Source organism: Dendropsophus ebraccatus, chromosome 9 (assembly GCF_027789765.1).
Source record: "Dendropsophus ebraccatus isolate aDenEbr1 chromosome 9, aDenEbr1.pat, whole genome shotgun sequence".
NCBI classification, from domain to species: Eukaryota; Metazoa; Chordata; class Amphibia; order Anura; family Hylidae; genus Dendropsophus; species Dendropsophus ebraccatus.
Window position 1 is genome coordinate 112,339,860 of NC_091462.1, and position 126,194 is coordinate 112,466,053.

At 46.7% G+C, this 126,194-nt stretch overlaps 8 protein-coding genes and 1 pseudogene across 17 annotated transcripts in view; 5 read left to right on the plus strand and 4 right to left on the minus strand.

Annotated features, from left to right (window-relative positions):
* Positions 1–25, minus strand: part of LOC138802262 (U2 spliceosomal RNA) — a 175-nt pseudogene extending 150 nt beyond the window's left edge.
* LOC138801538 (sulfotransferase 1C1-like) overlaps positions 1–2,060 on the minus strand; it is a 24,240-nt gene extending 22,180 nt beyond the window's left edge. The window contains exons 1-2 of one of the 3 annotated variants that reach the window (XM_069984461.1): positions 1,963–2,035; positions 387–483 (exon numbers count right to left, since the gene is read on the minus strand). Coding sequence is in view for 1 of the 3 variants with exons in the window: in XM_069984459.1 (XP_069840560.1) it covers positions 1,963–1,977 (15 nt within the window). In the remaining 2 variants the exon portion in view is untranslated. Of the gene's footprint in view, positions 1–386; positions 487–1,962 lie in introns of all 3 variants that reach the window. The other 2 variants (XM_069984460.1, XM_069984459.1) reach the window with 2 other exon arrangements.
* Positions 2,061–4,910: 2,850 nt separating this feature from the next.
* LOC138801539 (sulfotransferase 1C4-like) lies at positions 4,911–21,931 on the plus strand. Of its 3 annotated transcripts, none has more exons than XM_069984462.1 (8): positions 4,911–5,019; positions 9,209–9,400; positions 11,811–11,936; positions 12,031–12,128; positions 12,667–12,793; positions 15,758–15,852; positions 15,932–16,112; positions 21,562–21,931. In XM_069984462.1, exons 2-8 carry the CDS (start codon positions 9,229–9,231, stop codon positions 21,672–21,674), a joined length of 912 nt encoding a protein of 303 aa, XP_069840563.1. In that variant the 5' UTR covers positions 4,911–5,019; positions 9,209–9,228; the 3' UTR covers positions 21,675–21,931. The 3 variants fall into 3 exon arrangements, with proteins under 3 accessions (XP_069840563.1, XP_069840565.1, XP_069840564.1); XM_069984464.1 differs by lacking the exon at positions 4,911–5,019 and adding an exon at positions 5,183–5,384; XM_069984463.1 differs by lacking the exon at positions 4,911–5,019 and adding an exon at positions 5,921–6,032.
* Positions 21,932–26,529: 4,598 nt separating this feature from the next.
* On the minus strand, positions 26,530–31,237 carry LOC138800509 (sulfotransferase 1C1-like). Its single transcript, XM_069982239.1, has 7 exons — positions 31,057–31,237; positions 30,486–30,614; positions 29,329–29,426; positions 27,768–27,894; positions 27,358–27,452; positions 27,094–27,274; positions 26,530–26,716 (listed from the first exon to the last, which is right to left on the minus strand). The coding sequence occupies exons 1-7, from the start codon at positions 31,235–31,237 to the stop codon at positions 26,601–26,603; spliced, it is 927 nt and encodes a 308-aa protein (XP_069838340.1). The 3' UTR covers positions 26,530–26,600.
* Positions 31,238–40,523: 9,286 nt separating this feature from the next.
* Positions 40,524–49,144, plus strand: LOC138800510 (sulfotransferase 1C4-like). Of its 2 annotated transcripts, none has more exons than XM_069982240.1 (7): positions 40,524–40,848; positions 45,757–45,882; positions 45,964–46,061; positions 46,267–46,393; positions 48,103–48,197; positions 48,277–48,457; positions 48,731–49,144. In XM_069982240.1, the coding sequence occupies exons 1-7, from the start codon at positions 40,677–40,679 to the stop codon at positions 48,841–48,843; spliced, it is 912 nt and encodes a 303-aa protein (XP_069838341.1). In that variant the 5' UTR covers positions 40,524–40,676; the 3' UTR covers positions 48,844–49,144. The 2 variants fall into 2 exon arrangements, with proteins under 2 accessions (XP_069838341.1, XP_069838343.1); XM_069982242.1 differs by having other exon boundaries at positions 48,277–48,316.
* Positions 49,145–54,541: 5,397 nt separating this feature from the next.
* Positions 54,542–111,915, minus strand: LOC138801545 (sulfotransferase 1C1-like). Of its 2 annotated transcripts, XM_069984476.1 has the most exons (8): positions 111,895–111,915; positions 61,025–61,205; positions 58,439–58,567; positions 58,060–58,157; positions 56,794–56,920; positions 55,659–55,753; positions 55,395–55,575; positions 54,542–55,062 (listed from the first exon to the last, which is right to left on the minus strand). In XM_069984476.1, the coding sequence occupies exons 2-8, from the start codon at positions 61,110–61,112 to the stop codon at positions 54,950–54,952; spliced, it is 831 nt and encodes a 276-aa protein (XP_069840577.1). In that variant the 5' UTR covers positions 61,113–61,205; positions 111,895–111,915; the 3' UTR covers positions 54,542–54,949. The 2 variants fall into 2 exon arrangements, with proteins under 2 accessions (XP_069840577.1, XP_069840576.1); XM_069984475.1 differs by lacking the exon at positions 111,895–111,915 and having other exon boundaries at positions 61,025–61,385.
* Positions 65,152–72,441, plus strand: LOC138801551 (sulfotransferase 1C4-like). 3 transcript variants are annotated; one of them, XM_069984492.1, is made up of 7 exons: positions 65,152–65,323; positions 69,566–69,691; positions 69,773–69,870; positions 70,306–70,432; positions 71,798–71,892; positions 71,972–72,152; positions 72,329–72,441. In XM_069984492.1, the coding sequence occupies exons 1-7, from the start codon at positions 65,152–65,154 to the stop codon at positions 72,439–72,441; spliced, it is 912 nt and encodes a 303-aa protein (XP_069840593.1). The 3 variants fall into 3 exon arrangements, with proteins under 3 accessions (XP_069840593.1, XP_069840594.1, XP_069840595.1); XM_069984493.1 differs by having other exon boundaries at positions 69,776–69,870; XM_069984494.1 differs by lacking the exons at positions 69,773–69,870; positions 70,306–70,432 and having other exon boundaries at positions 65,153–65,323.
* On the plus strand, positions 77,471–85,204 carry LOC138801555 (sulfotransferase 1C4-like). The gene is made up of 8 exons (XM_069984499.1): positions 77,471–77,552; positions 77,941–78,113; positions 78,582–78,707; positions 78,789–78,886; positions 80,263–80,389; positions 81,980–82,074; positions 82,154–82,334; positions 82,556–85,204. Exons 2-8 carry the CDS (start codon positions 77,942–77,944, stop codon positions 82,666–82,668), a joined length of 912 nt encoding a protein of 303 aa, XP_069840600.1. The 5' UTR covers positions 77,471–77,552; position 77,941; the 3' UTR covers positions 82,669–85,204.
* Positions 94,408–102,144, plus strand: LOC138801553 (sulfotransferase 1C1-like). 2 transcript variants are annotated; one of them, XM_069984496.1, is made up of 8 exons: positions 94,408–94,499; positions 97,049–97,221; positions 98,486–98,611; positions 98,698–98,795; positions 99,191–99,317; positions 101,035–101,129; positions 101,209–101,389; positions 101,535–102,144. In XM_069984496.1, the coding sequence occupies exons 1-8, from the start codon at positions 94,438–94,440 to the stop codon at positions 101,645–101,647; spliced, it is 975 nt and encodes a 324-aa protein (XP_069840597.1). In that variant the 5' UTR covers positions 94,408–94,437; the 3' UTR covers positions 101,648–102,144. The 2 variants fall into 2 exon arrangements, with proteins under 2 accessions (XP_069840597.1, XP_069840596.1); XM_069984495.1 differs by lacking the exons at positions 98,698–98,795; positions 99,191–99,317.
* Positions 111,916–126,194: the final 14,279 nt, after the last annotated feature.

Sequence of the window (126,194 nt, forward strand, 5' to 3'; positions counted from 1 at the left end):
AGTACTTCTGCTTTTTTACAGAGTTTCTCAGAGTTGTCAACATTATAAGAGCAGTCATATTGGTTGTCACCCAGCTTTTCCAGAAGCAGATGTGACTAGGATACAACTAGGTAGGAATTAGTCGCTCTCTCCTGACACCTGGTGGCCAGACACTATGCTGACTGCAGGGAGATGAGAGAGGAGCCCCCCTTCTCTTATGTATCTAGGTTCAGATGAGTCAGTACATATGTTCTGCTGCTGAGACCACAAAAATTAGCACTATCCTCCGTGCTTTACACTGCAGACTCCATTCACTTACACCCCACCCATCCCCACCATATGATAATGGGAAACAGTGCACACTACTTCTGAAGAAAATCTTAAAGGGGTATTCCACTCAAACATACCTTTTGATATGTTGCTGCCCATGGTGAGACCAACAATTCCTTCCATACTTGTTGTTATCTATTCAGTCTTCTTCCCCCAGTTCTCAGCTGCTGCTTTCTGCTGAAGACACAAAAAGTTGTGTGTGAGCTTTTCTCTCTGTCCCCCTCTCCCTTCTAATGTAAACAAGTCCCTGGCTGTATCTGTAACATTGTAGCTTCTTTGTAATGCTGGGAGAATTATCAAGTTGCTTATGAACTCACTGTGATTATCCCTCCTGGCATTGTAAAGAAGCTACAATGTTGCAGATACAGCCTGCCAGAGACTTGTTTACATCAACTGCCTCAGAAGGGAAGGGGGGGCAGAGAGAAAAGCTTGCACACAGATTTTTGTGTCTTCAGCAGAAAGCAGCAGCTGAGAACTGGGGGAAGGAGACTGAATAGATAATAACAAGTATGGAAGGAATTGTTAGTCTCACCATGGGCAGCAACATGTCACAGATGGATATAAGCTATTGTTCTCTGTTATCAGCCACTTCTATAGAGAGAAGCTGACTGTAGGACAGGTGGATAGAAGCTATTGCTCCCTGTTTTCAGCCATTTTCAGATATGGAGATGCTGATTGTAGGACAGGTAAATGAAAGCTTTTGCTCCCTGTTATCAGCCACGGCCGCCATTATCCTCACTTTATGCCCCATGTCTCTGGTTCCTGCGTCGCCCCTTTGTCACATGTTTGGCGCGTCTCTTCGGTTACGGGATCACGTCCGTGTTTGCCCTCCATCATGGCGACCCTGGCACTAATCTGGGCATGCAGCTTCTCCGCTCAGGCGTGTGACTAGAGATTAATACGTGTCTGGATTTCTCTGGCTGATCCGGTCACCCAGTCCAGCGCACAAACATCAAGTATCAGGGCACCTGACCTGTAACCATAGAGGCTGACACCCAGCTTTCCCTGCATCCTGACAGGCACCACATCTGCCCCTGCTCCCATCCACTATGTGAGGTGACTATTACAGGGCTCAGGTGGTTGTCACCCAGCCTTCTATACATTGGGTGGCCCAGGGTTATGTAGGGACACAGTCCTCCCTGTTCCTCCTCCTCCTGTCCTGTGTCAGTCCTCACTGTCGCGCTGTTCTATTCGTGGCGCAGGATGAGCAGAGCTGTAGGGGTGCGTGTTACACGGCACACTACACGGTATACACAGCTCCTCCAGCCTCTTCTTCTCTTACATCTACTCCTTGGAATGTCCTTATCCTTCCAGGCGTCTTCATTACATTGTAGATGTGGATTTCATCCTGCCCCGTGGGCGCTCCTTCCCTTCTAACACTGGCAGCGCACCATGCACCACTTATGGGAGAAGACACCTACAGCCGGGGGTCTCGGCTTTATGAAGAGAATTCTAGAGCCGCAGTGAGGACTGACACAGGTAGAGCTACTGCAACAATGAGGATGTCTGTGCCATTCAGGGTCTGCGGAAAGCTGAGTGATCCCCCCATAAGCATATGTGGGTGAGAACAGGGCTGCCATATCATCACCTATCACATAGTCTGTGCCCTGGAGATGCCCCCTGTGCCCGCAGACCCCCCTCCCCCATACTCACACCTGAGGTCTCCATCCTGAGCCGTGCAGCCACCGCTCTCCACCTTCTGCCCCGACTCCCTTCTCCGAGCACCACGTTCCTATGACTTATAAATACAGTCCATAACCCGCTACGTCACAGAGGGTGTGCCCCCTGCCAGAGAGGCCGAGCCTGACACACACTCCGCAGCCCATACACATGTAGCAGAGCTGAGGGTGTCATGGAAGACACATGTATAAGCTGCAGTCCTATGTAACACCATAGATAACACAGTGTACAGATAATGTGGTAGATGTCACCTGCAGTCCTATGTAACACCACAGATAACACAATGTACAGATAATGTAGTAGATGTCACCTGCAGTCCTATGTAACACCACAGATAACACAGTGCAGTCCTATGTAACAGCACAGATAACACAGTGATATCTCTGAGTACAGATAATATAGTAGCTGTCACCTGCAGTCCTATGTAACATCACAGATAACACAGTGATATCTCTATAAGTACAGGTAATGTAGTAGATGTGACTTGCAGTCCTATGTAACACCACAGATAATGTAGTAGGTGTGACTTGCAGTCCTATGTAACACCACAGATTACATGGCATCCCAGATGACACACTCAGCTCTGCTACATCTGTGTATATCTGACTTTCTGCTCTCCTGGAATAGTGACAAGGAAAACATCACCCGCCAAGTCCATCTTCCTCCCCCGGCTCTGCGGCTCTTCCTGTTGTTTTAGGCCTCACAGAGGGAATCTTGGCCTTTGGGGGTCACACGGCGGTCTCTACTGCACAGCAGACATCATTACACACTACTACTCCCAGCATGCACCACAGCGCAGCATCTTTATATTCCCACTCTGCTATATACAGATAGGTGACTGGATAGGAGGGACAGTGTGGTGTCCTGTATGACCAGAGCTGAGGCGTCTGTACAGAGGAGAAGGGTCGTTCCTTTGTGTCAGCTCTGATCTGTATGGCGGTACAGTAACTATATGGCACGTCACAGCACTGGAAACACCTTACACCTACATGACCCCTAACCCTGTGCACCCCATCACAGGACCAGTTATCAGAGGTACACTGTGCCTCACGCCTCAGCAGCCCCTGTCAGGGAGGCCCCATCGCCTCACAATATTAACCCTTCCCTTTCCAACAATACAACCTTTTCTCCAGTTTTTCTTTAGTGATATCTTTAGCTTTTCCCCCTCTTGGTTAATATTTAATAGACATGTAACGACGTACGGCATCCAGAGCTGCATTCACAATTCTGCCAACCCCTAATCCGTCCAGTACTATGTGACAAACCTGACCGGTCATATAAGAAGCCAATTACCCATTTAAGTAGACACTGTCACTTTAAGAATCTTTAGACATGTCCAATGTTTTGATCAGTCGGAGTGTAAGCGCGTTCTCTCTCTCGGTTCTGTGCCGCGTTACTGAGGTGGAATGCCAATGGCAGTCACAGATGGGGAGAGAAGCGCTTCGCTGGCTGCTTCTCTCCACACTTGTTATAGTGATCGGTCAGGATGTGAACACTCAGACCCCCACAGATCTAAGTGTGGGGTACACTATAAAGAATTATCTGAAGCCTAAAAACTATCCCCTACCCATAGGATAGGTGACAACTATATGATAGGTGGGGAACTGACTGCTGGAACCCTCAGTGATCATGAGAACAGAGGTCAGATGTGACTGATCAGGGTGTGCGCTCGGCCCATGTACTCTCTATGGGACTTACACACATAACAGAGCGCTCCACCTGGAGATGTTCAGCCGTCCCATAGATAATGAATGAATTCGTTGCCGAGCTCTCACACTACTGGTTTTGGCATCGTGGATCATTCAGACCCTTAGGGAACTATTAAACGAATCGATTATTCCAACGATTAACGATAAACAACCTCAAACAACTACTATGGCGAACGACCTGAAAACGCTTGCCCAATTACACGGAACGATGATCGCTACTTATGATCATTCTTGTGGTCATCTTGTCCATGTCTTAGGGCCCTATTCCACGGGCCGAGCAATGATGTAAACGAGCGTCGATCTGCTAGATTACTGGGCCTATTCCACGGCCCCGATGATTGTTAAGCGAGGGCTGCAGGTGTCCTTGCAGCAATACATTACCTGTCCAGGCTTCTCCTCCGCTCCGTCTTCCTCCCTGGGTCCCACGGCGTAGCATAAGCTTCTGTGCGGCCTGACTGAGCTGTCAGACCGCTCAGCCAATCACTGGCCGCGGTGGTCCTGGCCTGTGATTGGCTGAGCAGTCTGACTGCTCAGTCAGGCCGCTCCGGAGCTGCTGATGCTGCGAGACCGGGAGGAAGATGGAGCGGAGGAGAAGCCCGGACAGGTAATGTATGGTGCTTCTCAAATCGTTGGTCGCACGCCGCGCACCGCTATTCCCGGGGACTGATGATTTTAGGTCTGGCCCTAAATAAACGATCAGCCGATGACACGATCATCTTCTGATCGTTTTCTCTATTCCACTGAGCAATAATCGGCCAAATGGGGCCGATTCGGCCGATTATCGCTCCAGTGGAATAGGCGTCTTATTCCATGCAAACGATTTGCAAACGATCAAGGATAAAAATAGGTCCAAATTCTATCGAGCAACCAAGGATTTCTCGTTAGTCATTAGTTAGTCGTTTAATCGTTGTCTGCTATTACACTAAAAGATTATCGTTCAAATCCGAACGATCTAATGATTTTTCGAACGATAATCGTCCCGTGTAATCGTCCCCTTAGCGTTACCTCCCACTCCTCAACCATCTGACTGCTCATACAGTAATCACATAGGAGCAAAGCTAAACCACGCCAGTCATTCTCTTGTATTTTCAAGGTTGATGATGAAACTTTAGCTGGGCACCGTATGGTTAATAAAAGGGAGATGAGGAAACTCTAAAAAACACAGCAGGGCGTAACAGCACTGAAGAGGGGCAGGACTGGGGGAGAGCCGGGATGGGAGGTATTTGGGGGATAAGAAACAAGAATAAGATACGAAGAGAAGGTGGAAGAGAAACAGAATAGGAAGAAGGACAAAGAGTGGAAGAAAGTCATAAAGCGGCAGGTAACATATATCATGGATATCTACCAAGGGTGGTGAGTGGGGGAGGGCTGGCACAATGACTACTGGCACAGACACTGCCAGCATTACTGATCTCACCCAAGTGCCCCAAGAGAAGTGAAAGCACAGACAGGCAGGAATTACTTCACGTTCAGCAGCCACAGGAAGAGTCTGGTTTAGCCCCATGGAGATAAACACGGCGTCCTTCTCTATAGTGTTCACCCCATGCTGCACCTAAGGGGATTTGTGGTCTTTTTTTTCTGTCTTTACTGTCCTGGATCTTCACGTTCCCACAAATCCATTGATCTGTGTGCTCCGGTATATAGACGACGTCCTGGGGGAGGACAATCAGAAACTTCTTATATCAGGTTAGGAGAATTTGCCAGTAGTGGATTATAATAGGTCCTCTTTGGGCAGTAGCCCGGGGCCCTGAGCTCCAGGGGGGGCTATGGCCACCCAAAAAGACTTATACTTTTAGTGGTGTAATGTCTCCGGGCTACAGTTCAGCCATGATTTGCAAAAAATCGCTGCTTTTTTTACCACAATTTTGCACAAATCAGGACATTAGAACATTATCTATCCCGTACTATGAACACCGCGCTATTGTTACCATAGTTACAGTGGGGTGGGGGGCCCAGGCTTGGTCAACAGCCCGGAGCCTATGGTAAAGTTAATACGCCCCTGGAACTTTTGATAGCACAGATGTCACTGTTAGGGTAGAGAGTTGGGTTTACACAAAGCGCTACGCATCGTCGAAGTATGAAAGGATCTGGGTATGGAGATGTGTCAGGCGCTAAGCCCACCCCATATGGGATGGGCGCCTGCTGTGTCTTACAGCCAAAACCTGCCTGTTATCATTATTTATTTACAGAGTGCCCTTCATTCCAGAGCGCTATACAGGCGACAGGGGTAACAAACAGGAACAATACAAGATTAAAAACACATTACGTTAGGGCAAATGGCAGACTGGTACATGGGGAAGAGGACCTTGCCCGCGAGGGCTTACAGTCTATAAGGTACGGGGAGAGAAACAGGAGGTAAAGTGCAGCCAGTCACAGTGTGATGCAGAGTTATTGTAGGTTGTAGCCTTGCTTGAAGAGATGGGTTTTCAGGTTACTTTTGAAGGACTTGATGGTGGATGAGAGACGGATGTGTCGGGGTAGCAAGTTCCAGAGTATGGGGGAGGCTCGGGCAAAGTCTTGGAGGCGGCTGTGTGAGGTTCGAACAAGGGGGGACCACAGACGGAGGTCACTGGAGGATCGAAGGTTGCGTGAGGGGTGGTAGCGGGATGTCAGGTCAGAGATGTACGGAGGGGACAGGTTGTGGATGGCCTTGTATGTCATGGTCAACAATTTAAAGCAAATATGTTGGGCAATGGGAGCCAGTGGAGGGCAGAGGAGAGAGGCAGAGGTAAAGCGATGGGAAAAGTGGATTAGTCGGGCGGCAGAGTTTAGGATAGACTGGAGGGGGGCAAGGGAGTTAAAAGGAAGGCCAGAGAGGAGGATGTTACAGTAGTCCAAGCGGGAGATAATGAGAGCATGGACCAGCAGTTTGGTGGAGTCAGAGGTGAGAAAAGTTAGGATTCTGGAAATGTTTTTGAGGTGAAGGCGGCAGGAGGTGGTCAGGGCCTGCATATGTCGTTTAAAGGACAGGGCAGAGTCAAAGGTGACCCCGAGGCAGCGGACTTGGGGGACAGAGTGCAGCCATTGATAGTGATTGACAGGTTAGATGGTGGGTTAGAGCGAGATGGGGGGAAAGATGATTAGTTCTATTTTGTCCATGTTGAGTTTTAGAAAGCGGGAGGAGAAGAAGGAAGATATGGCCGATAGACACTCTGGAATCCTGGATAGCAAAGAGGTGACATCCGGACCAGAGAGGTAGATCTGAGTGTCATCGGCGTAGAGGTGGTACCTGAAGCCGTGGGATTCTATGATATGTCCCAGGCCAGAGGTGTAGATGGAGAAGAGAAGAGGCCGAGTACAGAGCCTTGGGGAACACCAACAGTAAGGGGACGAGGAGAGGAGGTGGTGTGGGAGTGGGAGACACTACAAGTGCGGTTGGAGAGGTAAGAGGAGATCCAGGAGAGGGCTAAGCTAGTGACACCAAGGGATGAGAGGATTTGTAAGAGGAGAGAATGGTCGACTGTGTCAAAGGCAGAAGATAGGTCAAGGAGAAGGAGCACAGAGTAGTGGCGCGAGGTTTTGGCAGTCAGCAGGTCATTGGCCACTGTGATGAGGGCAGTTTCTGTGGAGTGGTGGGGGCAGAAGCCGGATTGCAGGGAGTCAAAAAGCGAGTTGGATGAAAAGTGGGAGGACAGTTCATGGTAGACATGTTGTTCTAAGAGTTTTGAGGCAAAGGGGAGAAGCGAGATGGGGCAGTAGCTGAATAAGGAGGAAGGGTCAAGGGATGGCTGTGGAAGGATGGGTGTGATGGTTGCATGTTTGTATGGAGATGAGAAGATGCCAGAAGTTAGTGATAGATTGAAGAGATGGGTAAGTGCTGGGACAAGTGGTGAGGAGAGGTTGGGTATAAGGTGGGATGGGATTGGGCCAAGTGCGCAGGTGGTGAGATGTGATGTGGAGAGTAGTGTGGAGAAACGTTCTTCCGTGATGGTGGAGAGGTGAGTTAGTGGGGAAGAGCACTGGGCAGGCATGAGGGAAGGCCGAGGGGACTGTAAGGTGAAGCTTCCTCTGATGTCATCGATTTTCTGCTTGAAAAATGTGGCAAAGTCCTCAGCAGAGATAAGAGATGGGGGGCGGTAGCAGTGGGGGGGCGGAGAAGGGAGTTGCCTAGGGTTGTGAGATAAGGAAGATATGAGGGAAGTAAAGTAATCCTGTTTAGCAGAGGTGAGGGCAGATTTGAAGTCAAGGGGGGAGATTTATCAAAGGGTGTAAAATTTAGACTGGTGTAAACTACCCACAGCAACCAATCACAGCTCAGCTTCCAGCTCTGGTGAAAGGAAAGAGGAGCTGTGATTGGTTGCTGTGGGCAGTTTGTACCAGTCTAAATTTTACACCCTTTGATAACTCTCCCCCAAGGAGTGGTCTCCTGTATGTCTGGAAGTCTTCATTGGAGTGGGTCTTCTTCCAGTGTCCAGTGTGTGACCCTTTTTGTGAGTGGCCATAGAGGACCACTGTGTTAGGCCGAAGGAGGAGGCTAGGGATAGGAGTTTAGAGGCGGCTGATTTGGATGTGTTGATGGAAATATTGAAGTCGCCCACTAATGATAGGAATATCTGTTGAGAGGAAGTGTAATAGCCACGTGTTGAATTGGTCAAGGAAGATGGTTGCAGTGCCTGGTGGTCGGTAGATGATGGCCGCTTGGAGGTTAGTGGGGGTGTAGATTCGGATAGAGTGTACTTCAAAGGAGGTGAGGGTGAGGGCAGGGAGAGGAGGGGTTGGGGTAAAGGAGCAGTTGTCCATTAGCAGCAGGCTAACCCCGCCACCCGGCTTATTGCCAGGGCGAGGGGTGTGAGTAAACTGGAGACCCTTGTAGGAAAGTGCAGCGGGGGAAGCAGTGCCTGTAATCCCGGCAACCTAACCCTCTGCATGCTGCAATTGGAGTGAGCTGACAGATGCTACAGCTGTCAAGGGCCCAATCGGCACCTCCGCATCACAATCTCAGGGTGCTCTTTGTACGCCAGTCATCGTAAATCTGCTAGGCAAGTCTTCCTCAGGTAGGCTGTACCAACAGATCAATGGTTATACTCATCGATGCTGCAGCATTGCAATGATCTGTGATCTAATGATCCCATATACAGTATATGTCCCCTGGGGACTAAACAAAAAAGATATAGAAAAAGTTTCTCTTTATGAAGTGAGCGAGGTCGTGCGTGTGTGTGTGTGGGGGGGTGGTTATAGGTTTATGTTTCTTATATTTTGTTAACATAGTGGAGGAAAAAATGGAGCCATGGAGGGAGATTTATCAAACATGGTGTAAAGTGAAACTGGCTCAGTCGCCCCTAGCAACCAATCAGATTCCACCTTTCATTTTCCAAAGAGTCTGTGTGAATTAAAGGTGGAATCTGATTGGTTGCTAGGGGCAACTGAGCCAGTTTCACTTTACACCATGTTTGATAAATCTCCCCCATGATCTCTTGTTACCACTGGCCTATTGTGTCTTCTAAAAATTTCAGTAAATACTATGTGATATAACAAAAAAAAAGTGAAGTCACCAAATAACTTTTTTACAGCTGTAATTTGATGAACCAGAATGGATCCAGAGATAATGGAGAAATTAGCGGAGGAGATAAAGAACATGGACTTTAAAATGGGGGAGATCCAGGGCGTCCTGTTCCCTGAAAGCACCTGCGACATCTGGGACAAGATCTACAACTTTCAGGCCCGAGAAGACGATATCTTAGTCGCAACGTTTCCTAAAGCCGGTGAGTGATGCTCATTACTCCGCCCCCCACACTGACAGCTCCACCTACTACACCAATACTAGAGGCAATGTCTACCATTTCAATGAATAGGCCAAACTATAGCACTATACAGATACAACTGCACAGTCCTCTCTATCCCCTCCCTGCACCCATCTCTATCTACCGATCATAGAGAGAACTGTGTGGTCATACACAGGGCTGTATTAGGAGCTACTGCTGCCCTAGGCGCTAAACCTGAAGTCGCCCCATCTTCACTCACCAATTAGCATCATGATTGGTAGATTGGTAGGTAATGGCTCCAGGTATCACATTTAACACTGCAACACCAGACCTGACCAATACCGCCATACTGTGACTAGATAACACCGCCATACCAGACCTGACCAATACAACCATACTGTGACTGGAAAACACTGCCACACCAGACCTGACCAATACCACCATACTGTGACTGGATAACACTGTCATACCACACCTGACCAATACCGCCATACTGTGACTAGATAACACCGCCATACCAGACCTGACCAATACAACCATACTGTGACTGGAAAACACTGCCACACCAGACCTGACCAATACCACCATACTGTGACTGGATAATATCACCACACCAGACCTGACCAATACCACCATACTGTGACTGGATAATATCACCACACCAGACCTGACCAATACCACCATACTGTGACTGGATAACACCGCCACACCAGACCTGACCAATGCCACCATACTGTGACTGGATAATATCACCACACCAGACCTGACCAATGCCACCATACTGTGACTGGATAATATCACCACACCAGACCTGACCAATACCACCATACTGTGACTGGATAATACCACCATACTGTGACTGGATAACACCGCCATACCAGACCTGACCAATACCACCATACTGTGACTGGATAACACCACCACACCATACCCCCTCACCCCCACCCCCTTGAAAAGACCCCAGATTTACTGGCAAGTCTGAACAGGAGCTGGGAGACCGGACCACGATCATACAGTTACAGCTGCACAGTCCTCTCTATCCCCTCCCTGCAGTCATGCAGGGTGTAAGGTGTAAAGGTCATTGCTTCTATGCACCATCCCGGGCTGGAGGCTTATTAGGAGTCTGATTGAAGACTGTTGTCTCCTGGAATATAATAGATGGACAGATGCTCTTTAGTGTGGACTGGAAGCAGTTCTTGGGTAATGGACCTTCTTAACTACACATGGTGCTGTCTTTCACTATAACCAATCCAAAGCTGACCCGAGTTGGATAGTAACAGGATTGGCTATCAGGGCCCAAGTTAAACTAAGCTTACTGCAAATCACTCGCCTAGGCCTCACTCTTCTTTATTAGTCTAACCAGGACTAACTAAAGGCTTGGAAGCTGCTGTACACAATCTCACACCTCTCTGACTGGGCCTCTGTTTCTTTTAGCCCTTTGGGGAGTGATGGTTTAAACTGGGGACTTTCTATTGGTTTCTAGGCAGAAGTCTGGGAAAGGAAGGTCATGTGACCCGCACTTTTACAGAGAATCCACCAGTGGCAGCACAGACAAAGTTATCCCTTGCACAATTTTATGCCTCTGTCAGGATGGGGAGATAGGGACAAGACGGGACAGTGGGCCCTAGGCCTGAACCCACCCACTGTCCCTACCTACTTGCCTTTATCGGCCCTAGGCAGCCGCGGACAACCACAAAGACGTTCCCTATACCCTATACTGTATAAGTGTAACACAGAACAAGACAGACAGACAAGCACAACAAAGGAGAGTCAACAAGCCAAGTCAGAACCAAACAGGCAACGCAATACAAAATCAGGGATCAAATGAATAGTCAGAGGTCAGACGGGAGGTCGGGTAACAAGTCGAGCAAGCAGAGGAATTAGGAACGGGGATCGCAGGAGTAAAGGGGGGAGCTGGGATCAGGGTATAAACCTTCATAGCCAGCAATGAGAGCCTGGCCACTGCTTTCATTTATGAGCCCGCTTCGGATCCCCATGGACCGCCGCTCTGATCCTCAAGGTTCCGGACAGGCAGAGGCATGTGTCAATCAAACTACACTGCTCAGCTGCAGTGATCAAGGCTAGCAGTGAGCAGTGTAACTCCTGCATTGCCAGGAGGCTGAAAGGCAAGCGGGTGTGTCAGACAAAAAGTAATAACAGACCCAGTTCACACCAGTTCACAGACCCAGTTCACTGACAACCTCAGTGTATGCACATATTATGCAGGGTTAAAAAAAACCCTGAATATATTAGATATGTTTAACTCCGACAGGGTTAACAGGAGATAATTTACAGATGCACTTCAACCTATACACTTCAGCACTGTGTAGATGGGTACCGGTGAGGTCTGATAACGTAGATGTTTATGGTCTGATAATTTAGTGCCCATAAACTTGAAGTGTTGTTGCAGGAACCACGTGGATGCAGGAGATCGTGGACCTGATCATGCTGAACGGGGACGTGGAGAGGAGCATGCGGGCCCCGTGCTTTGTCAAGGTGCCCTTCATAGACATACATCCAAAGCCCATGCCAACAGGTAACAGAGCCCTCAGGTCTATGACCTAAGATGAAGGTATAAGGTTCTCCTGCAGCAAAACGTGACTGTTTTTTTTAATCTTCCTACATATTAGGAGTGGACACCGCTAGCGCTATGGAGTCTCCGCGCCTCCTAAAAACTCATCTTCCAATACAGCTTGTGCCGCCATCTTTTTTGGAGAAGAACGTCAAGGTGAGCATGAACAATAGAGGAAGATTGACAATTTGAAAATCAATGCCTCATATTCCGACTCTTCTGTTTGAAAATGTAAAAGGAAAAGTTCTTAAAGGGGAATTCCTCCAAAGTGTCACATACAATCACAAAAGAAAGTGACTGGATTCCCGCACTTCCCATAAAATTCACAAATTATTGTAGATCCCTTAAAAGCAGCGGATACATTAAAACACGCCAACGCGTTTCGGACACCTACTTTCCTTGGTCACAGAATATATGTAATACAATCATCTGGGTTTGGGTCTTTGCTGATGTCCTACATTGCACAAAGTCCAATTTGGTTGCACCCATGCAACATATTTGGGGCCGTAAAGGGTTTGTTGTGTATAAGTTGTCCTATTGTGGTGGTCTTATTTAGCTTTGTTTATCATCTATCATCATGTATGGTACGTGACTATTCCGGGGCCCATGGTTCACATTCTGCGTCTACAAGCTCTTAGGAATGACATATTCCCACAATGTATTGACTTGGTCTCTAACATAATTATTCTTTCAGGTAATTTACGTTGCTCGGAACGCCAAAGACTGCATGGTCTCCTACTTCTACTTCCAGCAGGTGAACAAGACTCTGCCGCACCCTGGGACCTGGGATGAATACTTCTCTACCTTCTTAGCTGGAAAAGGTAAAAAAAGCAGACATGGTCCTAGACCTAGATCTTTCTCACCTTGCTCTTCACGGCATCCACATCACCATTCTACACCAGGCTACATTTGCACGGTTCATAGATGAATAGTAATCTGTGCCACAGTTGCGGGTCTGTACTAGGACCAGTCATTTTTTTTGCAGCACATATCATGGCCCCGTATGTGTGAATAGGGCCATCCAAACGAATGGGTGCATAGTGGACAGATTCTACGTATGTGTGAATGAGGTCTAAGGTTTCATCTAAGGCTGTTCTCACCATATAACTCATCATCATCTTCTCCCCATGCTGACCAGTCTTTCCTCATCATGTACTTACTATCCCCCCACCATGCTGATCAATCTTTCCTCACAGTGGTATTCTGCCACTTCCCACCATTTCTCACCATGTGTTTTTTAAATTTTCTCACTATATCAATGTTTTCTCATCATGAACGTTAACATTTCCTCTTCATGTCCCTCAGTATTCACTGTGTCCCTCAGCATCTCCCCACCATGTTCCTCAGCATCTCCTCACTATGTTCCTCAGCATCTCCTTACTATGTTCCTCAGCATCTCCTCACCATCGTCGTCAGCAGTTACCCATCATGTCCCTCGGCATCTCCTCACCATGTCCCTCAGTATATCCTTACTATGTACCTCAGCATCTCCTCACCATGTCCCTCAGTATATCCTCACAATGGCCGCCAGCAATTCCCAATCATGTCTCTCAGTATTTCCTCACCATGTCCCTTAGTATCTCCTCACCACTTTCCTCAGCATCTCCTCACCATGTCCCTCAGTATCTCCCAACTATGTACCTCAGTATGTCTTCACCATGTTCCTAAACATATCCTCACCATGGCCGCCAGCAATTCCCAATCATGTCTCTCAGGATCTCCTCACCATGTCCCTTAGTATCTCCTCACCACTTTCCTCAGCATGTCCTCACCATGTTCCTCGGCATCTCCTCACCATGTTCCTCAGCATCTCACCAGGTTTCTTGGTATACACTGTGTTCCTCAGCATTTTTTAAACAAATTTTCAGTGTTTCCTTACCATTGCCCACATTTATTCACCACAATGTTTCTCCCCGTTTCCTCGCCATGTTTTGTACTGCTTCTGTTACCATTTTCTCCCCATATTCCTATTTCTTACCCACAATCCTTACTGGATCCTCATCAGATTCCTCAATGTATCCTTTACATGTTTCTTACCGTATCCACATCATGACCCTCAGGATTTCTTCACCATGTTCCTCCCTATTTCCTCACCATGTACATCACTTTCTTCTCAATATATTCCTCATAGTTTCCTTACCATCATCATCAGTCTCCTCACCATGTTCTTCAGCATTTTCCCATTGTGTTCCTCACTATTTTCTCACCATCTTCCATATAACATTTTATACCATGGTCCTAAGCATTTCCTTCCTCACAATTTCCTTACGATTTTCCTATTTCCTCACCTGGTTTCGGCCTGTTTCCTCATCATGTTCATAGGCATAATCCCAGCATGTTTCATCACCATGTTGCTCACTCTTTCCATACCATATCTCTGATTTTTTCCTATGATTCTCATTGTTTCCTCGTCTGATTTTTCAATATTTCTCCAACACATTCCTCACAGTACCCACATTATGATCCTCATGGTTTCTTCATCATTTTCTTCACTGTTTGGTCACCTTCTCCCTGCCTGATCACCATGATCATCATGATTGTCAATATTTCCACTCCACATTTTTTAGTATCATGTTCTTCATCTAGCTGCTTCCTCAACATATTCCTCAATGTTTTCTCAACATGTTCCTCTGCCTTTTCCACCATGTTCCTCAGCATTTTCCAGGAATTTCTGACCGTTTCTCACTGTTTTCACAACATGTTTCTCAGTTTTTATCTACTGTATTTTCCGCATTTTCTCACCGTGTTGCTCAGTGTTACTCATTTACTTACCATGTTCCTCAGCTTTTTCATCACCATGGTCCTAATTTTTTCCTCTCCATGCTCCATCTAATTTATCATGCGGTGTTCCTCAGCCTTTCCTCACCCACTCCCGTTTCCTGAGGATGTTCTTTACTGTTTATTCACCATATGCATCAGAATTTCTTCACTATGTTACTTAATGTTCCCTCATTTTGTTTATATATTTTGTATATCTTCATCGGGTGCCTCAATATTTCCTGGCCATTTTGCTCACTGATTGTTCATTACGTTCCTCCTCAGTCTTTCTTCAATAAGCTCCTCAGCATTTCCTTACAAAATTTTGAGTCTTTCTCACCATGTTCCTCACAATTTCCTAACCATATTCCTCAGTCTTCATTCACTATCTTCCTCCTCATTTCCTTACCATGTCTCTCACTGTTTCTTCACCATGTTCCTCAGCACTTACTACCATCTTCCTTGGTATTTATAGTTGTTGTCTTGTGTTTCTCAGCGTCTTCTCGCCACCTTCCTCAGCAGTTTCTCACCACTTCACCATGGTGTTTATAGTTTTCTTCTTGTGTTCCTCAGCATTTCTTCACCATATTCCTGTGTCCTTTCTGATATTTTCCTTTAGTTTTTCATTATGTTTTTTACCACCATGTCCTCCACATACCCTCACTGTATTCCTTAGCATTTCCTCACCATATCATATTCCACACCATCTCCCTCTATGTTTTTATGCTCCTCAATGTCTCTTCATCATGTTCCTCACCATCTTCCTTGGATTTTTATTTCCATGTTCCTAATGGTTTCAAGTTCAGATTCATTCTTATTTTGTGACCATATATCTTACCATTTTTCTACCATGTCCTGAGGATTTCTCACCATTTTCCTCAACTTTTCCTTACCTTGTTTTTCAGCATTTCCTCACCATACACTTACATTTTTACATTTTGTGTTCATCAGTCTTTATTTAAGATGTTCCTCATAATTTCTTCACAATACCGCTGCTTCCATTTTCCAATAATATATCTTTCTTTCAGTTCCTTGGGGGAGCTGGTTTGACCATGTCATTGGATGGTGGAAAGCAAAAGACAAATACCAGATTCTCTATGTCTTCTATGAGGACATGATTGAGGTGAGGACAGTGACCTCCATATAATGTAGATGGACACTCAGCTCAGGAACTCACATTTTCCTCTGGATTCTCTCATCAGGACCCAAAGAGAGAAATAAGAAAAGTATCAACATTTCTGGGCAAAGAGCTGACAGAGGACGTTCTGGATACCATCTGCCACCATACATCATTCAACGCCATGAAGGAGAACCCAATGACCAACTACAGTGTCCTGCCATCATTTGTATTTGACCAGTCCATCTCCCCCTTCATGAGGAAAGGTGAGACTCCATTATGACCTCATGTATCCACCTTTCTATGTAGCTCTGTTCATTCTGGTTCATGTGTAGTCTGGTGAGCCACCGGATGATGTTGTGCTGGTGGTTATGATATAGCTTAGCCAATGATGGTACTGTCATGACGCCAGTGCTAGTTCAGCACACAGGTTTGGTGTTACACCTGCTTTTAGTGGTGACTGGCCGTACTGGTGACTTGCCGGGTTGTGATGGTCCCTTGTGCTCATGTCACAGTGGTCCAGAGTGAGAAGATGACCCACCTGGACTGTTGGTACCGCCACCCACAGAAAGGGGAAATTAACCCAAGGAGTATGTAGCCAGAATGTGTAGGTGCTGGTGCAATGATCACTGAATCCCAGTAAAATAAATACAATAGTTTTACTGGTAGTTTCTTGTGATACAGGATACGCTGGTACTGGATAACTTTTTAGGTAAAGACTTGTGTTCACTGGATCTGTGCTGGGAGATACTTTAAGTGCTGAGGTAGAGAAGCGGTGCTTGTGGAGCTTAGTGTTGAGTAGTGAAGAGAAGAGTAGATGAGTTTATCATGAGAGCCCTAACCCAGGGTAGTAGTGTGCTCTGCCGGAACTTGAGAGAAGAATACTTTAGAGAAGAGAAGAATTCTTGTGAGACGAATACTTGTGCCTGTGTTTTATCTGAACCACCTTCGGCCCTGCAGTGTCGGGGGACCCGTCCTACCAGGGTGACACAAGCCCCAGACTAGGTTACCTGGGCGAAACTAAATGTCTGGGGGTGTCCCGATTTCACCTGCACTGTGAAATAGAGTACGTAGTCCTTCGTATGGTAGCTTTGCTCTATCCGGGTCAGAGAGGTTCATGGCGTGGGCTGGGGCGATCTCTGACTTGTCCTCCTTTTGGGATCTAACACTGCATAGTTAGAATAGGTAGACTATAGGAACTGAAAGTCTCTGGTTGTTCCATACATGTGTGTTTCTGACTAACAATACAGCCAGTCTGTCCCGGACAGGAAACCTGGCAGAGCAGGGATGCCTGTTCTGTGTGTGTCCTTTCCCTTAAGAGAATCAGAGGGAAACTGACGCTGCACTTCCTCTCCCCAAGTGACTACTTCCTACAGGGCATGTAAGAGTCCCTGTGAGTGGTGGAGAAGGAAGTGTGCAAAGGAGGAAGTATAGGAATAGGTAGAGAGGAAAGAAGTATCTCCACTGGTCCACAGAATCACAAAATACAAAGAAACAGTAACCCTATAGTGACTACAGCTGTGCAATACATGTATACAAGGTTATACATAAAATACTGACATCTGGTGGCGAAACTCAAACATCTTCATCACCACCTTACTTTAGAGTATAAGGCTTTTGCGACAGGTGTCAGACAAGGAACACCCGTGTGGGGACACCACAGTAGTTCATTTGCAGTATCTCTGTACACTTGGCATTTTTTGTGATTGGTTGAGTGGAGGCCATACTGTCTGTAACGTCTGGAGACGTGGATCCTTTGGCCCGCCACTACAATGCCATAAGCCATTCAAGAGAGTGGAGTCTAAGGGGCTGCTGGTCTTTGCCAGGCAGGATGGACTTGCTGTGGCAGGTGACCCTCAGGTCGCTAGACTTGGTTTGGCTTGCTAATGGTGGCGGGCAAGGTGCAGTTGGAGATAACATAGTCAGGTCAGCAGGCAGGAACACAGCAGGACAGAAGTCATGGCCAGAAACCATGGGACAGTAGTCACTGGCAGGATTTATGGACAGGAATAACAAGCAACAGAGATGGGACCATATCGCTAGGGATAGCAAAGCAGAGGATCACCATCATACTTAGACCGCAGCACCAGGCATCCATTTGGACCTAGAGGTAACGCTGCGGGCAAAGGAGGGTAAGGAGGCGCAGGTGGAACCTATTGAGCTATAAGGAGTTGCTGCAACATAATGAGACAGCGCACTGATTGGCTGAGCGCCGTCAGTGACCCAGCAGCCGGAGAAGCAAGCCGGAGCATGGGCAGGTAATGTATGAACAGGTCCAGCAGCTTATTAGGTAATCAGGCAGAGGGGCTACATTTTTTGCAGAGGCCATAGGGCATAACTGTACCACATATCGCTGCAGATTTTTCTGCATTACTTGCTGTGTGAAATCCGCTGCAAATGCAGTACATGTGAACGCAGCCTTAAAGGCTGGGTTCACACTATGTATATTTGAGGCTGTATTTGTGAGGCTGTATAGCAACCAAAACCAGGAGTGGATTGAAAACACAGAAAGGCTCTGGTCACATAATGTTGTAATTGAGTGGATGGCCGTCATTTAATGGCAAATATTTGCTGTTATTTTAAAACAACGGCTGTGGTATTGAAATAATGGCCGTTATTTACTGTTATATGGCGGCCATCCACTCAATTTCAACATTGTGTGAACAGATCCTTTCTGTGTTTTCAATCCACTCCTGGTTTTGGTTGCTATGAGGACCTGACATGAGGACCAAATACAGCCTCAAATATACATAGTGTGAACCCAGCCCCCAGCTTCCAGTTAGCTGAGAGGAGTAGAGCAGGCATTGATAGGTGAGGAGAAGGCTAGTTCATAGAGAACAAACACAAGTAGCTTACAAGGAGTTATTCGCCATGGTCTACCCATAGGACCAGGTCCATTACCTGCAAGTACCTTCTACAAAAGCCCTGTGTACCAGCTTTCCCATGGCCTGAGAAGATTGGCATCACACTTCTACTGGTCTGAAAGAGTAACAGTTCTCAGGATATGTTATCAGTCTGTTACCTTAGTTGATCTCCAGTCTGGTTTAGGCCGCATTTTCTGCCAAGAGACGTCAAAATTATTTCCTGGGTTACCAGGTAATTTTCCAGCACCTGCACCGTCAGGTAATTCTCCACCACCTGCACGTCAGGTAATTCTCCACCACCTGCACATCAGGTAATTTTCCACCACCTGCACGTCAGGTAATTCTCCACCACCTGCACCGTCAGGTAATTCTCCTTTACCTGCACCGTCAGGTAATTCACCGCCACCTGCACCGTCAGGCAATTCTCCACCCCCTGCACCGTCAGGTAATTCTCCACCAGCTACACATCAGGTAATTCTCCACCACCTGCACCGTCAAGTAATTCTCCACCACCTGCACATCAGGTAATTTTCCACCACCTGCACCGTCAGGTAATTCTCCACCAGCTACATATCAGGTAATTCTCCACCACCTGCACCATCAGGTAATTCACCACTAGCTACACCATCAGGTAATTCTCCACCAGCTACATATCAGGTAATTCTCCACCACCTGCACTGTCAGGTAACTCTCCATCACCTGCACATCAGGTAATTCTCCATCACCTGCACCGTCAGGTAATTCTCCACTAGCTACACCGTCAGGTAATTCTCCACCACCTGCACCGTCAGGTAATTCTCCACCAGCTACATATCAGGTAATTCTCCACCACCTGCACCGTCAGGTAATTCTCCACCAGCTACATATCAGGTAATTCTCCACTCCCTGCACCTTCAGGTAATTCTCCATCACCTGCACCGTCAGGTAATTCTCCACCCCCTGCACCGTCAGGTAATTCTACATCACCTGCACCGTCAGGTAATTCTCCACCACCTGCACCATCAGGTAATTCTCCATCACCTGCACCGTCAGGTAATTCACCGCCACCTGCACCGTCAGGTAATTCTCCACCAGCTACACATCAGATAATTGTCCATTACCTGCACATCAGGTAATTCTCCACCACCTGCACCATCAGGTAATTCTCCACCACCTGCACCATCAGGTAATTCTCCATCACCTGCACCGTCAGGTAATTCTCCAGCCCCTGCACCGTCAGGTAATTCTCCACCAGCTACACATCAGATAATTGTCCATCACCTGCACATCAGGTAATTCTCCACCACCTGCACCGTCAGGTAATTCTCCATCACCTGCACATCAGATAATTCTCCACCACCTGCACATTAGGTAATTCTCCACCACCTGCACCGTCAGGTAATTCTCCATCACCTGCACCGTCAGGTAATTCTCCATCACCTGCACCGTCAGGTAACTCTCCACCACCTGCGCCGTCAGGTAATTCTCCATCACCTGCACCGTCAGGTAATTCTCCACCAGCTACATATCAGGTAATTCTCCATCACCTGCACCGTCAGGTAATTCTCCACCACCTGCACCGTCAGGTAATTCTCCACCAGCTACACCGTCAGGTAATTCTCCACCAGCTACACCGTCAGGTAATTCTCCACCAGCTACACATCAGGTAATTCTCCATCACCTGCACCGTCAGGTAATTCTCCACTCCCTGCACCGTCAGGTAATTCTCCATCACCTGCACCGTCAGGTAATTCTACATCACCTGCACGTCAGGTAATTCTCCACCAGCTACATATCAGGTAATTCTCCATCACCTGCACCGTCAGGTAATTCTCCACCACCTGCACCGTCAGGTAATTCTCCACCAGCTACACCGTCAGGTAATTCTCCACCAGCTACACCGTCAGGTAATTCTCCACCAGCTACACATCAGGTAATTCTCCATCACCTGCACCGTCAGGTAATTCTCCACTCCCTGCACCGTCAGGTAATTCTCCACCACCTGCACCGTCAGGTAATTCTCGATCACCTGCACCGTCAGGTAATTCTCCATCACCTGCACATCAGGTAATTCTCCACTCCCTGCACCGTCAGGTAATTCTCCACCAGCTGCACCGTCAGGTAATTCTCCATCACCTGCACCGTCAGGTAATTCTCCATCACCTGCACCGTCAGGTAATTCTCCATCACCTGCACCGTCAGGTAATTCTCCACCACCTGCACCGTCAGGTAATTCTCCATCACCTGCACCGTCAGGTAATTCTCCATCACCTGCACATCAGGTAATTCTCCACCAGCTGCACCGTCAGGTAATTCTCCATCACCTGCACCACTCTCACCACGGCTGTATCTCAGGATCGGATTGGGTTCTCGACAGTGAGACCAGCTGTGATCAATACTTTTGACTTGTCTGATGACATCTCATACTCCAAATAACAGTAAGTATTCCCACGTTACGTGAAACAAGTGTGTCTTGGAATGTGGGAATAAGCCCTAACCCTGTAATGCATACGGATGATCTGCTACTGAAAGTTCCCTATTGCAGATCAGTCCTCTCTCTTCTCCATCTGCCACTCCCGACGTCCCAGCTACACCTGCACCTACATAACCTCAAGGACACACTGCGATCAGCCGGGCACTGTATACAGGTGTACCTCAGGGGAAGGGGCTACCATCACCCACAAATCCTTACAACCCCCATTACCACCGTGTCCACTGCCGAGGTGCCCCAGGGTCAGAGGCTTCACTTTAGCTACCATCACCTACTTGTGTGCACAACTACAGGTCCCAGCTTGTCTTTGGCAACTTACAAAAGGATGCTTATAAAACCTTATCTGCTTGGGATTAACCCCTCGTTGTATCTTTCTTTCAGGGAAAGTCGGGGACTGGAAGAATCATTTCTTGGTGGCCCAAAATCTTATATTTGATGAGGTTTACAAGAAGAAGATGGAGGGGAGCGGGCTGCACTTCCGCACCGAGCTATGAGACAACCACAATAGATGACATATGATGTATATTTTATATGGAGCAGATGGAATAAGGACCATTGACCCCCACTAACCCCAAACTCCATCACCACCCACTCCAGGCCAAGGGAGAAGGAATCACCCTGGATAATGGATCTAGTTGACCTCTGGGGGGGGGGTTGACCATAAAGCTATTTTTGTAGCTCCTCCCACTTCTTCAAGGGATATTCTGCTATCCGATATTTTTTAAATAAAATTTTTGCCTGAAGACATAAATCACTTTCATTGCTTGTCTGGTTCTTGTATCTGATGTCACCATCTGTGACCAACTCCTCCAGTCTATATCTCCACCTCCCCGTCATATACACATATACATACATATCTTTATTGGTATGTTTAGGAAATAATGAGATGTGTTTAGGGAATGCTGCCATGTGCTGAACAATGCCACCGGCAGAGGAGCAGACAGGGCATACAGAAGCTTTTGCAGCCTTGTGTGGAGAAATTGTCTGCTGTGCAATGTTCTGCAGCAGCTCTGGCTAAGAAAGTGGCAAGAGTGCTGTGGGATGGGGAGTAGGCAGGGTGGGAGGGCTGTGATGGAGAACTAAGAAAGGCTACGCATTCTGGCAATTGTAGTTCTGAGCAGCTGTTTAACCAGGAGGCACAGTGATTATATAAGATAGAAGGGGACTAACAAATACACAAGACAAATAAGATCTATGGTGATTTCAGAAATGGGGCAGACAGGTAAGCAAAGCTTCAGCGCATATCAGTCATTCTCTGCTCCCTGCAGGACTGCGATGGGTCCCTTGGGCTCTTGTCACTGTAGTCCTAAGCGGCAACTTACCCACCCGGATTATCGGTATCACCACCCACAGAAAGGGGAAAAATAACCCAAGGTGTGCGGCTAGTGTGTATGGGTGCTGATGCGGAAGAAAGAATGACTGAGTCCCAGTGATATAAAAATATAACAGCTTTACTGTACAGTCTCTTAGTAGTACAATACACTTTGGTAGAATAGATAAATCTTTACACAGACTTTAGTGCTTGAACTTGTTTGTGCTTGAGGAGGTTATGTGAGAAGTAGAGCAGAAAAGAGTTGAAGAGTTTGTTGAGGGAGCCCTAACCCAATGTAGCACTGTACTCTGCCAGAACTTTGGAGAATACTTGTAGTGTGAGAAATTTACTTGTACCCGTGTTTAGACTGTGTCTGACCACCTTGTGCCCTACAGTGTCGAGTGACCCGTCCTAATAGGGTGATACAAGCCACAGTCGTAGTTATCTGGGCGAAGCTTAGCTCCCGGGGGGTCCCAGTTACCTGCACTGCGAGACAAGATACATAGACCTAGCAAAAAATAACACGCACTATGATGCTCATGAGCACCCTCCACACTTCCGAACTCCACCAGTCCGGACAAGACATCCAATATATACAATAAATGTGAAGGAAAAAGTGATTGGCTCACCATGCAGCCGCAAACTTCGGGTAATGAAACCCACTGTGCTCCAATTATATGGAGCAATATACTCACAGAGTCGATATGACTTCAATCTTTTTTTATTTTCTTCTCATGAAATAGATGCAGCAAAAAAGTTACATGCTCACAGCTGATGTGACTCTCAAACTCGGACGCCCAAATACGTCCTCCTCGCGGACGTTTCGGAGGATAAAGACCCCTCCTTCCTCATGCGCCTATGAGGAAGGAGGGGTCTTTATCCTCCGAAACGTCCGCGAGGAGGACGTATTTGGGCGTCCGAGTTTGAGAGTCACATCAGCTGTGAGCATGTAACTTTTTTGCTGCATCTATTTCATGAGAAGAAAATAAAAAAGATTGAAGTCATATCGACTCTGTGAGTATATTGCTCCATATAATTGGAGCACAGTGGGTTTCATTACCCGAAGTTTGCGGCTGCATGGTGAGCCAATCACTTTTTCCTTCACATTTATTGTATATATAAGATACATAGACCTTCCTTGGTAGCTTCGTCCTATCCAGGCTAGTTCCTCTTGTGTCTCAGGACACTGCCCTGCACTTTTTAGCCTGGTTCACAGCGTGGGCTAGGATGTTCCTAGACTCTTCTCCCTCAGTAGTGTTTAGCACTGCATAGTAGATATAATAGGAATACTGAAAGAACTGGTTGTCTCTAGCTGCATCAGTACACACACGTGTCTAATGCTGGGTTTACACGGAGCGATAATTCGCCCAATCGATCGTTTAACGATTTTGAAGCAACGATTTGGCTGTTATAACGATCAGCATTTAGACGAATAAATCGTTAGAAAAATTGTTCGAATATTCGTGAGAAGAATCGTTATTACGATCCTTTTTAAGATCGATTAAGCCCATCTTTTACATAGGGTAAATCTTTGAAAGACTGTTTACACGAAGCGATTTGCGAATTTTTAGCGAACGACAAACGATGATTTAGGAACATGTTGAAAGATCAAAATGAACGATTTTTCGCTCGTCGCTTGATCGTTTGCTGTGTTTACACGGAACGATTATCGCTCAATGCGATCGTTATCGCGAAAATTCGCCCGATAATCGTTCCGTGTAAACCCAGCATAAGGGTCCATTTACACAGAAAGATTATCTGACAGATTATCTGCCAAAGCCAGGAATGGATTGGATAAGAGGAGAAATCTCAGGCTTTCCTTTATGACCCTGTTTATAGTCTGTTCCTGGCTTTGGCTTCAAATCTTTGGCAGATAATCTGTCAGGTAATCTTTCTGTGTAAATGGACCCTTAGACTCAACCAACCGAACTTAACTGACTTCGGTCCCGGACAAGGGACCTGGCAGAAGCGAGGCCCTGGCTTGGCTACAGCAGGGATGTTTGCTCAGTGTGTCCTTCTCCCACATGAATCTGGGTAAGACTGAAGCTACACCTCCCTCACCAAGTAACTACTTCCTACAGGGGCTAAGTAATCTACCCTGTAAGTAGTGGAAAGAAGTGTGTGCAAGAGAAAGAAGATAGATAATAGGCTAACGAAAGAGTACCTCCTATAGGCCAGCGCTGAACACATGGTACACATAAAACATTAACCCATTAACCTCCTCAGCTGTGCAATACAGGAAAACATAAAAGATACTGACATCAAGTGGTGAAACCTTAGAGCGCACTTCACCACTTAACCTGGAGTAAGAAGTGCAAAGGAGAGATCATGTTATCTGTAATACCTTCTACTGAGCTGGTGTACCTAATCCTACTATGTGCGATACTGTCTGCTGTTATGTGCATCTAAGCATTTTCATATTTCCCAACCATTCCAAAATTGGAGGACAGTCCCACAAACTGGACTGCAAAGTAGTAATTTGGGGGCTGAACCCAGATGTGAAATGGAATGGGGGGGGGGGGGGGGGGGTCCACCGATGGCATCAGTGGCTCCAGGTATCCAATTCACAAGCAACTGTCTAACACCAGTATTATGGTAGAACACAGGTTTGATGTTGGTGCCCCTTTTGGTTGGTTTATGTCCTCAAATGGCCGTTGCGGGTCCCTTGGGCACTTGTCACGGCAACCTGGAGTGGTAGTAGACCCACCCAGGATGTTGGTACCGCCACCCACAGAGAGGGAAGAAATAACCCAAGGTAACACGAGTCCTGCGCATTTAGTGTAAAAATAGAACACTTTTACTGAAAAAAGTTGCAGCTGAACAGTACACTTAATACAGGTAGTTGCTGACAGTAGAGTAAACCAGTGCATTGTAGAGGTAGGTGCTTGTGGTAGCAAGTGCTTTGTGAAGAGAAGGAAGAGGAGAGGAGTTGCTACAGGAGCCCTGCCCATTGGTTGCGTAGAACCCATCCTAGGTGGGTAGCACAAGCCCCAGGCGTCAGTTATCTGTGTGTAGCAGACTTCCGAGATTACACAGTCGTCTTGCACTGCGCAGTAGGATACATAGGGCTAATCTGGTAGCTTTGTCCTACTGGGGTTGGTTCCTCTTGTTTCAGGAGACTGCCCTGCACGTTTTCGAGAGGTTCCTGGCATGGGCCAGGGTGGTCCTAGCTGGCTTCCCTCTCCTAAGTGAAGCTTAGCACTGCATAACTGTGGTAGTTGCTTGCATAAGACAAGTCTCTCTGTTCCCTGTCTCTGGTCCCTGGAACTGTGTCTCTGTGTGTCCTCTCTCTCTGAAAACTGTCTAGAGACTTAACTCCTCCTACAGGGGTAAGGGGCCTATTACACCAACAGACCACTGACAGATTTTTTAAGCCAAAGCCAGGAATGGATTTGAAAACAGGAGAAATCTCAGTATTTCTTTTATGACCTGTTCTCTGTTTATAGTCCATTCCTGGCTTTGGCTCAAAAAAATCTGTCAGATAATCGGTTGGTGTATTAGGGCCCTAAATCTAAACCCTCCTGTGAGTGGTGAGGCTGAGTGTGGGTGAGAGAAAGGAAGAACAGGATAGGATAAGGAAAAAATAGCACCTGTGACTGGTCAGCATAATAACACATGGTACAAAACAGTTAACCCTAGACCCTACAGCTGTGCATAAAAGACATAAAAACAGTAGTGACACCTAGTGGGGAAAATAAGGAACTTCATCTCCCACTGGTTAACCTGAGAGAAAACTTTAAGACAGGTGCCAAGGAAAAACATCAGTGGTGGGACACCACAACCTACAAGAGGACATCAGCTGGAAGTCTTATAGGACCGAGTCACTCAGCATAAGATCAGGGAGAGGTGAGTTTCTTTGCATGATTAGGACTGTACCTAATTACTACATGGGGTACAAACAGACCACAACTGTGTGGGGTACGGGGGAGGCATTATTACTATATGGGGCACATGAATCGCTGACTATATTAGATGGGTGGTGGGACGACTCGCGGCACCTCTGCCCATCAGCTGTGTGAAGGCTTCAGCTGGGAGCTCCATCCCATAGAATGCTGCATAGTAAAACCCATGGGCATGGTTGACGTTTTTGGTTGTTGCAGTGTATTTGTCACCAGACTTTACAGCGGAACATCAGCGTGGACCCCTCCATCTTCTTCCGATATTCCTCATCAAATATCTGATTCTGAGACTCTGTAAAGTGATTCATCCAATCACCAACCTCCCCTGAAAAAGTAAAAAAAAAAATCAGTGTAATTTTATACAATATATAAGTAGACTCAATGGTAGAGCCCTCCTCCTTTTAGTCTTCTAGTTGTAATCATCATGGCTGCTTTCAAGATGGCCGAGGGGTTGAGTGCAGTATATAAAGGTGATTCACTATTGTGTCTTTTTAATCCCAACCACTGGTTGCACACTGTATGTTTATGCTCTAGAGAGAATGATCAGAATTAAGGACTTTACAGTATGCCATAAAGTGAGATCAGCGACTTTACATCATGCCATAAATTGAGATGGCTTTGAATTGCAGTCTGTGCTGACATCTAGAGGCCACTATGAATACTGCAGTGATAGCATTATCATGTACACTGTAGTCAGCCCACCTTTCCTCATGAAGGGAGACAGGGACTGGTCCAGTACACTGGAGGGGATGCTGGAGTAGTTGGTCAATGGATTCTCCTTCATGGCGGTAAATGACGTGTGTTGGTGGATCTTCTCCACAACATCTTCAGACAGGTCCTTCCCTAAGAATTTCATGACTTTCCTGATCTCCCGTTTGGGGTCCTGCAGAATAAAGTGGCGCTCAATATACAATCCTTATACAAGTTGTGGCTGCTACTTCTCTCTGGAGTCAGCCACTTCCTCACCTCCTTCATATCCTCATAGAACAGATATAGAATGTCGTGCTTGTCTCTGGCGTTCCACCACCCAAGAACATGGCTGAACCAGTTTCCCCAGGCCACTGTGAGAAGACAGGCTGGATGTTAGGAGTTATGCTGGTTTCCTGTTAGCTCTCAGGTTGTAGGGATGTGAAGCTTTCTGCTGCTCCCTGCCTGTCTACTGCATTATGGGAGATGTGGTGTATATATCAGGCAGTGTGGTGTATATATCAGGCAGTGTAGAATAGTGTATTGTGGCAGACATTGTGCTTCTCTATATGAAACAGCAGTATGTCAGTATCAACCAAGTGACGGGGCTTTTAGCAGAATTATGAATGCTGCTCTGGAGCCACATAAAGCTGCACAGCGGTGTATGGAGATGTAATGTGTTCACCTACCATCACCACTCAGAAACTTCACCGCATATTCATCCCAGGTCCCGGGCTCAGGCAGCAACTTGTTCATCTGAGCAAAGTGATAATATGACACTGCGCTGTCCTTTGCGTTACGAGCGACGTAAATCACCTGCGGCAGGAGAGGAGATATGGATATGGATTATATCGTGTAATGCTGTATTTCTATGGCTGTAATGGTGGCACCTTGGCTTGGATTGTTATAAGACACTTTAGCTGGCATTTTTATGGGGGCATCTTGGGTTCTCCTATTATGGGCCACTTAGGCTGGCACTGTTATGGGGGCATCTCGGTTTGGATTGTTATGGGGCACTTTGGTTGTCACTGTTATGGCAGCATTTTGGCTGGCATTGTTATGGGGGGCACATTGGCTTGGACTGTTGTGGGGCACTTTAGCTAGTACTGTTATGGGGGCATCTTGGGTACTACTATTATGGGGCACTTTGGCTGCAACTGTTATGAGGGCATTTTGGATGGCATTGTTATGGAGGAACCTTAGCTCTGACTGTTTTTGGGACATTTTGGCTGGCAATGTTAAAGGGACTGTCCACTTTTATAAGTTAAAGGGGTATTCCACTTAAACATAACTATCCCTAAAAGGTAAATCAAGGCCTGTCTCTCATCTCAGCAGTAGTGGCACTTCAGTGCACAGTGTAACCCCTTCTTTGCTGCAGCTGTTTACTTTGTTTCTGCACTAAATTCATCTGTCGCCACTCTGAAAAGTTAAAGGAGAAGTCTGCCGATTTTTTTTTTTTAAGTTTTGTATTGCCCCCCAAAAGTTATAGAAATCCCCAATATACACGTATTACGGGAAATGCTTATGAAGTGCTTTTTTCCCTGCACTACTGTATCAAGGCTTCACTTCCTGGATAACATGGTGATGTCACTTCCTGGATAACATGGTGATGTCACTTCCTGGATAACATGGCGATCTCACTTCCTGGATAACATGGTGATGTCACTTCCTGGATAACATGGTGATGTCACTTCCTGGATAACATGGCGATGTCACGACTCCCAGAGCTGTGCGGGCTGTGGCTGCTGGAGAGGATGGTGGCAGGGGGATGCTCAGTGTCCCTCCAGTGCCCTGTGTCCCTCAGTGTCCCTTTTCTATCATCCTCTCCAGCAGCCACAGCCCGCACAGCTCTGGGAGTCGGGTCATGACATCCCGGAAGTGACATCACCATTTTATCCAGGAAGGGACATCACCATGTTATCCAGAAAGTGACATCACCATGTTATCCAGGAAGTAACATCACCATGTTATCCAGGAAGTGACATCACCATGTTATCCAGGAAGTAACATCACCATGTTATCCAGGAAGTGACATCACCATGTTATCCAGGAAGTGAAGCCTTGATGCAGTAGTAAGTGCAGGGAAAAAAGCAGTTTATGGGCATTTCCCGTAGTAAGTTTATATTGGTGATTTGTGTAAATTTTGGGGGGCAATATAATACTTATAAACTATAATAAAAATTTTCGCCGGACTTCTCCTTTAAAGTAACTAAACTGTGTAGGTTAAAAAAAAATCTTTTAAAACAATACCTTACATTTCTGGTGCCAGAAGGACTCCGGCACCAGTGCAAACGGCAGATGCGTCTTCACCATTCTCGGGGACGGAGTGACTTTCAACACATCAACTCCTGTATTCAATTAGAAATCCCATCAGTCTCTGTGAGTAATGTTTTACATGCTATCCTGTATACTATCCTCACATCCAGAGGGGCACTCATAATTCTGTGTAACAGACAGCGAGTGTGGACCTGCTGTGCAACTCTACCGGTCACTTGGCCGGAGGAAGCACGGCTGTGTGAAACTCCCCTGTCATTCAGGTCTCCTGCCCTTTCACTGGCGGTGAAATCATATTCATCATTGGTGGGGCCATTCTTCTTTTCTCTACGAATACACTATAGTGAGTATTTCTATGTGAGCACCACTGTATTGGTCTACAAACTAGAGGTCCACAAGGAATTAACTGTTGGTGTGCCATGGTGTTAATAGACAAAAAAAGTATTTCTTACTTTTATGGAATCACAGAAATACTTAAAATGCAACAATGCTCAGGCCCTCCTGTGTAGTTATGGGCCGATTCCTGACCTTTCTCAGAATCCTCCTTTCCCCACAAGGTGAGACCTTGCATGGAGCCCCAGACCAAGAAAGATTGACAGTCATCTGACAGTCATGCAGGTAATCCAGGTAATGAGGGCGGAGTAGGAGGAGCTTCTTATAGAGAAACTAACAGCTCTGTGAGAGGCAGAATTCTTGCTGGTTGGTCGGTGATCAGATACTTATTAGTGAGATTATCTGGAATGTTCTATAGATTCTGTCTCTCACAGGAGAAGTTACTGACCAGAAATATTATATATCTCTCCATTCTATGTAGGTGGGAAAATGCAGAAAATCGGCAGCATTTTAAATACTTATTTTCCCCACTGTAAGTTACTGAAATTGGCATGGTCATTAAAAAAAAAAACTTTTGACGTGTCATAGAAATATATCATATAGTCTTGAACAGTTGGGGTCTGAACGTTCAGACCACGACCGATCAGGAAAACGAGTCGGCAGACGACTTTGCTGCGGCACACTCCCTTCCTTGCACTCTCCTCCTCGCTCTCTGTCACATGACCTTGATGGACTTCCAATGCAGTCCACTGCTGTGACCCTTGTGATGTGCGAGGCCCCTGCAGTCTCTGGGTACCTACCGCACTTTATAGGAGGAGGGGGGTTGCCCTCCAGGAAGGGGGAGCGTACGTGTATGGGGGCCCGGCTGGTCTTCTCCACTTCTCCCTGGTTCATTATGCAGTCGACAATCTCCTGCATCCACGTGGTCCCTGGAAGATTCCGGGGGGAAAAAAAAGCAGACTATGAAGTAACCAGAGTACCAGGCCGGAGCTGTGCCAGGCGGTGCCCCACGTCAGTACCATAAAGGGGCACTCCAGCCTAACGTATACTAAGCTTTACTGTTGTCTATAATAGGTCTGCAACTATTTCATCTTCCTTACACAAGTCCTTGCTAGTTTCAAGATGTCCGCTTGCTGTTGCGGTATCCCAGTACAGTGTAGTGTTATACTGCCACCTGGTGGAGAATCTTTGTAAGCTTCCTTGAGTGAAGTCCCCATTCACTAACATTGTAGTCCAGAAAACACTAGAACAGCTAGATACTCCAGACTGATATGTTACTGGCACCGATACATTGTAACAAACTATCAGAACAAGGATATAGCTGCAGAGGAAAGTCTAATAGACTGTAAGAAACCGTCGGGCAGCATTTACCTGCTTTGGGGTAGGTGGCGATCAGTAGGTCATCCGACCGGGCCTGGAATTTCTCTATTCTTTCCCAGGACGTTGCTATTGGCTTAATGAGGGGAACACCATGCACCGGGATGAGAGGGACCCTATAGAACGTCTCCTCCGGAACCTGCAACAGAATGTTTGAGTAAACCAGGGAAGACATCATATAATGGTCAGCTCCTTCTGTAGGGGAGGTCACTCGGCCTTCCCAGGCTCCTGAATAGCCCTAGATATATCCAGTGAGCCGGGGTTGTTGAAGAGAGGATGATGGTGGTGGTAGTAGTCGTAAGTCTAGTCTATAGGTGTTAAGACCTCCCCTGTGTATAGCTTTGGAATGAGGGGATACACTGAGAGCTGCAGTGTGAGTGTGGGTGCCGTTGCTGCAGGATGGCTGGGCCTTATGGTGCACCGCAGCCGTACTCACAGACTTGTCACACTCTCAGGTGGGCACACTTCTCCTCCTTTGATTCAGATTCTCCTCCTTCTCCTTTATCTCTTTCCCCTTTGTCAGCACCAGATAGGCTTTTCTCGCTGACCAGGCCTTGACTGGCCGCCTCACTTCCTGTTACAGCTAGGGTTTTGTGTGGAGCCTATTAGTATGCTCCACCTACCTTCTAGCAGGTTCTGGAAAGAGCTGGAAAGTCTAAGGCTATGCAGTACCCACTAAGGACTGTAGGTGTCACTGTTGCCTCTCAGTTTGTGTAGTGTGTGTTGAGGTAATGTAACCCATTCTCTGCCCGCCAGTTACACTGGTACCGAGAATACATAGCATCGTTTTTCACAATAACATGTTACCTTATAATACATCCAATAAACCACTTGTGGACAGATGCCATCCTAAGCCCAGCCGCAGGAATTGTGCTCTGGTATTGTACATATAAAATACGAAAGAATGCCCCAGCAAGCCCAGCCATACCTAACAGACGGGTCAGTGCCGGTCAGTATTCTGATACTTCTCTTTCAAAGCAACATGTTTAAAGGGGGCACCAAAGTTAAAATGACCCTCCATGCTTTACACTGCAGGCTTCATTCAGTTTAAGCCCCACCCATCTTTCATAATGATAAAGAGTGCACACTCTGTATAGGAGACAGGCAGAATGAGTGCGGCGGAGTCTGACGGTGAATGAAGAAGGGAGAGGAGACAAGTACAGGAGGGGAAGTAGTACAAGGACCTCACAGCCCTGGACTAGACTGCAGCCTCCCGCCTGACACACCAGGATCTGCACCTCGCTGGTGGGAACTGCAGAACAAAGGTTTGTGTTCATTGCTGAAAGGACAAATTCAGGAAGAGGAGAAGCCTTATGTGATGCCCTGGCCCCTGGGGGCCATTTCCGCAGTACTGGTGTTATGAGCGGGCAATGAGCGGGTTATACTTGTCACGGTATAGGCCTGAGGGCAGCACAGCTGTAGGGCCGGTCTGTGGAATCTGCGGGTGATGATGGGCATGCGATTCCTCGCTGCACCTAGTCAGGGCACCAGTTAGTGGACACCAATGCCAGGGTTCAGTAACAGCGGTTTTATTATAGATGAGGTAACTAGTAGCAACAGTTCTGTCCGGATGCAACCGGGTATATAGCAGGCTTTGACAAATAAGGCAGGAGTGGTGCTGCATAGGCTGTGAGAATACGTGCCGGATGATGGGAGTAGGAGTATGAGAGAAATAGCGTTGCTGGGTGGATTAGCTTGAGAGTAATACTTGCTGTGAATCCTTGCAGCGATGAGGAGAGATAACGGAATGACACCCAGATGAGAGAGAAGACTCCGGACACTTCAGCAGGCAGATACAGCCGAAGACTTGAATACAGCAGAGCACCTGATCCACACTTCTAGTGGTGAAGTGGGAGCTGCAGAAAAGAAGCCCAACTCCTCTGAGGTAGGAGAGGGACGACACACACCCTCCTTGCTTGGAAGCAGGGGGAAGACTAACTTGTTAGGAGGAAGTGGGAGGTCACATGGTTGCTCCTGGCCAGAGCTAGTCGGCCATTGGAGGAACCATGGTTACAGGGCACTGGCACGGTCACGTGATCAACAGCCTTGCATACCACTGTACAGTGTAATAGTACACAGGAATACATGAGAATACACATGAGAATGCACATTACCAGAGAATACTAGGGGAAAACCAGCAGCAGTTGCAGTGCAAACACTCACCAGAACAGGCATGGACACAGCAAGAGACATGGCCATAATAGGAGTAGTAGTCTGTATGGTCTGGGACACTGCACTTATATTCTTGTATCTGAGGACAGGTGACTACTAAGAGGGTGGAGAGAGAGGAGGAGCAGCACAAATAACCAGAGACCCTGCGCCGGCCTCAGCAAACCTGTCTGTAATCCTGGTAAGGACTGAAAGTGGTTATATATTATATATGTAGGGAGAGCTGTGAGTTAATGTTCTGTCTCTAGTTGGACATTTGCTACTTACCACCAACAATAGAAAAGAGACATACACAGACAGAGCCTGGGGGACTACTACCACCAACAATAGAAAAGAGACATACACAGACAGAGCCTGGGGGACTACTACCACCAACATCAGCAGCCACGAGACATACACAGACAGAGCCCTGGGGGACTACTACCACCAACATCAGCCACAAGACATACACAGACAGAGCCTGGGGGACTACTACCACCAACATCAGCCACGAGACATACACAGACAGAGACTGGGGTACTACTACCACTAACACCAGCCACGAGACATCCACAGACAGAGCCTGGGGGACTACTACCACCAACATCAGCCACGAGACATACACAGACCGAGCCTGGGGGACTACTACCACTAACAATAGAAAAGAGACATACACAGAGAGAGCCCTGGGGGACTACTACCACCAACATCAGCCACAAGACACAGACTCCCTTCTCTACTACACGCTCCCCCTCGGATGCCGCATTACTACATATTACCGACCTTACTGCAGCACATGCAGCGCCTATAGCTGGGGCTTTCTGGTTCCTGAATACAATGCCAGATCTGCAGTGAGGACTGACACAGGCAGAGCTGCTGGAACTATAGATTGGTATGACATTCAGGGTCTGCAGAAAGATGAGTGATCTCCCTATAAGCACAGATAGCAGAATGTGTGCCCTGGAGATGCCCCCTGTGCCCGCCCTGCAGTCCCCCCTGTACTCACACCTGGGGTCCCCATCCTGAGCTGCAGCAGCCGCTCCCCACCTTCTGCCTCCGAGCACCAGGTCTCTATGACTTATATAGTCCATAACCTGCTATACCACAGAGGGCCCCACCCCCACCATCCCCCCCACCAGACAGGCCGAGCCTGACACATTCCACAGCACATACACATGTAGCAGAGCTGAGTTTGTCATTGAAAACACATGTATTACCTGCAGTCCTATGTAACAGCACAGATAACACAGTGATATCTCTGAGGACAGATAATGTAGTAGATGTCACCTGCAGTCCTATGTAACAGCACAGATAACACTGTGATATCTCTGAGTACAGATAATGTAATGGATGTCACCTGCAGTCCTATGTAACACCACAGATAACACAGTGATATCTCTGAGGACAGATAATGTAGTAGTCACCTGCAGTCCTATGTAACACCACAGATAACACAGTGATATCTCTGAGGACAGATAATGTAGTAGATGTCACCTGCAGTCCTATGTAACAGCACAGATAACACTGTGATATCTCTGAGTACAGATAATGTAATGGATGTCACCTGCAGTCCTATGTAACACCACAGATAACACAGTGATATCTCTGAGGACAGATAATGTAGTAGTCACCTGCAGTCCTATGTAACACCACAGATAACACAGTGATATCTCTGAGGACAGATAATGTAGTAGATGTCACCTGCAGTCCTATGTAACAGCACAGATAACACTGTGATATCTCTGAGTACAGATAATGCAGTAGATGTCACCTGCAGTCCTATGTAACACCACAGATAACAGTGATATCTCTGAGTACAGATAATGTAGTAGTCACCTGCAGTCCTATGTAACACCACAGATAACACTGTGATATCTCTGAGTACAGATAATGCAGTAGATGTCACCTGCAGTCCTATGTAACACCACAGATAACCCAGTGTACAGATAATGTAGTAGATGTCACCTGCAGTCCTATGTAACAGCACAGATAACACAGTGATATCTCTGAGTACAGATAATGTAGTAGTCACCTGCAGTCCTATGTAACACCACAGATAACACAGTGATATCTCTGAGTACAGATAATGTAGTAGTCACCTGCAGTCCTATGTAACAGCACAGATAACACAGTGATATCTCTGAGTACAGATAATGTAGTAGATGCCACCTGCAGTCCTATGTAACACCACAGATAACACAGTGATATCTCTGAGTACAGATAATGTAGTAGTCACCTGCAGTCCTATGTAACACCACAGATAACACAGTGATATCTCTGAGTACAGATAATGTAGTAGTCACCTGCAGTCCTATGTAACAGCACAGATAACACAGTGATATCTCTGAGTACAGATAATGTAGTAGTCACCTGCAGTCCTATGTAACAGCACAGATAACACAGGGATATCTCTGAGTACAGATAATGTAGTAGATGTCACCTGCAGTCCTATGTAACACCACAGATAACACAGTGATATCTCTGAGTACAGTTAATGTAGTAGTCACCTGCAGTCCTATGTAACACCACAGATAACACAGTGCTATCTCTGAGTACAGATAATGTAGTAGATGTCACCTGCAGTCCTATGTAACCCCACAGATAACACAGTGATATCTCTGAGGACAGATAATGTAGTAGTCACCTGCAGTCCTATGCAACACCACAGATAACACAGTGATATCTCTGAGTACAGATAATGTAGTAGCTGTCACCTGCAGTCCTATGTAACACCACAGATAACACAGTGATATCTCTGAGTACAGATAATGTAGTAGATGTCACCTGCAGTCCTATGTAACCCCACAGATAACACAGTGATATCTCTGAGTACAGATAATGTAGTAGTCACCTGCAGTCCTATGTAACACCACAGATAACACAGTGCTATCTCTGAGTACAGATAATGTAGTAGATGTCACCTGCAGTCCTATGTAACTCCACAGATAACACAGTGATATCTCTGAGGACAGATAATGTAATAGACCACCAGCTGCTCCTCTCCATGCTCCGCTCTCTTGGCCTCAAGGACTCTGTTTTCTCCCGGTTTTCCTCCTACCTCTCTGACGGCTCCTTCATTATATCCTTCTCTGGCTCTACTTCTTCTCATTTACCTCTTAGGGCCAGTTCACACAGAGTAAAACTGGTGGACATGTAAATTCTTCCGAGCAGAGAGGATCGAAGAGAGGAGGCACACAAGCCCTCCTATACGACTATGTAAATCTGCGTGAACTGGCCCTTAGGGTATGTTCATGTGGTGTCCCACCACGGGTGTTACTAGTAGTTACACCCTTTGTAAAAGCTTGTACTTTTTGGTGATGTAGTAGTGTTAAAGTTTCGCCACAAGAAGTCGCTATTGTAATTATGTGTACTTAGTGGTTGCTGCACGGCTGTAGTATGGAAAGAGTTAATGTTTATTTGTATGTCACATGGATCTGTAGACCTATGAGCGTGTTCTCTTCTTTTATCCTATCATTTCCTTCTTTACTTCTCACATATGCACTCTTCACCCATTCACAGCACACCTTACAGGGGCTGTAGATAGGAAGTCACATGGGTAGAGGAAGTGTAGAGGGCTTTTGTTAGACTTTGTAGAGGAAGAACACAAGCTAGAACGCTCTCCACAGCAGTCCAGTTGGGCTCTGGCCCTTTGCCAGGTCCCCAGTCTCAGAGTGCAGTCTAGAACCAGACCCAGGCACTTGAAGCTAACCTTTTTTTCTCAAGTAACTCCACTCAGCACTATACAGTGTTAAACCCTTCACTACAGAGGACAAGTCAGAGATCATCTCAACCCACGCCGTGGACAAGGAGAGACACAGTGCAGGACAGTATCCACAAAGCAAGGCTAGGAACTGATCCGGATAGAGCTAAGTTGCGATAAGCCTATGAACTCTATCTCACAGCGCAGGTGTCAGCAGGGAACCCTCAGCATTCCGCCCATCCCAGGTAACAAGGTCTGGGGCTTGTGTCACCCACTAGGACGGGTCCCCCAACACTGGTAGGGCAACAGGTGGTGCAAAGACCCAAGAGTCAAAACACGGGCACAAGTATTCTCTCTCTCTTCTCAAGAATTCTTCTATTTCTACCTCCGACATCCCGGCAGAGCACAGTACTACTTGGGTTGGGACTCTCACAACATCCTCCTCTCTACTCTTCTGAAACTCTGTGGTAGCTGTAGTAGCAGCATAACGGCTGTTTGCAATACACCTATACTAGTGACATTTACAGTTTACAGGTGCACAGGTATTGCGTATAGACAAAATTGCGAATTTAATTTTTCTTCTGAAACTCTTCTATAAGCCTCGCAATTCAGTCAGCACAACTGTACTACTCCCTATTCACTCACTACAGATCTGGATCCTTACAGTGCCGCCCGACCCCATGTATCCCCTGCCCCAGGGGATGGGTCAGGTGGGGTATTGTGTGTATGTGGGTAAGGTGGGGGTCAGGTAAGGTAGTGTGGGGGGATGGGGTTCAGGAAAGGAAATGTGGGGAGATGGGGGTTGGGTGGGGTAGGGTATGGGGATGGATGAGGGTCAGGTGGGGTAGTGTATGGGGAGGGATGGGGGTCAGGTGGGGTAGTGTATGGGGAGGGATGGGGGTCAGGTAGCGTAGTGTATGGGGAGGAATGGGGGTCAGGTGGGGTAGTGTATGGGGAGAGATGGGGGTCAGGTGGGGTAGTGTATGGGGAGAGATGGGGTCAGGTGGGGTAGTGTATGGGGAAAGATGGGGGTCAGGTGGTGTAGTGTATGGGGAGGGATGGGGGTCAGGTGGGGTAGTGTATGGGGAGGGATGGGGGTTGGGTGGGGTAGGGTATGGGGATGGATGAGGGTCAGGTGGGGTAGTGTATGGGGAGGGATGAGGGTCAGGTGGGGTAGTGTATGGGGAGGGATGGGGGTCAGGTAGCGTAGTGTATGGGGAGGAATGGGGGTCAGGTGGGGTAGTGTATGGGGAGAGATGGGGGTCAGGTGGGGTAGTGTATGGGGAGAGATGGGGTCAGGTGGGGTAGTGTATGGGGAAAGATGGGGGTCAGGTGGTGTAGTGTATGGGGAGGGATGGGGGTCAGGTGGGGTAGTGTATGGGGAGGGATGGGGGTCAGGTGGGGTAGTGTATGGGGAGGGATGGGGGTCAGGTGGGGTAGTGTATGGGGAGGGATGAGGGTCAGGTGGGGTAGTGTATGGGGAGGGATGGGGGTTAGGTAGGGTAGTGTATGGGGAGGGATGGGGGTCAGGTGGGGTAGTGTATGGGGAGGGATGGGGGTTAGGTGGGGTAGTGTATGGGGAAGGATGGGGGTCAGGTGGGGTAGTGTATGGGGAGGGATAAGGTGTTTTTTCTCAAAGTGACACACCAACCGAGTTATACTGATTTTTTCGCCAAATGCTGACACACCAAGCTTAAAAGGTCGCCCATCACTGATATATACTGTCTATAGGTGTTATGTATATGGTCACTATGGTGTTGTGTAGACTATATAATGTCTATAGGTGTCATCTATAGGGTCACCATTGTGTTGTGCAGACTATGGAGACTATATACTGTGTATAGGTGTTATCTATAGGGTCACTATGGTGTTGTGTAGACTATATAATGTGTATAGGTGTTATGTATATGGTCACTATGGTGTTGTGTAGACTATATACTGTCTATAGACTATGGTGTTGTGTAGACTATATACTGTCTATAGACTATGGTGTTGTGTAGACTATATAATGTCTATGGCTGGGTTCACACTATGTATATTTCAGGCAGTATTTGGTCCTCAAGTCAGGTCCTCATAGCAACCAAAACCAGGAGTGGATTGAAAACACAGAAAGGCTCTGTTCACACAATGTTGAAATTGAGTGGATGGCCGCCATATAACAGTAAATAACTTTCATTATTTCAATATAACAGCCGTTGTTTCAAAATAACAGCAAAAATTTGCCATTAAATGACGGCCATCCACTCAATTACAACATTATGTGAACAGATCCTTTCTGTGTTTTCAATCCACTCCTGGTTTTGGTTGCTATACAGCCTCACAAATACAGCCTCAAATATACATAGTGTGAACCCAGCCTATAGGTGTAATCTATAGGGTCACTATGGTGTTGTGTAGACTATATACTGTGTATAGGTGTTATCTATAGGGTGACTATGGTGTTATGTGGACTATGAAAACTATATAATGTGTATAGGTGTCATCTATAGGGTGACTATGGTGTTGTGTAGACTATATACTGTCTATAGACTATGGTGTTGTGTAGACTATATAATGTCTATAGGTGTTATGTATAGGGTCACTATGGTGTTGTGTAGACTATGGAGACTATATACTGTCTATAGACTATGGTGTTGTGTAGACTATATACTGTCTATAGGTGTTATCTATAGGGTCACTATGGTGTTGTGTAGACTATATAATGTCTATAGGTGTTATGTATAGGGTGACTATGGTGTTTTCCAGTGCTGAGCTCTATAGGAGTTCTCACTGACACCACATATCCCTATAATAGTCAGTATTGGCTGATGGAGTGTCGGTGACTACCTATAGCTTTATACTCTCGCTGCTTCATGGCATTATTATTATTATTATAACTACGGCTGAGCGACCGGTCTGGACACTTTGTAAGTATCTTTAGAGATGAATCCAGCTTCTGTTTGGGATCTGATGATGGTCGTCTTGTAGTATGGATCCTGCCTGTGCTCCTGCTGACACCGTACACCCATATCACTAACCCTATATACCAGGTCACATGACCAGCTATCACTGAGCTACACTGTGCCTCGTGCCTCGCTGACATCAGCAGCTCCTTATATATCTATGGCCCATGTGATGCACAAGGCGACCAATGTCCCATGCTGCCCCTCTCAGGGAGGCCTCGCCGCCTCAGTATTAACCCTTCCCTACCCGGCAGTATAACAGCAACTATCAGGAGCACAGCTGTGCAATAAATAGCCGTCCTGCAGTCACTGTCTTCTGTTATCTGTAGCTGGTAAAGCTGGGTAACATGGCTGCCGTTATGACTCACATCCAGAGCTGCATTCACAATTCTGCCAGCTGAAAAGACGTAAAGTTGGGCACTCTGCCACACTACATTGTAGATGAAGATTTTTTTAACAGTGCTCCAGTAGGGGGCAGCAGTGAGCTATGAAGACGTGCAGCATGGGAGGACAAGGGTCATGGATTCTTGTCCAAGGCCAAGGTTCCCAACCCCTGATATAGAACATGGATGAGTCCTTGAAAAAAAAGAAGGGGGGGGGGGGGGCTGAGGGTTGGGAGGCGGGCTGGCTGCAGTAGCAAAGACCGAAATCCAGGAGGCCCGGGCGTATGACAGAAGGAAATTAACAGAACAAAGGTGAAAGAGAGACTGAAGAAGAAGGGAAAAGGGCAGCAGAGAGGCAGGAGGCGACCGGCAGGTAGAACACCGTGCAACCACCACATACACTGAGAGAAAATCTGCGTAATCACATGACCTCTTTCCAGAATGGATCCAGAGTTAATGGAGAAATTTGAAGAGATGATAAAGAATGAGACCATCAAAATGGGGGAGATCCAGGGCGTCCCCCTCCCCGCAAACACCTGCCATGTCTGGGACCTCATCAAAAACTTTCAGGCACGAGAAGACGATATCTTGATCGCAACGTTTCCAAAAGCCGGTGAGTGACGCCCCTGACTCCGCCCCCTACACAGAGAGCTCCGCCCACCATTATTATATATCGGCAGTACAGTATGGAGCATGATGGATAAAGGGACAATTTTGTCTACTATTGTGTGAGGACACCACCTGCCATTGTGAATCCCTCTGGACAAGACTGATGGCAAAGTAGCCCAGTAATCTGCCTAAAAGTCCATGGTGTCAGGGCTGTGGGTATCTGCTGAAGAAAGCTCAGATATGACTGGACCTGGTTGTCCGGGCAGTGCGTACCTGTTGATGTGCGTCAGATTTCCATAGTAGATTTTATAACTATAGCATTATATTCGTTATACTGGACTGGCTGCTGCTGGTTCTACTGCTTTGGCTTCTTGTTAAAGTACCAAAAACATTGGAACGGTGGCCAAGCGTGGTGAGAAGAGAATCTGTGATGTCTGTATCAGTAGATATTAGCTCACAATCAGAGATATAAACTTTAATAAAACTTTAATTTCACTTGGACACAGACTGAAGTATAAAGATGATGTATAAATGTCTGCTTGATGCAGAACAGCACAAGGTTTAGTGATACTAACCATTAGATGTAAATTAGTGTGTGAACAGTGCTATCATCATGAAGTGTGGCTTCTCTCACCTAAGTCCATCAGGTATACGGTTATGCTGCTGTTCACACATATAAAAATGAGGTGGATGAGCTCATGTTATCAGATCTAGACCTACATAACCATGATGGTATCTCTACTAGCACCTGGCCTCTCTGTTATGGTGGTACACCGCTGTAGTGCATACTGTTCCTGACACTATAGCTGTTCCACGCATCAATGGTCGCATAAATGGAGTGACTTAAATATAACAAAGCTGTTTAAATGCTTGGTGCAGAACAAAAATACATTTTTGGTGGCACTAACAAGTAGACGTAAGAAACAACAATGGCTACATGATGCTATAAGGAACAGGATTTAAATTATCGCTTGGACACAGGCTGAAGTATAAGAGATCTGCTTGGACATGATACAGTAACACATTATCAAATATCAATAGGTTATTGAAGAAGATTGGTGACTCACATATTGTATGCTGGAGGTGCAAATAGATGGTTGCGTGTCAGCTCTGCTACACCTTGCGAGCATCAGCTCTGCTACATCATCAGCTAGTATGGAATACATGCTGGGGTGATGTGATGCAAAAGCAGTGGAAAAACAGTCCTGTGTTTACTGTGCACTAGTAATGACAGCAGTGGGCAGGAAAGAAAGCTAAGGGGGCAAATAGACCAATCTTGGAGATGCATTATGGGAAATGTAGTTTCCTGGCCGGCACCATCTTGGATATAGATCGGCTTTTGGAAAAATCAGGAATGGCAGCAGCTTGAAAAACAGCAGACAACTCACAATACTCAGGGGAACTTGGTGAGTAAGACCAGCTAGGTTTGGGAGCATGGCATGGTTTAGCTCTTAGGTGGAATACCCATACCTCCCAACTGTCCCGGATTCCGCGGGACAGTCCCGTTTTCGGGGTTCTGTCCCGCGGTCCCGGAACGGCCCCCCGTGTCCCGCATTATGTGTGTCCCCAGCTAAAAAAAACAATAAACCAGTAACTCACCTGTCCGCCGGTCCCAGCAGCTCCTCTCCCGGCAGAGCGCGCACTCCCGTCATCCTCCGGGGCGGGCAGCGGGGTATACAGACACTGACTGTACCGGAAGTGACCTGCAGCCTCGGTCATGAATCACTTCCGGCACAGTCAGTGTCTGTATACCCCGCTGCCCGCCCCGGAGGATGACGGGAGTGCGCGCTCTGAGGGGAGAGGAGCTGCTGGGACCGGCGGACAGGTGAGTTACTGGTTTATTGTTTTTTTAGCTGGGGCCACACTAATGGGGGGATTGGCTACTCTGTGGGGCGCTATATGGGGATTGGCTACTATGGAGGGCACTATATGGGGGCATTGGCTACTATGTGGGGCACTACATGGGGATTGGCTACTATGTGGGGCACTATATGGGGGGATTGGATACTATGGAGGGCACTATATGGGGATTGGATAATATGTGGGGCACTGTATGGGGGATTGGCTACTATGTGGGGTACTATATGGGGGATTGGCTACTATGTGGGGCGCTATATGGGGATTGGCTACTATGTGGGGCACTATATGGGGGCATTGGCTACTATGTGGGGCACTATATGGAGGGATTGGCTACTATGTGGGGCACTATATGGGGGGACTGGCTACTATGTGGGGCACTATATGGGGGATTGGCTACTATGTGGGGCACTATATGGGGGGATTGGCTACTATGAGGGGCATTGACTACTATGTGGGGCATATTTGGGGGCATTGGCTACTATGTGGGGCACTATATGGGGGGATTGGCTACTATGTGGGGCACTATATGGGGGATTGGCTACTATGTGGGGCACTATATGGGGGGATTGGCTACTATGAGGGGCATTGACTACTATGTGGGGCATATTTGGGGGCATTGGCTACTATGTGGGGCACTATATGGGGGGACTGGCTACTATGTGGGGCACTATATGGGGGATTGGCTACTATGTGGGGCACTATATGGGGGGATTGGCTACTATGAGGGGCATTGACTACTATGTGGGGCATATTTGGGGGCATTGGCTACTATGTGGGGCACTATATGGGGGCATTGGCTACTATGTGGGGCACTCTATGGCGGATTGGCTACTATGTGGGGCACTATATTGGGGGATTGGCTACTATGTGGGGCACTATATGGGGGATTGGCTACTATGTGGGGCGCTATATGGGGATTGGCTACTATGGAGGGCACTATATGGGGGCATTGGCTACTATGGAGGGCACTATATGGGGATTGGATAATATGTGGGGCACTGTATGGGGGCATTGGCTACTATGTGGGGCACTATATGGGGGATTGGCTACTATGTGGGGCGCTATATGGGGATTGGCTACTATGTGGGGCACTATATGGAGGTATTGGCTACTATGTGGAGCACTATATGGAGGGATTGGCTACTATGTGGGGCACTATATGGGGGGACTGGCTACTATGTGGGGCACTATATGGGGATTTGCTACTATGTGGGGCACTATATGGGGATTGGCTACTATGTGGGGCACTATATGGGGGGATTGGCTACTATGAGGGGCATTGACTACTATGTGGGGCATATTTGGGGGCATTGGCTACTATGTGGGGCACTATATGGGGGGCATTGGCTACTATGTAGGCACTATATGGGGGCATTGGCTACTATGTGGGGCACTCTATGGCGGATTGGCTACTATGTGGGGCACTATATGGAGGGATTGGCTACTATGTGGGGCACTATATGGAGGGATTGGCGACTATGTGGGGCACTATATGGAGGGATTGGCTACTATGTGGGGCACTATATGGGGGGACTGGCTACTATGTGGGGCACTATATGGGGATTTGCTACTATGTGGGGCACTATATGGGGATTGGCTACTATGTGGGGCACTATATGGGGGGATTGGCTACTATGTGGGGCGCTATATGAGGCATTGGCTACTATGTGGGGCACTTTATGGGGGCATTGGCTACTATGTGGGCATATATGGGGGCATTGGCTACTATGTGGGGCACTATATGGGGGGATTGGCTTCTATGTGGGGCACTTTAAGGGGGCATAGGCTACTATGTGGGGCATATATGGGGGGATTGGCTACTATGTGGGGAACTATATGGGGGCATTGGCTACTATGTGGGGCACTATATGGGGATTGGCTACTATGTGGGGCACTATATGGGGGCATAGGCTACTATGTGGGGCACTATATGGGGGCATTGGCTACTATGTGGGGCACAATAAGGGGCATTGGATACTATATGGGGCACTATGTGGGGGATTGGCTACTATGTGGGGGATTGGCTACTATGTGGGGCACTATATGGGGGCATTGGCTACTATGTGGGGCACTATAATGCGGGATTGGCTACTATGTGGGGTACTATATGGGGATTGGCTACTATGTGGGGCACTATATGGGGCATTGGCTACTATGTGGGGCACTATATGGGGCATTCAATACTATATGGGGCACTATGTGGGGGATTGGCTACTATGTGGGGCACTGGCTACTATGTGGGGCACTATATGGGGCATTGGATATTATATGGGGCACTATGTGGGGGATTGGCTACTATGTGGGGCACTATGTGGGGGATTGGCTACTATGTGGGGCACTATATGGGGGCATTGGCTACTATGTGGGGCACTATAATGGGGGATTGGATACTATGTGGGGCACTATAATGGGGGATTGGATACTATGTGGGGCACTATATGGGGCATTGGATACTATATAGGGCATTTTTTTGGGGATTGGATACTGTATAGGGCACTATTCAGTCAGCAGCATGTGGTGACTGTAGGGGCGTGGCTATGGAGGGTTACTATGGGGGCGTGGCTATGGAGGGTTGCTATGGGGGCGTGGCTATGGGGACCGCGGCGCACATGTCCCTCTTTGCTCTTTGCAAAAGTTGGGAGGTATGGGAATACCCCTTTAAGCTCCATTCACTTTAATAGAACTGTGTTGCAAAACCTACATGGAAACTGGAAACAAGAGTGGATTTTCGATCGGACCGCAACCTGAGCTCCTCCATGCTCTTTAATACAACCTCATACCAGTCGGGTAGCCACTGCCAGAGGAAACAAATCAGTGCTGCACCCACTTCTACAATAGTGTCTTTGGGGGGGGGGGGGTCACAATAAAATCGTGACCATTATTGGTTGTCACTAATAGCCAAATAGAATATGTGAAGATTTCAAAGAAGTATAAAGAAGTGTAAAGAAAAGTATAGCTGCAGGTCCCTTTAAGATTTAAAGGGGAAACACCCTTTAATAGAAAAGTTAGGTTGGGATGAATCTGATCAGCTGATGTGTTTTTGTTATTGCAGGAACCACATGGATGCAGGAGATTGTGGACCTGATAATGCTAAATGGGGACGTAGAGAGGAGCATGCGGGCCCCGTGCTTCATCAAGGTGCCCTTCATAGATGTCAATGCGAAGCCCTTGATGTCAGGTAACAGAATAACAGAGACGAGTGAACATGAAGTGATAATGTTCTACTGCAACAAAACGTGACTAATTTCTGATATTTTAGGAGTGGAGGCCGCCAACACAATGGAGTCACCACGCCTCATAAAAACTCATCTTCCAATACAGCTTGTGCCGCCATCCTTTTGGGAGAAGAACGTCAAGGTGACCATGAAGAACTGACAAAGACAATAAGTATTGTCTCCTCAGACTATGACTAAAAGTTAGAGAGAGCTCTTAAAAGGGTATTCTACATGATTCTACATCTTCTCGCTCTAGTGTGAAGCTCCCAGGAAGGACATGGAGGTGTCTTCTTTGGAGAATGCATTGTACGATTTTCTAATTTCCATTTCTTCTTGACTTATATCAGGTAATTTATCTTGCTCGGAACGCCAAAGACTGCATGGTCTCCTACTACCACTTCCAGAGGATGAATAAGGGTCTGCCGGACCCTGGGACCTGGGATGAATACTTCTCTTCCTTCTTAGCTGGAAATAGTGAGAAAAAGAACTTGTTCTAGAGTCTTTCCTCACCATGATCCTTATAGATTCCACAATATTTCCTCACCATGTTTCTCACTGTCTCCTCTTCTAATTCTTCACTGTCTCCTTACAATGCTCCTCACTCTTTACTCATCATGTTCCTTAGTTTCCTTTACACTGTTCATCAGCATTTCCTTACCTTGGCCCATAAAGGGGGAAGGGTATCACCATTCCTTGCTCCCGAACATACCACTTCCCTCCCAGTGCCAACATCACACAATAGTTTCAGGGAGTAGACCTTAGGACCTTATCCAGGACCAGTTACTAAATACTCACAGCCAACATCGTTGTTTTCACCTGCCAAAATGTAGTTCCTGCTCCAGCAACACAACCCACCCACTTTAAACCAGCGGAAATGATTGGATTGTGTCAGGGATAGGAAATGGAGCATTGAGGAGCGTTTAGCTTTTCAGCTTCCTGGCCGACCCCCTTCATCCACGACGATGGCCAAATGTACAATCAGCCAACATATATCTTATGTGTATAACTAGCTTCATGGTCATTCCCATCTTTCTCAGTGTTTCATCTCCATAAGTATCAGCATTTCCTTAGTGTGTTTCTCACAGTATATCTGCCATATTCCTATGCATTTCCTCACATGCTCCACAGCATTGTGTCACTGTGTTTTTGAGTGGTTTTCTCATCTTACCTCACCATGCTCCTCAGCCTTTGCTCAACATGTTCCTCAGCTTACCTTACCATGTTCCTTAGCCTTTCCTCACCATGTTCCTCTGCTTACCTCATTATATTCTTCAGCCTTTCCTCAACATGTTTCTCAGCTTACCTTAGCATGTTACTTAGCTTTTCCTTACCATGTTCCTCAGCCTTTCCTCAACATGTTCCTCAGCCTACCTCACCTTGTTCCTCAACCTACCTCAACATGTTTCTCAGCCTTTTATTGCCATGTTCCTCGGCCTTTCCTCAACATGTTCCTCAGCCTACCTCACCATGCTAATTAGCTTACTTCACCATGTTCCTTAGCTTACCTCGTGCTCTTTAATTTACCTTGCTGTGTTCTACAGCTTGCATCACTTTGTTCCTCAGCCTACCTCATTATGTTCCTCAGCTTACCTTGTCATGTTCTTAAGCTTACCTCACCATGTTCCTTAGCCTTCCCTCAACATGTTCCTCAGTTTACCTTATCCTTTTTTCTCAGCCTTTCCTCACCATGTTCCTTATCCTTTCCTCGCCGTGTTCCTCTGCCTTTCCTTGCCATGTATTTCAGCTTACCTTGTCATGTTCTTAAGCTTACCTCACCATGTTCCTCTGCCTTCCCTCAACATGTTCCTCAGTTTACATCATCCTTTTTTCTCAGCCTTTCCTCACCATGTTCCTTACCCTTTCCTCGCCGTGTTCCTCTGCCTTCCCTCACAATGTTTCTCAGCCTTTCCTTGCCATGTATTTCAGCTTACCTCACCATGTTTCTCAGGTTACCTCACCATGCTCCTCAGCCTTTTTTCACTATGTTTCTCAGTCTTTTCTCACCATGTTCCTCAGCCTTTCCATACTATGTTCCTCATAGTTTTCTACCTATGATTCCTCACATTGTCCTCATAGTCTCCCAGTTCCTTCAATGTGTTTGTTCCTCACAGTTTCCTAATATTTATCACAATTTCGTGACTTTGTTTCCGGTTTCCTTTTCTAATATTACGTCCTTCTTTCAGTTGCTTGGGGGAGCTGGTTTGACCATGTCATTGGATGGTGGAAAGCAAAAGACGAACGCCAGATTCTCTATGTCTTCTACGAGGACATGATTGAGGTGAGGACAGTGACCTCCATATAACGTACACGGACACTCAGCTCAGAATCTCACATTTTCCCCTTAATTCTGTCATCAGGACCCAGAGAGAGAAATAAGAAAAGTGTCAAACTTTCTGGGTAAGGACCTGACAGAGAATGTTCTAGATACCATCTGCCAGCACACATCATTCAACACCATGAAGAAGAACCCAATGGCCAACTTCACTGCCCTGCCATCATTTATATTTGACCAATCCATCTCCCCCTTCATGAGGAAAGGTGAGACCCTGACCTCCTCATGTATCCACCTTTCTGTGTCCTCCCCTAATTCATGGGTTTATCCTGAGCACCCTGATTCATCAATATAAGGACAGAATTTGACTGATTGGCACTCCACGGTAGGAAACCGAGCACAGGTGATGAAACCCTATAACAATGGAGAATAATAATAATAATAGTATTGAGGGACTTCCCACAAGAAAACAGGAATGATACTTCTGAAATTTCTTTTTTATTTTTGATGTTCATTTTTGGTGTCCATTTTCCTTTTAGGTGAAGTCGGTGACTGGAAGAATAATTTTTTAGTGGCCCAAAATATTATATTTGATGTGGAATACAAGAAGAAGATGGAGGGGAGCGGGCTGCATTTCCGCACTGAGCTATGAGACTTATATAGATGCACCGGTACAATCTATCGGGTGTAAAAACTCAAACTCTGGTAATAAGAGATGTGGATAGTTGCCAATAAGGTGTTTCTAAGCCTATTGTGTGTTATACTGCCTACAAAGCTACTGTATGTAGTACCACTATGTGTGCTACTATCTGCAAAACAAGGGTACCCAAGTCTATTATACAGTATATAATTGTAGTGTCCCGGAAACAATGTGCTAGTATTAGGCTCTTGTTTCTTCTAGTTGGCAATTAAATTATTTCTGTATTGTATGCTTAGACCTGTAGTATTCACTTTTGGCCTTATTTTGAGTATTGCCTTATTTATTCTAGAACATTGAAGCCAATAAGGGTGAATGGTTCTATTATGTGATGTTTTAATACGTGCCAATCACAGGCTTATTCTAGATCTAGAAAGTTCCCACCAATGAGACATTGAGTCACCCCACAGTTCCTCCACCAATGGGGAATTAGCCCAGTTCTAGCCCTCATAATGTGGGTATTTCTTAGTTTGGGGGGATTAGTCTTAAAAAGTGTATCTAACAAGTCTGCTGCACAAGTGAACCTGGTCCCTGTGGGCCATCAACTGTGCAGGACAATCCCCAGTGGTTGGAATAGAGCAAGTAAAGCCGATGTACCCCAATGAACCTTCGCTCGATCTCCTCAGGTTATCTTGAGGGATTAGCTGCGCCCAACGTCCTGGATCTGGCACTCTGTGAGCTCCTCCAGCATGAAGAGGTATTCTTTTTACCTTGAGTACGAGTTTCTTCTATCAAGAGTCAAGTATAAAGGTCATCCTGAAAGAGTTCTGCACTTCTTAGACAGGTTTCCCCTGTTAGCCCCTTATCTACTCTACAAAGTTTTCTACCTAAAACCTAAAAGTGACTGTCCTTAATCAAGCCTAAATTATCCAAAATTTTCAGACAGTTTTTCAAGGGATGGGCATTCATACTCAAGCACTCTAAATTTCACCCCCAAAGTGGTAGTTTTAGGGTTATTTAGATGCATAACGATTGTGGGTCACTGCAATGGGGTCTAAATGTCCAATCACTTACACCTATTGATTCACTGCAGTTGTGAGTCACTGAGGACGTCATTATCCCAGCACAAGCAGCGTACCTCATACAGGCATCATGATTCCATATGGAGGGAAAAGAACCAAGCCAAGTGTTTCATTTAATTATTTTTGGGGGTGTGGGGGTGCATATGTAATGTTTCAATTATTTGAAGTGTACCTAATCACTATATGGGGGCACAGAAGTAGACTAACACTGTGTGGAGGCATGAAGTAGGAACATTATTACTGTAGAGGGGTACGAAGTGGGGTATAACCAATGTGAGGGGGCATAAGTACTGTATAGGGGCATAAAGGGGGAATAATTATTTTGTGGGAACACAAAAAGGGGCAAAACTAAAAAAGTAAAGTTACCTATAAATCACAGTGCATACCAAATTGGTGGTAGGCTGACTCTTGGCATCTCGGCAGATCAATTCTTTCAATGGTTGCACCCGCTCTGGGCATGTACAGTAGGTGGACACGATTACACTGACTATAGACACTTATTTCAACAGGCGCACACGATCCCTCCCTCCTCGGGGGCTCATGTCCACTTTGTACTATACATGTGATATCTTGTTTCCTGGCACAAGTAATAGGGTACTGTTACAACAGAGATCTGATTTACACTTTGGCGCTCGTTCCCACATTGTTGGATTGTTACTGACATGTATGTGAGGCCACAGGGTGTAACGCCTGGAGTAGTGGATCCACTGGACCGGCACCAGCGATGGCACAAACCTCACCAGGGAGCGGAGTCTAAGGGGCCGCTGGTTTTCACCAGAGCCCGCCGCAAGGCGGGATGGACTTGCTGCGGCAGGCGACCCCCAGGTCGCTACCCCTGGCTTGGTTGCTGGTGTCGGCAGGCGAGGCGTGGCAGAAGATGGCACAGGCAATGGTCTGCAGGTGAGAGCGCACGTGACAGGCTGGACACGGGAACAGGTGGAGTGACAGGGAAACAGGAACCAGGAACAGGGACTTGGGACCAGGTAACGGACAGGACTCAGGAACAGGGACTTGGGACCAGGTAACGGACAGGACACAGGAACAACAGGGAGCTGGGCCAAACGCTATGGGAAGCATGTAGAGGCTCCAACACAGGGGACAGGGCATGCTGGGATTTATAGGGGAGTGATTAGGTGCAACTACCAATTAGGAGCGCACTGCCCCTTTAAATCTGAGACAGCCGGCGCGCGCGCGCCCTAGGAGGCGGGGACGCGCGCGCCGGCCGGCACAGCGGGAGACAGGAGCGTGGAGAGGTGAGGCGCCCCCCGGGGCCGAGGTGATAGCAGCGCCGGGTCCCCGACTATGGACACCGGCTGCTGCATGGGGCAGGAAGCGGTCGCGGCGGCGGCCCCGAACGCGGGACGCCGCCGCGGCCGTGACAGTACCCCCCCCTTTGGCCTCCCCCTCTTTCTTGCCTGCAGATGGCACAGGAAGCCACAAAGTCTTTGACATCTTGAAACAGACTAGGCCACCAGTAGTGGCGAGAGATCCGTTGGCCGGTCTTACGGACTCCAGGGTGCCCGGCCTCCAACGAGGAATGACCCCACTTCAAAATACCTCTTCGAAGCGCAGGGTGAACATGAGTCTTTCCGGGGGGTACTCTCTGAAGCGAGGAGGTGACGACTGGTGCTAGGCGATCAGGCGGTAAAACATGGCAAGGGACTGTGGGTCTGTGGACGAGGACCTTCTGTAAGTTCTCCCGGTGGTGAGAGGACACGACCTTAGTCTTGGGTACGGAGAGAGGGTACACCTCGGCAGAGAAGGCATCCGCCGAGTCTTGGTCTTCTGCCGGTAGGTCGGGTAGAGGCTTGGCTGGGACAGGAAACGACATAGTACACTTGGTCTGAGGTGACCTGAGACACCGGTTGGAACAGTCCTGACCCCAACTGAGAATCTCCCCGGTTCTCCAGTCCAGTTGAGGGGCATGTTCTTGCAGCCACGGGAGTCCCAGGAGGACCGCGGGGGAAGAATGGGGCAGGACGTAGAAGGATATCTCTTCTTGATGTAAAGGACCCACCTGGAGGACTAAAGGTGCGGTCTGGTAGTACACACGGTCGGTAAGAATTTCGCCTGTGACCGAGGAGATAGACAGGGGCCTGGCTAGTCGGGTCACGGGTAGCCGCCATCTTTGGACCAATGTTGCCGCAATAAAACTGCCTGCTGACCCAGAATCGAGGAAGGCAGTAGTCTGATGATTTCGTCCTGAGAGAGTCCGGATGGAAACTGGCATAGACAGACTTGGAATGGTGGCATTCACACCTAGGGACACCTGTCCCACCGGACCTAGGTGCGAGCATTTTCCGGATGTTTGGGGACGTAGGGGACATCCCAGCCGGAAGTGATCGGAACCACCGCAATAGAGACAGAGATTCTGCTCCAGGCGCCGGATTCTTTCATCAGGCGTCAGGTGAGCCCGTTCCACCTGCATAGGAATCTCAGGAGAGGGTTGGGACATCGAAAGGTCAGGATTCTGGAAAACCGGCGCCAGCTGGGGATGGCGACGGGAACGGGTTAGTAAATGTTCATGCCGAACCTCCTCCTCCCTCTCCGAAAAACGAGTATCAACTCGGGTGGCCAGTAGAATGAGTTCGTTCAGGGAGGTAGGCAGGTCTCGGGCAGCGAGCACGTCTCTCACACGACTAGACAGGCCCTTCTTGAAGGTGGCCAATAGGGCGGCCTCGTTCCAGTCCAATTCGGCTGCCAGGGTGCGGAACTGGATGGCGTAGTCACCAACAGAGGAGCTGCCTTGAGAGAGGTTGAGGAGAGCAGACTCGGCTGAAGAAGCACGGGCAGGTTCCTCAAAGACGGAGCGAAACTCGAATAGGAAGGCCCGGAGATTGGCAGCAACTGGATCATCACGGTCCCACAGTGGCGTGGCCCAGGCCAGGGCTCTACCTTCTAATAGGCTGATGATGAAAGCCACTTTAGAGCGCTCGGTGGAAAACTGACTACTCAAAAGTTCAATGTGCATGGTGCACTGAGTCAAGAATCCTCTGCACAACTTAGAGTCCCCAGAGTACTTGCTTGGGAGGGCCAGTCGGAGTGAAGAAGAAGCGTCAGGAGGTGGTGTGCGCTGGGCAGTAGTCTGCTGCTGTAAGGCGGCAGTGAGTTGCTGGATCTGCTGTGACTGCTTCTGGATTTGTTGCGCCTGCTGAGTGACCACTCTGGCGACATCACGGAGATCAGGCACCTCGCCGGGATCCATGGTTGGAGCCTACTGTAACGCCTGGAGTAGTGGATCCACTGGACCGGCACCAGCGATGGCACAAACCTCACCAGGGAGCGGAGTCTAAGGGGCCGCTGGTTTTCACCAGAGCCCGCCGCAAGGCGGGATGGACTTGCTGCGGCAGGCGACCCCCAGGTCGCTACCCCTGGCTTGGTTGCTGGTGTCGGCAGGCGAGGCGTGGCAGAAGATGGCACAGGCAATGGTCTGCAGGTGAGAGCGCACGTGACAGGCTGGACACGGGAACAGGTGGAGTGACAGGGAAACAGGAACCAGGAACAGGGACTTGGGACCAGGTAACGGACAGGACTCAGGAACAGGGACTTGGGACCAGGTAACGGACAGGACACAGGAACAACAGGGAGCTGGGCCAAACGCTATGGGAAGCATGTAGAGGCTCCAACACAGGGGACAGGGCATGCTGGGATTTATAGGGGAGTGATTAGGTGCAACTCCCAATTAGGAGCGCACTGCCCCTTTAAATCTGAGACAGCCGGCGCGCGCGCGCCCTAGGAGGCGGGGACGCGCGCGCCGGCCGGCACAGCGGGAGACAGGAGCGTGGAGAGGTGAGGCGCCCCCCGGGGCCGAGGTGATAGCAGCGCCGGGTCCCCGACTATGGACACCGGCTGCTGCATGGGGCAGGAAGCGGTCGCGGCGGCGGCCCGGAACGCGGGACGCCGCCGCGGCCGTGACACAGGGACCGTCATGCAGGTATACAACATCAAGGTATAGGATATAAAGTAATCTTATGGGGGAGGGGGGCTGTTGTCTAGGGGTGTGGCTTAAAGGGGCACTGTGACATCAGCAGAAAAAAAAATAATAACGATTCCACAGAAACATATAGCACCACTTACCTGTCTGCCCCAGTTATAAAATCATCAGCAATCCATTTGTATTGTGTCTGTAATCGTCTCCCCTACCGTCTCCTCTCACTACTTTCTAGCTGAGCATTGCTCTCCCTCAGCTCCTTATCGCAGCCCTCCCACCTGCCTACTCCCCTCCTCCAGCACTCCTGCCAGCTCCTTGTCCAAAGCTGTAATAGACTGCTGCTCTGTAGTAACTAAAGCTGCTGTATTTATTCCCTGTCTACTCCTCTGCCTGTGGCATTGCTCAGCACAGAGCAGCATGCTTTAATCACACCTCACTCTTCCCTAAATGTCCTAATAAAGGTATATGAGTATATGACATGGAGATGGTGATGTAGGTTGGAAGGGCTGCTCAAAGATTACATCACTCAGGGGGCGGGGCTAGAGCTCAGAGACAAGATCCAGCCACGCCTCCTATGACAGAGGATGATGCGTTGTCTCAGGAGACAGGGAGGAGCTGGAGACAACACCACTCTGACAATGAAAAACTACACAACTTCCTGTTTTGGGTAAATCAGACAAACACTTTCTGAAGCCAGTACTACTAGTAATAATACTATATTAGTAAGTAATAGATATTGGCATGAGAGTTTTCTTAAAATACAATTTTTGAAACCAGAATACCCCTTTAAGATCTCCAGTCATAACATACTTGCATACTTGTCCCTTACAGAAGTCTCCTTCTCCAGGGTCTCACCATCGCAGGCTTTTGGTCATAGAGAAGAGATCAACCATTGTAGCTCCTGTTCTAGCTGAGGAGAATTCACATGGTCTCCTATAGTGTACAGAGTCTTCTGGATAGTACGGAGGAGGGAGGGGTGAAAGGTCATTGGTGCCACTTATCTCAGGGGTAGCAATCTTTCTGTAAGAACTACAATAAAATCCATAGACGTCATTGATGTTCCCTGGACGTTGTTATATGTTTGATGTCTCCGGCCTCGTATACAGCATCAGATTTTACAGCGGAACGTCAGCGTGGACCCCTCCATCTTCTTCTGATATTCCTCATCAAATATCTTGTTCTGAGACTCTGTGAAGTGATTCATCCAATCGCCAACCTCTCCTAAGAAATTAATTAGAAAAATCTTCATTTAAGGTGAAAATTAAGGTGGAAATACTGTGACTTTACATCATTATTCACTAGTGATAATGAACTGAATCAATGACTTTACAGCATGTCATAAAGTGATATCAATGACTTTACAGCCTGCAATAAAGTGAGATCAACGAATTTACAGCATGCTATGAAGTGAAATGACCTTGAAATGCAGTGAGTGACATCTAGTGGTCACTCTGATAATTGCAGTGCTTCTACATTCATACTATTATCCACCCCCTGTTATTTTACAGTTATATAGAAAGGTTGACACATATCAATCATGTTCATGAGCCCACCTTTCCTCATGAAGGGGGACAGGGACTGGTCCAGTACACTGGAGGGGATGCTGGAGTAGTTGGTCATTGGATTCTCCTTCATGGCGGTAAATGACGTGTGTTGGTGGATTTTCTCCACAACATCTTCAGACAGGTCCTTCCCTAAGAATTTCATGACTTTCCTGATCTCCCGTTTGGGATCCTACAGAATAAAGTGGCGCTCAATATACAATCCTTATACAAGTTGTGGCTGCTACTTCTCTCTGGAGTCAGCCGGTTCCTCACCTCCTTCATATCCTCATAGAACAGATATAGAATGTCGTGCTTGTCTCTGGCGTTCCACCACCCAAGAACATGGCTGAACCAGCTTCCCCAGGCCACTGTGAGAAGACAGACTGGATGTTAGGAGTTATGCTGGTTTCCTGTTAGCTCTCAGGTTGTAGGGATGTGAAGCTTTCGGCTGCTCCCTGCATTCTGGGAGATGTAGTGTATATATCAGGCAGTGTAAAATAGTGTATTGTGCAGACATTGTGCCTTCCTACATTAGACTGTGTCACTATCAACTAAAGCTCAGGACAACTAAGGGTCTGGACAACTAAGGGTCAGGACTGTCAGCTGTCAAAGCCAGGACCGGACTGATCATCTGGCACTTTGGGCAAATGCCAGATGGGTCGGTCCCCTCTATGGGCCGGTCTGGTCTGCCTCCTGGTGATGTGTTATTACCCTGCACGTCACCAATGCCTTTAACTATACAGGCTTCTAATGAGTGCATATAGCTAAAAGCAGTGCACTGACAGAGTGAGGAGCCATTGACTCCTTGCTCTGTCAGTCACTCTGGTGACTGCAGACATCAATATTACTTATCATTACATACAGGTGGTGGTGGTGGGTTCCCTCCTGAGGGTGGGATTATACCTGCAGGGTGATTGCCTACTGGGGTGGAGGAGGTCAGTGATTACCTATAGGAGATTGGCTTACTGGGGGTGAAATTGCCTATAGATGGATTGAATACTGATGGGGAATACCTACATGGGGATGATTGCCTACAGGAGGGGTTACTACATGGGATATACAATTTACTTGGGTGTGTGTGTGTGTGTAACTACTATAAGGAATAGCTGCATGGGGGACTTAATTACTATTTGGAGACACAGAGGGGCCTAACAACAATTTGGGGACACAGAGGGGTATGAAGAGAGGATGCCCCCTTCATACAGAGATGTCCCTGTGAGTCACTGGATGTAACTGCACTATGATAAGTCTGCATAACTTGTTTAGAGTGTAGTTTTGTTTTGTAGATAGGAGACAGACATGTGAGATGCGAGTGATGCAATTTATAGCTTTTAATTTTCGGGGGGGGGGGGGGGGGCTGGGGGGGGTGTTGGGGTAGGGGACAGTGCAATACAACATGCTCACCCACCATCACCCTGCAGAAATTTCACTAGATATTCTTCCCAGGTCCCGGGGTCAGGCTGCGTCTTGTTCATCAGATCAAAATGATAATATGACACTGCGTTGTCCTTGGCATTACGAGCCACGTAAATCACCTGCGGCAGGAGAGGAGATATGGAGGACCGAACAGGATTATATCATCTGACATTGTGCTACACTGGCTGTTATGGGGGCACTGTGGCTGTCACTGTTATGGGGGCACTGTGGCTGTCACTGTTATGGGGGCACTGTGGTTATCACTATTATGGGGGCACTGTGGCTGTCACTGTTATGGAGGCACTGTGGCTGTCACTGTTATGGGGGCACTGTGGCTGTCACTATTATGGAGGCACTGTGGCTGTCACTGTTATGGGGGCACTGTGGCTGTCACTATTATGGAGGCACTGTGGCTGTCACTGTTATGGGGGCACTGTGGCTGTCACTATTATGGAGCCACTCATGCTGTCACTATTATGGGGGCACTGCGGTTGTCACTGTTATGGGGGAGCTCTGGCTGTCATTGTTATGGGGAGCACTGGCTATCACTATTATGGGGCCACTCATGCTGTCACTATCATGGGGGGTACTGCGACTGTCACTGTCATGGGGGGTACTGTGGCTGTCACTATTATCGGGGGGTACAATGGCTGTCACTGTGTTGGGGGTACAGTGGCTGTCACTGTTATGGAGGCATTCATTCTGTCACTGTTATGGGGGCACTGTTATGGGTTGACACTCTGGCTGTCACTGTCATGGTGGAACTCTGGCTGTCACTGTTATGGGGAGCACTGGCTGTTACTGTTATGGAGGCACTCTGGCTGTCACTGTTATGGGGAGCACTGGCTGTTACTGTTATGGAGGCACTCTGGCTGTCACTGTTATGGGAGCACTGGCTGTTACTGTTATGCAGGCACTCTGGCTGTCACTGTTATGGGAGCACTGGCTGTTACTGTTATGGAGGCACTCTGGCTGTCACTGTTATGGGAGCACTGGCTGTTACTGTTATGGAGGCACTCTGGCTCTCACTGTTATGGGGGCACTAATGCTGTCACTATTATGAGTCGACACTCTCGCTGTCACTATTATGGGCAGCACTCTGGCTGTCACTGGTATTGGGGCACTCTGGCTGTCACTATTATGGAGGCACTCATGCTGTCACAGTTATGGGGGCACTCTGGCTTTCATTGTTATTGGGTACACAGTAGCTGTCACTGTTATGGAGACCATCCTGTTCCCTAAGTTAATACCACCCCACCTTACACTTCTGCCGCCAGAAGGACTCCGGCACCAGCTCATACGGCAGATGGGTCTTCACCAGTCTCGGGGACGGGGTGATTTCCAGCAAGTCAATTCCTATATTTAAAAAAATGACATGCTATACTGTATACTCTGGTGACCTCCAGAGCTGTTTCCACAATTCTGCTGGATCCATTTTCGCTCTTAGGTGGCAGGACACACATTTCCAGGCTTCCTCCTCTGTCAGTGCAGAGTGCTGCATTATCGGCTGATGTACTACATGTCCCATAATGCAGCGCAGCAGGGTGTTAGTATTACATTTAGCAGAATTGTGAATACAGCTCTGGATTATACATACATAAGTAATGCCGTGTATTTCCAGCCCTGAAGTCACCTACCGGATGGCATAGGAGGGGGGAAGCAGATCTCCATGAAGGGGGAGCGTACATGTGTGGGGGCCCGTCTGGTCTTCTCTACATCTCCCTCATTTATTATGCAGTCGATAATTTCTTGTGTCCATGTGGTTCCTGGGAGATTACGGGAAAGACGAGAAAACATGAAGTAACCTAAACACTGGGCTGTGCCAGGTGGTGCCAGTGTGGTATCCTACCACGGGTGTTACAGTTATATACACCCCTTGCAAAAGTCTGTACTTATTGTACTTGTGTGGTGATGAAAAGGATGTAAAGGGTTATTGTTTCTTTATGTGTCTCCTGAATCTGCAGACCAGTAGGAATCTGTTTTTCTTCTCTCCTATCAACTAGGAGAAGTTACAGTGCAGGACAGTATCCATAAAAGCCAAAGAGCTAGGAACTGACCTAGATAGAGCAAAGTTGCAGTAGCCTATGAACTCTATCTCGCAGCGCGGGTGTCAGCAGGAAATCCTCGGCATTCCGCTCATCCCAGGTAACAAGGTCTGGGGCCTGTGTCACCCTCTAGGAAGGTTGAGCCAAATCTAGTGGGCATAAGGTGGAGTGAAGACTAAGTCAAGGTCAATACATGGACACAGGTCTTCTTCTTCTTCCTCTTCTATGTTCTCTACCTCATCCTCCAACATCCCGGCAGAGCTTAGTACTACTTGGGTTGAGACTCTCACGGCATCCTCCTTCTCTACTACTCTGCTTCTTTGTATCACTAAGCACACAAATTAGTCAACACGACTATATCCTACACTGCACTTTTACTACAGATCTGGTTGCTGTATTGTCAATTGTTTATCTGGAACTATTGTCAAGTGTGTTATCCAGAGAAACCTCATACTGTTAAGTAGAATCTGTATGACCTGCTGCACATTTGCAACTCCAAGTAAAACAAAACTTCCCATTAAAGAGACTCTGTGATTTCTCACTATCCACCGACACCTTGGGACACTTCTCCTTTCTGTGGGTGGCGGTTCCGATAATCCAGGAGGGTCACTACACCGCTCTGGCCATCCGTGATATAATCCCAAGGGACCCAGTAGCATCCTGGAAGGACACTGATCACAGGGGAAAAGGGTACAACCGGCCTTGTCAAATAAAAGCAGGCGTGCCATCACACCTGTGTGCCCACCAGGCATTGGCGTCACAAAGTAACTCTCCAAGGTCCGGCTGTATCTCAGCCAACCACCATGGGAGTGGCGTCACACATCACCACCTAGCAAGTGACCGGACGATCCTCTGATTTAACACCACACAGGGGGCTCATACGACACCAGCAACATAAAGGGGTGCTCCAGCCTCGGCTTGCTGTCATTGAATGGAGATCTAATACTTCTCATGGCAGAGAGTTTGTTACACCTGCATTAAAGGGAATCTGTCAGCTACTGGGCCCTACCTGAGGTGCTGACAGTGCACTGTAGCTGGCAGTCCCCTGAGGGCTGTATCTGAAGTGCTGGCGTGTGCTGTAGCAGGCAGTCCCCTGAGGGCTGTATCTGAAGTGCTGGCGTGTGCTGTAGCTGGCAGTCCCCTAGTGAGCATGGTGCCTTTTGGTGATTTGTCCATGGAGTTGATTATGCACATACTGTAATTAAGAGTCAAAGAGGAGTTGTGGCTCAGCATTTGTGCCGCACTCTGGCACGCCTCACCCCTCCTTCCTCCTCCCTCTTCTTTATGAATAATCTCTGCTGTCCAACCTCCTGCTCGCTCAGCTGTCAGCCAGTGTCTCTGAGTGTTTATTTCAGACATAAACTGTCTACAGAGGACTGATCTACAATCATATATAGTTCTGCAAGCCTAATAGTGTTGGAGCTGTGGTCTAGGGGTAAATCACCTGTCTAGAGACCAAGAACAGATTTTTTTCTCATTATTTTATCATTTTTAAAAATGCAAACAATTCGCAATCAGGTTTAATTTAGTTTTTAAAAAAATTTTATACAATGAAAAGAAGAAGAAAAACCTTATACTTTATTTCCATAAGGGGAATCAAACCCAAGAAATAAAATTGTTCTTGGCCTCTAGACAGGTGATTTACCCCTAGACCACAGCTCCAACACTATTAGGCTTGGAGAACTATATGTGATTGTAGATCAGTCCCCTGTAGGCAGTTTATGTCTGAAATAAACGCTCAGAGACACTGGCTGACAGCTGAGAGAGCAGGAGGACGCAGAGACAGCAGAGATTATTAATGAAGAAGGCGGAGGAGGGAGGAGGGGTGAGGCGTGCCAGAGTGCAGCACAAACACTGAGACACAACTCCTCTTTGACTCTTCATTACAGTAGGAGACCTAAGATTGTGCATAATCCACTGCACGGACAGATCACCAAAAGGTGCCATGCTCACTAGGGGACTGCCAGCTACAGCACCTCATTTAGAACCTGAAAGCTGACAGATTTCCTTTAAGGTTATACAATCCTCTGTGAGTCTAACAGCCAGGGCCTCAGACTGATACATTGTAACAAAATATCAGGACAGGAGAAAGATTTGTGCTGCTGTATTCTCCTCACAGAGGACTGTCTCTACTGATACATTGTAACAAACCCTTATGCTGGGTCAGGCAGCATTTACCTGCTTTGGGGTAGGTGGCGATCAGGAGGTCATCTGGCCGGGCCTGGAATTTCTCTATTTTTTCCCAGGACTTTGAGATCGGCTTCATGAGTGGAACACCATGCACCGGGACCAGCTGGAACCTATAGAACGAGCCTTCTGGGACCTGCTGCAGGATTTCTGAAAAATCCGGGGATCCGGCCTGAACAGGTAACATAGTGGTCAATATTATAACAGCTCCTCCCATAGAGATAATCATTCGGCCTTCCCAGGCTCCTGACCGGTTTTATATATACATCCCATAATACATGGTATATCTGCTGAACTCTGGTCAGCCCCCCACCCCCAGCCTCCTCAGACTTTACATCTACTCCTTGTAATGTTCTTACAAATCCTTCAAAACATCTTCATTGCATTGTATATGTGGATTTCCTGCACAGTGGGCGCTCCTTCCCTTCTAACAATGTGACACCTACAGCCTGTGGTCTCGGATTTATGAAGAGAATTCTAGAACTCCAGTGAGGACTGACACAGGGAGAGCTGCTGGAACTAAGAGGATTTCATGGAAAGGCCCCGTTCAAAAACGCAGAAATCCGCCGTGCTCAGTGTCCTGCAGTATCTCTATGGGAAAGTGTGCACCTCCGCTGCCGCCGATCTCCGCTCAAAGAAGTGACATATTAATGAAGACGATTTGAAGGATTTGTAAGAACATTTCAAAGAGTAGATGCTCCTCGTTTTTGCTCAGTGTGAACGGGGCCAAACATAGAATATTGCTGGCAGAGAAAGCCCCCTTGTCTACCTAGTCCCCCTTTATATTTTTTATCTTAGGATAGATACTGTATGAAGGTTTCCATCATGTCCCCTTTTTCCCTTCTTCCTCCTGTAACATATATAAAGGTTTCCATCATGTCCCTTTTTTCCCTTCTTCCTCCTGTAACATATATAAAGGTTTCCATCATGTCTTCCCTTTCCCTTCTTCCTCCTGTAACATATATAAAGGTTTCCATCATGTCCCTCCTTTCCCTTCTTCCTCCTGTAACATATATAAAGGTTTCCATCATGTCCTCCCTTTCTCTTCTTCATCCTGTAACATATATAAAGGTTTCCATCATGTCTTCCCTTTCCCTTCTTCCCTCCTATAACATATATAAAGGTTTCCATCATGTCCCCCCTTTCCCTTCTTCCTCCTGTAACATATATAAAGGTTTCCATCATGTCCCTCCTTTCCCTTCTTCCTCCTGTAACATATATAAAGGTTTCCATCATGTCCTCCTTTCCCTTCTTCCTCCTGTAACATATATAAAGGTTTCCATCATGTCCTCCTTTCCCTTCTTCCTCCTGTAACATATATAAAGGTTTCCATCATGTCCCCCCTTTCCCTTCTTCCTCCTGTAACATATATAAAGGTTTCCATCATGTCCTCCCTTTCCCTTCTTCCTTCTGTAACATAAATAAAGGTTTCCATCATGTCCTCCCTTTCCCTTCTTCCTTCTGTAACATAAATAAAGGTTTCCATCATGTCCTCCCTTTCCCTTCTTCCTTCTGTAACATATATAAAAGGTTTCCATCATGTCCCTCCTTTCCCTTCTTCCTCCTGTAACATATATAAAGGTTTCCATCATGTCCCCCCTTTCCCTTCTTCCTCCTGTAACATATATAAAGGTTTCCATCATGTCCTCCCTTTCCCTTCTTCCTCCTATAACATAAATAAAGGTTTCCATCATGTCCTCCCTTTCCCTTCTTCCTTCTGTAACATAAATAAAGGTTTCCATCATGTCCCCTCCTTTCCCTTCTTCCTTCTGTAACATATATAAAGCTAGCAGAGTGAGCACAGGGCTGCTATACCACTGCCTATCCCTTGCCTGTGCCCTGGAGATGCCCCCTGTGCCCGCAGTTGTCCCCTGTACTCACACCTGAGGTCTCCATCCTGAGTTGTGCAGCTGCCGATCTCCACCTTCTCCTCCGAGCAGCACGTCCCAGCATATAAATATGGTCCATAACCTGATACACCTCAGAGGGTGTGCCTCCCCCCCTCCACACACACACACAGTGACACCCCACCACCACCAGGGGGATGGACTCGCTATTGAACTGCCTGTGCCCAGAAATAACTCAGATCATTGTTACTCTCAGTATTTGACCTCCTCACACTTGTCAGTATTTCTGCTAGCTGTCCGTGTATGAAAACCTGTCCTGACCTAATGCGGCCGGAGCTAGAAGTGAATAGGACATGTGTGTGGGTGAAGTAGCCAATGGTGGAAGACACAGCTGCCATATGCCAATGGTGGAAGACACAGCTGCCATATGCCAATGGTGGAAGACACAGCTGCCATATGCCAATGGTGGAAGGCACAGCTGCCATATGCCAATGGTGGAAGGCACAGCTGCCATATGCCAATGGTGGAAGGCACAGCTGCCATATGCCAATGGTGGAAGGCACAGCTGCCATATGCCAATGGTGGAAGGCACAGCTGCCATATGCCAATGGTGGAAGGCACAGCTGCCATATGCCAATGGTGGAAGGCACAGCTGCCATATGTCAATGGTGGAAGGTACGGCTGCCATATGCCAATGATGGAAGGCACGGCTGCCATACGCCAATGGTGGAAGGCACAGCTGCCATATGCCAATGGTGGAAGACACAGCTGCCATATGCCAATGATGGAAGGCACGGCTGCCATATGCCAATGGTGGAAGGTACGGCTGCCATATGCCAATGATGGAAGGCACGGCTGCCATACGCCAATGATGGAAGACATGGCTGCCATATGCCAATGGTGAAAGGTACGGCTGCCATATGCCAATGATGGAAGACATGGCTGCCATATGCCAATGGTGGAAGCCCTAGCTGCCATATACCAATGATGGAGGGCACAGCTGCCATATACCAATGATGGAAAACACAGCTGCCATATACCAATGGTGGAGGGCACGGCTGCTGATGTTCATAGTACTAGAAAGTCATCGATGTAGCCTCTGTTCTACACCACGTCCTGAAAAAAGCGACAAGCATTGGAAAATATACATTGATACTTTTTGAGCCAAAAATGTCCTAATTTTTTTTTTTTTTTTTTTTTACGCTTCTCTCCACTATTTCACATGAAGCTCTGGTCACAGAATGTTTTCGGGGCCTCATTTTGAGTCATAAACAACTGATAAAAATAGACCAAAAGAAGTTTTTTCAGCCACATTTTACTTTTGGTCCATTTTTTTGTCACGAGGCCCAAAAAGCCATTGTGTGTGAACATAGCCAAAGGACAAGGCCTCAGTGTGAAATCATTTCATGGGAAGAACAAAAATGTTTTATTAAAAATCAATAAAGTTGGAGAAAAATTTGATAAATCTGAATATAAAAAAAGAGAATTAGTAAGAAAAACATTAAACAAACAAAAAATGCAGCTGCAGATGAAGGGGTTAAATGGAGCGCACCGTATGTGGTCAGGATAGAGGGAGCTCCACATAGTATACAACCTAAAGGAAATAAGTCTCTCCTCCACCGACTGCGCTCACACAATGAGTAAGAACCCCGAGGGGCCGAAACACGTCGGTCCCATCAGCGGTTGTGGAATGGACGATGTTTTTACTCTCGGGATCCCAGGATTGTTTCAAAGGATGAGAAAACGTGAAGTTATCTATGAGAGACATGTATCCTTCCCTATGAGAGACATGTATCCTTCCATGGTTTTCACAGCTGAGGGTTTGTTACAATGGAAAGAAAAATGTAATGTATATAGTGATGCGATAGCTGATGGGTCTGTATAACTGAAGGGACTTGTGTACAGAGGTGGAAGGTCATCCCAATGTATCAGCACTGATATAGGAGACAACGAGAGCAGAGCCTGCACCTTACACCCGCTCCTCCCTGACCCTGCTATAGCCCATATATATGTGATAACTGACTAGTGAGGGGTGGAGCTAAGGGGGGCGGGGCCAAAACTACAAGACTTGTGCAAATGGTAAACAATGTATAAATTACACGATAGGACAAAGGTAGAAGTGCAACCGAAGAAAGCAAAAGAGTCCGGAGGCGAGGCAGCAGGTAGCTGCCACAGGGGCTGCGGGGGAGGGGGTCACGGTCAATACTGTTGTGAGCGCTGGCCCTTTAAGAAACATTTTATGATACTATAATCAGATGATATCATCCCAGAATGAATCCAGAATTAATGGAGAAATTAGCGGAGGAGATCCAAAAGGTGGGGTTTAAAACGGGGCAGATCCAGGGCATCCTGTTCCCTCAAAGCACCTGCGACATCTGGGACCAAATCTACAACTTTCAGGCCCGAGAAGACGATATCTTGGTGGCAACGTTTCCTAAAGCCGGTGAGTGACACTCCTGACACCACTATTATAGCCATACGGCTGAGCCCCGCCCTCACATGGATAGCTCCACCCACTGTGCCAGTAATGGCTACCATTCCACCTAATGTGTGACATATCTGTACAAGGAGCTCACAGCATATGGATATACACATCTAGTACTGAGCTCAATGGGAGCAATATAAATCTGTATACAGTGAGCTCCCCCTAGTGGTGGCATCAGGTAGCCATTATATATAAAATGGTAAGATACTTGGGCTCAGTAGATAGATGGCTTATTGGAGACAGCATCACACATGATAGGCTTAGATACAGAGGCTCTACTGTTGTATCAAACATGATCAGATTAGATACAGATACGTAGCAGACAATATCACACATGACAGGCTTCGATACAGTATGCAAAAATGCTGAGGAGACTGTGTTCCTTCTACCGGGATGGAACAACCTAGCCAAAAAGGGGGGAGAGTCTCTCCAGTCAAGGAAACCACCTTCCAGCATGCCACAAGCCAAGTATCACATGACTTAATGACTTGGGAACTACCCAAGCCAGGTATTCATCCATAGACAGCTGTTTCAGGGTATTTGCTCCTCATCAGTGTGGAGCTAAGCTTTGCTCCTGCCTAGCCAGAATCACTAATGAGGAGCAAATAACCCAAAATAGCCGTCTGTGGATGGATACCTGGCTTGGGTAGTTCCCTAGTCCTGTCATACTTGACTGTGGCTTGTTGGAAGGTGGTTTTCTTGACTGGCGACCTCCCTTGGCTTGCTTGCTCCTTCCCAGTAGAAGATCTGGCTTGCTCACTGATGCAGAAAAATATATGATGGTGTCTCTGCAGTTTTCTGGTTGATCTCCCTGAGGTTCATCATCATTCCTTTAAGTGCACTTACTAGGCTTTGCTCCCTCTAGCCAGAATCCTGTTCCACGCTGATGATGAGCAAACACCCCGAAACAGCTGTCTGTGGATGCTTGGGTAGTTCCCAAGTCATGTCATACTTGACTGTAGTTTGTTGCAAGGCGGTATCTTTGACTGGAGACCCTCCCCCCCACGCCCGGCTTGCTTGTTCCTTCCCGGTAGGTCGGTTTAGCTCACTAATGTTGAGGAACAAGTGATGGTCTTTGTGGTATCTCCCTGAGGTCAACCCTCATTCCTTTGAATGCACTAGGCTTTGCTCACACTAGCCAGAATCCAGCTCCACGCTGATGAAGAGCAAACACCCCAAAACAGCTGTCTGTGGATGGATACCTTGCTGGGGTAGTTCCTAAGTCATGTCATACTTGGCTGGACCCCCTTGGCTTGGTTGTTCCTTCCCGGTAAAAGGTCTGACATTGCTCACTGACATAGCTCACTGACATTGAACACGTGATGGTGTCTCCACAATATGTTTGCATATTTATCTTCCCAGGGGGCAATGTTCCTCGATGCTGAGAAATGTGATGGTGTCTCCAAGGCTTAGATACAGAGGCTCAGCAGACAATATGACATATAATAGGATAGAGGTAGAGGCTCAGTAGACTGTAATAATAATGCTTTTATTTGTATAGCGCACACAGATTCTGCAGCACTTTACATAGTTTTTCGCCAATTATTGCTCCCTGTCCCCATTAGGGCTCATAATCTAAATTCACCAATCTGTATGCTTTGGGTGTGGGAGGAAACCGGAGTACCCGGAGGAAACCCACGCAAACACGGAGAGAACATACAAACTCTTTGCAGATGTTGCCCTTGGTGGGATTTGAACCGTGCTGCCCCTGTAGACTTGGGCCTCATTCACATGTTCCGTATTGCGCACATAACTGTGGGTCAGCACCAGGGGCGTAGCTAGGGGTTCAGCCTAGGGGGGGGGGCGAGTGAGCCTCAGTGGGCCCCCAACCAATTACAGTATGTTACCCATAAGGAACCTCAGCAGATGACAATGCTTTCCGAATAATAAAGGGTATTTTCTACAACATTATTCATAGTGAACAGAGACTGAGAACAGTGGAAAAGACTTTCTACATCTCACATATGTAACCATGTAAAAAATAAAGGGGTTATCCAGCATTGCTAAAACATAGCTGCCTTTTTTCCAGAAACAGCGCCACTCTCCTCCAAAGCTTGGATGTGGTAGTGCAGCTCAGTTCCACTAAAAGAGATTACAACAAGTTGTAATACCACAAACAACATAGAGGAAGCTGTGGTGCTGTTTCTGATTTCTATCTAGCCATCCATTCTTCTATCTCTCTTTTTTTCATATCTATCTGTCTAATATCTATTGGGCAGCATGAGGACTACACCATAGCTGATGGTCAATGACCAAATTAGCAACACCCAAAGGAGTACAAATAGAGTAAATGTATAGTACAAATGCTGGGTAATAATAAATAGTCCCATGCAGTTCAAGGCAACTATTTTAAATAACCTGTATACATAACTAAAAGGAATAATTACCATAAATCCATAGAAACAATACATGAAAAATGTAGGAGAAATTAGCCCTGATAATCATGGTGTACAGGGTATATGAGAGCAGCCAATTTATGCCTCCATGTAGTATTTAGACCCAATTTTAGCCCTCATATAGTTTGCAGGGTCCCTGCTCTCATATTGTAAAAAGCCCACCATCTATACCCTAACATAGTAGATTATCCCCCCTTGTTCATCCATATAGAAGATAGACCCTCCATGTGCTTCCCCATATAGTATTGAGGTCCCTCTGTAGTTAGGCCTTCTGTGCCCCAATATAGTTATTATTTTCCTCTGTTTCCATGTAGTACTAGTTAGGGCCCTCTGTGCCCTCATATAGACGTTAGCTACCCCTTTGCGCATCTATCTAGTATTTAGACCTCCATGTAGTATCCTCCATGTAGGCATCCCCTCTAGCACTATCTCATCTAGGTAATCCCCCTGGTATGTATTCCCCATGTGGCCACCCCCTTTCCCAGCAGTAATCTACCTGGTAATGCTCCTGGTGGTTAGACACCACCACCACCACTGTAAGTAGACTGTACTGTACCTCCAAATTAGGTATCCCCTTTTAAGTTAGCCAGGACATCCCATACCCCAACCCCCATATATGAAATCCTTCCTAGGAGTTAGTCCGACCCACCCACCCACATAGGTCTCCTCCTCTATAACTAAGGGGAAAAAAGCCATACTTACCTGCTGTGCGGTTGCAGTACTGTAGTCTTCTGATGTCAACTCTCTCCCTGCTCTGTGAGCACACAAATGACATCATCTATGTCCCACAGCTGTAAGGGAGGGAACGGCCTCTTGTGGCCACAACAGTGATTGGCAGGGTGGAGAGCCAATGCTCTCCTCTCCTTGTCAATCACCCTGCTGCATTCAACTGTATCTTCTCCTCGCATACAAGCGCATACAGCTAAATAGTCAGACAAAACATTCGGTAGCCGTGTGGGCCTCCCTGGAGCACTAAATGATGGCCCAGGGCCACCTACAGCCAATAAACATTTGTTTAGTCTGTCTGCAAAAGCAATAGCTTTTGCGGTCAGCATTAACTGGCGAAATCTTCAGTGGGCCCCCTGCCTGTGTGGGCCCGGGAGCATCTGCCCCCTCTGCCCCCACCAAATTACGCTACTGGTCAGCACTATGGACAGCTGCATTCACACGTCCTCAATCCACGGACCCACTCAATAGACACTAGGGATGCCACCAGAGATGTCACCCTGCTTTCCCTGACCCCTGACTCAGTATTAGGTGGAGTATATTCCCGGATAAATGGCATGATGACCCCGAGAGGGTTATACTGTCAGTCACCCAGCTTTCTGAGCCTCCTCAATGGCAAATCTGTCCAGTTTTTCTGGAAGCAGAACATAAAGCTTATTATAGTCCTTTAATCCAGGTTTAAGTATGTGCCCCCCCCCTTCTCATTGTGATCCTCTCTGATCCAGATGAAGTATCTGATACGTATAATATCTTAATTATAGGTTTAGAGTAGACAGAACACGATCCCTGACCTAGTACAATAGGTTACTGCGAGGATTCAATGGTCCAATAATGGATTCTTAGCTGCACCTGGTCACACCATGTCACCCAATAAGGGACTTATAACATATGTAAAGGAACAGTACAATATAAACTATATTAATATGGTATAAGTGGTTGTCACGAAAAGAGAACTAAAAAATTTTCAAGAAAACTAAAAATCAAGTAATTATAGCTGCAGGTCCCTTTAAGATTTAAAGGGGAAATGCAGTGTAGTTGCTACTGTGGTTCAGATCAGCTGATGTGTTTATTCTTTTAGGAACCACATGGATGCAGGAGATCGTGGACCTGATTATGCTGAATGGGGACGTGGAGAGGAGCATGCGGGCCCCGTGCTTTGTCAAGGTGCCCTTCATAGAAATAAACCCAAGGCCTTTGCCATCAGGTAACGGAGACCTCAGGTCTATAACTAGGAGGTGAAACTGCAACAAATCCCTGACTGTTTACTGATCTCTACACATTGTAGGAGTGGAAAGCGCTAACGCCATGAAGTCACCGCGTCTTCTCAAAACTCATCTTCCAATACAGCTTGTGCCGCCATCTTTTTGGGAGAAGAACGTCAAGGTGACCATGAAGAGCCGATGAAGATTATGAGAATTAATATAGGATATATAGGAGAACTTGCCAAGATATATAGGAGAACTTGCCAAGTTCTGACAATTCTGTTTGAATGTACAATAGGGAGAACTCTTAAAGGGGAATTCCTATAGTACATGTACAATAACCACATGAGTTTTAGTAGGAGAGCTGGAGCCCTTGTTGATGTCCTACATTGCCCATAGTGTTTTCCCGATATTTTTGTGGTCAGAGGAGGAGACTCTGCTATGTAGCATATTAATAATGGGTCTTAAAGGGGGTTTGCATTCGTAACTTGTCCATGTGGATTGTTGTTGTTTTGGTTTTCTCCACCATCTACTGTTATAAAAAGCACATGGTGGTTAGGACAATGGTTCGGATTCTGCATCTTGAAACTCTTAGGAATCCTTCTTCTTTCCTCAGGTGATTTACGTTGCTCGGAACGCCAAAGACTGCATGGTCTCCTACTACCACTTCCAGAGGATGAATAAGAGTCTGCCGGACCCTGGGACCTGGGAGGAATACTTCTCAGCGTATCTAGCGGGCAATGGTGAGAAATAGAGATTTCACCATGTTCTTCGTTATCATAGTCCTCTTTATGTTCCTTCTTATTACTTTATCATCTTCTTCACTGTTTCTTTACCATGTAGCTCATTGTCTTCACATTATTTTCTTACTCTGTTCTTTGGTATTTCAGTACCATGTTCCTCACCATGTTTCTCATAATTTTCTCTCCGCACCTTTTACTCACCATCTATCTCATCATATACTCAACATGTTTCTTATCATTTTCTTACCAAGTTTCTCACCTTTTACTCACCTAAACCTTCCTCATCATGTTGCTTAATGTTTCTCCATTTCATATATTTCCTCACCATGTTCATCACTGTTTCTTTACCATGTTTTTCATAAATTCTTTGTCCCATTCCTCTCTTTTTATTCACTATTTTTCTCATCATTCTCTTGTCACGATCCTCACCTTTTACTCACCATGTTTCTCATAATTTCCTTGTCATATTCCTCATCTTTAACCCTCATTTGTCATAATTTCCTCACTATGTTCCTCAGCCTTCCACACCGTGTTTCTCAGTGTTTCTTTACCATGTTCCTTAGCATTTCCTCTTTGTGTTCCTCAATGTTTCATCACCATATTCCCCAGACTTTTCTCATCATGTTTCTTCACCATGCAGCTTCTCATTTCTTCCCAGTGGTCCTTAACCGAATGTTCTTCAAGGGGGTTAATGTTCCCCCTTGTGACCATATTCCTCAATTATTCTTTAACTTGTTCCTCACAGTTCCCTTCTCCATGTTGTTTCTTAACCATATTCCTAATGGTTTCATTACAATGTTTTTCACGTTTTCAGTAACATGTTCCAATTCATTTGCTTACCATGTTCCTCATTGCTTCTTTACATGTTCCTCACTGTTTTTCACAATATTACTCACTGTTTCCTCACCATGTACAGTACCTCACCATTGCTTCTCCATATTCCTTACTGTTTCCTCAACATTTTCCTGTTTCCTCTTCATGCTACTTAGTCCTTCTTTACCATGTTCCTCAATGTTCCCTCATCTTATTCCCTATCTTTTCCTCACCGTTTTCTCCCCATTTCCTAACCATGTTCCTTGCAGTGTTCTCACCATGTTCTTCATTGTTTTTCCACGGTGTTCCTCAGCACTTCCTGAGCATGTTGTTCACCATGTTCATCACGTTATCATGTTTTATTCATTTGCTCACCCTTTTAATTACAATGTTCCTTAATGTCCATTCACTATGTTCCTCAGCACCCTCACAGTGATCCTTACTATTTTCTATACTTTTCAATGGCCTTGCTTCACCAGGTTCTTACCATGTTTCTCAGTTTTGACTATGTTCCTCATCATTGCCTCAGCATATTCCTGTTTACTTTTTCAGTTCCTTGGGGGAGCTGGTTTGACCATGTCATTGGATGGTGGAAAGCAAGAGACAAACAGCAGATTCTCTATGTCTTCTATGAGGACATGATCGAGGTGAGGACAGTGACCTCCATATAACGTACATGGACACTCAGCTCAGAATCTCACATTTTCTCCTGAATTCTGTCACCAGGACCCAAAGAGAGAAATAAGAAAAGTATCAACATTTTTGGACAAGGACCTGACAGAGGAAGTTCTGGATACCATCTGCCACCACACATCATTTGACTCCATGAAAGACAACCCAATGGCCAACTACAGTGTCCTGCCATCATTTGTATTTGACCACTCTATCTCCCCCTTCATGAGGAAAGGTGAGACTCCAGTATGACCTCCTTGTGTATCCACCTTTACTGGTTATCTGTGTCCCTCCCTAATTCAGGGGCAGGATTTATAGCACAGTTTATCATGTTCAACCTAGTTCATGAATATGATGACCCCTCACGAAAAGAAGTCAACCCTAATTTGTTCACTATTATTTTCCTTTTAGGTAAAGTCGGTGACTGGATGAATCATTTTTTGGTGGAACAAAATATTATATTTGATGAGGAATACAAGAAGAGGATGGAAGGGAGCCGGCTGAGCTTCCGCAACAAGCTATGAGACAGCTATGAAATAATGGTGGACCCTCAACCCCACCACCCCCACCAGTGACTCCATAAGACTGTGTTCATACATGCTGGTGAATGCATGCACCCAAAACCGCACCTCAATGTATTCACCAATGCACAATGTTGTCAATAATCAGAGAGCATTGATGAATGTCTACTTAGCCCCTGTATCTAATCCTACCATGTGTGATACTTTCCGCACAATGAATGCTTCCAAACCTGTTCTGTGTAATACTGTCTTCTGAGCTATGTATCTAAGCCTTTGCTGTCTAGGCTGGTGCAACAAAATCTCATACTTGCCAACGGTCCCAATTGGAGAGACCATCCTATGAACCAGACTGCAAAAGGAGGAGGGTTCATGCAAACCAAACCCCATGGTGGTAGTTTTGGAGACATTTAGGGTGAGTGCTACTACAACCAAGCCCCAAAAAGAAGTGGTGCCCACCAGTGATATCAATAGCACCAAGAAATCCAGGGATATCGGACAAATGCTGCTTTCAATTGTATCCACTTTCTCAGGATGCAGTTATCAATTACTCCTGTATAGCACAGGATGCTTTAGGTTTTCGGCCTATAAGAGGTTGGAAGCAGCTGGTGCAAGCATCCCTGTATTGTGCTGTCTGCTCTGGGCTACAAACTCCAGCAGGTTGGCAACCACTGTGTGGGAGCATAAGGGTCCTATTCCACGGGCTGATAGGGGCCCGATCAACGATGTAAACGAGCGCCCATCTGCTAGATCGCCGCTCATTTACTGGGCCTATTCCACGGCCCGACAATCATTAGCGAGGGCTGCAGGGACATTGTTACTGATGTCCTACATACCTTACCTGTCCAGGCGCAGGTCTTCTCCTTCTCCCGGTGCCACACGGCAGCATCAGCTTTGGAGAGGCCTGACTGAGCTGACAGAACACTCAGCCAATCACTGGCCGCGGCAGTCCTGGCTAGTGATTGGCTGAGCGCTCTGTCAGCTCAGTCAGGCCGCTCCGAAGCTGATGCTGCCGCGCAGGACCGGGAGAAGGAGAAGACCTGCGCCTGCACAGGTAATGTATAATGTTTGTGAAATCGTTGGTTGCCCGCCGCGATCGCTATTCGACGTAGCCATGCACGGGTGGTGACCGATGATTTTAGGTTTGAACCTAAATGAACGATCAGCTGATGACATGATCATCGGCTGATCATTCTCTCTATTCTACACAGCGATAATCGGCTGAATCGGGCGGATAAGGGAGGAACATTACCATATGGGAGCACAAAAGAGGGCTATTATATAGGTAAAGAAAGGAGGGCAGGCAGGAGAAGAAAAAGGAAAGGAAACGAGAATCAGAGAAGACATGCGTCAAATCGACAGGGGATGACTTTCGGCACCTCCACCGATCAGCTGGTTGAAGGACCCACATGCCCTTCTTCATTTGTTTACATGGGGCTGCCTGTACATCTTCATGAGGCTGGGTTCACACTATATATATTTCAGGCTGTATTTGGTCCTCATGTCAGGTCCTCATAGCAACCAAAACCAGGAGTGGATTGAAAACCCAGAAAGGATCTGTTCACACAATGTTGAAATTGAGTGGATGGCCGCCATATAACAGTAAATAACGGCCATTATTTCAATATAACAGCCGTTGTTTTAAAATAACAGCAAATATTTGCCATTAAATGGCGGCCATCCACTCAATTACAACATTATGTGAACAGAGCATTTCTGTGTTTTCAATCCACTCCTGGTTTTGGTTGCTATACAGCCTCAAATATACGTAGTGTGAACCCAGCTTCATGAAACACATTTAGTAGCTGTGCTGGGTACTGTAGCATTTTCCTATTCACGTGAATATCCTGCAATACCGTGCATTACTGCTACAAAGTGTACAAGGTTTAGATGTACGGACCCATGTAAACAATGAAGAGGCTGCTGCGCCTGTCCACTGCACCAAAAACTGCTGTAGTATGAATTGGATAAGAAAGGAGTAAAACTTAATGATGGAGACATTAATGCCTCCTCATAAACTAAAGATGTCTTCTATGAAATTGTACCAAACTATGGCGTGCTGTTGGGATGAAGCGTGGAAAGTCTTCTTGAAAGCCATCATATATACCTTTGCCTACACATATATATATATATATACACATATCATATAGGGCCGCCATGAAGGTGCGGGTGTCGTGACTGTTATATTATAGAGATATTTGTGCAGCAAACTCCTAGAATGCAGTGAGGCTCTTGTATAACATCTCCTCACTGGCTGTAGAAGATAAAGCCCTCTCAATGTCTTACACTCCTGATGAAGACATATAACCCTCTTGGTTACTCGCACTCTGGGATTGCTCTTTATATAAGGACTGGTTGACCTAGGTGATTCTGTAGACTCTGCAGGGACTGTAGGCAGGTTGACTTTGAGGCCTAAACTAAAGAAGGAAAGACATATCTCTGCTCACCTCCTCACACTGCTCCTCTCCTCTTCACACTGATCCTCACCTCCTCACACTGATCCTCACCTCCCCACACTGCTCCTCACCTCCCCACACTGCTCCTCACCTCCCCACACTGCTCCTCACCTCCTCACACCGCTCCTCACCTCCTCACACCGCTCCTCACCTCCTCACACTGCTCCTCACACCGCTCCTCAACTCCTCACACTGCTCCTCACACCGCTCCTCAACTCCTCACACTGCTCCTCACACCGCTCCTCACCTCCTCACACTGCTCCTCACACCGCTCCTCAACTCCTCACACCGCTCCTCAACTCCTCACACTGCTCCTCACACCGCTCCTCAACTCCTCACACTGCTCCTCACACCGCTCCTCACCTCCTCACACTGCTCCTCACACCGCTCCTCAACTCCTCACACTGCTCCTCACCTCCTCACACTGCTCCTCACCTCCTCACACTGCTCCTCACCTCCTCACACTGCGCCTCACCTCCTCACACTGCGCCTCACCTCCCCACACTGCTCCTCATCTCCCTACACTGCTCCTCACCTCCTCACACTGCTCCTCACCTCCTCACACTGATCCTCACCTCCTCACACTGATCCTCACCTCCCCACACTGATCCTCACCTCCTCACACTGATCCTCACCTCCCCACACTGCTCCTCACCTCCTCACACTGCTCCTCACCTCCTCACACTGCGCCTCACCTCCTCACACTGCTCCTCACACCGCTCCTCACCTCCTCACACTGCTCCTCACACCGCTCAACTCCTCACACCGCTCCTCAACTCCTCACACCGCTCCTCATCTCCTCACACTGCTCCTCATCTCCTCACACTGCTCCTCACCTCCTTACACTGCTTCTCACCTCCTCACACTGCTCCTCACACCACTCCTCAACTCCTCACACCTCTCCTCAACTCCTCACACCGCTCCTTACCTCCTCACACCGCTCCTCACCTCCTCACACTGCGCCTCACCTCCTCACACTGCTCCTCACACTGCTCCTCACACCGCTCCTCAACTCCTCACACCTCTCCTCAACTCCTCACACCGCTCCTTACCTCCTCACACCTCTCCTCACCTCCTCACACTGCTCCTCACACCGCTCCTCAACTCCTCACACTGCTCCTCACCTCCTCACACTGCTCCTCACACAGCTCCTCAACTCCTCACACTGCTCCTCCCCTCCCCACACTGCTCCTCAACTCCTCACACTGCTCCTCACCTCCTCACACTGCTCCTCACACAGCTCCTCAACTCCTCACACTGCTCCTCACCTCCCCACACTGCTCCTCACCTCCTCACACTGCTCCTCACACTGCTCCTCAACTCCTCACACTGCTCCTCACCTCCTCACACTGCTCCTCGCACCGCTCCTCAACTCCTCACACTGCTCCTCAACTCCTCACACTGCTCCTCACCTCCCCACACTGCTCCTCACACAGCTCCTCACCTCCCCACACTGCTCCTCACCTCCTCACACTGCTCCTCACACTGCTCCTCACCTCCCCACACTGCTCCTCACCTCCCCACACTGCTCCTCAACTCCTCACACCGCTCCTCACCTCCTCACACTGCTCCTCACCTCCTTACACTGCTCCTCACCTCCTCACACTGCTACTCACACCGCTCCTCAACTCCTCACACTGCTCCTCACCTTCTCACCCTGCTCCTCACTAGAGATGATCGAACAGCGCTGATGTTCAGGTTCGTATGAGCTCGAACCATCGGTATTTGACTCCCGCAGTCTTCCCGTTCCTTGGGGAAGGTGGAGACAGCCCGAATTCCGCCTGGAAAACAGGAATACAACCTATGGCCCGGGCTGTATTCCTGTTTTCCAGGCGGGACTCACCTCCTTATACTGCTCCTCACCTCCTCACACTGCTCCTCACCTCCTCACACTGCTCCTCACCTCCTCACACTACTCATCACCTCCTCACACCACTCCTCACTGCTCAACTGCCTGTAGTGTAACTAGAGATGAGCGAACCGGGTTTGGGTTCGAGTCGATCCGAACCCGAACGTTCAGTATTTGATTAGCGGTGGCTGCTGAACTTGGATAAAGCTCTAAGGTTGTCTGAAAAACATGGATACAGCCAATGACTATATCCATGATTTCCCCATAGCCTTAGGGATTTATCCAAGTTCAGCAGCCACCGCTAATCAAATGCCGAAAGTTCAGGTGCGGATGGACTCGAGCATGCTCCAGGTTCGCTCATCTCTAAGTGTAACATAAACATTTCACAATTGAAAACAATATTAATTATTAAAGGGATGCTCCTTTACATCAACTACTGGTGTCAGAAAGTTATACAGATTTATAAATTACTTCTATTTAAAAAAAAATTCTAGTCTTACGGCGTATGAAATTCCTAACCACAGCAAAATGCAACCACCTGGGTTTTCTTGTATTCTCCACAATTACTGAACGTTCACTGGTTATTAAAGTACAATACACAAAGATGAATACAATTACAGGGCAGGATCTAGATAACTCTCAGATTATATGGCCCAGGAGAGGGGTGGAGCTTGGGAAGGGGCGGGGCTACAGTAGGAGGTATTTTCGGATATGAAATTAAATCACATAAAGAGGACGATTAAAAGGACAAAGGTGGGAGAGAAACTGAAGACGAAGGAGAGATCAGCGGAGATCCTGGAGGCGACCGACAGGTAACATAAAGCACCGGGCATCTACTAGGGTCGGGGGGCACAGTGACTGGGGTGAATGACCAGTGCTATGGAAAACACTTATAAGGGATTTTTTTTTGTTTGAAAGGTACCTACTACTTTGTCTCTGCGGCAGGATACTCTGTTAAAATGCTGACTCTGCTGACTTGAGCGAGGAACAGAAACTCCTGTGCCATAGACTGCATTGCAGGTGCGTTAAAATAGTCTATGGTACTTCCAGGAGTTCCCGTACCTTGTGCGTGTCAGGAGAGACCTCCTACCTGTTGGCATTTTCACAGAGTATCCCGCCGCACCATCAAAGTGGTAGATACCCTCTGCAGTGATATCACCGAAAAAGTCTTTGGACTTAAATCCGCCTGTATGATTCCAGAATGGATCCAGAGTTAGTGAAGAAGTTGGCGGAGGAGATGAAGAATGCGCCCTTTAAAATGGGGGAGATCCAGGGCGTCCCCCTCCCCGAAAACTCCTGCGACATCTGGGACCAGATCTACAACTTTCAGGCCCGAGATGACGATATTTTGATCTCAACGTTTCCTAAAGCCGGTGGGTGATGCCCCTGACACCAGCCGAGACCCCTCCCCCACACTGAATAAGCTTAGGATGAGCTGAGCTACATGTTCACAGGCCCTGGAGGAGGTTTTGCTGTCAGTCACTTTGGGTACACACAGATTTCTGAGCCTCCTGAATAGCAAATCTGTCCAGTTTTTCTGGGTGTAGTTTGTAAAGTCTATTATAGTCCTGTAATCCATACTAAAGTATGTGCGCCCCTTCTCATTGTGGTTCTCTCTGATCCAGATGAAGTATCAGACACATATAATATCTTAATTATGGGTTCAGAGGAGACGGAACACGATCCCTGGCCTAGTACAATGGACTCTCAGCTGCATCTGGTTGCACCATATCTTCATTTAAGGGACTTATGAGATCTTTTAATGAACTGTTTAATGAGGCAGGTCCCTTTAAATTTAAAGGGTAAAGGCAGTTCCAGCTGATGTGTATTTGTTATTTCAGGAATCACATGGATGCAGGAGATCGTGGACCTGATCATGCTGAACGGGGACGTGGAGAGGAGCATGCGGGCCCCGTGCTTTGTCAAAGTGCCCTTCATAGAAGTAAACCCAAGACCCATGCCGTCAGGTAAGGGAGACCACAGGTCTATGACTACAAAGTGAAACTGCAACAAATCCCTGACTGTTTCCTGATCTCTATACATTGTAGGAGTGGATGCCGCTAACGCCATGGAGTCACCGCGTCTTCTAAAAACTCATCTTCCAATAGAGCTTGTGCCACCATCCTTTTGGGAGAAAAACGTTAAGGTGACCATGAAGAACGGATAAGGATGATGAGAATTAAGAAATATAGGAGAACTCACCAAGTTCTGACTATTCTGTCTGAACGTACAATAGGGAGAGCTCTTAAAGGGGCATTCCTACAGTGGGGAAAATAAGTATCTGATACGCTGCTGATTTTGCACGTTTTCCCACCTACACAGAATGGAGGAGTAATGGGCGTAATATTTCTGGTCGGTAAGGTCACCTGTGAGAGACAGAATCTTTAGAACATTCCAGATAATCACATTGTACGATTTATGAATATTTATTCTGCATTTTATTCCATGAAATAAGTATCTGATAGAAGAAAAGACGTTCCTATTTGGAACCTTTGTTTGTGATTACAGAGGTCGGATGTTTCCTGGAGGTCTTGCCCAGGTTTTCAAACACTGCAGCAGGGATTGTGTCCCCCTCCTCCATACACATCTTCTCCACAGCTTTCAGGTTTTGGGGCTGTCGCTTGGGGGTAACATTGGGTTTCAACTCTCTTCAAAGATTTACTGTTGGGTTCAGGTGTGGAGACTGGCGGCCGCTCCTGGGCCATAAAATTCTTCTTTTGGAGCTGCTCCTTAGTTGTCCCGGCAGTGGGTTTCCTCCTTAGTTGTCCTGGCTGTGTGTTTCCCCCTTAGTTGTCCTGTGTGTTTCCTCCTTATTGTCCCGGCTGTTTGTTTCCTCCTTAGTTGTCCCGGCTGTGTGTTTCCTCCTTAGTTGTCCCGGCTGTGTGTTTCCTCCTTAGTTGTCCCGGCTGGGAGTTTCCTCCTTAGTTGTCCCGGCTGGGAGTTTCCTCCTTAGTTGTCCCAGCTGTGGGTTTCCCCCTTAGTTGTCCCAGCTGTGGGTTTCCTCCTTAGTTGTCCCGGCTGTGGGTTCCCTCCTTAGCTATCCCGGCTGTGGGTTCCCTCCTTAGCTATCCCGGCTGTGGGTTTCCTCCTTAGTTGTCCCGGCTGTGGGTTTACTTCTTAGTTGTCCCGGCTGTGGGTTTCCTCCTTAGTTGTCCCGGCTGTGGGTTTCCTCCTTAGTTGTCCCAGCTGTTTGTTTTGGGTCATTGTCAGCTGGAAGACCCGGCCACCACTCATCTTCACAGCTCTTACTAAAGGAAGGAGGTTGTTGGCCAAAATCTCACAATACTTGGCCCCATCCATCCTTGCTTCTATACAGAGCAGTCGTTCTACCCAGTTTGCAGAAAAGCCTACACCAAATATGATGTTTCCATCTCTCCCCCTCCATGTTTTATGGTGGGGATTGTTTTCTTGGAGTTGTACTCATCCTTCTTCTTCCTCGAAACTTGGCGAGTGGAGTTGATACCAAAAAGCTCTATTTTGGTCTTCTCTGACCACAGGTTCTTTCTTCTTTCCTTATATCAGGTCATTTATTTTGCCCGGAACGCCAAAGACTGCATGGTCTCCTACTACCACTTCCAGAGGATGAATAAGGGTCTGCCGGACCCTGGGACTTGGGATGAATACTTCTCAGTATATCTGGCGGGCAATGGTGAGAAAAAGGGGCTGTATTTCCTTACCATGATCCTCACTGTTTACCTATCGTATTTCTACTTGTTTTCTCACACAATTGCCCATCGTCTCCTTACTATGCTTCTACTTATTTCTTCATCATCCTTCTCACTGTTTCTTTACCATGTTCCTCTATATTTTGTCACTGTGTTTCCCTTTATTTCCTAGCCATGCTTTGCAGTATTTATTCACCTTTTACTCACCATGTATCTCATCCTTTCATCACCTTTTATCCAGCATGTTCCTCATCGTTTCCTCACTATGTCGCTCGGCCTTCCACACCATGTTTGAAAATGTTTCCATATTTCTCAACATTTCCTCACCATGTTCCTTAATGTTTCTCTACCATGTTCCCCAGGAGTTCCTCTTTGTGATCCTCAGTATTCTCCAAACTTTTCTCACCATGTTACTTATCATATCCTCAAAATGTTTTCCACTGTTTCCTCACTATGTTCACCATGTTCCTGTTCCCTCACCATGTTCCTTACCACGTTCCTTTCTGTTTCCCCACCATGTTCTTCAGTGTTATCTCAGCATATTGAACAACCTTTTGATACCATTTTTTTCCTTATTTGCTAACCATGTTCCTTGTAGTTTCCTCACCATGTTCTTTATTGTTTCTCCACCGCGTTCCTCAGCATTTCCGGAGTATCATCCATCTCCTTTCCTCCCCATGTTGCTAGCAGTTTCCTCACTAGGTTCATCACTGTTTCTCTAACATGTTTCTTTTCATTTCCTCACCCTGTTTCATCACAATGTTCCTAAATGTTCATCCACTATGTTCCTCAGAATCCTTACTGTGATCCTTACAGTTCTCTATACTTTTCAATGCCCTTTCCTTACCAAATTCCCTCACCATGTTTCTTGGTGTTTCCTCATTATGTTCCTCCTCATTTCCTCACCCGGTTCTTACTATATCTCTCAGCTTTTCCTCACCAGGTTCTTTCCATATCCCTCAGCCTTTCCTGACCAGGTTCTTACCATATCCCTCAGCCTTTCCTCACAAGGTTTTTACCATATCCCTCAGCCTTTCCTCACAAGGTTTTTACCATATCCCTCAGCCTTTCCTCACCAGGTTCTTACCATATCCCTCAGCCTTTCCTCATCAGGTTCTTACTATATCCCTCAGCCTTTCCTCATCAGGTTCTTATCATATCCCTCAGCCTTTCCTCATCAGGTTCTTACCATATCCCTCAGCCTTTCCTCATCAGGTTCTTACCACATCTCTCAGCCTTTCCTCATCAGGTTCTTACCACATCTCTCAGCCTTTCCTCACCAGGTTCTTACCACATCTCTCAGCCTTTCCTCACCAGGTTCTTACCACATCTCTCAGCCTTTTCTCATCAGGTTCTTACCACATCTCTCAGCCTTTCCTCACCAGGTTCTTACCACATCTCTCAGCCTTTCCTCATCAGGTTCTTACCACATCTCTCAGCCTTTCCTGACTAGGTTCTCACCATATCGCTCAGCATTTCCTCACCAGGTTTTTTAGTATTTTCCAACTATATCTATTACTATGTTCCTCAGCTTATTTCTGCTTCCTAATCTTCATATTCTGTCCTTCTTTTAGTTCCTTGGGGGAGCTGGTTTGACCATGTTATTGGATGGTGGAAAGCAAAAGACAAACACCAGATTCTCTATATCTTCTATGAGGACATGATTGAGGTGAGGACAGTGACCTGCATATAACGTACATGGACACTCAGCTCAGAATCTCACATTTTCCTCTGGATTCTCTCATCAGGACCCAAAGAGAGAAATAAGAAAAGTGTCAAATTTTCTAGGCAAAGAGCTGACAGAGGACGTTCTGGATACCATCTGCCACCATACATCATTCAACGCCATGAAGGACAACCCAATGACCAACTACAGTGTCCTTCCATCATTTGTATTTGACCAGTCCATCTCCCCCTTCATGAGGAAAGGTGAGACTCCAGCATGACCTCATGTATCCACCTTTCTGTGTCCTCCCCTAGTTCGGGGGTAGGATGTATATCCCTGTTCATCCTGAGCAACCTGGTTCATCAATATAATGACTCCACAAGAAAAGAATTCAAGGAGTTGCAGCATCAGACATTTCTTGTTATTCTAAGGAGATATGCCTTTAGATGTTTATTATTAACCCCTCGTTGTATCTCTCTTTCAGGTAAAGTCGGTGACTGGAAGAATCATTTCTTGGAGGAGCAAAATATTATATTTGATGAGGAATACAAGAAGAAGATGGAGAGGAGCGGGCTGAGCTTCCGTACCGAACTATGAGGCAACTACTTGAGCTACACCGACACATTTACTTTACTGTGTATGAAGCAGGAGGAGAATAATAGCAGACCCTCAACCCCAACTCCATTGACTCCATAAGTTTTTTTTCTACATATGCTGGTCCCTGCATGCGTCCAATACCACGCCTCAATGTGTTCACCAATGCACCATGTTGTCACTCATCATGTGACCATTGGTAAATGCACAGGAGCCAGGCCATTCATCCACCGGCATGTGGGAACACAGTCAAAGCCTTTATTCAGGCTCCTCCCTCTTTATTATAGCCCCTCCCTCACATCAGTTATATACACCGATCCCTATATGAACAGACATGGCCACCCGTTACCCAATATAAGGCCTGAGTTTGTGTATTTACACTGTCCTGTCTATAATACTACTATGTGTGATACTCTCTGCACAATGACACCTGTTTTGTGCGATACTGTGTGCTGAGCTGTGACAAGTAAAGGGAAAGTGAAGAAAAATCTGATAAATCGGGTAATATGTGTCTAACAATGTGATGGCACTTGGGTGTCAACTCTATTGGTAATGAGCTCACCTCAGTGGGTTGTGCCAGTTACAACCACTAGAATAGTGTAGCTATAGACTGTACATGTAAGCTAGGATGCCATGGGATGACCAGGGAGGGTTTGGGGAGGATACGGATAGTGAGCCCTGGATATGTCCCACCCTGGTGTCCCTGCCTCAAGATGGCCCTAGGTGGCTGCGAGTAACTTGGCTATGGTCCCTGAGTCTGAGGGCTAATTCACACATCCGTTGTTCTGTCCGCAATTGCGGGCACGCAAATGGCGGACAGATCATGAAACCAATGTTATCCTATTGCCCCATTCACACGTCGGTACGTGTATACGGGGCAGCGATCCGTGCCAAAAAAACCCAGACATGTTGAAATGCGGACCGTTTTTGTTTTGTGGCACGGATCGCTGGGGTAATGATGTGTGAACGTAGTGCTCCGTGAAGCACGGAGCACTACGGATACACATACGGTAGTGCGGTCCGTGGCCATGGACTGCACTACGGGTGTGTGAATGTGGCCTGAGGCGTAAAACACAGAACAAAGATGAGACAGACGAAACACCAAGGGATGATCGTTGGGGCTGGGGTCAAACTTAACAGACAATGTGGTACAGAATAAGGATCAAAAAAGAGTTGTCAGAGATACAAGAGTTTAGATCAGAGTAACCAGGTATAGAGATATAAACACTATATATAGATACAGGGTACACCTAGCACGCTCAAGTAAGACTTATAGCCAGCAAAGACTACTGGACAAACAGACACTTTATAGGAGGCCAGGGAGCTGGTCCAGCTGCGGTGAGGCATGGGAAAGTTAAGTTATTATGGTGGTGTGGTAGCTGAGAGGGTCTAGGGTCACTTGGGTACTTGTCACAGTAGCCCGGATAGGTATGAGACCCACCCCGGACAGTCTGGCGCCTTACCAGCACTCGAAAAAGAATTAACCCAAGTGTAGAGATGTGTGTGCGGGTGCGAAAGAAACACAGAAAACGTTTTTTACCGCTGCTACGCCAACAATCCTTGCTTGGAAGGGTGATTGGAAATCTTCACTTCACCGGAATAGGAATACAAAGGACCTCACCCATGGGTAGTCAGGCGTTGAAACATGTATAAACGAAACGTATTCCGGCAGTCCAATAAAATCCGGTATTTATAATGAAAGATCCATAAAAATTATTACATACAAACACGCAAGTTTCCTAGAAAATCTAGACGCGTTTTGGCTCGCTCTGAGCCTTGATCACAGCATATAGGAGAGTTAGGGTATGTTGACACGTCGGAATTCTGCGGCAGATCTGTCCGCTATGCAATCCCGCCATGCTCAGTATCCCGATGTGAGTGAATGAGAGGGCGCGCTCCTCTGCGGCCGCCGCTCTCCACTTAAAGAAGTGACATGTCACTTCTTTGAGCGGAGAGCAGCGGCTGCACAGGAGCGTGTACTGTCCTATAGACGGGCTTCGGCATGCTGAGACAGGCGGGATTCCACGGCGGAAAGTCCTGCCGTGGAATTCAGCCTGTTTTACTCAGTGTGAACATACCCTTATACAAAGAATGACTTATAAACACAAGAAATCACAGAAAATCACCTGTAGACAATTACATCACATGAAAATGCATGAACCTACCCCTTGACAAAGCAACGTGAAACGCGCGTAGGGTGGGTAGGTGAGTGGTACTTGGCTCAATACATGCATCCTCCCTGGCAATTTTATGTTTAGTACAGGTTTCACCATTTGCGTGGTACTTTTTTAGTTTTCCACATTACCGTCCAAGGCTCTGTTTGCCTGTAGTCTTAATACTATTCACAGTTATTTTTTGCATTTACTTGACTGCCATCTTGTGGAGAATGCCTGTATTGCAATACCCATATATCAATTTCCATTTAGCGCTTTGGTGCATGTGCAATATATGACTACATGAACTTGATATGTATGTCCCCTCACTGATTTCTTTTGTGTATGGTTCTGTTTCATGTTTCTTCATGTTTTTTAATGAATTTTATCTGATATGAAATATTTGAATAAAGAGTATTATAATATTTATCTCTGATTGTCCTGCATTTTTATGATCCTGCACAGATCTATTTTTTGTTTAATGTACAACAGCAGCAGCAGCCACAAAAAAATATTATAGTACTGAGCACTTCTTAGGGGTGTGTATGCAACACCTAATGTCCCCTTTCTGCCAGCAGTGTGCTACTAAAATTGTGGTAGCAGCACTGCAAGTCCCAGCCAGCAGTCTGGAGTAATCCAAAAAATCCATAGTATCCCTGCCTACAGGAACGCTAATTTCCTCCCTAACGCTCTCCCTGACCAGCAGCAGCTCTGTCCCTAATCTCTTCCAGCATGCATGTGAGGCGAGCTCCGCCGACCCAGATTTTTCTATGACAGGGTTATCTGATCTGGCCAACCAATCGCTGCTATCGACATGTATGGGTCCCACGTGATCGCAGGATGTACCAAAGAGTCTTGGTGTTTATTGGCTGAGAAATAACGCCCAAACTTACAGGAAACGGATGATGAGATTTTCTCCAGTATCGCGAGATGCTCATCCAAGTAACAAGTATCATTGAGTACCCTAATACTTGATCGAGTACCGAGCTCAGACATGCATGCTCGCTCATCACTAGAAAAGAAACATATACTGAAATGAATTAATAAATATAAAGTAAATCTGATCTGTAATTCATTCCATTTGGTATTCTGGTTTGTAATTTCTGAATCCAGAATACTTCCCGCTTTAATAAAGTCCGTTGTATGTTACCCCCCCTCTGATGTCCTGACGTATTTTCTCTATGCCAAAAAACCTTATTGTGTGAACTTGATGCTTATTAATGAATTGTCCGGCTGCACCTGAAGTGTTAACAGTTTGTACTGTATATCATGTATGTGTTCTGAAATAGCATCTTTTAATTTACGAATTGTACATCCAATATAAGAGACCTTGCAGGTTGTGCATTCTACATCCAATATAAGAGACCTTGCAGTTTGTGCAATCTATACAATAAACAACTCCCTTACTATTGCAATTAATGAAGGACTGAATGTGATATGTTGCCTGTTGTTTGGAGTCATTGAATGTGTGAGTTTTATGTGTGAACTGACACATATTGCATCTCTCTCCATTACATGGAAAAATAACTTTCTGTGTTAGAATTGAGAAAGGAGACAAAGTCTTGGACGGCCGCCACATCGCGACCCCAAATGAACAAGAGGTCGTCGGTGTAACGGCCGTAACAGACCACGCCTCCCAAAAAAGTATTTTGTGCATTAAACAATTCTTCCCACCATGACATATAAAGATTAGCAAGTGTGGGTGAGAAGCAGGAGCCCATTGGGGATCCTGTAATTTGCAAAAAGAACTGACCTTCAAATAAAAAATAATTATATCTGAGGAGATACTCCACCGACTTAATGATAAATTTGTTCAGAGCAGGACTATACAGATTACACCTTCCTAAATGGAAGCGCAATGCTGAAATTGCAAGGTCATGCAGGATGTGGGAACACAATCCTACAACGTTGCAGGTTAACCAATGCATTCCCTCCTCCCATTTAAAATTCTGCAGGGAAGTTAACACCTGTTTGCTGTCACGTAAATAGTCTTGGCAGTTCTAAGCTATAGGCTGTAATAGTCCATCTATCCATACACTTAATTTTTCTTGAAGGGACCCAATGCTGGATATAATGGGGCGCAGACTGGGAGGAAAATTACATTTGTGAACTTTCGGTAACCTGTGAAAAACGAGAACCAAAGGATGTTCTACTGAGAAATATAAATGTCTCAGAGAAAATTCGCATTTGGAGACCATCATCCAGCAATGAGTCTAACGCCCTTTTGGAAACATTCATGAGATTACAAGAAAGTCTACGATATGTACTGGCATCATTTAGGATATCAAAACTTGTTTCAAGTATAGTTCTCTATACAGAACCAAAGTGACTGTACCACCAGGCCCAGGCTGAAGCACTGGAGGCAGGCCGACCCAAACCCCTGCCCCTCTATGATAGGCTTCTATTGATTCTAATGGAGTCACGTCATGGAGAACTGGGGTTTCTTCCCACTGGGGGTGGGTCGGCCCGCCTCCAGTGCTTCAGCCTGGGCCTGGTGGTACAGTCACTTTAATTCTTGAAGGACAGTGGTGGCTCTGGATTTAGAAGACTGAGATGTGACGTGTCTTGTAATTGTCTCAACCCCCGTTCCACCATAGATTGAAAACTGCACGTCAGCTGATCATTGTCTTTCAACATATTCTAAAACCCTAATCATGATAGAGATGATCTGCTGCCCGTTGCAACAGGAGTGGTGGCAGCAGACTTCCATTCTCTTCGATGGTCGCCCCCCACTGCTCCCTGCTCAATGTTGGTGCTTATTTCCTCTTCAATATTGGGCCGTGCAGTCTTGTCTTTATAACAACAGCTGAGGACCGTGCCGTTGGCTTGAAAGTATGTATCTACAATTCCAGCAGATGGGTATGCACCGTGCAACACCGGGCGTATGAATCACAGATAATGGACGCTTGAGAAAAAGGAAACCTCTGCACAGACTTACATACAGATGAAAGTTTAATAGGTCCTAAACAATAAAGCGTTTTGAGGTATCAATGATGTTAGAACAATTACAACTTAGGCGTTTGTATAGTCTGAAAGCCTGTAGTGAGAACTGTTGTAGCCTCAAAGACTATTGCAGTCTAAATCCAAATGTTCAACCCAGGACGATGAATTGGTGGATGTAAAACTAAATCCCCAATCATTATTGTTGAGAAATGATATATAAAAAATACAATGCTGGCCGACCACGGTGATGGGATTCAATACAGATATCCTCAAAGTCTCCCATATATAAGTTTGCAAAGCTGGGCATAAAGCACGTCCCCATTACGGTCCCACGCATTGACAAATATATACACTCACCGGCCACTTTATTAGGTACACCTGTCCAACTGCACGTTACCACTTAATTTCTAATCAGCCAATCACATGGCGGCAACTCAGTGCATTTAGGCATGTAGACATGGTCAAGACAATCTCCTGCAGTTCAAACCGAGCATCAGTATGGGGAAGAAAGGTGATTTGAGTGCCTTTGAACGTGGCATGGTTGTTGGTGCCAGAAGGGCTGGTCTGAGTACTTTAGAGACTGCTGATCTACTGGGATTTTCATGAAAACCATCTCTAGGGTTTACAGAGAATGGTCTGAAAAAGAAAAAACATCCAGTGAGCGGCAGTTCTGTGGGCGGAAATGCCTTGTTGATGCCAGAGGTCAGAGGAGAATGGGCAGACTGGTTCGAGCTGATAGAAAGGCAACAGTGACTCAAATAGCCAACCGTTACAACCAAGGTAGGCAGAAGAATATCTCTGAACGCACAGTACGTCGAACTTTAAGGCAGATGGGCTACAGCAGCAGAAGACCACACCGGGTGCCACTCCTTTCAGCTAAGAACAGGAAACTGAGGCTACAATTTGCACAAGCTCATCGAAATTGGACAGTAGAAGATTGGAAAAACGTTGCCTGGTCTGATGAGTCTCGATTTCTGCTGCGACATTCGGATGGTAGGGTCAGAATTTGGCGTCAACAACATGAAAGCATGGATCCACCCTGCCTTGTATCAACGGTTCAGGCTGGTGGTGGTGGTGTCATGGTGTGCGGAATATTTTCTTGGCACTCTTTGGGCCCCTTGGTACCAATTGAGCATCGTTGCAACGCCATAGCCTACCTGAGTATTGTTGCTGACCATGTCCATCCCTTTATGACCACAATGTACCCAACATCTGATGGCTACTTTCAGCAGGATAATGCGCCATGTCATAAAGCTAGAATCATCTCAGACTGGTTTCTTGAACATGACAATGAGTTCACTGTACTCAAATGGCCTCCACAGTCACCAGATCTCAATCCAATAGAGCATCTTTGGGATGTGGTGGAACGGGAGATTCGCATCACGGATGTGCAGCCGACAAATCTGCGGCAACTGTGTGATGCCATCATGTCAATATGGACCAAAATCTCTGAGGAAGCTTCCAGCACCTTGTTGAATCTATGCCACGAAGAATTGAGGCAGTTCTGAAGGCAAAAGGGGGTCCAACCCGTTACTAGCATGGTGTACCTAATAAAGTGGCCGGTGAGTGTATATCGCCATTGAATTTAAAGGCATAAGGTTGGAGTATAAATCGCATCCCTTCATGCAAACAACATTTTGGGGATCATGGACCAGTTTACTAGCTACAGCTGAAACTACTACAATGGAGAATGTTGCTTTAAACAGCGGCAAAATCTAGGGTGACCCATAGGTATGAGAGGAGCCAAGTGATGGTCCTAAGTAGTAACATAATTCTGGAGAAGTAAATTGTCCACTTGTGCAATGTAGGCAAATGGTAACATATGGGAATTCTCTGAAAACCCATCCATATAAGCCTTATCTATAAGATGCAAGATCCAAGGGAGCTTTCCTCTCAACCCGTGACAAATTATTATTGGTAGAAGAAATGGTGTTAGTATTGATGGACCTAAGATCTGCAGAGGCCATTGAAAAAAATACATCAATATTTGCTCCTCCTGACTGTGATAAAAACTCGATTAGGATATAAATGGTGTAGAGATAGGTGGGGTGATTACTGGTATCATTAGTAATGGGGCTCACAGAAGACACGGCTCCCTTTGTTGTATCAGCTTTTGGAAAATAATTTTTCCCTTTCAGTGCAAAATTTCTTGTAAGCGTCAACTCACGTATCCTTACACAACCAATTGGCTATGGGAGAGAGATTGAAGCCGTTTTTGCTTTCGAACTGCCGGGGTGCCACATCTTCTTCTGGATCTGTGGTTTCTAAATTCCTCTTTTCGCACTGAAAAACTCGGCGATATGGTGGGAGGTAGTTCTAAAAAGACCGTTCAGTAACAGATATAACGGACTGGTTGACTTTAGGAGGATTACTAGAAGTATTGGAGACAAAATTAAAGGGGTACTCCGGAGAAAAAAATTATTTTCAAATCAACTGGTGTCAGAAAGTTTTGCAGATTTGTAAATTACTTTTATTAAGAAATCTCCAGTCTTCCAGTACTTATCAGCTGCTGTATGTCCTGCAGGAAGTGGTGTATTCTTTCCAGTCTGATTCGGTGCTCTCTGTAGCTGTAAGTCGTGTACCAGGGTGGGCTCACCAGGATACAGTGAAGTCACGAACGAGGAAAGCGACTCCAATACCAGTTTAAACAAAACTGCACTTTACTGAAACATACAAAGGTACCAAAGGTGCTAGCAACTCAAATATAACCAAATTATATACAATCAGGGTTAAAGCGACTCTGTACCCACAATCTGTCCCCCCCAAACCACTGGTACCTTCAGATAGCTGCTTTTAATCCAAGATCTGTCCTGGGGTCCGTTCGGCAGGTGATGCAGTTATTGTCATAAAAATAACTTTTAATCCTGTAGCGATGTGTCTAACGGCCGGGGCTTACATTTGTATATGCATTAGGCTGGCACAACCTCTCTGTCCTTCCTCCCCACCCTCCTCAGCATTAGGAATGATCCAGGCAGATTGCTTCCTATTCCCCACCTGTGTGTATAATGAACATGGGCTGGATCGTTAATACACCTGTGCAAAGCTCAAACAGCAGTAAATGTTCCTGGATCATTCCTAAAGCTGAGGAGGGTGGGGAGGAAGGACGAGGAGGTGGTGCCAGCCTAATGCATATACAAATGTAAGCCCCGGCCGTTAGACACAGCGCTGCCGGATTAAAAGTTGTTTTTATGACAATAACTGCATCTCCTGCCGGACGGACCCCAGGACAGATCTTGGATTAAAAGCAGCTATCTGAAGGTACCAGTGGTTTGGGGGGGACAGATTGTGGGTACAGAGTGGCGTTAAGCCGAGGCCGCTGTGGTACACAACGTGTCGCCTGGAAATATGTTGTATGAATAGACACATAGTAACTTTACCTATTAGCAAGCTCAAATAGTCAAATCGTCATTGGTCGTTCGCAAAAAATTTGCAGATCGCTTCGTGTAAACAGTCCTTCACCGATTTACTCTGTGTGTGAGATGGGCTCAAGTGATCTTAAAACGATCGCAATAACGATTTTTCTTACAAATTTTCTAACGAATTATTCGTCTTATCGCTGATTGTTATAAAAATGGAATTTTTGCTTCAAAATCGTTAAAAGATCGATTGGGCAAATTCTCGCTCCATGTAAACGCAGCATGACACAATATAACGTGGCCTGTCACAGACCATAGCCCTGACTAAACTATCCTCAGGCCCAATATCTGTCCCAGAAAGTTTAGCATGCACGCTTACTTACCCGGGTCTCCTTTAGACAGTTACTAAATGAGGGGGCCCCTCTTGCCAAGTTCTGTAGAAAAGATGGCGGTCTTTTCTGTTTACAACTGGATTGGACACAACTCCTATGCTGTCTCAGCGAATCTTTCAACAGGACCCAGTCACAGACTAGTATAGCTGCTCTCTACAGCAGTTGGGGGGTCCCAAAAGATATATGTGTCACATAGATGGCGTCAGGTCTCAGTCTGCATCTACTACAGCCAGCCCTCTCAAAATGGCTGCTCCAGACTTCTCTCAGGTCACATCCTCCAACTGTCAGGCTCGTCTGCCTTGACAACAACACAGACTGTGTACTGCAAGACAGCGTCATCTTGTGGCCAAATGCAGAATGTCCGTATATATATATATATATATATATATATATATATATATATATACACACACAGTTACATCTCTGGTTGCTTCACCATCTCACAATGCCACCTCTGTCCATGTCAGGAACTGTCCAGAGCAGGAGAGGTTTTCTATAGGGATTTGCTGCTGCTCTGGACAGTTCCTGACATGGACAGAGGTGGCAGCAAAGTTCCCTTGCATTAACTTTAATGGCTTCTAAATCCGATATAGACAAAAGTGAATTTAAGGTAATTGATTATGCGGAGGACTGGACTGATCTAGCTTGCAGACACACTGGACTTTAGAAATATCCCTGTGTCAATGACTTGTGGCTTTGGGATCTTTGTTTTTCTCGCTGTTGACAGTAAGTTTGGATTTGCTCAGGGATTTATGAACAAACTTTCTAAGTGACTTAGCAGTGTGTGAAACGTGACTGGATTGGGGCCAGGGGCTCCTCCCTGGCCAGGAAAATCATCACCAGCTGATAAACCAGCTGTTTATTGGGCCTTTGAAGGTCTGACGTCCGCTGGACTAGACATGGAGGACACTGGCCATCTAATCAAATGCCTGTAGTCATGTGTACAGGACCCTGGGATTACAATTATAATTAGTCACATATTGTTACAGTGGAAAGCGGAGTTAACCCTGGATTAGTGACACCCTCTTCTGGTTGCAGCTCTCCATATATTCTATATATATTAGTAGTTGTCCTTTTGTTGTTATGTCCTTGTGATCTTAGGAAGAGGTGATAACACCTCGTAGCACATTATCCTATGTATCTGTATGTTAGTCTAATACACTGTGGACTCTTTATTATTTACATGGGGCTGCCTGTGCACCAACAGTGAGCGGATTTGGTAGCAGCTGTGCAGGGTATTGGTTAAGAAAAAAGTAAAACTCCATGATGGAGGCATGAGGGTCTGCCCATATACACAAGATATTGTTTATGACATGATGCCAAACAATGGCATACTGCTGGTAGCCGTGTTACTATATAACATCCACTATACAAAGACCAATATTCTCTCTCAGCATTGAATTAGGCTGTACACGGGTTCTGGAGACCTTATAAGTGACTATATTGCAGGTATTCAGTAACTCATAGGGGACATCTTCTCTTTTTGTTCAGTTTTGTGTTTCCTCGCCATCTTGCCCCTCCCTCTGTGCAGCAGTTCCCATATAATATAGCCCCCCCCCCCCGTGTAGCAGCCCCTATATAGTATAGGCCCCAATCCTGTGCAAGAGCCCCCCAAAAGTACAGGCCCCCCTTTGTAGCTTCCACATAGTATAGCCCCCATTTCCATTTATTATAGCCCCCACATAGCATAGCCCCCCGTGTAGCCTCAACATTGCATCAGGAGCGCTCACAGTGAAAGGGCCCTTGTTAGCACCCAGCAGAATGCAAATGCCGTGGTGGGGGGGACAGCAGAGCACATGGGGGCCATCCCAGGATGGCAGGACATGGACAGATGTGGGGAAGGGGATGGGGGGGGGTGTCATGGAGTGCCAGCCCTATAGGAAACTTTTTAAAAGGGATTTTCTAATTTAAAGTGATATTTAAAAAAAATGTTAAAGGGGTACATTGCTGAAAAGGAAAAAAAAAAAAAAACATTCCTCCACATTTCTATTCCTTTCCCCAGCATATACATTACTCACATAGGGAGGCTTAATCTGTTCTGCTGTTTTCAGCCACTTTTCTGCTCACAGCTGCTGCCCAGGAAGTTCTGTAGTTTCTTTGTTTTCTATTACTGTTACCCCCTCGTATCTCTAGCTGCCGCCATTTTGTGTCAACCTGTCAGTGTGCGGCCATTTTGTATCAGCCTGTCAGTGTGCAGCCATTTTGTGTCAGCATGTCAGAGTGCAGCCATTTTGTGTCAGCCTGTCAGTGTGCCGCCATTTTGTGTCAGTGTGCAGTCATTTTGTGTCAACCTGTCAGTGTGCGGCCATTTTGTATCAGCCTGTCAGTGTGCAGCCATTTTGTGTCAGCCTGTCAGAGTGCAGCCATTTTGTGTCAGCCTGTCAGTGTGCAGCCATTTTGTGTCAGCCTGTCAGTGTGCCGCCATTTTGTGTCAGTCAGTGTGCAGTCATTTTGTGTCAACCTGTCAGTGTGCGGCCATTTTGTATCAGCCTGTCAGTGTGCAGCCATTTTGTGTCAGCCATTTTGTGTCAGCCTGTCAGTGTGCCGCCATTTTGTGTCAGCCTGTCAGTGTGCAGCCATTTTGTGTCAGCCTGTCAGTGTGCCGCCATTTTGTGTCAGTCAGTGTGCCGCCATTTTGTGTCGGCCTGTCAGTGTGCAGCCATTTTGTGTCGGCCTGTCAGTGTGCAGCCATTTTGTGTCGGCCTGTCAGTGTGCAGCCATTTTGTGTCGGCCTGTCAGTGTGCAGTCACTGCTCTGGGCTGGGGATTCTCTGTCCTGGCTTGTAAACCATCCCCCTTCCTCATGGCTAATCTGTATCAGTTGTCCTGTCACTTCTGATTGGCATGTTAGTCACATGATGCTTGCTGGCCAATAACCAGGCAGTCTGGGATACTGATCACATGATCATGCTGAGGGAATCTCTCCCATATGGGTGTCAGTAATGGCTGTGCACCCTCTCAGCTACAATATACGGCTATTTCCTCTCACAGGCAAGTATTCTACTCTCTTATATGGAATTACCTCACATCTATCTGTCTATTACTGACTGTTATATACACAGCTCTGCTACCTGGAAAAGCTGGGTGCTTGTATGTGTGACTCAGACTGAGGGGCAGAAGTGTATATGTTATTCCTGCACAGGCTTCATGTAATCTCATAACAACATGTGTGTGAGGGGGAGGTATACAGAGATAGCAGGACATGGAGACAGAGATGGGGGAGGGCGAGAAAAGAGGGGAAGAGACAGAGAGTGAGGTGTTAGTGCACACTACATCACCCTGCTTTCCTGGGTGCAGACACATCTTCACCTCATCCTAATTCCCGTGAGCGGCTGTAGTTCTGACGACTTTCTAAGCTTGGTTTATCAGCACCTGGGAAAGTTGGGTGGTTGTTATCAAGAAGTGCATTATCTCTCTGTATATTTGCTTCCTTCTGTCTATTCTCTTCCAATATCCTTTCACCTCACTCTGTCACTTTACCCTCCTCCTTCTCTGTCTCTCCTGCTATCTCTGTATACCTCCCCCTTCTCTGTCTCTCCTGCTATCTCTGTATACCTCCCCCTTCTCTGTCTCTCCTGCTATCTCTGTATACCTCCCCCTTCTCTGTCTCTCCTGCTATCTCTGTATACCTCCCCCTTCTCTGTCTCTCCTGCTATCTCTGTATACCTCCCCCTTCTCTGTCTCTCCTGCTATCTCTGTATACCTCCCCCTTCTCTGTCTCTCCTGCTATCTCTGTATACCTCCCCCTTCTCTGTCTCTCCATTTCTTGCTATCTCTGTATACCTCCCCCTTCTCTGTCTCTCCATTTCTTGCTATCTCTGTATACCTCCCCCTTCTCTGTCTCTCCATTTCTTGCTATCTCTGTATACCTCCCCCTTCTCTGTCTCTCCATTTCTTGCTATCTCTGTATACCTCCCCCTTCTCTGTCTCTCCATTTCTTGCTATCTCTGTATACCTCCCCCTTCTCTGTCTCTCCATTTCCTGCTATCTCTGTATACCACACTCTCTTTCTGTCTCCATGATATGAGATCACAATTATCCAGCTGTGATGAAAGTCTGTGCAGGAATAACATATACACTTATGTCCTTCTGTTTAATTCACACAGGCAGGCACCCAGCTTTCCCAGGGTCTGATAAGTCACTGTGTGATGGTTACATTCTCTCTGCAGGCTGAAGCAGGAGGGGCTGTGGGGTGTCTGTTGGGTTGTGTGATGTAATATCCTGGGCTGATCTTATTGGCCTAATTGAGGTGGGGAGTGGGCTGTCTTAGCTGCAGTAAGCGTTACCGTGGGGGCTGGCTTAGCTGCAGTAAGCGTTACCTTGGGGCTGGCTTAGCTGCAGTGGGCCTTACTGTGGGGGCTGGCTTAGCTGCAGTGGGCGTTACCGTGGGGGGCTGGCTTAGCTGCAGTGGACCTTACCGTGGGGGGCTGGCTTAGCTGCAGTGGACCTTACCGTGGGGGGCTGGCTTAGCTGCAGTGGGCGTTACCGTGGGGGGCTGGCTTAGCAGCAGTGGGCGTTACCGTGGGGGGCCGGTTTGCACAATCACTTATCGTTACGCGCATGGTGTGGAACGCATGTCCGTTCCAGCAGACGGAATACACACGCACTTCCTGTGTACATGGTGGGCGTGCATGTGGGATAATCCCCTATGGCGCGAATGACAAAGATAGGCACAAAACTATGGCATTCTTGTTCTTTGACACCCCCTATCCCTGGATCATACTGGATGATTGGTCGGGATTGGTCTTCGCTCTCCTCCTCCTCTCTCCCCCCCCCCCCCCCTCCTTCGGATGTGTTTAAACCTGGGAATAGACAACATGGGTGACCAGAATAACCATCTGTCTGGCACATATCGAGAGAGCTTGAGTCTGTTCCATGTGGGGACGAACATACTTTATTTGAATATGATTATGAATTATTTTGAACTATTATTGTGTATTATTTGACTATTATTGTGCTTTATGCATCTAGTCATATCCCCGACTGTGTTAATTTATCTAGCTGTTTATATTTGATGCGCTACAATGGAATCTATGTATCTATATGTGTGTACAGCTCTGTGGTAAGTGTGCAGGGCGCTATTTTTATCTTTGCTCGTTCGCAAATGGGTCGCATTGAATAAGAAGTTGTTCGGTCGTTCGCAGTAGTGACGAACGCAATAGCGACGACAAAACGACCGCAAGAACGATCATAAGTAACGATTATCTTTCCATGTAAATGGGTGAACGATTTCAGGTCTTTCGCAATAGTTCTTCATTTGGGTCGTTTGGATCGTTTATCGTTAACGATTATGCGAACGATAATCGTCCACAAGGAATGCTGGCCTCAGTAGTTTTAGACCTCACAGGTAAACACAATATGAAACTGGAGGTGAAGAGAACACTGATGGTAGGAAACAGCTCCACAGCAGCCACAAAAAAGATCACATAGCAGCGAAACTTGGCAGAGATATTTAGATAAACATCAGTGATCTTTTTTTTTTTTTTTTTGCTGATAGTTAACAACCCCTTTAAGGCTTAAAACCGTCTGTATGATTCCAGAATGGATCCAGAATCAATGAAAGAGTTAGAGGAGGCGGTAAAGAACAATCCCATCAAAATGGGGGAGATCCAGGGCGTCCCCCTCCCTGAAACCACCTGCGACATCTGGGACCAGATCTACAACTTTCAGGCCCGAGAAGACGATATTTTGATCTCAACGTTTCCTAAAGCCGGTGAGTGACACCCCTGACACCAGCCGAGACCCCGCCCCCACACTGACAGCCCCGCCTACTGCGCCATTCCCTGTTAGGTCCAGCTATAATGTATCTGTATAGGATATGGATTTATATACATCAGGAGACTGATAGGAAGAGTATACAGCTGTAAATATATGCAGTATACAGCTGCAAGTAGCCAATATATCTGTGTCACAGCTTTATGGGCCTGGATTCATTAGCCCAGCAGTCAGTATCACACATGATAGGCTTAGATACAGCTGCTCAGCGGACAGTATCACACATGACGGGGTTAGATATTGGCAGACAATATCACCTGATAGGCTTAGATACAGCAGCTCAGCAGAAAGTATTACATATGAAAAACAGTTCAGCAGACAGTATCACACATTATAAGATTGGATACAGAAGCTCAGGAGGCAGTATCCCACATGATAGGATTATATACCTCAGGTCACATCATGCCTGTTAGGGACTTGTAATATATTTAAAGGGATATTCAACTCAATCATAACTTTTGATATGTGGCTGCCCATGGTGAGACTAATAATTCCTTCCATACTTGTTATTATTTATTGTTACCTTCACTCAGTTCTAAGCTGCTGCTTTCAGCTGAAGACACAAAAATCAGTGTGTGAACTTTTCTCTCTGCCCCCCCCCCCCCCCATTTTGAGAATAATGATGTAAACAATTTCTTGTTAGGCTGTATCTGCAACTGTATCTGCAACTTTGTCAATAGCAACTCGACCTCAGAATAACCCTTCCAGCATTACAAAGAAGCTACAATGTTGCAGATAAAGCCTGACAGGGACTTATATACATCAGCCATCTCAGAAGGGAGGGGGTAGGAGGGGGAGACAGAAAGAAAAGCTCATACATAGATTTTTCTGTTTTCAGCAGAAAGCAGCAGCTCAAAACTGGGGGAAGGAGACTGAATAGATAACAAGTATGGAGGGAATTGGTAGCCTGCCCATGGGCAGCTGAATAGATAACAAGTATGGAGGGAATTGGTAGCCTGCTCATGGGCAGCAACATAACAAAAGTTACGTTTGAGTAGAATACCCCTTTAAGAGGACAATACAGATGAATACAGTAACATTTTTAAATGCCGGGCCCGAGAGGAGCAGTAATTGAAGCTAATAGTGGTTGTCACTATAACTAATCAGGTAATTATAGATACAGGCCCCTTTAAGAGTTAAAGGGGAAATGTACTTTAATAGAGCATTACAGTTGGATCAGTGGATGTTTTTGTGTTGTGCAGGAACCACATGGATGCAGGAGATCGTGGACCTGATCATGCTGAACGGGGACGTGGAGAGGAGCATGCGGGCCCCGTGCTTTGTCAAGGTGCCCTTCATAGACTTAAATCCAAAGCCCAGGCAGTCAGGTAACGGAGCCCTCAGATCTATGACTATGAGCAGCGGTGAAGATGAGGGGATAACGTGGCGGTTTTCTGATCTTCATATGTTTTAGGAGTGGACGCCGCTAACGCTATGGAGTCTCCGCGTCTTCTAAAAACTCATCTTCCAATACAGCTTGTGCCGCCATCTTTTTGGAAGAAGAACGTCAAGGTGAACATAAAGAAATTAAGGATTAACGGGAAATTCCTTGATTTCCAACAATTCTGTCTAAAAACATAGGGGTATTTCTACAACAGAAGAGCAATGGGGGGAAACTTGTCTGGCGCCACCACCCATGTGATCTCCCTATTACATGGAGTGATTATATGCAGATATATCCCTGTGTAATAAAGACAAGGATCAGCTGAGGAGAGAGCAATCCTTCACCAATCGACCAATCATCTGCTACCAGAGCAGTGGAATAGACTGCAGGAGATCATGGACATGGATGCTACCCCTCGTCAGGCCATCTAATATGGCCTTTAGAAAAGACCTGAAGATGTCTTCTTTGTACAATATATTGTCCAGGTCTACAGTTCACTTACTTTATTCTTTCCTTATATCAGGTAATTTACGTTGCTCGGAACGCCAAAGACTGCATGGTCTCCTACTTCTACTTCCAGAGGATGAATAAGGGTCTACCAGACCCTGGGACCTGGGAGGAATACTTCTCTAACTTCTTAGCTGGAAACAGTGAGAACAAGAGACTTAACATGAGTCCTTCCTTACCATGTTCCTCATTGTTTCCTCGGCACGCTCCTCCCTGTTTAATTCTCACGATCTTCACTTTTCCTCATTGGACACCACAATGTTTCCTCACCACGTTCCTCCCCATTATAGCCCACTATTTCCCCACTATTCCTCACCATTTCCCACCATCTTTCTTGTCACTTCCTCAACGTGTTTTCGTGTTCACATGTTCCTACTTATTTTCTCACCCCGTTATGTTCATGTTTCTCAGTGTTTCTTCTTCATAGTTACATAGTTAATATGGTTAAAAGAAGACCAGCATCAGGTTCAACCTAGGGAAACCCTACTCTAAAAGTCCTGCTTGTTTCTTCACTATATTTCTTATCCTTTGGTCCTCATGGTCTAAGCTGTTTCTTCATCATATTCCTCCTCCTTTCATTTGAACACTGTATATCTCAGAGCTTTCTTATCACATCTATCTGCTGTAAAGAACCCAGGACCTGGATGGAATACAGGGACAGATGATGTGACCCATAGCGCTAGGCCCCCATAATACTGTCCCTGCCTACTTGTCATCCTAATTTTAGGTAGTCAGCACCAACCTGCCGATAGTCTCTATACTGGGTAAGTGAAACACAGAACAAGATGAGCCAGACAAACACAATAAAGAATAGTCAGGCAGATACTGGTCAAACCGGAGATAGCAGAACAGTACGAAAACAGCGGGCAAAAACAGAGGTCAGAATACGAAGAAATGCAATATGAAAAGCTCAAGCTACAAGAGACTATAGTAAGTAATGTATCGTAGCACAAGTGAGATGCCAGAGTCCCGGTCCAGGTCAGGATTGGACCAGCCCTCTGACATCCAGACCACACAGAACACAGACTGACAGGGAAGGGAGAGAAGTGGAGAAGACAACTGTCCATCAATACTCAGTCTAAACCATTTGCAGCCTGGCTAAGGTTAGCAGAAGAAACCAGACAGGTGTGGTGGAACCTGCCAATCACCACACAGAAAGTTCTGTTCTTCATCATCGCCTTGTTTCTTAATGATTCTTCACCTTATTTCTCAGAATTTCTTCACCTTGTTCTCTCTCATTTTCTTGCCATATTCTTCAATACTTTTTCATCAATTTACTCTGAATTTCAGTTTCCTCACCATATCTGTCAGCATTTTACTAATATGTGCCCCTTCAGATCCTGTTCCGCAGTATTTCCTTAAGATATCACTGCTTCACCATCAGGTTTTTTACCATTTCCTTACTATGTCATGTCCCTCAGCATTTGCACATTATATTTCATCATATTTCCTGACCATGTTCCTACTCAGTTCCTCACCAGATTCCTTACCATTTCCTTACTCCTTTAACCTGTTTCTTTACAATGTTCATTACTGGTTTGCTACCAAGCCCCTGTTTATTTTCTCTCTGTTTCATCACTATGTTCCTTGATGTTCACCCTCGATGTTTCTCAGCATGTCCTAACTGTGATCCTTACTATTTTCTATACTTTTCAATGGCCTTTCCTCACTGAATTCATCAGGATTACCCCACCATGGTCCTTGGTGTTTCCTCATTAGGTTCCTCCTCATTTCCTCACCAGGGCCCTTGGTTCCTTTCCCACCACATCCTACCATATTTTCTCACCATGTTTCTCAGCTTTTACAAGGTTTCTCATCATTTCCTCAGCTTATTGTTCTTAATAACGTTCCTTCTTTCAGATCCTTGGGGTAGCTGGTTTGACCATGTCATTGGATGGTGGAAAGCAAAAGACAAACAGCAGATTCTCTATATCTTCTATGAGGACATGATCGAGGTGAGGACTGTGACCTCCATATAACGTACATGGACATTCAGCACAGGATCTCTCATTTTTCCCAAAATTCTGTCTTCAGGATCCAAAGAGAGAAATAAGAAAAATATCTAAATTTCTGGGCAAAGACCTGACAGATGAGGTTCTGGATACCATCTGCCACCACACATCATTCGACACTATGAAGAACAACCCAATGGCCAACTACACTGCCATGCCATCATTTATATTTAACCACTCCATCTCTCCCTTTATGAGGAAAGGTAAGACATCAGTATGACTTCATGTTTCCACTTTTACTGCTTTTCCATGTCCTCCTCTAATTCATGGACAGGACATAGAGCTCTTTTCATCCTGAGTAACGTGGTTCATCGATACAATGACCCCACATGTACGTTTTTCTTTCAGGCAAAGTCGGTGACTGGAAGAATCATTTCTTGGTTGCCCAAAATATTATATTTGATGAGGAATACCAAAAAAGGATGGAGGGGAGCGGGCTGAGCTTCCGCACCGAGCTATGAGAAAAATGAAACATAAGAAACATGAACTGACCAGGAGAAGACATTCATATAATGGATCTAGTTGACTTTTGGGAGGGTTGACCATAAAGCCATTCCTCAGAGTCTGTTACAGGTGACAACACACGTAGTAGAGTCTGGGGTCATAATACAGAAGACCCCAGAGAAAGGAACATGAGCAGTGTATAGCTACCAGTATGCTGTATCTAAGTTTGTTTCTATTGAGCTGGTGTGTCTAATCCTACAATTAGTGATACTGTCTAAAAAACAAAATTACATCATAGGTGTTTGTATTGATTTAAATGTTTGTAGTGAGAAATTTTGTAGCCGTAAAGACACTTGCAGTCTAAATCCAAATGTTCAACCTGTGATGTTGAATTAGTGGATGTAAAACTAAATCCCCAATCATTATTGTTAAGAAATGATATATAAAAAATACAATGCTGGCCGACCACGGATTGGATTCAATACAGATATCTGCAAAGTCTCCCATATATAAGTTAGCAAAGCTGGGCATAAAGCACAACCCCATTGCAATCCCACACATTTGCATATACACTCACCGGCCACTTTATTAGGTACACCATGCTAGTAACGGGTTGGACCCCCTTTTGCCTTCAGAACTGCCTCAATTCTTCGTGGCATAGATTCAACAAGGTGCTGGAAGCTTCCTCAGAGATTTTGGTCCATATTGACATGATGGCATCACACAGTTGCCGCAGATGTGTCAGCTGCACATCCATGATGCGAATCTCCCGTTCCACCACATCCCAAAGATGCTCTATTGGATTGAGATCTGGTGACTGTGGAGGCCATTGGAGTACAGTGAACTCATTGTCATGTTCAAGAAACCAGTCTGAGATGATTCTAGCTTTATGACATGGCGCATTATCCTGCTGAAAGTAGCCATCAGATGTTGGGTACATTGTGGTCATAAAGGGATGGACATGGTCAGCAACAATACTCAGGTAGGCTGTGGCGTTGTAACGATGCTCAATTGGTACCAAGGGGCCCAAAGAGTGCCAAGAAAATATTCCCCACACCATGACACCACCACCACCACCAGCCTGAACCATTGATACAAGGCAGGATGGATCCATGCTTTCATGTTGTTGACGCCAAATTCTGACCCTACCATCCGAATGTCGCAGCAGAAATCGAGACTCATCAGACCAGGCAACGTTTTTCCAATCTTCTACTGTCCAATTTCGATGAGCTTGTGCAAATTGTAGCCTCTGTTTCCTGTTCTTAGCTGAAAGGAGTGGCACATGGTGTGGTCTTCTGCTGCTGTAGCCCATCTGCCTCAAAGCTCGACATACTGTGCGTTCAGAGATGCTCTTCTGCCTACCTTGGTTGTAACGGTTGGCTATTTGAGTCACTGTTGCCTTTCTATCAGTTCGAACCAGTCTGCCCATTCTCCTCTGACCTCTGGCATCAACAAGGCATTTCCGCCCACAGAACTGCCGCTCACTGGATGTTTTTTCTTTTTCGGACCATTCTCTGTAAACCCTAGAGATGGTTGTGCGTGAAAATCCCAGTAGATCAGCAGTTTCTGAAATACTCAGACCAGCCCTTCTGGCACCAACAACCATGCCACGTTCAAAGGCACTCAAATCACCTTTCTTCCCCATACCTATGCTCGGTTTGAACTGCAGGAGATTGTCTTGACCATGTCTACATGCCTAAATGCACTGAGTTTTAACTATTTTCATGTCTGTAGTGGGGCTGTATCTTACCATTGCGGTGAGCAGTTGCATTTTTGTGTTTTAGTGTGTTCTCATTTGCAGTGTGTCTATAGTGAAACTCGGGAAAGTCAGGGATTGAGAGGGCATTAGCTGGGGCTTCACAAGGAATCCATGTGCTTGACGTAGACGGATAGACTCCGAGACATGGAGGGACAGGCGGGATGCTGAATCGGCTATGAGCAGCCAATTGTCCACGTATGGCACTACACCACACAGACTTTGGTAAAGACTCTGGGGGCTGATGACAGCTCGAAGGGGAGACAGGAAAATTGGAGGTGATGAACTTTCCCGTTCCAGAGTAGAGCTACTCAAAGAAACTTCTGATGGGCTGGTGCTATTGGAATGTGCAGATAAGCTGTTCGGTCCAATGATGCAAGGTAGTCTCCCATATGCAGCTGTGGTATCACTGATTTGATGTTGTCCATCGTGAAGGAGATTTTCTTCATAAACTAGTTCAGGCGAGAGAGATCTACAACTAGCCAGAACTTCCCGTTGGACTTCGGGACTGCAAATATCCTGGAGTAGGAGCCCTTTCCCCTTTGGGAGGGGGGAACTGGCTCCAGGGCGTTCTTGAGAATGAACTCCTTGACCAGAGGAAGCAGATGAGGATCTGAAGCACGGTTTAGAAAGTAGTGATCTGGAGGATGAACTCTTAGTTTGAGGAAATAGCAATGTTCGATGAGGGACAGAACCCATTTGTCTGTGGTGGATTCTGCCCAGGCTGACAGATAGTGCCCAAGCCTCATTCCTATGCCTAAGATTGATAAACTGGTGTCATAATTGTGGATCTTTTTTGGGAGGAGCCTTCTTGGAAAAGGATGAGGCAGAGCTGGACTGTTATGGTCTGAAGTTCTTAAACCTGTTGGTTCTTTAATCTCTGCGGGCCTTAGGGGAACTCTTGGTCTGCCTCTGAGGTTTAAAGGCCGGCTTCTTGGGAAGAGGGAAAGTAGTACCCTTCTCCTCATGTAGATCCTTCAGAATGTCCTTTTAGCTGAGGTCCAAAGAGGGACTCTGACTGAAAAGGTAAGGCACAAAAGTGGTGCTTAGAAGATAGATCTTCTGCCCACTGCTTTAACCATCTTCTGGTAGCGTTGGATGAGGTAAGGACCTTTAGAAGCAAGAGCGTGCAAATCCACTGACACATCACATAGGAATTCGGCAGCTGCCTTCATGGTAGGGATCTCCTCACCCGGAACCTTTCAAGACAAGTCTTTTGTAATGTCGCTGAGCCTCCCTATCTGCTTAACAGTGATAAGGCCAGCGATACGATTTTACCTACCTGCACCGTACCTATATGACTACACCTATATATATTGCCCTCTTAAGAGACTGGAGATGATCAGAGCGTGATGAGAGCGTGATCAGAGGGTGACAGAGAGATGTTCTGGATAAAGAAGAGGAATGCTGGAAGCACGTTACTGAGAACAACTCCTGGAAAGTTATCATTTGTAGACACAATCCCCAAGGACCCAGAGACACTTATCTATAAACAATTTATGGAAAACAAATACATTGTGCTCTTGGATTCATGAAAAAGTATCTTTGCACAGAATGTATTGTTCTACCCTTCTTGACCTTTTTGAATAATAATAATGAATACTAATATAGATGCCATTGCGCATGACTGAATATCTAAATCACTAGCACCGCCTTATCTATGTCTTATTAGCATTTGTTACCACCCTATATTTTATCTGTCTATAAAATGTGATGACCATAATAAAACTTGGGCCATTTTCTCCAGGCTTATAATCATGATACATTGTCTTATCTGTGTCAGTGACGTATAAGTAACGAGCTGGTAATACTGCAGGATTCCAACTCTAGATATAATTTAAAAACCATCCTTTACCTGGGTTTTCGGCTTCTCTCCATAGAGAGAGGTCAACATATAAATTTAGACTTATCATTTTGGCGTCCGAACCGGGACTCAGCCTCTTGCAACCAGAACGCAGACAGACGGGATGCGGTGATTTATCTGTCATCGGACGCACAGATATAACTGGCCAGGTAAGAAAGACTTTCCTTTCTTACGTACTATCTGTGCCTCAGGGGAACGGATCTAATCAGATTCCCGTCACACCTGCGTTCTCTATATATGTTTGTAAAGCTGAGTCTAATTGTTAGACAAAGAACTCTGTAACCCAGGATAGGACAAGGTTAAAGTGCTGCATTGCCGTCGCAAACTGTTGTGTGATTGAGATAAGCTGTTGCTGTATTTATGCTGAATTAAGGAAAGGGATTGCCGAACATGATCACTTCTGCGTCCTTACGGGGAGGCTGTGATTAATGCTTAACCCTTGTAATACAGCATGGCATCGAGAACAGCTGCGAGGTCACAGACAGTAGGCGCATAGACTCTTTGTATGAATGGGTTCCTGAACTGAGAATTATCTGTCCAGAGGATGGTGGAAACAGTACTTGTATTAGTTCCACTCCTTGGGTTTGCCTTGTGGAAGGCTTACCGACATACACGGCATGGATCAGTAGATCCGTGGACGATTCTCACCTCCTAGAAGGAGAGAGCAAAGAGGGAAGGCATCCCGCCGCAAGCAGGAGCCTACTAGACAAGACCTAGACAGGTCTGGAGAGTCCCCGATAAGCTATCTAGGATCAGGGTGAGAATGGGACAGATGTTCACTAAAGAGGAACCCATCATCTTTATGGGAGGGCTATGGGAAATTGAATAGCTAAGATATAGTTAGCGATGGGCATGGGAAGATGCAGTGCAAGATCTAAAACAGATCTTTAGGAGGTTTGATATGAAGGCAGATACATGCCTTAGCCCCACCAACCTCTGGCTCTCTGACCAACACCTGGGAAACCACTCACACTCCTGTGCACACTTATTTTTGCCTTGTGGGTAGGTAACCAGACCTACATGTAACATGCAGGGCAAATGGGTCCTTGGAATTTCCAGGAACCTTGGGGGTTAATCGAAGTACTATCCCTAAGGGGGAATCAAGGATTAGAGTTCTAAGAGGGGAGGGTGTGGAGTAGATTGATGAGAGCCAGAGGGTCAGACAGAAGGAAAACATTCAGGATAATGGGTGGGAAGCACAGGTCCAGCTGGGTGGACATGTCATGTGCCGGTGACCAACAATATCTAGATAAGACAGAATATTGTAGTGTGTGTGGCAGACCCAAGCCACATCATTATGTTACACCATTGTACCCAGTTTATATCTGTATACAAACCCCAGACCCTGCAAAAAGCCAACCTACGTCCAATGGTGGCGTATAGACCCTTTGTTCTGCAGGAATCTTCCCCTTGGTCGGCTGTTGAAGTAGTTACCTTGATTTAAAGTGCCCCTTACCTGATAGTAAGACCAATGCCTTTGTGGAGGTGGGCAGCCTAACCTCAAATAGTGTATATTGCCATGTAAGTGTCTAAGTACAAAGCCACGTACTCAGACAAGGAGAACAGTCCAGCTCATTGCTAGATACAGTACTGAGAGAGCTGAAGAGGTTAATGAATGCTGCGTAGTGAAGCAGCATACAAAGTACATAATGTGTGTTATTTGTTATGTTTTGTACAAGGCCATCAACCAGCTCTGAGGGCTGCAGATCACATGCAAGCAGCATTAGGGAAAAAAAAAAGAGAATCAGAGCTGTTAGTGTAATGTAATGTACGCTCCTACATTATACTGTATTTCAGCCAGTTTTACTAAGCTGGTGTTCCCCTTTAGAAGTATGTTACGTGTTAAAAAAATGTTGATCATTTTCTGTTGTCCCGACCGTGGAACATTTGCTTATTTAGCTACGCCACTTTTCTGTAATCAGCCCTCAAAGATGGCGACTGAAAGCCAACCACTCCCCATATCATCCACGTCTGTATTATAATTGTGACGTCTCAAAACCACGTCCTAAGCCAACACCCTTATATCCGGTTATCTAGTCCAGTGGCCATTTTAACTCCTGGCATTTCTGTCCTCCGCCCATATTGCTTAGTGTCACTGAGGGGGCGGGCACAGGACTTTCCGATAGAGTCTAACAACTGTTTTGCACATTTATTAATGAATATTATTACCTGATGGTGAAGAAAGTTAGACAAAGGTTTGTTGGAGGGAAAAGCAATGAGACTGTTTGAAGGAGCTGGGTCTATTAGACCTATTAGTGTATAAGATTGTTATACGGAAGTGTCAGTAGGAGGAGTCAGAGAGAAAAAGTACGTTTTATTAGGAATGTCAAGAGAAAAGTGATAATTGGTAAAGATCAAACGCAGAATTTTGTGCACTTATTAAGAACCCAATGGTATAAGGAGCCTGTAGTAACTTATTACTGTAACTTACACATTTTTATTTAAAAAGTATTTTGTAGGTATATATGTATCCCAATATATATATTGTAAACAGATTTTCTTTAAGTGTGTGTCCCCAACGTATGATATTTCAAAGAAGAAGTAGTTTACTACAGTAAAATATATATATTTCTAAGGAGTAGTAACTTACTACTGTAATATATATTTCTATGTAACTTTATTTAACAAGTCTTTATATATATGTGTACACATCTATCCTAATAAGTTCTACGCAAATTGTTTTTTTTCCTACTAAGTTATAAGTATGTGTGTCACTGTCCAAGGTTACAGTCTGGTGTATAAGAGCACAGCGCTGATATCTTCTGTAACTTCAAGAATGTTTGAAAAAAAAAAACAAAAAAACTTCCAAAAAGTTTTAACTCTTGTATCTATGATTTTACTGCTCACTGCTCAAGGTTAGAAGTGAAGCACAGAGCGTTCTGTTTACTGATAAGAGCAGCGTATTGAAGGAATATTCATTTCAGCGAATTCATTTAATTTTTTTTTAATGTTTTTATTTTTAGGGTTAACAGTTTTGTGATGATTATAGCAAACTTAGCTCATGAATATATATGTATTTTTATCCCTAGTAAAAACCAAACCCATGTCCATGGCTCCAGTCTGCACTCCTTATGCCCCCAATATATATATATTTTTGCTAAGTGCATTGAATCCAGCATCTCTGTTGCCTCTTGATGTAGATTCAAATGGGGGAGGGGATGGAGGTGAATGGAAATGGGAGCAGCCATTTTGATGGAGTAGCCAATTTTGCCATTTTGATGGAGTAGCCAATTTTGATGTTTTAAATTTTTTTTAAACACCGTACAAATTTTTTATTTTTGAATAAGGATGTTTTTATTACTTATTGTGTTTGATATTTTAAATTGTGAAAGATGAAAATGTAATTGAAAGCCCAAATATTAATGAAAGTTTAAAAGTTTTCATTGTAGATTATCCCAGACTTTTCAAAGATGGATGACACAAGACGCAAGGATATATGGTGACCGCCATGCAGCGTGACGTTCCACTGCAGAAACCGCTCCTGCCATAAGCTGGAGGTGAGGACAATCACTGAGACATGTAAGATGGTTGGAGGTGACTGTGCAGAGGTCTATATGAAGCCCACCATTATGGGTTAATTGGCAAATTAGAGATTTGTTTGGTCCCTGGGCTTACCAAAAAGCTGCCATAGAGCGGCTGACGCAACGTTCACGCAGACAAACCCTGAAGCCTAAAGGGTGATGGATGATGGATGAAGATGGTGATGCGGTGGTTTCTGTGCTCTTCCCAAGGTAACTGTACAAAGCGTACAAGGGAATGGGGAGATGTTTCCAGTCTCTTCCTGAGGTAACCGTACATAGTGTACAGGTGGAGGGGAGATGTGGATCTGTTTGTTTTTAAGTCTTTTCCAGAGACAATCAGCAACAAGCTGTGAGACCAGCGGATGGAGAGGAGGTACAGGGTAAAGATGGCATCCAATAACTATTTGCCGACAGCCTTGTATCCCACTGTAAGTTATCTGACAAAACCAGCAGAAGGAAGCCATGTGTAATGTGGTGCAGTATCCTCACATTGGGCGGCCCAGGGGACAACAAATATAGCAGAGAGGGTTGTGTAGGTCTGTATTATCTACACCTGCCATAACCTACTGTAAGTAACACCGTAAAGTGCCTGTCTGCATAGTCTGTCATCTTCCTGCCTGTTTCAGGGAATGTAAGTGGACGTCATCTACCTGCCACAGGTGGCCTATATAGGTATGTCCTTACAGGGGGCCTATATAGGTATGTCCTTGTCTGTACTGGTGTCTTCTTTACAGGTCAAGCCAAAACTATGGGAGACGACAAAGCCAATGTCTGAGGTGATACGAGTGGCCTTAAAAGAAGCGATATAACTGAGGCCAAGAGTCCAAGTGTCTGTAAAGAGGCCTGTCAGTCAAAAGATGGGTTTAAGGATAAAGGATCCATACCAATGCTACTATTACAAAAAGGATCATATGATATATATTATTCTCATAAAAAGGCTTTGAAACCTTAGGTGATGTATCGTTTACACTTTGCTTTTATTTCTATGGTGGTTATCTTATGTGTAATATGTGATGATCTCAGTGAAACAAGAGACAATTCAGTAGGATCCAAATATTATATCGGTAATAAGCGCCCAGTTACTTCATATTATTGGTGTATGTATTATACTATATGATTATGTACAGGAAGAGATGTGACCATGTGACCAGTCATTAGTCCTGTGTGATCTAATCATAAAGACGTTTTCTAGGTACAAAATGAAGTAAAAAGACTAAAAAGAAGTGGAAATTTTGAGAATCCCTTACTGAAGATTGTGAATTCACTAATTGGTTATTATAAGTGAATCTAATGGTTACATAGTAGGTCACATTGTGGAGATGTTATTGCATTTACCTGTTGTGCTGTTTTTGGTTTATGTATCAATCAACTTTTCATTTTGCTTTTGCCATGAGATAAGATTTGCTCACATCTAAACTTTTTATTTTCAGAAACTTTTTAAAGTTAGTTTTTGTGACTTTCCAATCCCCACATGATGCCAAAGTGGTAGAGTCCTTGTGATAGAGTCACGTCTGTTATATACAGTGAAGAACTTATTGTCTGATCACTCAGTGTCACAGGGAGACGTAGGAGTGACAGGAGACTAGGTTAGGTTCGGGACGGAGGATTGTCTTACCTTTAAAGCAGTCCTACGGTAAAGGGACCTAGAGAAGGGGGCTACATCTGTAGTCAAGATTAGGGACAAATCTTAGGGACAGGAGTGATGAGACAATAAGGTTTGGTTATTTTGATAAAATCCGGAGAGGTATTTGTCATATATATGATTGTTTGAGTATTGATAATAAGCTTTTATTTGTCTTGTTGTAACTAAGCTGTATATTGATGTATACTGTACAGACTCACCCATTGTTTAGTATTTTCTTTCGGTTATTGCAGATCTTACTACCACATCTGCTGTAAGTTTGTTCCGCCATCTATAACTTTCAATAAAACGTATGGTACTATTTTTGTCTATCCTATGGTGATGCCCCTAAACTAATGGGAGTCCTTCAGGGTCTCTTCCAAGTGGTCTTATGCACAATACTGATCTGTTTTTCAGTAAAAGTGTTCATGTGTATTTTCTCTCGTATAAAACCTCGACAAACAGGAAGAAGCTTCACCCTCATATAAGAGACTAACGTTACTATGCTTTCTTTCTCTTATCGGTTCTCTTGAATCTGTGCCGCCTGGACATTTCTGGAGGTTGGATGCTGTTCTAGTACTTGGAGGATTTTTTTACCTGTGGTCCCTTGATCAACCTGCGACTGAGGGTAGAGTCCTTAAAACCTCCGGCTACGACCCAACCACCAGTGATGAACCATATCCATGCTCCACGGATGTCAAATGGGGGAATGATAAGGCCAGCGATACGATTTTACCTACCTGCACCGTACCTATATGACTACACCTATATATATTGCCCTCTTAAGAGACTGGAGATGATCAGAGCGTGATGAGAGCGTGATCAGAGGGTGACAGAGAGATGTTCTGGATAAAGAAGAGGAATGCTGGAAGCACGTTACTGAGAACAACTCCTGGAAAGTTATCATTTGTAGACACAATCCCCAAGGACCCAGAGACACTTATCTATAAACAATTTATGGAAAACAAATACATTGTGCTCTTGGATTCATGAAAAAGTATCTTTGCACAGAATGTATTGTTCTACCCTTCTTGACCTTTTTGAATAATAATAATGAATACTAATATAGATGCCATTGCGCATGACTGAATATCTAAATCACTAGCACCGCCTTATCTATGTCTTATTAGCATTTGTTACCACCCTATATTTTATCTGTCTATAAAATGTGATGACCATAATAAAACTTGGGCCATTTTCTCCAGGCTTATAATCATGATACATTGTCTTATCTGTGTCAGTGACGTATAAGTAACGAGCTGGTAATACTGCAGGATTCCAACTCTAGATATAATTTAAAAACCATCCTTTACCTGGGTTTTCGGCTTCTCTCCATAGAGAGAGGTCAACATATAAATTTAGACTTATCAACAGCATGATGAGAGTAACAGTAAATCAAAGCATAATAATGATGATCAACAGAACTTGCCCTATGCAAACAGACATAGGAATCTCCCTAAAGACACATTGTAATAAGGGAGAGAAGTAAAAACGGCACATACCGATTATGCAGGAATATTCTAGTATAGTCCTAAGGCACAGGAGGAATGTAAACACTGCTGATCCTGGATCCTGGACCTAGCCTTCCGTTAGGAAGCCACACAGGGATAGGAGAATCACACAGTGACTTTGACTCCTACACTGTGGTGGACCCCTATCACGGAAAGGGAAAAACCTGGAAAAAGAAAATACAAATAAACATCTATCATACAATAAAGACATGGAGAGATTTATCAAACATGGTGTAAAGTGAAACTTGCTCAGTTGCCCCTAGCAACCAATCAGATTCCACTTTTCATTTTCCAAAGAGTTTGTGAGGAATGAAAGGTTGAATCTGATTGGTTGCTAGGGGTAATTGAGCCACTTTCACTTTACACCATGTTTGATAAATCTCTCCCATAGTCTCTTCTATCAGTGCAGAAGAAAAAAAACTGTGTGTGTCAGTGGTCTTTCCTGCCTTTATATACTGTGTGACCAATTGTTATTGGTTATTGCTTTGCATGTCTCTTCTGCCTTGCTCTAGGGAACCTAGACTTAACACATTGTGTGCTGCCGTAGGACCCAGAAACTAAGATCATATTTGACTTGTATATGGCCATGTCCATCTTAGGATCTTTCATCCAGGAACTAGACTGTTCTTTATTTTTGGGAAAAAGGGCCCAGAGTCTGTTGCCTATAGCAGGGGCCTTATCAGGTTTCTTCCATTCTGCTTTAATGAAATCAGAAATTAAGTTGTCACAACAGAATCTAATGCTACGTTTACACGGAACGGTAATTCGCCCGATCGTACGATTAACGATGTCGGGCGAATTAACGATTAACGATGTAACTTTTTCATAACGATCAGCGTTTAGATGGTACGTGTAACGCCTGGAGTCGTGGATCCACTGAACCGTCAGTAGCGATGGCACTAACCTCACCAGGGAGCGGAGTCTAAGGGGCCGCTGGTTTTCACCAGAGCCCGCCGCAAAGGCGGGATGGACTTGCTGCGGCAGGCGACCCCCAGGTCGCTACCCCTGGCTCAGTTGCTAGTGACAGCAGGCGAGGCGTGGCAGGAGCAGTAGGCAGAAGATAGTGCAGGCAGAGGTCTGTAGGTGTAACCACAGGTGGCAGACAGTACTCAGGAAACAACGGGTTAAGCAGCGGGCAGGAGCTAGGGACCGGGACAGTGGACAGGAACTGGGAACAAGGACTGAGGTCAGGAACAACAGGGAGCTGGGCCAAACGCTATGGGAAGCATGTAGAGGCTCCAACACCTGAGGTGGGGCAGGGCTGGAATTTATAGGAGAGTGTGTGGGCTGTGACCAATTAGGGGCGGACTGCCCCTTTAACCCCGAGACAGCTGGCGCGCGCGCGCCCGGCACAGCGACGGACAGGAGTGGGGCGAGGTGAGGCGCCCCCAGGGGCCGAAGTGGCAGCAGTGCCGGGTCCCTGCACGTGGACACCGGCGGCTGCAGGACAGGGTGAGGGGGTGCGGCGGTGGTCCGGAGCGCGGGACGCCACCGCAGCCCTGACAGTACCCCCCCTCCCCCTCTTTCTAGCCTGCAAGAATCCCTTGAGAAGGTCCCGATCCAGGATATTAGACTCGGGTTTCCAGGATCTCTCCTCAGGGCCAAAACCTCTCCAGTCCACTAGGAAAAAATGTCTCCCTCTGACAGTTTTCATGGCCAGAATGTCTTTAACAATGTAGACGTCGTCTGAGACGGCTTGTGGAGCAGAGGACGAAGATTTGTTGGAGAATCGGTTGAGGACCACTGGCTTTAAGAGGGAAACATGGAAGGTGTTTGGGATTCGCATAGTAGGGGGTAGACTGAGTTTGTAGGTGACTGGGTTGATGCGTTTTAGCACCGAGAAAGGACCGAGGAATCGAGGACCCTACTTGTAGCTGTGAATCTTGAGTCGGACATATTTGGCCGAGAGCCAGACTTTGTCACTTGGGAGAAAGTTTGTGGCAGGTCTCCTTCTCTTATCCGTCTGGTCCTTCATGCGGTGAGATGCCTTGAGCAAAGATTGTCGAGTCTGTTCCCAGGTCGACTGCAGGTCAGACAACAATTCCTCCACGGCTAGGACCTAGGAGGATGGAGAGAGAGGCAAAGGAGGGCGAGGGTGACTCCTATAGACCACATAGAAGGGTGACTTGCCTGTGGAACTCGAGTCCAGATGGTTGTAGGAAAACTCTGCCCATGGAAGTAGGCTGGACCAGTTGCTTGGCGAGCTGAGACAAAATGACGTAGATAATTGCCCAGGATCTGGTTGACCCTCTCCACCTGCCCGTTGGTCTGGGGGTGATAGGCAGATGAAAAGTCCAACTTCACTTGGAGCTGTGAGCAGAGGGCACGCCAAAACTTTGAGACAAATTGTGAGCCTCTGTCGGACACGATGTGAAGGGGAAGACCATGTAAACGGAAGATGTGTTGAAAGAACAACTGGGCCAGACGGGGAGCAGATGGAAGTCCAGGAAGAGCCACAAAATGAGACATCTTGGAGAAGCGGTCATTGACCACCCAAATGACTGTGTTTCCCGCAGATGGAGGCAAGTCTGTGACGAAGTCCATGCCTATGTGGCACCAGGGACGGCTTGGAACTGGCAAGGGCTGTAATAGACCGGCAGGCCTTAGTCGGGAGGACTTGTTTTTGGCACAGATTGTACAGGAAGCCACAAAGTCTTTGACTTCTTGGAATAGGCTGGGCCACCAGTAGTGGCGGGAGATCAGTTGCCTGGTCTTTTGGACTCCAGGGTGCCCGGCCACCAATGAGGAGTGTCCCCACTTCAGAATCCTACCTCGAAGCGCAGGGCGAACATAGGTCTTTCCGGGGGGTACTCCCTAAAGAGCCGAAGTGGCGACTGGCATTAGACGATCGGGAGGTATGATGTGGCGAGGAGAGTCCTCTTGTCCCATGACATCAGATGCTCGGGAGAGAGCATCGGCTTTCACGTTCTTCTCAGCCGGACGAAAATGGATAACAAAGTTGAAACGTGAAAAGAAAAGCAACCACCTGGCCTGCCGGGGATCGAGGCGTTGGGCCGATTGGAGGTAGAGAAGGTTCTTGTGGTCCGTATAGATGTTGACCGGATGCCTAGCCCCCTCTAGGAGATGACGCCACTCCTCCAGTGCCAGCTTAATCGCCAAGAGTTCTCGGTCGCCAATAGTATAGTTCCTCTCGGCAGGGGAAAAAGTCTTTGAGAAGAACCCACAGGTTCTGGTCTTGCCTGATGCGTCCTTTTGCGAGAGGACGGCTCAAGCGCCCACTTAAGAAGCGTCAACCTCAAGTGAAAAGGGCTTGGTGGCATCCGGGCGGACTAGAGCAGGGGCAGAGGCAAAGGCCGACTTTAGGCTAGTGAAGGCTTGCTCGGCCTCAGGTGGGCAATGCCTGGGATCCGCCTTCTTCTTAGTGAGAGCCACGATGGGTGCGACCAGGGTAGAGAAATGTGGGATGAACTGCCGATAGTAGTTGGCAAATCCTAGGAGGCGTTGGATAGCTCTGAGTCCCAGGGGACGTGGCCACTGGAGAACAGCTGAGAGTTTGGCTGGATCCATCTGTAGACCTCGATCGGAGACAATATAGCCAAGAAACGGAAGGCTGCGCTGATGGAAAACGCACTTCTCCAGCTTGGCGTACAAACGATTGGCCCGTAGTCTTCGTAGGACCTGACGTACTTGGGTCACGTGAGTCTGCTGGTCAGGGGAGAAGACCAGAATGTCGTCGAGATAGACGATGATGCAGACATAGAGGAGGTCACGGAATATGTCGTTGACGAATTCCTAGAAGACCGCTGGGGCATTGCATAGGCCGAAAGGCATGACCAGGTATTCGTAGTGCCCATCTCTGGTGTTAAAAGTGGTCTTCCATTCGTCTCCTTCACGAATACGGATTAAATTGTACGCTCCCCTGAGATCCAGCTTGGAGAAGTTCCTGGCTCCACGGAGACGGTCGAACAGTTCGGGGATAAGTGGAAGAGGATATCGGTTCTTGACAATCACCTTATTTAGGCCCCGGTAGTCTATGCATGGGCGGAGAGAACCGTCGTTCTTCTGCACAAAGAAGAATCCTGCGCCAGCAGGGGATGTGGATTTGCGGATGAAACCCTTCTGTAAGTTTTCCCGGATGTAGGAGGATATGGCCTCAGTCTCGGGTACGGAGAGAGGGTACACCCGACCTCGTGGAGGAGAAGTTCCAGGAAGGAGGTCTATGGGACAATCGTACGTCCGTTGAGGGGGCAGAGAATCCGCCTCCTTGGCAGAGAAGACATCAGCCAAGTCTTGGTATTCCGCCGGTAGGCTGGGTAGAGGCTTGACGGAGTCAGGTGACGTCATAGAGCACTTGGGCTGAGGAGGCTTTAGACACCGGTTTGGACAGTCCAGACCCCAACTGAGAATCTCCCCTGTTCTCCAGTCTAGCTTAGGGGCATGTAATTGCAGCCAAGGAAGGCCCAGGAGGATGTCGGAAGAGGAATGGTGCAAGACGTAGAAGGAGATCTTCTCCTGATGTAAAGCGCCTACCTGGAGGACTAGAGGTATAGTCTGGTAGTGTACAGCTTTGGTGAGAGTCTCGCCTGTGACCGAGGAGATAGACAGGGATCGGGCTAGCTGAGTCACGGGTAGCCGCCATCTTTGGACCAATGTGGCTGCAATGAAACTGCCTGCAGCTCCAGACGACGAGTTCTCTCATCAGGCGTCAGGCCTCGTTCCACTTGCATAGGAACCTCAGAAGTCGGCTGGGACACCAGAATGGCACCAGCTGGTGATGGCGACGGGACAGGCTCAGTCGCTGTTCTTGCCGGACCTCCTCCTCTCTTTCAGAAAAACGAGTATCGACCCTGGTGGCCAGTAGGATAAGTTCGTTCAGGGAGGTAGGAAGGTCTCGGGTGCAGAGCACGTCCTTCACCCGACTGGAGAGGCCCTTCTTGAAGGTGGCTATTAGAGCGGCCTCATTCCAGTCTAGCTCTGCTGCCAGCGTGCGGAACTGGATGGCATAGTCGCCAACGGAGGAACTTCCTTGTGAGAGATTGAGTAGAGCAATCTCTGCTGAAGAAGCACGGGCAGGTTCCTCAAAGACCGAGTGAAACTCTGCCAGGAAGGTCCGGAGATTGGCAATAATCGGGTCATCTCGGTCCCACAGTGGCATGGCCCAGGCCAGGGCCCTACCCTCCAAGAGGCTGATGATGAAAGCCACTTTAGAGCGTTCAGTGGAGAACTGGCTGCTTAAAAGTTCAATGTGCATGGTGCATTGAGTCAGGAATCCTCTGCACAACTTGGGGTCACCACCGTATTTGCTCGGGAGAGCCAGTCGAAGTTTCGAAGAGGTAGCAGGAGGTGGTGTGCGCTGGTCTGTAGTACGCTGCTGTAAGGCGGCAGTCAATTGCTGGATGTGCTGCGATTGCTGCTGGATCTGCTGAGGCTGTTGGGCGACCACTCTGGCTACGTCACGGATGTCAGGCACCTTGCCGGGATCCATGGTTGGAGCCTACTGTAACGCCTGGAGTCGTGGATCCACTGAACCGTCACTAGCGATGGCACTAACCTCACCAGGGAGCGGAGTCTAAGGGGCCGCTGGTTTTCACCAGAGCCCGCCGCAAGGCGGGATGGACTTGCTGCGGCAGGCGACCCCCAGGTCGCTACCCCTGGCTTGGTTGCTAGTGACAGCAGGCGAGGCGTGGCAGGAGCAGTAGGCAGTGGACACCGGCGGCTGCAGGACAGGATGAGGGGGTGCGGCGGCGGTCCGGAGCGCGGGACGCCGCTGCAGCCCTGACAGTACGATATATCGTACGGAAATTCGTTTTGCGATCGCTTAAAGCCTATCTCACACATTGGTTAAATCGTCGAATGGAACGATCTGCAAATTTTTTACGAATGATCAATGACGATTTGAGAATTTGAAAGATCAAAATGAACGATTTGTCGCTCGTCGTTTGATCGTTCGCTGCGTTTACACGTACGATTATCGTTCAAATTCGATCGTTATTGTGCGAATTTGCACGATAATCGTTCCGTGTAAACGCAGCATAAGCTACAGAGGGTGTGGCCTGGCCATGCTAGAGTGAGGAGACGCACCTGTGAGCTCCTATCTTAGATCTCCATACCACCGTGCTCTGAAACTATAGAGAGCTGAATTTGAACCTTCCAAATAGGCAACAAGAAAAAGCCATCAGCGGTGCCTCCGGCACTAGCCTCCACTTGCTTTATAGCCTGCATGCTAACTGTTCAGCAAAGGAGGACTTCGCTTCCATCTTCAGCCTCAGCTGCTACAGTACTGTGCCCTCTGCTATCCACCTCCACTGGCTCCCATCGAACAGTCCAGGCAGATGCAGCAGTTAGACCAAAGACTCCAACGAGCTCGGGAAGCTGTGAAGCCTCGGCCCGGAAACCTGTAACCAGCCCGGAAGGGCATACCCTGGAGACCGGGCAGGAGAGGAGAAGGAGAGGTGCACCGAGGCCCCTGGAGAGAGACCCAGAGCATGGCGGTCCCTGTAGAAGGATCAGAGACATGCATGAGAGTATGACTGCTGATGCAGCGGAGATGCCGCTGAGCAGGTCAGCAGGGGTGATTGAGAGTCAGGGAGCAAATGGCACAGCTGTGAATGACGGGAGGCAGATGCAGGGAGAAGAGGAGTTATGTGTTGGTCCCCCTTCAGGAACACAGCCCAGTGAGGGTGGAAAAGAGGTACCCCTCTCTGGAGCATATAACTTGCATAATGCTAATACTTGGGATGCTAATATGCAGGAGGGGGAAGCAGAGGCTGAAAAACTGAACTTGAGCTATATGAGGAATTATGTGCAGTCTAGGAGAGAGAAATGGAGCATGAGGGGTATGAAGCAAAAGTGCAGCCATCAAACAGTGAAGGTGTGGTGGAGCAAGGCTGTTAATTACACCGAGTGTGACCAGGGTACAGGGAATGATACATATGGAGCAGAGAGCCATAACACGAGGGTAAGAGAGACTACTAACTTTGACCCTGTGAGAGATTTACAAAGCCTATGGGTTCATCTGAGATCCCCACACGTAATGACATGGAAAATTATATTTCACGTCTTGAAACACTTTATAGATCAGAAGTAACATCCCTGCAAAATCAGGTACAGCAGGTAGTGGAAAGAGAGGAAACTGTGGCTGCTAATACACAATCTTTGACCAATAGTGCGGATCCACAGCAGGTTTAATTAGATACCCATACCTTCAAACTGAACTATCTTATGGATTTGCAAGAAGACAGAACAGAACAGAAGCAGGCGAAAAATACGTGGAATGTCTGAATCTAATGTCTTCTGACATACCCTCTGCCCTACAAATGATTTTCAAAGCGATATTGGGAGCCCCTCAAGAAAGTACTGTTGAGTTGGATAGAGCCCACAGAACATTGGGTCAAAGATCAGCAGACCCAACGAGGGCACGAGATAGTGTGCAGGGTCCATAAATACTGTATGAAGGAAAATATCCTGTAGCGGTTTGGGGGGGGGGGGGGGTTACTGAAACATTCCAGGGCCATCCAATAAAGATATTAGTGGACTTATCGAGATTTACATTACAGAAGAGACGGGCATTGAGGCCACTCTCAGATAAACTAAGATCCCATGAGCATACACGTGGGGATATCCGTCTTTAAGTTCGGCATGATGGGACTTTACTGACATTAAGGACCCCAGGGGACATGTCATCCTTTACTGCAGCACTGGGCTTGTCTACTATTGACATAAGGGACTGGCCAGTTATACCAATGAGCCCACAAGCTGCCCTGCCCCCTAGACCAAGGAGAAATCATAACAGACGGTCACGGGCAAATCAGGCTGATATAAGCCCTCCATCGGCCTAGGCTTTATGGAAGATTGGGGGAAAAGATTAAACCCCATTATATGTGAATAAACGGGATCAGGAATTTTAGACTGGCCCAATGACTCAAGGCTTATGTTCAGATTGGTCATAGTGTTGGTTTATTTATAGATTCTGATTTATAGATTCTCTTTTCTATTTTCTATAACATAGTACAAGGCTGAAAGAAGACAAGAGTCCATCAGGTTCAACCTAGGGAAACCCTATTGGGTTAATCCAACATACATCCAAAAACCCCCATGAGACAACCGCCCCACCACCAGAACAATCCCCGGACCAACGTATCACCGGAAATCTAATGCCCATAACTTGTAATATATTTTTCAAGAAAAGCATCCAGGCCTCCCTTGAACTTATTTAATAAATCGGCCATGACAGCATCAGGTGGCAGAGAGTTCCACAGTCTTACCGCTCGTACAGTAAAGAACCCGCGTCTGTGATGATGGTGAAATCTTCTTTCCTCTAGACGTAGAGGATGCCCCCTTGTCATTGTTACAGACCTAGGAGTAAAAACACCACTACAAAGATTTCTGTACTGCCTTGTCTTTCTCCTTTTCCCTTGAGCTGAATGGGGTAGAGAGGGAACTTAAGAACTGTCTAGTAATATTTGAAGGAGTGAATTTTTTTTTTTTGCTTGAAATTATGGGGAGGCATTGTATGTGGTCTTTCTTTCTCTCTTTCTCCTTTGGATCCTTGCTCTCTCCCCCATGTATATTGTGTCCCTCAGTAATAAAGGGTTGTGTAGTGAACAAGTTAAGAGAACAGGGGGAGTGGGATAACAATTTAGGGGAGTAGTTAATACAGTTGAAGAAAGACACATGTCCATCAAGTTCAAGTATTATGTTAGATACAAGGAAATTGAAAGAAAGAAGATTTTCTCTCTATTTTTTTTCTTACTCTTTATTTCTTTTTCAGTAGGTGGTGATGGGTGTTGGGTAGGAGGGGGGGGGTGTTAATGCTCGGGTATGGAAAGACATTACCCGTGGGAGGAAAGGTATCCCATAATTAGGACACTTACAGGTCAGGGGCCCCCGAAGGAAGGGGGGGGGGGGGGGTTGTGAGGGATAAATGTGGTGGTTTTTTTCCCTTTGAAATTCCTGGTTCTTCAAAATGACTTTACTTAAGTTCTGTTCTGGGAATGGGAGGGGATTTTACATTGTTGGTCTCCTGATGAGCCCATTTGGGGTGAAACGCGTTGGGACCCTAATGACAGAAACGCTAACTCATCTAATGAGCTATTATTGCAGGTCGGGTGTTTTTTCATTGTAACTAGCAGCCCCAATTGCCTCCATTGTGTGGGGTTATTTGTGTATATTGCTTGACTAGATCCTATTTTAAGGTTGGCCCGATTACAGTAATGGATTATTATAGGTCCGTTTTGGGCGGTAGCCCGGGACCCTGAGATCCTGGGGGGCCCATGGCCACCCAAACAGACTTATACTTTAAGTGGTGTACTGTCACCTGGCTACAGTTCTGCCATGATTTGCAAAAAAAGCCCAGCTTTTTTTTTGCCACAATTTTGCACAAATCAGGGCATCATGACATTATCTGTCCTGTACTATGAAGACCACACTAGTGCTGCCATAGTCACAGTGGGGTTGGGGGCCCAGGCTTGGCAAACAGCCTGGGGCCTATGGTAAAGTTAATCCGCCCCTGCCCGATTATATCTGATAGGTGACTGAGTGATTACACACTCCTTATCTCCATATCTTGTAATTTTTTTCTGGATTTTTTCAAAGCATATCGAATAAGGAATAATGTTTTTAGATTATTGCATGCCGCAGTGATAGTGAAACCATGTCCAGTTACAAACTTGCCAGAAATTTCTTAGTAAGTTAAAGAGTTTTGCAGAAGAAGCGAAAGTGATTGGAGGCGATTTTAATTTAGTTTTTTATTTTGAGGTTGATACTTCTACAGGTGTTAGAGCACAATCTAGTTCTGGTCTAATGAAATTTAAGTGTATGTTACATGGGTTACAATTTGTAGATGCACAGCGCACATTAAATCCAGGAGATAGGGACTATTCATATTTTTCTTCTGTTCACCAATCTTATAGTAGAACAGATTTTTTTTGGTTAGTCACCATATACTTACTTGGCACCCAAGGGCTTCTATTGAATCCTCTGTGTTCTGAGCACTCACCAGTGTGTTTTGCCATTGAGGTACCAGGCCTACAAAGACAACAGTGGACTTGGCTCTTCAATGATAATTTGCTATCAGACAATATATGTATTGACCAAATAAGAAGGACAATACAGGAATATTTGGATACTCACCTTTTAGATCACACTACTTTACCTACACAATGGGAAGTACTTAAATGTGTCCTTAGAGGGTTTTTATCAAACACTGAGTACAAAAGAAGAAAGAGAATAGTTTTAAAATAAATGAAATATTTGAATAAGATACAAATAGAGCAACAGCACAAAAATGTTTAACACATAATGTCTTGCATGAATTGCACTAGAGGGGAACTTAAAGTGTCACTGTCGTGAAATTTTTTTGCAGAAATGAATAGTACAGACGATTTTAAGAAACTTTGTAATTAGGTTTATTTGCCGAAAAATGCATTTTTATCATGAAAAAGCAGTTTGAAGCTCTCCCCCCATCTTCATTGTTCTCCTATGGAGAGAGCTAAATAAAAGACCAAAACAGGACAACAAAGAGTTAATCTACAAATACATCACCCTCTATCTCCTCTGACAGTCACCACTGACCTCTCTGAGCTCTGATTACAGCTGTCACCCAGCTCTGTGGCTGTAATCCTCTTATCTGCTTTCTGCTGTCGGCTAACTCCCTTTTTTCAACCTCATTTAACCACATTTTAACGGATGGTACCTCTTCACTCTTCCATAGCATTGGAATACATACTTTAGCCGCATTAATCAGATGACGGACCAATGATCGCCGATAACTCCCCATTGGAATATCTGACAGATGTAATAAAAACAAGGCTGGTGTAAAAGGCAAAGGATATATGTAAAACTAGAAGTTATTCTCCACACCTCTTTCCAAAACCCATCTAAACGTGGACAATTCCAAAAGGTGCAAATAGGTGTTCCCAGCTGTTTTGACATTTATATGGGGAGGCCAAAGCCGTAGAATTAGCTATCGGACCCTGACTAGACCAAAGGAGAAAGGAGGGGTTGGGTTATCCGACCATAAGCTATATCATACAGCCACGGTTAGTCTACAGTTATTTGATTGGCACTTTCACTAGAGGAATAAGCAATGGGTTTCTTTAGAGAGGGAGATAGTCCATACAGACCTCTATCTGCTTCCATGGATTCCCCATAGAAAAAGAACAGTTGATAGGGGGAAAATAAGTTTTATAGAAGAGTTTCTGTCCAGCTGGGATAGGGTACTAGGTAGGGGAGTAGTCGCTAAGAGTAATGGTCCATTGACTACTTTATTTCATAATCCTGCCTTTCCTCCTGGAATGGGCCCAGGAAAGTTCTTGGGATGGTCAACTGAGGAGGATATAAGAGCATATAATGTATTACAAGGTGCGGCGCTCCCCTCATTGAAAAAGTTGCGGGCGACCATTCCAGGAGTTGACATCTCTTGGATATCCTACAATCAGTTTGGTTCTTTTGTTAATGCTAAAATAAGAAGGAAAAGTTTAGAGGAACCCCCAACAAAGTTAGAGAAGGTCTTCTTGAGTACAACTTGTCCACCCCATATCCTGTCATTCTTATACAAGGTATTATTAGAGGAAGTTACGCAGGGTCTGCCGGCATACACGAAAAAAAGTGGGAAAGAGAGTTGCAGAAAAATATGTCAGAGGGGGAATGGTCACCTCCTCACATTGCTCCTCCTCTCCTGACACTGTTCCTCACCTCCCAAGGCAATGTCTACACAACTTAAGTTTTGTATAAATCACGGCCATTGTTGCAGATTCGCAACAAAGACTGTGATTTATACAAAACTTACATTACACTGCAGTCAAAGAGATCCCGGCTGGAGCGTATACACATAGTATACGCTTCGGACGGGATCCCTATCGGCCGCAGCGAAAAACTGACTTGTCAGTTTTGTGCGGCCGCTATTCATTAAATAGCGGGCGCACATCCCTGACAGGTCACACAATCGGTAGTGCGGCTCCGGACGCACTCTCCATTGTGTTCAATGATGAATTGGGATGCATAGAATAGAATTGAAGTTTATCCCGGCCCATACTGCAGTACCGTTCGGGATAAACTTCACTGACACCGGACGTTCTGTAACACGGCCGGGTCACAGAACGGCCGGTGTCTTACATAGTGAAAACCCGACCTAACACTGCTCCTCATACTTCTCCTCATCTCTTGACACTGCTCCTCACTTCCTTATAATGCTTCACACACTTCTTACCACCTCACACTGCTCCTTAATCTGCTTCTGACCTTCTCAAACTTTTCACCTCCTCATACTTCTCACCTCCTAAGACTGCTCCTCACCTCCTAACCCTGCTCCTCACCTTCTTACAATGCTCCTAACCTCCCCACAATGCTCCTCACCTCCTAACCCTGCTTCTCACCTTCTTACAATGCTCCTCGCCTCCCCACACTGCTCCTCGCCTCCCCACACTGCTCCTAACCTCCCCACACTGCTCCTTACCTCCCCACAATGCTCCTCACCTCCCCACACTGCTCCTCACCTTCTTACAATGCTCCTCACCTCCCCACACTGCTCCTCACCTCCCCACACTGCTCTTCGCCTCCCCACACTGCTCCTCGCCTCCCCACACTGCTCCTCACCTCCCCACACTGCTCCCCACGCTGCTCCTCACCTCCCCACACTGCTCCTCACCTCCCCACACTGCTCCTCACCTTCTTACAATGCTCCTCACCTCCCCACACTGCTCCTCACCTCCTCACACTGCTCCTCACACTGCTTCTCACCTCCCCACACTGCTCCTCACCTCCCCACACTGCTTCTCACCTCCTCACACTGCTCCTCACCTCCCCACACTGCTCCTCACCTCCCCACACTGCTCCTCACCTTCCCACACTGCTCCTCACCTCCCCACACTGCTCTTCGCCTCCCCACACTGCTCCTCGCCTCCCCACACTGCTCCTCACCTCCCCACACTGCTCCCCACGCTGCTCCTCACCTCCCCACACTGCTCCTCACCTCCCCACACTGCTCCTCACCTTCTTACAATGCTCCTCACCTCCCCACACTGCTCCTCACACTGCTTCTCACCTCCCCACACTGCTCCTCACCTCCCCACACTGCTTCTCACCTCCTCACACTGCTCCTCACCTCCCCACACTGCTCCTCACCTCCCCACACTGCTCCTCACCTTCTTACAATGCTCCTCACCTCCCCACACTGCTCCTCACCTCCCCACACTGCTCTTCGCCTCCCCACACTGCTCCTCGCCTCCCCACACTGCTCCTCACCTCCCCACACTGCTCCCCACGCTGCTCCTCACCTCCCCACACTGCTCCTCACCTTCTTACAATGCTCCTCACCTCCCCACACTGCTCCTCACCTCCTCACACTGCTCCTCACACTGCTTCTCACCTCCCCACACTGCTCCTCACCTCCCCACACTGCTCTTCGCCTCCCCACACTGCTCCTCGCCTCCCCACACTGCTCCTCACCTCCCCACACTGCTCCCCACGCTGCTCCTCTCCTCCCCACACTGCTCCTCACCTCCCCACACTGCTCCTCACCTTCTTACAATGCTCCTCACCTCCCCACACTGCTCCTCACCTCCTCACACTGCTCCTCACACTGCTTCTCACCTCCCCACACTGCTCCTCACCTCCTCACACTGCTTCTCACCTCCTCACACTGCTCCTCACCTCCCCACACTGCTCCTCACCTCCCCACACTGCTCCTCACCTTCTTACAATGCTCCTCACCTCCCCACACTGCTCCTCACCTCCCCACACTGCTCTTCGCCTCCCCACACTGCTCCTCGCCTCCCCACACTGCTCCTCACCTCCCCACACTGCTCCCCACGCTGCTCCTCACCTCCCCACACTGCTCCTCACCTCCCCACACTGCTCCTCACCTTCTTACAATGCTCCTCACCTCCCCACACTGCTCCTCACCTCCTCACACTGCTCCTCACACTGCTTCTCACCTCCCCACACTGCTCCTCACCTCCCCACACTGCTTCTCACCTCCTCACACTGCTCCTCACCTCCCCACACTGCTTCTCACCTCCTCACACTGCTCCTCACACTGCTTCTCACCTCCCCACACTGCTCCTCACCTCCCCACACTGCTCCCCACGCTGCTCCTCACCTCCCCACACTGCTCCTCACCTCCCCACACTGCTCCTCACCTTCTTACAATGCTCCTCACCTCCCCACACTGCTCCTCACCTCCTCACACTGCTCCTCACCTCACCACACTGCTCCCCACACTGCTCCTCACCTCCCCACACTGCTCCTCACCTCCTCACATCGCTTCTCACCTCCCCACACTGCTCCTCACACTGCTTCTCACCTCCTCACACTGCTCCTCACCTCCCCAC

What these genes read in the sequence shown, in the direction of transcription:
- LOC138801539 (XM_069984462.1), top strand. Translation starts at nt 9,229, where the DNA reads ATGGATCCAGAGATAATGGAGAAATTAGCGGAGGAGATAAAGAACATG. An exon ending in CGCAACGTTTCCTAAAGCCG is followed by an intron (nt 9,401 to 11,810) that starts GTGAGTGATGCT and finishes GTGTTGTTGCAG; the next exon opens with GAACCACGTGGATGCAGGAG. An exon ending in TCTATGAGGACATGATTGAG is followed by an intron (nt 15,853 to 15,931) that starts GTGAGGACAGTG and finishes TTCTCTCATCAG; the next exon opens with GACCCAAAGAGAGAAATAAG.
- LOC138800509 (XM_069982239.1), bottom strand. Translation starts at nt 31,237, where the DNA reads ATGTCTTCCCTGGTTTACTCAAACATTCTGTTGCAGGTTCCGGAGGAG. An exon ending in CGCCACCTACCCCAAAGCAG is followed by an intron (nt 30,615 to 31,056) that starts GTAAATGCTGCC and finishes GGAATCTTCCAG; the next exon opens with GGACCACGTGGATGCAGGAG. An exon ending in GTCTCCCTTCATGAGGAAAG is followed by an intron (nt 26,717 to 27,093) that starts GTGGGCTGACTA and finishes TTACTTTTTCAG; the next exon opens with GGGAGGTTGGTGATTGGATG.
- LOC138800510 (XM_069982240.1), top strand. Translation starts at nt 40,677, where the DNA reads ATGGATCCAGAGTTAATGGAGAAATTTGAAGAGATGATAAAGAATGAG. An exon ending in CGCAACGTTTCCAAAAGCCG is followed by an intron (nt 40,849 to 45,756) that starts GTGAGTGACGCC and finishes TTGTTATTGCAG; the next exon opens with GAACCACATGGATGCAGGAG. An exon ending in TTTGGGAGAAGAACGTCAAG is followed by an intron (nt 46,062 to 46,266) that starts GTGACCATGAAG and finishes GACTTATATCAG; the next exon opens with GTAATTTATCTTGCTCGGAA.
- LOC138801545 (XM_069984475.1), bottom strand. Translation starts at nt 61,262, where the DNA reads ATGATTATCTCTATGGGAGGAGCTGTTATAATATTGACCACTATGTTA. An exon ending in TCTGGCGGCAGAAGTGTAAG is followed by an intron (nt 56,921 to 58,059) that starts GTGGGGTGGTAT and finishes CTCCTGCCGCAG; the next exon opens with GTGATTTACGTGGCTCGTAA. An exon ending in TCTATGAGGATATGAAGGAG is followed by an intron (nt 55,576 to 55,658) that starts GTGAGGAACCGG and finishes TTTATTCTGTAG; the next exon opens with GATCCCAAACGGGAGATCAG.
- LOC138801551 (XM_069984492.1), top strand. Translation starts at nt 65,152, where the DNA reads ATGAATCCAGAATTAATGGAGAAATTAGCGGAGGAGATCCAAAAGGTG. An exon ending in CCCAAGGCCTTTGCCATCAG is followed by an intron (nt 69,692 to 69,772) that starts GTAACGGAGACC and finishes TACACATTGTAG; the next exon opens with GAGTGGAAAGCGCTAACGCC. An exon ending in TCTATGAGGACATGATCGAG is followed by an intron (nt 71,893 to 71,971) that starts GTGAGGACAGTG and finishes TTCTGTCACCAG; the next exon opens with GACCCAAAGAGAGAAATAAG.
- LOC138801555 (XM_069984499.1), top strand. Translation starts at nt 77,942, where the DNA reads ATGGATCCAGAGTTAGTGAAGAAGTTGGCGGAGGAGATGAAGAATGCG. An exon ending in TTTGGGAGAAAAACGTTAAG is followed by an intron (nt 78,887 to 80,262) that starts GTGACCATGAAG and finishes TCCTTATATCAG; the next exon opens with GTCATTTATTTTGCCCGGAA. An exon ending in AGTATATCTGGCGGGCAATG is followed by an intron (nt 80,390 to 81,979) that starts GTGAGAAAAAGG and finishes TCCTTCTTTTAG; the next exon opens with TTCCTTGGGGGAGCTGGTTT.
- LOC138801553 (XM_069984496.1), top strand. Translation starts at nt 94,438, where the DNA reads ATGGGTGTCAGTAATGGCTGTGCACCCTCTCAGCTACAATATACGGCT. An exon ending in TCCAAAGCCCAGGCAGTCAG is followed by an intron (nt 98,612 to 98,697) that starts GTAACGGAGCCC and finishes CATATGTTTTAG; the next exon opens with GAGTGGACGCCGCTAACGCT. An exon ending in TCTATGAGGACATGATCGAG is followed by an intron (nt 101,130 to 101,208) that starts GTGAGGACTGTG and finishes TTCTGTCTTCAG; the next exon opens with GATCCAAAGAGAGAAATAAG.